Raw genomic sequence first — 109,636 nt, 5'->3', positions numbered from 1 at the left:
AAGTCCACCGTAACCCTCTGAAGAGCATCCCGATCAAACCAACTCTCCTATCCTAACTCTACATTTCCCATGGCTAATCCGCCTAGTGTGTACATCCCCGGACACTATGGGCAATTTAACATGGCCAATCCACCTAATCTGCACATCTTTGGACTATGGGGGGAAGAAATGTGCACCTAGAGGAAACCCATGAAGACACGAGGACAATGTATCACCTGAGGGCAGAGTCAAACCCCCAAGTCTCTCAACCTGTGAGACAGCAGTAGTAGTTTTCCTAACCTCTGACCTGGTCTTGTAGCCACAGTATTTTTATGAGTGGTCCAGTTCAGTTTCTGGTTAATGTTAATCACCACAGTGTCACGAGCAGAGCATTCAGCAATTGTAATCCCACTCAATGTCAAGGGGTGAAAGTCTGGTCTCCCTGCTATAGGGAGGATGTTGTGAAACTTGAAAGAATTCAGAAAACATTTGCAAGGATTGGAGGGTTTGAGTTATAAGGAAAGGTTGAATTTGGCTGGGGCTATTTTCCCTGGAGCACCAGAGGCTGAGGGGTATTCTTAAAGACGTTTATTAAAATCATGAAGGGCATAGATAGGGTAAATAGACAAGGTCTTTTCCCCGGGGTGGGGGAGTCCAAAACTAGAAAGATTTAAAAGGGGACCTAAGGGGCAACTTTTTCACGCAGAGGGTGGTGCGTGCATGGAATTAGCTGCCAGAGGAAGCGGTGGAGGCTGGTACAATTACAACATTTAAAAGGCATCTGGATGGGTATATGAATAAGAAGGGGTTAGAGGGATATGGACAAAATGTTGGCAAATGGCATTAGATTTATTTAGGATATCTGGACGGCATGAACAAGTTGGACCAAAGGGTCTGTTTCTGTGCTGTACATCTCTATGAATGTATGATAGTCATTGCTTGTTACTTGTGGGGTGCAAAAGTAATTTGTCATTATCTGCCCTAGTCTGGATGTTGCTCACATCTTGCTATGTATGGGTTTGGATAGTTTACAGAAACTATGTTGTTTTGAATTATAGTGAACACGATGTCGTCATCAACAGACACCTCCAATTATAATGCAGAGAAGATCATTGAAGTGCCAAAGCTGATTGAGCTAGTACCCAACCTTGCTAAATTCTTGTAATGATGTAAAATTGCAAAAACCCTTTCAACTCCTGTCTCACCTTCAGAATTCATGCATTTGTATAAACTTTTTTTCCATCCATATATTTCCTGTACTATGTATTTAAATTCACGCTCAACTATTCAATGACTAGTCCGATTGAGAATTAGGGAGCAGAGGTATAAGGTAATTTGCAAAAGGAGCAAATGTATTGGAAGGTACATCTGGAAAGTGTGTTCAATTGGGGATGTTCAATTGAGGCTTTCAATAGCGCCTTAGACGATTATTTAAACAGAAACAATGTGGAGTGAAAAGAAAGGAGATTAGCACTGAGAATTATTGTTCTTTCACAGAGCCAGTGTGGACAGTATGGGCTGAATGAACAATTCTATGATCATGGCCTTAACTCAACTTTTCTCTCTGTACCCCTCAAATCTTCTGGCCTGAATAGATCAAAAATCTATCCAACTCAGCATTAGATATATTTAATGAACCCAGCCTTCACCAGTCACTGCAGAATCGGGTTCTCAAGCTTAAATAACACCCAAAAGGAAAGATTATTTCTCATCTTCACTTGTATGGTTGATCCCTTACTTTTATATTGTACTAGGAGAAAGTGAGGACTGCAAATGCTGGAGGTCAGAGCTGAAAAATGTGTTGCTGGAAAAGCGCAGCAGGTCAGGCAGCATCCAAGGAGCAGGAGAATCGGGCATAAGCCCTTCTTCAGGAATTTACATTGTACCCCAAGTTTCAAATTCCCCAGAAAGAGGAATCGACTCTGTCCAGCTCTCTTAGAATCTATTTTGTTTCATCAAGATCATTCTTCTAAACCCCAGTGAGTACAGACCGGATCTGCTCAATCTTTCCTGACTGGACACACCTCTTCATCCTACGTATCCACCGAATGAACTGTTTCTGAACCGCCTCCAGTGCAAATAAACCACTCCTTAAGTAAAGAAATTAAAACCAGCTGCAGCCTAAACAGTGCCCTGTAAAATATTAACAAGACTTCTCTGATTTTATTGTTCATCATCCCCTTGCAATAAAGACTAATGTTCTGTGGAAGGATCACTGGACCCGAAACTTTATAACTCTGATATTGCTTCACAGATGCTGCCAGACCAGCTGAGCTTTTGCAGCAATGCCTGTCTTTGTTTCTGATTTCCAGCATCCACAGTTGTTTCAGTTTTTATTCCCTTTGACTTCCTGTTTACTTGGTGTATCTTCGTGTTTTTTCTGACAATGACACGCAGAGTCCTCTTTGCCGTTGTGTTCTGCAGTCTCTCGCCAATGAAATAACATTCTGATTCTGTATTCGTTCCCGTCCACATTATCATGCACCAAATGCGACATGCTGAATCTTAAAACAAGAACATCAGTGAGATGCTATCCAGAGGACTGTGCACAGCACTGGTCCAAGCACATGCAGAAGGATATTAATGCATTGTATGCAGTAAAGAGAAGTTTCACTAGACTAATACCTGGAATGAGCATATTTCCTTGTGAGGAGCTAGACAAGCTGGATCTGTACCCTCTGGAGTTTAGAGGAGTCACAAAGTGTGGTGCTGGAGAAGCAGAGCCAGCCAGGCAGCATCCGAGGAGCAGGGCAGTCGACGTTTCAAGCATAAGCCTTTCATCAGAAACATTCCTGATGAAGAGCTTATGTTCGAAATGTCAACTCTCCTGCTCCTTGAATGCCGCCTGACCCTTTGTGCTTTTCCAGCACCACAATGTTTGACTGTGATCTCCTGCACCTGTAGTCCTCAGTTTCCTGGAGTTTAGAAGAGTCAGAGTTAATTTCATTGAAATGTATGAGATCCTGAGGAGACTTGGCCAGGTGGGTATTGAAAGGACATCTCCGCTTGTGCGAGATTCTAGAAATAGCAATCATAGTTTAAAGATAAAGAGTCATCAAAGATAAGACAGAGATGAGGAAAACAAAATTCTCTCAGAGGTTAACAGGTTGAGTCTTTGGAATTACCTTCTTCAAAAGGTAATCTTTCACCTCCTGGATGCAGAATCTTTCAATATTTTTAAGGCTGAGGTTTTTTAGATGCTTGATTTCAAAGGAGGTGAAAGATTATCAGGATGTGACAATACAACGCTTTAAAGAGATGCATTTTGTCCTGTTTTTTTAATGAAGAAAAGTTGATATAGAGGTGCTGAAATGTTTTAAATTTGCAACAATACAAGCAAGCTCAATGGGTGGGTTCAAGCTCCCATAAAATCAGGATTTTTAGTTTTAGCTTTCAGCAGTTGCTAAGGTATTGAAGCTGGATATGGAAACTGTTTTTCCTGTCTGTGTTATTGCTAAAAGCTGGGGTTCTCTTCCTGCTTTTAGTATTGCTTATGAGACAATCTATTTTACTGACTTTGCCTTTGCCTTTGCCAAGGGCATGCTTAGGGGATGTCAATATATTGGAACGGTTAATGAATAGTTTATAATTTCACGAAGTGTTTCAATAGAGTTACAGTTAAGGAGTTTGGAGAAGATTTATAGCTCAGGTGAAGGTTCTGGATATAAGTTAGCTCACTGTGCTGGAAGGTTTATTTTCAAATGTTTCATCACCATACTAAGTAACATTATCAGTGAGCCTCTGGTGAAGCACTGGTGTTATGGCCCACTTTCAATTCATGCGTTTAGAGTTCCTTGGGTTGGTGATGTCATTCCCTGTTCATTTTCTCAGAGGGTGATAGATGGGATCCAAATCGATGTATTTGTTGATAAAGTTCCAGTTGGAATGCCATGTTTCTAGGAATTCTTGTGTGTGTCTCTGTTTGGCTTGTCCTAGGATAAATATGTTGTCTCAGTCAAAATGGTATCCTTCCTCATCTGTATGTAAGGATACTAGTGATAGTGGGTCATGTCTTTCTGTGGCTAGTTGATGTTCATGTATCCTGGTGGCAAGTTTTCTGCCTGTTTGTCCAAAGTAGTGTTTGTTACAAGTCTTGCAAGGTATTTTGTAAATGGCATTAGTTTTGCTTGTTGTGTGTGTAGGGTCTTTCAAGTTGTTAGTGGCTGTTTCATTGTGCTGGTGGGTTTGTGGGCTACCATGATGCCCAGAGGTCTGAGAGGCTGCAGTCATTTCCAAGGTGTCTTTGATGTAGGGGAGAATGGCTTGGCTTTCTGGATGTGTTTTGTCTGCTTGTTGGGATTTGTTGTTGAGAAATCAGCAGACTGTATTCATTGGGTACCCGCTCTTTTTGAATACATAGTTTAGGTGATTTTCTTCTGCTCTGCATAGTTCCTCTGGGCTGCAGTGTGTGGTGGCTTGTTGAAATAATGTTCTAATGCAGCTTCATTTGTGCATGTTGGGATGATTGCTTCTGTAGTTCAGTAGTTGGTCTGTGTGCGTTGTTTTCCTGTAGACACTGTTTGAAGTTTCTCATTTGTTCTCTTATGGCATCTAGGAATGGCAGTTTGTTGTTGTTTTCCTCCTCTTTTGTGAATTTTATGCCAGTAAAGGTATTACTGATGGTCTTGAAGGTTTCCTCTAATGTGTTTTGTTTAGTATGACAAAGGTGTCATCACTAAACAAAACACATTAGAGGAAACCTTCAAGACCATCATGACAAAGGTGTCATCCACATAGTGGACCCAAAGTTTGGGTTGGATGGTTGGCAGAGCTGTTCGCTCAAGTCTCTGCATTACTGCCTCGGCTAAGAACCCTGATGTCGGACATCCCATGGGCGTTCTGTTGGTTTGTCTGTACATTTTGCGATTGAAAGTGAAGTGGGTGGCAAGGCATAGGTCCACTAGCTTGATGATGTTGTCTTTGCTGATGAAATTGGTGGTGTCTTTGGTTCTTCTAATAACATGGCCAGTGTTTCCTTGGTCAGGTTGATGTGGATGGATGTGCACAGGGCTGCTACGTCAAAGGAGACCATTATTTCATCCTCTTCCATCTTGGTGTCTTTGATGGTGTTCAGGAATGCTTGGGTGGAACGGGTGGAGTGGTGTGATTCTTCTACTAAGTGGTGTGATTCTTCTTTGGTGTAACTCCTTGGCTAATTTGTACGTTGGTGTTACAGGTAACGAGACTATGGATCTGAGGAGAGATCCTGGTTTGTGAATTTTGAGTAATCCATAGAAGCTTGGTGTGTTAGATCTGTCTGTTTTAAATTTTTGGAAGTCTGTCTTGTTTAATTCTCCAGATTTCTGAAGTTCTTTGAGTAAGGCCTTGATTCAGTTCTCTAGGTGTCGGGGAGGGCCTATCGCCACCTGTTGGTAAGTGTCAGTATCTGCAAGCAGCACGTTTGCTTTCTCAATGTAGTGTGTTCAGTTTAAAATGACTGTCAAGTGTCCTTTGTCTGTAGGTAGGATAATGATGTTTTTATCTTTTTGGAGTCCTTCTAGCGCTTTCCTTTCTTGTGTATTGAGTGTGTTTCCTTTTATTTTCCTGCTTAATGTTGATGCAACTGTCCGTCTGATAGTTTGCTGGGTTTCTTCTGTGAGTTAGTTGTCTTTCAGTGTTGTTTCTAATGCTGCTCGGAATTGTTCTTGTCCACATCTCAGATGTTGTAATTTAATCCTCTTACTAAGATGGCTTTTTCAGTGTCTGTTAAGGGCAGCACGGTGGCATAGTGGTTGCGCTTCGGTGGGTCGGTGTGGATTTGGGCCGAAGGATGTGGATGGATGTGAATAGGGCTGTTGCGTCAAAGGACACCACTATTTCATAAAACTGGGAAATTTCGCAACAAAACCCTTTACTCATTAACGTGATAGACCATGAATAGACAGACACGGTACAAAGAGCCATAAACGTAATCTAATCTAATCTAATTTTAAAGGGCAGCATTGTGGCACAGTGGTTAGCACTGCTGCCTCACAGCGCCTGAGTCCTGGGTTCAATTCCTGCCTCAGGCAACTGTCTGTGTGGAGTTTGCACATTCTCCCTGTGTGTGTATGGGTTTCCTCTGGGTGCTCCAGTTTCCTCCCACAGTCCCAAAATGTGCAGGTCAGGTGAACTGGCCATGCTAAATTGCCCATAGTGTTAGGTGAAGGGGTAAATGTAAGGGGGTGGGTCGATTTTCGGAGGGTCAGTGTGGACTTGTTGGGCTGAAGGGCCTGTTTCCACACTGTAAGTAATTTAATCAAGGGTCAGTCAGATATGTTTTTTATCCATGCTACTGTGTTGTTATTTTGGTGTGAGTTTGGCTAGTTTTCTCTGCAGGTCAGGTTTATTCGCTTTCTGTGTTTGCTGCTGTCTAAAGTTTATGGCTCTTTGTACTGTGTCTGTCTATTCATGGTCTGTCATGTTAATGAGTAAAGTTTTTTGTCGCGAAATTTCCCAGTTTTACGAAATAGTGGTCTCCTTTGACGCAACAGCCCTGTTCACATCCATCCACATCAACCTAGCCAAGGAAACACTGACTACACTATTAGAAGAACCAAAGACACTTACATCAGACACCACCAACTTCATCAGCAAAGACAACATCATCAAGCTAGTGGACCTATGCCTTACCACCCACTTCACTTTCAATAGCAAAATGTACAGACAAACCAAGGGAACACCCATGGGATCTCCAATATCAGAGTTCTTAGCAGAGGCTGAACAGACTACATTGAGAAAGTGAACGCACATCTTGCAGGTACTGACACTTACCAATAGGTAACAATAGTCCCCACCCCACAACTAGAGAACCAAAATCATAGCTTTACTTAAAAAACTTTAAAAATCTAGAGAATTAAACAAGACAGACTTCCAAGAATTGAAACCAGACAGATTTAACACACCACGCTTCTACGGATTACCCAAAATTCACAAACCAGGAGCCCCCCTTAGACACATAGTCTCGGTACCTGTAACACCAACAGATTAGCCAAGGGACTATACCAAAGACTAAAACACTTAGTAGAAGAATCACGCCATTCCATCCACTCCACCCAAGAATTCCTGAACACCAAAGACCAAGATAGAAGAGGATGAAATAATGGTCTCCTTTGACGTAGCAGCCCTGTTCACATCCATCCACATCAACCTGGCCAAGGAAACACTGACTACACTATTGGAAGACCCAAAGACAAATGCACCAGACACCACCAACTTCATCAGCAAGAACAGTATCGTCAAGCTAGTGGACCTGTGCCTCACCACCCAATTCACCTTCAACAACAAAAACTACAGACATACCAACAGAACACCCATGGGATGTCCGATATTAGGGTTCTTAGCAGAGGCAGTAATGCAGAGACTCAAACAAACGGTTCTGCCAACCATCCAACCCAAACTATAAGTCCGCTACATGGATGACACTTTTGTCCTTTCTAACCTAAACACATTAGAGGAAACTTCAAGACCATCAATAATATCCTTAAAGGCATAAAATTCACTAAAGAGGAGGAAAACAACAAACTGCCATTCCTACATGTTGCAGTAGAGTGAATGGTCAATGTGGAACTTCAAACCAGTGTCTACAGGAAAACAACGCATATGGACCAAATATTGAACTACAGAAGCAATCATCCCAACATCCACAAACTGCATTAGAACAGTATTTCAATGAGCCACCACACATTGCAGCAGCAAGGAATTATGAAGAGTAGAGGAAAATCACTTATACAGCGTATTCAAAAAGAGGCGGGTACCCAATGAACACAGTCCGCTGATTTCTCAGCAACAAACCCAAACAGGCAGACAAAACACAACCAGAACCCCTAGCCACTCTCCCCTACATCAAAGGCATCTTGGAAATGACTGCCAGACCGCTCAGACCTCTGGGCATCATGGTAGCCCACAAACCCACCAACAAACAAAAACAGCAGCTAATGAGCTTAAAAGACTCTATACAGACAACTAACAAAACAAACGTCATTTACAAACTACATTGCAAGAACTGTAACAAACACTACATTGGACAAACAGGCAGAAAACTAGCCACCAGGATATGAACATCAACTCGCCACAAAAAGACATGAACCATTATCAGTAGTATCCTTGCATACAGATGAGGAAGGATACCACTTTGACTGGGACAATGCATCTATCCTAGGACAAGCCAAACAGAGACACACATGAGAATTCCTAGAAGCATGGCATTCCAACTGGAACTCTGTCAGCTAACACATCAATTTGGATCCCATCTATCTCCCTCTAAGAAAAAGAATATGAAATGACATCACCAACACAGGAAATGACATCACTAAAGGAGATGACATCACAAACCCAAGGAATCTTAAACACGTAAATAGAAAGTGGGCCATAAGATTAGTGCTTCACTGGAGGCTCACTGATGAAGTTACCTAGTATGGTGATAAAACATCTGAAAATGAACCTTCCAGCTCAGCGAGCAAACTTACATCCAGTTAGTTAAGCCAATTATTTTCTATCGCGTTGGTCTGCATTTTAAATATCATATATAATTAAAATATATTTTGTTTCAAGCCTGGTAGCTTGACCAATTGAATTGCATCCAGAAAGCAAAGCCTGGCACATGCCTTCGAAATAAGAAAGAGTTAGGGTCCAGGCTGTTTCCTTGACCTGTTTTGAGGGGGCTGGTCATCCATAACAAATTGGGAGCTCTTGTTGGGATCAAAATCTCTAATTCCAGGTTGGGGTTAGAATTATTGGACTCAAAGGCAATGAGTAGAGAGTGTTGGTGCTTTTATATTTTGGTTATTGCATTTGTTTGATTTAAATACGGTGTGCCTGAATACTAATTGCTCTTTTAGTTGTTAAGAGTTTCTTGAGGGTGGAAGAAGTCACTTAGGGTATTTTACAGAAAGGGAGCAAGGCAAAACTTTCGGAATTGGCAAACAATTTAAAGTTGGAGTTGCCTGTGTCTGTGAGAAAGGGGAAATAATTGTGACAAAAATGCAACATTTACAATTGCCAGGAGTGCATTCAGAATAATTGGAAATGGGTAAAATCAATTGCAAATGAAGCAGCTTGAATTAGAGACGATGGCAAGAGAAAAGAAAATGGAACAGTTTGAATTATGATTAAAAGCAGAACAAAAAGAAAAGGAAGAATAGCCCTAGCACTAGAGGCAACTAGAGCTAGTGAGGTATTTGCATCATTCTCAGAGAAGGTATCTGGGAAGTATGATGAGGTGAAAAATGCATCTTGAGTGCAAATGAGCTCATACCAGAAACTTACAGGAAATATTTTAGGAATCTGAGGAGGGAACATAGTTAAACATACGTGGAGTTTGAAAGGATCAAACAAAATAATTTTGATAGATGGATAAGGGAGTTGAAGATGGAAAATAGGACAAACATATGGAGTTCTTAAAGAGTCAATTATTTTGGAGGAGTTCAAAAATTCACTTCCTGAAGTAGTGAGAACTCATGTGGAAGAGCAGAGTTACATCTGCCAGAATAGCAGCAGAAATGGCAGGTGATTATGAGCTGGCTCATAAATCAAAGTTTGACTTCTGATATCAATTTCAATCTGTGAGGGATGGAATTTCGGAAAAAGAGAAATCCTCAAGTGTAAAGGAAAACAGATCTCCTTGAAGATACTAGAGATAATTTACCATTGGGTAAGAAGGAAACCCATGAGGGGAAAGAGCACAGCATTTTTATTGTAATAAAGTAGGCTACATGAAGTTGTAGTGGGAAGACGGATATGGGAAAACAGGATAAGCCAGTGAATTTTATTGATGTGATAAAGGAAAGCACAGTGGAAGCTAAAAAGCTGCAAAGGAATGTACAATCTGATCAGGGGATATTCAAGAAGGAAGTATCAGATCTCTTTAAAGAAGTTACTTGCATGGGTAAGATTTAGTTGTATGCTGGGGGAGCAGGTAAAGAAATCAAAATTTTAAAAGAGACAGGAGGAAGACAATCTTTGATGGTGAGAGATAAGGAAATATGTAATTCAATAGGAGTATTGGCAGGACAGGTGCTAATATGTGAAAGTTGTGGTGAGAAGGACATTGCACCATTATATAAAGAGAAGTTGGAGAGTCTAGTAAAAAAAATTCCGTGGTGGTAGGAGTACTAGAGAAATCCTTCGTTCTGGAAATACAGTTTATCCTTGGTAATGATATAGCTGGATCAAAGGTGGTAGTGATGCCTACTGTGGCTGAAAAGCCAGTGAAAATCAGGTAACCAGGGATGTGGCAAATATATATCCTTGGATTTTTCCTGACTGTGTGATAACAAGGTCACAAAGCCACAGGTTGAAACAGAAGGAGAAATAGAGAAACAAAGAAATAAAGATAAAGAAGCTGAATTTCAAGTATGCTTGATCAAGTGGTTGAGAAAAAAATAAAAACAAATGGAGACAAAGTGGATATTTTCAGTTCAGAGAAATTAGCTGAGTTACAACAGAAAGATGAAAAACTAAAGTTCTATCAAAAAGCATACACAGAAAAATTTGAGTGTATCCCAGAATATTATTATCTAAAAAATGAAGTATTGATGAGAGAATGCATCACATACTCAAATACATGAGAAATGGGTAATATCAAATGATATTACTGCTGGGTTATAGAAAGGAAATGTTGCTGGTAACACATGAATTTCAAGGAGGAGGTAATTTGGAAGTAAGGAAAACTCAAGCCAAAATTCAAAAATATGTTTATTGGCCTGGAGTACATAAGCATGTGGATGACCTTTGCTGTCATATGTGTCAGGTAATTGGGAAACCTCAGGCAAAACCGTAGAATATAGAACTATACACCTCAGTAATGGACTCTTCAGCCTATGATGTTGTGCTGGGCATGATGCCAAATTCAACTAATCCCTTCTGCCTGCCCTTGGTCCATATCCCTCCATTCCTTGCATATTCATAGGCTTATCTAAAAGTATCTTTAACACTGCTATCAAATTTGCCTAAAACACTTGTCCCTCACATCTCCTTTGAACTTGCCCCCTTCTCACCTTAAATGCATGTCCCCTAGTATTAGACATTTCAACTCTTAGATAAAGATTCTAACCATCAATCCTATCAATGCATCTCATAATTTTATAGACTCCTATCAAGTATCCCCTCAGTCTCCAACTGTCCAGAGAAAACAACCCCATTTTTCTAGCCTCTCCTTATAGCTCATACCTTCTAATCCAGGAGCATCCTGGTAGCACCCTTAATACCCAGTCCCACGTTTGAGGAATGTTTTATAAGAATCTTAATTGTGTAGGAAGCCTCCCTTAAACAGCAAGTGGAATCAGTATTTGTTGATCATAATGGACCATAATCGAGTCTACTACATTGCCAGAGGCCATTCTATTACGCAGTATCATGGCTAAAAGGACATAGAAGAGTTACTCAAATTGTTTCCGAGATACAGGCTACCCACAGGATTACAATCGGACCAAGAATCAAATTTTACATCAAAATTACTCAATTAAGTTATGAATAGTTTATAGATAAAACAATTCATATCCACTATGGACCACACAGGTTTGTAGGGAGCAGTAGAATGGTGGACACCAAATTTTAAAGACCATGTTCAGGACTTAGAGTTAAGTCTATCCAGAGATTTGGAATAAGGAATTCCATCTGCACTTCTTGCAATTGGGGACACAGCTTTTTTTTCTGTTTATTCATTTGTGGGATGTGGGTGTTGCTGACTGGGCCAGCATTTATTGCCTGCCCTAGTTACCCTTGAGAAAGTGGTAGTGAGCTGCCTTCTTGAACTGCTGCAGTCCACCTGCTGTGGGTTGACCCACAAGGCTGGTAGGGAGAGAATTCCAGGATTTTGACCCAGTGACAGTGAAGGAATGCCAATATATTTCCAAGTCAGTATGATGAATGGCTTGGAGGGGAATTTAAAAGTAGTGGTATTTCCATATATCTTCTGCCCTTGTCCTTCCAGATGGAAGTTGTTGTTAGTTTGGAAGGCGCTGTCTGAGGATCTTTGGTGAATTTCTGCAGTGTGTCTTGTAGGTAGTTCACACTGCTGCTTCTGTGCATCAATAGTGGAAGGAGTGGATGTAATACCAATCAAGTGGGTTGTTTTGTCCTGGAAGGTATTGAGCTTCAAGTGTTGTTGCGGCTGCATTCATCCAGGCAAATGGGAAATATTCCATCTCACTCCTGACTTGTGGTTTTAGATAGTGGAGAGGCTTTGAGGAGTCAGGTAGTGAGTTATTCAGTTCAGTATTCCAAACCTCTGACCTGCTCGTGTAGCCAGTATGTTTATGTGGTGAGTCCAGTTAAGTTTCTGGTCAATGATAATCCCCAGGATGTTGATAATGGGGGATTCAGTGATGGCAACTTTGTTGAATGTCAAGGGGCAATGGTTAGATCGTCTCTTATTGATGGCGGTCATAGCCCGGCTATGCTACCTGCCACTTGTCAGGCCAAGGTTGGATATTGTCCAGATTGTGCTGTGGGCATTTGAAATGAACTGCTTCAGTATCTGAGGGGTTGTGAATGGTGCTAAGCATTGTGCAATTATCAGTGAACATCCCAACTTCTGACCTTATGATGGAGGGAAGGTCACTGATGAAGCAGCTGAAGATGGTTCGGCCCAGGACACTACGGTGAGGAACTCCTACAGAGATGTCCTGGAGCAGAGATGACGGACCTCCAACCATGACAGTCATCTTCCTATGTGGCATGTACACCTCCAACCAGTGGAGAGTTTATCCCTGATATCCATTGATTCCAGTTTTACGAGGGCTCCTTCATGCCACACTTGGTCAACTGCTATCTTGATGTTTAGGACTGTCACTTTACCTCTGGAATTCAGCTCTTTTGTCTATGTTTAAATCAAGGCTGTAAAGAGCTCAGGACCATGTAACCACTATGGTTTAAAAAAACTAATCTGGTTCATGTGACTCCAGACCCATAATGTGTGTTAGACTCTAAACTGCTTTCTGAGCAAAAACACTGGCTTAGCCAGTGACATCCACATCTCATGAATGAATAAAAAAAAACTACTGAACATTTAGTTGTGCCCAAGCTCTAATATCTAGTTTGAAATAAAGACAGTACAGAGAGTCTGTTAAATATATATTAGTTGTATACAGGTGGTGGGTATTAGGAACTCATCTCTCCACCCATAGCCCTCACTTAGTTACAGGCTGGAATCTAACTCCTGGGCATCTGTCCTTCTCTGTATAAACACCAGCAGTTCAGGCTGTTAATTAGAAACTGGCCTATAACACCCCCCCCAGAAAGATTGCCTGTATATAACGCATTGGGAAACCTTGTCAGTCAATTCCAAGTATGTTATTTATAAGAACCACCTGAGCCACTTATATCCTGGCCAAAACCTCTTTGCCTAGTATCAACCATTGTCAGTAAAATACCCTAAATCTTGGATTAAATTCCAACCTGCAACTCTGCTGGGTGTCAGATAGTTTATATAAACTTCAAAAAAGCCAAGATTATGTTGTATATATAACTACATATAATAAATAGTAACAACATAACTGGAGTATTCTAACTCTCTCACCCAATGAGCTGTTATTCTTTACATGAATCATTTGGAAATCAAGATCTAAGTAGCTCCTGGATACCTAGTGTACTATGACAAGGAGGTGCCAGTATTAGACTGGGGTGGACAAATTTAAAAATCACACACCAGGTTATAGTCCTACAGGTTTATTTGGAATAACTAGCTATATAAACCCGTTGGACTATAACCTGGTGTTGTGTGATTTTTAACAATTGTATCATATCCTTACTCTAAAATAGAGCTCCCCCCAAGTTGAGTGGCTCAAGGTAATATAGAGCCAAGGGAAACACAATTAAAGATACTACACATTGAAATGAAAAGGCTGAAATGATGCTTAAAATGGAGGCAGTGTTTCTTCCGAGGCCTTGATGGAATGTTGGAGAGTAACTTACTCCTGGGCACCTGTTATTCTGTTTATAAACCTCTCCAGACCTATGATTAGATTTCAACATGCAACTCAATACTGGGTATTGATAGAATTAACACCATGCCCCCTTGCTTAGATTCTTGTTGTAACTGACACCAGGGTGACCATAATTCTATATATAAAACCTCCAAGCTACTCGATGAGCTTACAGCCTGCTACTCATTTCTGATTGACTCTCACTCATTATAAACTATCCAATATCTTTGAATTGTATTTAACCCTGCAATACTCCTGTGCACCTATCATCCCTCGAGTCACCACATTGCCTCCAGGAGTGAGATGTCCCAAATTGCTCACTAACTCCGGCAGTGGTTTGACAGCACTTTACACAGCTAAAGTGTGACTTCAACCCCCTTGTATTCTCAACTTTTAGACTAGCGTGCAAGTGCACAGGTCCACAAAGCTGGCAGTACAGGGAGGCAAAGTTGTAAAGAAGAAATATGGAATGCTCTCCTCCATTGGCAGAGGTATAGAATACAAGAAGAAATATGACAAATCTGTACAAGACAGCATTGAGGTCTGACCTGGAGTATTGTGTGCAGTTCTGGTTACCACATTAGGGGAAGGACATAATTGCTTTGGAGATAATGATGATGCCAGGGCTAGAGAATTATAGCTACCAGGATCGATTGGGATTGTTTTTCTTGGAACAGAGGGGTAACATGATTGAGGTGTACAAAATTGTGAGGAGTAGGTGAGAGTAGACATGAGGAACCTGTTTCCCATGGCAGAGAGTTGAAGATTCAAGCTGACTGTTAGGTTAAGAGGGAACATTAGGAAAAACACTGTTATACAAAGCATGGGGGGTGTCTGGAATTTGCTGCCTGGAAGTTGGTGGTGGAGGCAGACCCTAAACTTAAACTCTTCCAAAAAGAGATTGGGGGAGGGGGGGTGGGGGCAAGCGTCGTGGCTCAGTGGTTAGCACTGCTGCCTCAGTACCAGGGACATGGGTTCGCTTCCAGCCTCGGGCACCTGCCTGTGTGCAGTTTGCACATTCTCCCAGTGTCTGCATGGGTTTCCTCCGGGCGCTCCAGTTTTCTCCCACAATCCAAAGATGTGCAGGTTAGGTGAATTGGCCATGCTAACTTGCTCATAGTGTTCAGGGCTATTTAGGTTAGGTGCATTAGTCAGGAATAAATATAGAATAATAGGATAGGGGAATGGGTCTGATTGGGTTACTCTTCGGCGGTTTGGTGTGGATTTGTTGGGCCAAAGGGCCTGTTTCCACACTGTAGGAATTCTATTCTGTATAAGTACCTGAATTGGCACTTTATTGTCAGCTGCAAGGCTTTGGGTCATATGCACAAAGATACAATTAGAAAGGGCGTCTGGGAGTCTTTACGTTGACAAAGCCCCCTTCTGTACTGCATCATTTCTTTAGTTTTAATATTCTATATAAATGTCAACATTCCAACAGCCTAGTTACTTTCTGTATCTAATTATAACAATCTATGTACCTAGATCCCAACTCTCTTTGGATTCCAATTCTCAAAAAATTAGGAGTCTGATGAGGACCATGAATCCTTTGTTAATTGTCAGAAAAACACAATCTGGTGAACTAATGTCATTCAGGGAGGGACTCTGCCATCCTTACCTGGTCTGGCCTATATGTGACTCCAGACCTACAACAATGGAGTTGACTCTTAACTGTCCTCTGGGCAGCAACACCCTCATTCTGTGAATGAAGTTTTTAAAAAAATCCATGTATGAAATTACTGACTCACTAAGCCATTTGCCAGTTTTGCCCATTCACTTACCTTTTAATTTTACACTTACATCAAAAAAGATTGCAATTCCACTTTGTGGTACCAGCAAATCTCAATATGTGATTTTCTATCTCATTGCTGAAGTTGCTTATGCGGTGAGTTACTGAGATCTCAAACAGGTCTTTGTTGGACACCACTTAGGTCACACTCTGGCAATTAGGATACCTGTCAATGATCACTACATTTTGCCTCCTTTCATTCAATGAATTTCCTAACTAGGTCAATTATTTGCCTTCAACTTTAGGATGAGGGAGACACTATTGAGATAGTAGTTAGGGTGAAACAGTTCCCTATTGCAAAAAACATATGAGGGAGCATACATATAGTGATGTGCAAACTAAGTAAGGATGAACAGAGAAAAGGTTTTTACTCAGCGAGTAGTTATGTCTGGAATACGTAATGGAGACGTGTTCAATTGAGGCATTCAAAAGGGCATTGGATGATTATTTGGAATGTAGTGGTGTGCAAAGGTATAGAGAAAAAGTGGGAGACTGGCACTAGATAATTGAGCCAGTACAGGCACAATGGGCTGAATGACCTCCTTCTGCAAAATTCTGAGAGGGTTAATTGATGAGGAATGAAGACAGGTTAGAGGCAGGAGTGAGACCTAGTGTGATTGAGATGGGACATTGTGAACTGTGAGGACAGTACAGAATTTGAAAAGGGCAATTGGAGGAGCAGGTGAATAGGTGGTAAATGGAGAATAATGAAGTGATTTTGGTTTAAAAAAGTAGTGAGGAGTTTGTATAAAACGTGAAAATAAAAGTAAGAATATTATACTTCAATTATAGAGTCATAGGGACGTACAGCACGGAAACAGACCCTTCAGTCCAACCCGTCCGTGCCGACCAGATATCCCAACCCAATCTATGCAGGGCTTTAGTTAAATACGGTCTGCAGTTTTGGTCTACATATTTAACCAAGGCTGCAAATAATTTGGAGATAGTACAGAGGAGGTTTACCAGATTGATGCCTGGAATAAGTGAGTAGTCTTATGAGGAAAGCTTGGACAGACTGGTTTTGTTATCACTGGAGTTTTGGAGAGTGCGATGTCACTTGATTTAAGTATATATGATGGCCTTGACAAGTAGAACTAGAACCAATGTTTCCTCTTGTGAGTGAAGCCAGGACTAAGGGACATTGTTTTAAAATTAGGGCTCACATTTTTAAGACCAAGATGAACTTTTCTTCCCCGAGAGGTTGTGTGACTTTGGAACTCTGTACTTAAGTTGGGCGGGGGGGGGGGGGGGTTGTCACTGAATATTTTTCGGGTGGAGATAAATTAGTTCTTGTTTGGTAGAGGAATCAAAGCTTATTGGAGTAGATTGGAATGTGGAAGTTAAAACACAAACAGATCAGCCATTATCTTGTTGAATGTTGGAACAATTGGCCTACTTTTGCTCCTATTGTATATGTTCTGAAAATAAAGGATACTACCTGTAAGGGTGTGCCAGAGCGAAGAAACCTGAATGGTTATGTGCATAATCAAAAGGTGGTAGAGATCGTTAAAGACTCATTAATTATTTAAAGAACAGGTAGAGAAAGCAATTAATAAAGCATACAGTATCTTGGGATTCTTTGGTGCAGAAGGTCCAGGTTAAAGTCCCACCTGTTCCAGAGGTCTGGCATAGTATGTCTCAACAGGTTGAATAAAAATAAAAATAAATGCAGTACCCCAGGCTTCATTATTAAAAACACAGTATAATTGTAATGAGGTGATGCTGAACTTGTACAAGACACTTGTTGGACATCAGCTGGAGTGTTGTGTACAGATAGGGCACCACACGAGGAAGTTTCTGAATACATTGGAGAGAATGCAGAAGAAGATTCTCAGAATGGTTCTTGCAACTTTAATTATGAAGATAGATTAGAGATGTTTGAAGACTGTTTCCCTTGGAGTGAAGGCTAAGAGAAGATTTGACTGAAATTTTCCAAATCATGCAAGATAAGGACAGAGTAGACAGGGAGAAGTAGTTCCTGCTTGTAAAAGGATCAAGAACAAGTGGTCATCTATTTAAAACCCTGCAAATGCAAAATAAGTTTTAACCAGCCAGCTTATCAACCAGCACACTTTATAAACTGGCAAAAATTATTTACCTCAAATACTGTGACCTACGATGATGTTTGGTATTCTTTATTTACAGCATAAATACTCAATGATGTCTCTACCCTCTACATTACATTTCTATTATTTACTGTGCTTTGACATTGATCTTAGGAGGTGCCTAGATGTTTTTGTATTGATTTTTTGAGACGTTATGTCTTATGAGGAAAGATTATATAAATTAGGCCTGCATTCTCTAGAACTTAGAATATTATGGGGTGATCGGATTAAAGCTTTCAAGATATTAACAGCAAAAGATAGGGTAGCTGAAGAAAGTATTTTCAGTGGTTGGGATTTTATATCTAGGACTACACAATTTCCAGCTTTACTATCTGAGAAACGTTCTGGACAAAAAGGAACGCAAACTCAATGACAGATAGAATTCTAAGGCTCAATATCTGTCCCATTGTATCCTGATGTTTCTCTCATTCAAAGTGTTAAACCATAAATAACATCTCTATTTGGAAAAGAACTTCAAACTTGTAAAAAAAAAAAGAGCCATTTTTTTTCTACTTTTAAAAGAACAACCAGAAGTTGCTTGCAGATAATTCTAAAACCACTCTAGCTGCAAATAATTTAAGTAGCCAAGGCATTGTTTAAATGGGGAGATCCCAACAGAGGAAACTCTCCAACCTGCTAGAAATTCAGCTACATGAAAACTCACCTCCAGTTGAGAATCCTATGCTTTACAAGACTTTTCTCCAAAATCAAAGCAACCAAACCATCCAAGAAACGACATGACTGCCCACAGGTAAAAGATATTGTGTATCAGAGTTCACCATAGAGGAGAAAAAACAGAGCTAACATTTTAGGTCCAGTGACTCTTCGAATCACAGAATCCCTACAGTGTGGAAGCAGACCTTTTGGCCCAACACGTCTACACCAACCCTCTGAAGAGTAACCCACCCAGATCCATTCCCCTACCCAATTATCCTATATTTACCCCTAACTAATGCATCTAACCTGCACATCATTGGATTGTGGGAGGAAACCCACGCAGACACGGGGAGAATGTGCAAACTCCACACATACAGTCGCCCAAGGGTGAAATCAAACCTGGGTCCCTGGCGCTGTGAGGCAGCAGTGCTAACCGCTGAGCAACCGTGCTGCCCCAACTCTTGTTTCGAACTAGCAAGTTCCTAATTCTGAATAAGGGTCCCGGGATTCTAAACATTAATTCTGCTTTCTCTCCACAGATGCTGCCAGACGTGCTGAGTTTCTTCAGCAATTTGTTTTTGTTTCAGGATTGAAGATGCTGCAACTCTTAGTTACACATAGAATAAAACATTGTATAACTATGTACAATTAAGAGCAAACTAGAAGTTGTAAAAGGATGCTTTTCCCTGTAATAAGTGAGTGCAAGAGAAATCAAGTTTGATTGGATAATGCTTACATCTTCATTTTTGTAAGTTTGAGAATAACATTTTTTTAAAAAAAGACTTAAAACCTTGCTGCAGAAAACTTACCATTGGGGTTCACACTCAAGGGTAAGAAAGACACATCTTGAGCAGGAAACAGAACACATGTATTCTATCCATGACACAATTAAAGAACACAGCATTCAAATTATCTCCAGTTTAGAATTTATTTGGCATTTCAATGCATGTATTAACAGCAACATGAAAATTTGAATGTGCTGCCAAAAAGTGAAAAAATGGAAAACTCTTGAACACACATGGACCTATTAACAGTATCAAATTTAATTTCTACATAATATTTCACCAAATATCAAAATCTTTCCACTGCCACAGTAAGATCAATTACAGACAAACTAAATACAAACATCTGGTAACTGCAGTATTTGAATCATTTTGTGCATGCATGCACCTGGTTATGTGAATTGAGTACCAAGGGTAGAAATCGTGGCCAGACAACAGAAAGGTGGTGCACAATTTCTAAACTCTTTATCTGGGTGGAAATTTTTCCAGGTAAATATGAAGGCCAATATCATTGATCAATATCAATCAACCACACTGGCTTTTTCTGTGCTGTGACTAACGTGTGGTTGAGATATCACTCAGCCAGTCTGGTCTGTTACAGCTCTCCAAAGGAAGAGTTTACAAAGTGCCTTGCAATTCTCTGAAGTGCCTCAAATGAACCTGTCTCCACCACACACACAAGCGGTGCATTCCAATTGCTATGGGAACATTTTTTTTTTCTCATTATGTCATTACTTATTTTACTAATAACCGTAAGTCTGCAGCCTGTTCTTGATCCTTGTACCAAAAAGAACAGTTTTTCTCAACTCTGTCCAGCTGCATTGTAGCGCTGAAACTTCCTTTCAACCTTTTTTCTTTCTGAACCTCTCCAATATATACAAGTAACTGAAGTTCTTCATCCTGGGAAACAATCTCATGAATCTTCTCTCCACCCTGTCAAATGCCTTCTTAAAGTGCAGTGCCCAGAATTAAAGCCAATGTTCCAGGTGAGGCCAAAGCAGCATTGTGTAAATGTTCAACATAACCTCCTAATAATATACCCTAGAATATGGCAGGCTTCATTAACCACTCTCAACCTAAACCTGCCACCTTCAATGATCTATGCACATTTACATTCTTTTACACATTTATGCTCTTTTATCTCCTTTGGAATTGCCGTTCATCTCCCTCTGCTTTTCCAAGTACACCACTCAACACTGCTGTGTATTGAACCTTACCTGCCCATTCCACCAAGCTTACAATGAACCTACGATCAATATTATCCTCCTCAAAGTTCACAATACTTCCAGATTTTACGCCATCCACACATGTTGAAATTGTGCCTTGTAAGCCAATGTCTAGGTTATTCAGATAGATCAGGAACGACAAGGATCCGGACAATGATCTCTGCCAACTTCCACTACTATCCCCTTTACAGTCCAAAAAAAAGGTCATGAAAACATTTTGTTTCCTGTTAGTCAGCCAATTTTATATTCATGTTCCTACAGTCCCTCTTATTCCATAAGCTATAACTTTGCTCACAAGTCTGCACACCACTGTATCAAAAGTCTTTCTTGACATGCACACATCAATAGCATTGCCCTCATCAAATCTGTTCCTTTGAAAAGCTCCATCAAGTTAGTGAAACAAGATGAGTTCACTTAAAATTAATAGTCACAAAGAAAAATGTGGATTAATTAATCTAAACTTAGAGTTTTTAGAATATTTCCTATCAGAGGTTAAACTGACCGGCCTGTAATTGCTGGGCTGATCTTGTACAACCTTTTTTTTAAATGAACAATGGTTTAAGATTTGCAATTCCTCAGACCTATTGGCACCATCACTGAGTTGAAGGAAGATTGAACAATAATAGCCAGTGCATCAAGTCCTCCTCCCACTTGGATGCATCTCACCCGTGTTCTAGTGCCTCACGTGTATTAAGTAGAAACAGCCTAGCCAGCTCATCAATTTAAGGCCCTTCGAGTATGTGAACACTCGCTTCTTTGATGACGACTTCACAGCACCTTCCTCCTTGAAATGTAAAGCATTAATACCCTGGCTATGTCCCCTGCATAAATCCACTTTCTGGTCCCTAATCGGCCTCACTCCATTCCACCATATTACTGTGCCTTTAGAAGACTTTGGGATTTCCTTGTGTACTAGCTGCCACTTTATTTTTTAAATTTCTTTTCTTTTTCTTCCATTTCCCCTCTAAACCTTCAACACTCAGCCTGGTTCTCAGTTGTACTGTTCACCTGATGTGGGCCAGAAGCACATTTTTGCATCTATACCTTAAACTGTGTCTCTTTTGTCATTTGGGAGCTCTGTATTTGTTTGCTTTACCTTTTCTCTTTGGTGTATGCCTCAATTGTGTCCAGACAAACCCCTCTTTAAAGATACCTTATTATTTAGTCACCATTTGCCTGCCGAACTTTGATTTTAATTTATCGGTGTCAGATCTGTTGAAACTGGCTTTCCCCCGATAATTACTCTTACTCTGGAATGTTCCTTGCCCTTTTCCAAAATCAGTCTAAACCTATGATACATGTTCACTGCCCCCTAAATGTCCCCCAAAAGACAAAAATATCATTTATCAATATGAACCACATCAATAGCAAAGACCAACATTGATTGATATCAACCAACCACATCGATATGGGTGATCAATACTGACCACAAAATCACTGATCATATCAATATTATCAATCAAGACTGCATCAGTAATAATGATCAACTTTTTGATCAATATTAACTCCACTTATCAATACACTGATAGGTATTCTTGAATAGAAATGAACATGATATTGAAAATCTGCAGTGGAGTGAGTAGGAAAGGGAACACAGTGTGGGGTAATATGCTCTCAGATTCTCACCCTACCGTTCGCAGGATGCATTCCCCTTCCCTGATTTGGTCCCCCTTGGGCTGGGAGCACAGGACCTCCTGTGCTTTACTCAACAGCCTGAGATTGGAGCATAGCCTCCCTCCAGTTAACTGAACTGCTGCTACTGATACTGTACCGGCAAAAACAAAATACACTGAGCCTCGCACAATTGGATAACATCCACAAATTCAGACCCTTACCCTCCATCCCAGTGGATCTGTTAACACTGACTCAAACCAAAAAAGCCAGTAACCTCTTGCGCCCATGATATTCTGACACAGCCTGCAAACCCCCAACTCTCACCCCCACCTCCCCCCCAACCTGGGAGAGACTGTAACCATTCTTACAGCTCAAGAGAGATTATTACCTCCTCCCCCAGCACATTGACTCCATCTCCTTCTCAAAACACCCGAAGGATTAGTAATACCCAACCTGCCCATCCCACCCCCCTCCCCAGCACCAAGACCCTGTAAACACAGTCTGTGCAACATGCATACCCCAAATACCATTCATCCTAGTGTCCAGCCCACTCCCACCACTGCTGTATCCCAGTGACAGAACAGAATTGCAACAGTAAGTGCACTTCTGTTTGTCAAGAAATATCACAAAGCTCTTTCAGATGATTGGCACCATCAGTTGCCAATTTAAAAGACCCACTTGTAAGAGCTTTGAGTTGCCAGTATATATTCAGCATGCAAAACCACCAACTCAAGGCTGTTCCAGCCACTCAAACTTGAAGCTCTGTATTCAGATGCAAAATCTACATTAAAAAAAAACACAAAACCCAGCTGCCCATTAGTTTCCTAAAGTCCTACTGCACCTGTCTCCAGGGAAAGGTGCTGCATTCCACCATCAATATATACACAGAGGATTAACTCGCTCATCGAAACAGGAAATCTGACTGCTGAAGACCTGAACTAAGCCTTTTATAGTCATCAAAACGAGTGTTTGCCTGTACAGCACTGTGCAAGCATTTGCTTTTACTCCAAAAAAAACAGTGATAGACCCATCCCATTTATACAACAGTATTTATTGAGGAGTGACTGCTTAGTGCTCCACTCTCTGAGCATGTGTCACATGGCACGAGCAAAGTACTGCTGTCAGCTGAATCTTCCAGGTCCTCTGTCACAGGTGGTAGTGTAAAGTTTGTGGCAGCCACCTGATCGCCAGCAGCACCCTCTGCCATAGGGAGCTGGCTGCTCGACTCCATCATCTGTCCAGGTTCATGATCTAAAAGTAACAATAAATGTAATTGAAATAGCAGCTTCAAGCCACATGTGTCAAATTCTGACTGGGTTTTCAAATTACCATCACTGGCTGAGATCAAGTCACAGAGATGTACAGCATGGAAACAGACCCTTCGGTCTAACTCGTCCGTGCCAAGTGAAGGAGGACTGGTACAACAGCGCCACAGAATGATCGGAGCACTCATTGAGGGCAGCAACGACATAGGAAACAGGGCAATATTTCAACTGATGACTAACACGATCTGACCTGAACTGTACTTTTTTCTCTCCCAAGTGCTTTGTAATTCCGTTTATTTCAGGTTATCTGGTAGTGGTGGCCTTTTCTCCAGAATACAAGATTCAAAGACAGAAACAGACCAAATATCTAACAATCGCTGATTCACACAAAATGGTCCTGTGGTCCACTCACTCCCTGCACACACCACCTCACCCCACAATATCATCTAATTCTAATTCCCATCTAATTCTCTTACTCCCCATATCCTCCAGCAACCCACCCATTCTTTTGCCATCCACTTATCAATTCACTCCCCATGTCTCTATATTCATACACTCTCCTTCACAGCCTTGAATATCCCACCCTTAATTGATTTCTCTTGCTCAGTGCTCGTAGCTTTTATTATCTAATCTCTACCAAGGTGTCTCATTTATCTCTCCTGCCACCCTTTACCTATCATGGAGCCATCAATGGTAATACCGATTATAAACCCGTAACAAGTTGTTACAGTGACATTTCAGGGGACACACCTTGGCTGACACACAGCATGCTGCCTGGATTGATGGATGCTTCATATGGAGGTGGTGGGTCATCAGGATGTTGTAGGTCAGGGTATTTATAAGCTGTGTATGGTGGTGGGGGATCATGGAAGTGGAATGCTCCTCCCTCACCATCGTCAGAGAGATGAAGAGGAGTTAATCCTGATCCAAGACTATCTGGGCCGTAATCAAAGCCTGGCATTCTACTTCGGGCCAGATTAAAATGATGCACTGTGAAAACAAAAACAGAAAGTTAACTCCAAGTACATTAGTGACAGCACACAAGCAAGAATGGCCTCATTGACTGAGAACATGCGAAAGCTGATGGCATATGGAATATCGGAACACTGTAAAACAGGAAACAACAGAAATACTTCACAGGTCAAGCAGCATCCATGGAAAGAGAAATGGTTCAATTAATACTATTGCCCTTTCAACTTAAGAATCAAATACATATTTTTGCAGAAAGTTCTGCCTCCCCTTATCATTGGTTTTCTTGTATAGATTCAAGATTGTGCACTCAGAGTATGGAATATTAACTTCATCGATCCTCGCTTAGAATGAGGCATGCAGAAATGGGAAGAAATCTAGTTGGGCATTGTGAGCAATACAAAACATAACAGAAATACAAATGGGGAGCTGATGTTTCTGAGCATTGCAGCATTTCCACATTATTTGAAACACTATCCATCTGTTTCTAACAGAAAGACAATCGCATGACATTTCAAAAGAAGTTTAGAAAGGAATATGGGAAGGGCAATCCTGATTTTACTCTGGCACCAATCTTCCTGCCTTGTGCACATGCTACAGTCAAGCATCAATAGCTTCCTTCACTTCCTCGTCATCGCATCCACCACCCACCGTGGACACAGGGAATCTCCAATTGCAAACCTATTATGGATGACTGCATAGACATCCACGATTTGACCAAAACCTGGTTCAGAGGAAGTGCCCTCATATCACTGTGTGAACCTTAACTTCTCAGACACTTGCACCTCCTGTTGAGTAGCTCATTCAGTTACATCTCTTCACATTTCCTGACAGGCCTTCCCACAGTTCTCCAAAAGACAGCCTTCCTGCTTTACTTCCTTAGGGCCAATGCCAATTAGCCCCAATCTCAGTGATTTTCATCTTCACTTTAGCTCTCTTCACCATCTGAACAACAGAATACTTTAATCTGAAATCATGTCTCACTAACTTGATTGAGTTTTTTGAAGAAGGCAGAGCAGTCAACGTTGTTTTTATGAACTTCAGTGAGGTGTTTGACAAGGTCCAGCATGGTAAAATCGTTAACAAGGGTAAATCACATGGAGTACAGGGAGAACTGGCCATTTGGATACAAAATTGGCTATAGGTAGGAGACAGAGAATTCTGGTGGAAGGTTTCAAGCTGGAGACTTGTGATCAGCACTGTGCATTTTGTCATTTATATAAATGATTTGGATGTGAATATAGGAGATATGGTTAGTAAGTTTGCAGACGATAGTGGTGGTGTAGTGGACAACCAAGAAGGTTATCTCAGAGTACAGTGGAAATATGATCAGATGGGCAGATGGTTCAAGGAGTGGCAGATGGAGTTTAATCTAGATAAATGCGAGGTACATTTTGGTAGATCAAATCAGAGTAGGAATGGTAAAGTCCTGGACAGTTTTGCTGAACAAAGAGATCCTGGGTGGAGGTTCATAATTTCCTGAAAGTAGAGTCGCAGGTAGACAGGATAGTGAAAAAGACATTTGGTATGCTTGCCTTTATTGGTTAGTGCATTGAGTATAGGAGTTGGAAGGTCCAGAACATTGGTGCCACTGTTGAAATACAGCATTCAATTCTGGTCTCCTTGCTATAAGAAAGAGGTTGTTAAAAATGAAAGGGTTCAGAAAAGATTTACAAGGATGTTGCCAGGACTGGAGGGTTTGAGCTATAGGAGAGGCTGAATAGCCTGGGGCTATTTTCCCGAGAGCATTGGAGGCTGAGAGTGAACTTAAAATAAGTTTATAAAATCATGAGGAGCATGGATAAGGTGAATAGTCGAAGTCTTTTCCCCAGGGTAGGGGAGTCCAAAACTAGACGGCACAAGCTTAAGGTGAGAGGGGAATGATTTGAAAGGGACCGAAGGGACAACTTTTTTGTACAGTGGGTGATGTGTGCATAAAATGAACTGCCAGAGGGAATGATGGAGGCTGGTACAATTATGCAGATTTCTCCAGCTTCCTCATTCCTCACCGCCACCCCCCCCGCCCCCCAACCTTATCTCAGTCCCAAAACAACCCAGATGGCCTCCTTCTTCAAACACTGCAATTTCCCCTCAGACGTGGTTGATGATGCTCTCCACCACATCTCTTCCACTTCCTGCTCCTCTGCCCTTGAACCCCGCCCCTCCAATCACCACCAGGACAGAACCCCACTGGTCCTCACCTACCAACCCAGCAACCTCCAGATACATAGTCATTTCCTCCACCTCCAAACAGACCCCACCACCGAGGACATACTTCCCTCCCCTATCAGCTTTCTGGAAAGACCACTCCCTCGTCAGATCCAACCCCCCCCACCCCGCCAACCTCCACTCCCAGCACCTTCCCCTGCAACTGCAAGAATTGCAAAACTTGCGCCCACATCTCCCCCCTTACTTCCCTCCAAGGCCCCAAGGGATCCTTCCATATCCATCACAAATTCACCTGCACCTCCACACACATCATTTATTGCATCCGCTACACCCGATGTGGCCTCCTCTACATTGGGGAGACAGGCCGCCTACTTGTGGAACATTTCAGAGAATACCTCTGGGACACCCGGACCAACCAACCCAACCGCCCTGTGGCTGAACACTAACTCCCCCTCCCACTCCGCCAAGGACATGCAGGTCCTTGGCCTCCTCCATCGCCAGACCATAGCAACACGACGCCTGGAGGAAGAGCGCCTCATCTTCCGCCTAGGAAACCTCCAACCACAAGGGATGAACTCCGATTTATCCAGTTTCCTCATTTCTCCTCCCCCCACCTTGTCTCAGTCCCAACCCTCGACTCAGCACCACCTTCTTGACCTGCAATCTTCTTCCCGACCTCTCAGCCCCCACCCCCTCGCCGGCCTATCACCCTCACTTTAACCTCATTTCACCTATCGCATTCCCATCACCTCCCCCCCACCTTTTACCTCAGGCTGCTTGGCACATCTTCCTCATTCCTGAAGGGCTTATGCCCGAAATGTCGATTCTCCTGCTTCTTGGATGCTGTCGGACCTGCTGCGCTTTTTCCAGCGCTGGTATAATTACAACATTTAAAAGGAATCTGGATAGGTATATGAATAGGAAGGGTTTAAGAGGGATGTGGGCCAAATGCTAGCAAATGGGACTAGATTAATGTGGGATATCTGGTTGGAATGGATGAGTTAAACTGAAGGGTCCATCTAGAGTCTATGACTCTATGATATGATTGCACTAGACAGTGCAAGATGATTCACCAGGATGTTGCTTGAATGGAGCGATTCAACTATGAAAAGAGACTATACAGGCTGGGGTTGATTTCCTTAAGAGCAGAGAAGATTGAAGAGGGATCTGACTAAGGAGTACAAAGTTATGAAGGGCGTAGGGTAGATGGGAAGAAACCTTTCACATTAGAAGATGAGCCAATAAACAGGAGGATTACATTTAAGAGAAAAGGCATGAGGTTTACAGCAGATTTAAGGAAAAATAATTTACCCAGAGTGGTGGTTTCTGGAAAACACTGGGGTAAAAATTGGCAGAGGCAGAAGTATTTGCATGATCACAAATGCCATGGTATACGAGCTAAGTGCTGGAAATGGGGCTGCAGACTTTTTAAATTGACTTGTGTTGCCCTTGAGAAAGTAGTGGTGAGCTGCCTCCTTGAACTGCTGCTGTCCATTTCACGTAGGTAGACACACAATGTCATTAATGAGGAGAAAGTGAGGACTGCAGATGCTGGAGATCAGAGTCGAGAGTGTGTTGCTGAAAAGCACAGCAGGTCAGGCAGCATACAAGGAGCAAGAGAATCCATGTTGCGGGCATAAGCCCTGACATTCCTGATGAAGAGCTCATGCCCAAAACGTCGATTCTCCTGCTCCTTGGATGCTGCCTGACCTGCTGTGCTTTTCCAGCACCACACTCTTGACAATGCCATTAATGAGTGTGTTCCATGATTTTGACTCAATGACACTGAAGGTAGTAGTGAATTTTTGTGCATGTGGTACAAATCAAGTTGCGTTGATGTTGTCAAGCTTCTGGAGTGTCGTTGGAGCTGTACTCATCCAGGCAAATGGGGTGCATTCTATCAAACTCCTGATTTGTGCCTTGTAGATGGTGGACAGGCGGTTATGAGTCATGAGGTAAGTTATTCACTGCAGGAATCATAGCTTCTGGCCTGCTCTCATAGCCACAGTAGTTAGATAGAGTCACTAAGTAATACAACATGGAAACAGGCCATTCTGTCCAAACTGGTCCATGCTGCCTACTCAGCTAGCTCCAATTGTCCGCATTTGGTCCATACTCCTTCAAACCCCTCCCATCCATGTATCTACTCAAATGTTTTTAAAATGTTGCTATTGTACCGACCTCAAACACTTTCTTTGGCACCACTCTGTGAAGTTGCCCCTCAGGTCCTCCTGAAATCTTTTCCCTTTTCCCTCTCATCTTAGACCGATGCTCACTAGTTTTAAATTCACCATCCTTACAAAAAATACTATATGCATTCATCCGACTTATGCTCCTAATGCTATTAAACACCTCAATAAAGTCACTCATTCTCCTAGTTTCCAAGGAATAAAGTCCTATCCTGGCCAACATCTCTATAACTCAGGCCTACTTGTCTTGGCAACATCCTTGTAAATCTTCTTTGCACTCTTTCCAGTTTAACTATGTCTTTCCAAGAACAGAGTGACCAATACTCCAAGTGTGGCCTCATCAATGACTTATACAGCTGTAACACAACATCCAAACTCCTATATTGAATGCATCTACCGATGAAGGCCAACATGCTAAATGCCTTCTTCACCTGTGACATTGCTTTCAAAGAACTATGTACTTGTACTGCTAGGTCCCTGTGTTCCACAACACTTCTCAGGACCTTCCACAGTATCCAGAAATGCTCAGCCTAGGTGAGTTCACCATGATAAATGCAGGGTTAACAGAGATAGGATGCTCTGAGGGTAGGTGCAGATTCAGTAGGCCAAAAGATTTCTTCCCGCACTGCAGGGATTCTATGATTCAGGCACAGACTGCTGCAGTATCACAAATGGTGCTCAACATCATGCAAGCAACAGCGAACATCCCCGCTTCTATCCTTACATTAGAGAGATCACTGACAAAGCAGCTGAAGTTGTCAGCAAAAGACACTATTCTGAAGAAAACCCACAGAGATGTCCTGAGATAACAAACCTTCAACAACCACAACCATCTTCCCTTGTGCTTGTATGACTTCAACCAGCTCCAGTTTTGCTGGAGCTCCAAATGACATTTGGTCAAATACTGCCTTGATGTCAAGGATGGCCACTCACATCCCACCTCTGGAATTCAGCTGTTTTGGCAATGTTTGCACTGAGGCCGCAATGCCTGGCAGAATCTGAACTACAAGTCAGGGTGTTGCTAAGCGCAGGCTGCTGGATAGCAATGTAAAAGAAATTTATTTTTTTTAAAAATCTGGAATTTGGAGTATGAGGACAACCCTGAACTGTTGTTATTGGGAAAACACATCTGGTTCTCTTAATGTCCTTTCAGGAAGGAAACTGCTGTCCTTTCCAGGTCACTCCAGACCAACAGGCTTACACTCAACTTGACAATTAGGGATAAACGTTGGCCCAGACAGCAATGCCCACGTACTGTGAATGAATTGAAAAAAAAACCTTCCATTACGACTTGTTTTATATTCATTTGTGGGACTTAGGCATTACTGGCTGGCCAGCATTGATAGCCCATGCCTATTTGCCCTTGAGAAGGTGGTAGTGAGCTGCCTTCTTGAATCACTGAAGTCCACTTGCTGTGGTTTGACCCACAATGCCGGGTGGGAGGGAATTACAGGATTTTGACCCAACGACTGTGAAGGAGCAGTGGTATATTTCCAAGTCAGGGTGGTGAGTGGCTTGGAGGAGAACTTGCAGGTGGTGGTGTTCCCAGGTACCTGCTGCTCTTAAATAGAAGTGGTCGTGGGGTTGGAAGGTGCTGTCTAAGGATCTTTGGTGAATTTCTGCAGTGCATCTTGTAGATAGTACACACTCCTGCTACTGAGCACCAGTGGTTTGCAGATGTGGTGCTAATCGGAGAATCCAAAAGGTTTTTACAAATATATTAAGGATAAAAGGGTAACTAGAGAGCAAACAGGGTCCCTCAAAGATCAGCAAGGTAGCTTTTGTGTAGAGCTGCAGGAGATGGGGGTGGAGATACTAAACAAGTATTTACTGTGGAGACAGACATGGGAGATATAGAATGTAGGGAAATAGATGGTGACATCCTGAAAAATGTCCATATTACAGAGGAGGAAATGCTGGATATCTTGAAATGCATCAAGGTGGATAATCCCCAGGACCTGATCAGGTGTACCCTAGAACTCTGTGGGAAGCTAGGGAAGTGATTGCTGGGTCTCTTGCTGAGATATTTGTATCATCGATGGTCACAGGTGAAGTGCCAGAAGATGGGAGGTTGGCTAACATGGTACCATTATTTAAGAAAGGTGGTAAGGACGAGCCAGGGAACTACAGACCAGTGAGCCTGCCATCGGTGGTGGGAATCCTGACGGAATGATTTACATATAATTGGAAAGGCAAGGACTGATTAGGGATAGTTTGTGCGTGGAAAGTCACATCTCACAAACTTGACTGAGTTGTTAGAAAAAGTAACAAAGATGATTAATGAGGGCAGAGTGGTGGACGTGACCTATGTGGACTTCAGTAATGAATTTGACAAGGTTCCTCATGAGAGACTGGTTTGATCTCATGGAATACAGGGAGAACTAGCCATTTGGACACAGAACTGGCTCAAAAGGTAGAAGACAGAGGGTGATGGGAGAGGGTTGTTTTTCAGACTGGAGGCCTGTTACCAGTGGAGTGCCACAAGGATCGGTGCTGGGTCCACTAGTTTTCGTCATTTATATATACGATTTGGATATAAACATAGGAGGTATAGTTAGTAAGTTTACAGAAGACACCAAAATTGGAAGCGTAGTGGACAGCAAAAAAGGTTACCTCAGATTACAACGGGATCTTGATCAGATGGTCCCTTATCTTTTTTGTACCCAGCACCTCCAACTGTTTCCTGATATCACTTGCAGTGAATTGACATCAGCTGAAGAACTGGCATCTGTGATGCTGGGGGTCTCTGTAGGCAGCCGAGATGTATCATTTCCAGCTGATGCTCGTTAGAAATACTCTTGCTTTACCTTTAGCATTAAGTGTGGGACTCTCCCATCATTAAAGATGGAGATTTTTGCAGAGCTTCCTTCACCTCCAGTGAGTTGTTTAATTGTCCACCATCACTCTCGACTAAATGTGGAGAGACTGATCTGTCGGTTGTGGAATCACTTGTCTTTTGTCTATTACTTGCTGGTTATGTTGTTTGACATCCGAATATTCCTATTTGGTAGCTTCATCGAGTTGACACCTTATTTCTGTTTGCCTGGTGCTGCTCCTGGCATGCCTCTCTGGGTTGATGGCAATAGTACAGTGAGAATTCTGCCAGGCCATATGATTGCAGTTATTGTACTGGAGTGCAATCCTGCTGCTATTGATGGCCCACAGCATCTCATGGATAACAAGTCTTAAATTACTAGATCCATTCAAGGTCTATCCCATTTAGCACGATGATAGCGCCACACCACATGATGGAGAGTATTCACAACGTGAAGACAGATCTTTATCTGCTCAAGGAACTGTATGTTGGTCACTATTATCGATATTGTCATTAACATTTGTGACAGGCAAATTGGTGAAGATGAGGTCGTGCATTGGTTCCCTCACCACCAGCCACAGATCCAGTTTGGCAGCTATGTCCTTTAGGACACCACCAGTTTGGTCGGGTTGGTGGTCCCAGACCGCTCTTGGTTGACAGACAGTGAAGTCATCAACGCAAAGTACATATTACACCCTAACCACCCTTGGCATTTCCTCCTGTTGTTCAACAGAGGAGGAGGAACTCATCCACTGAGGGAGGTAATCATAAAAGGGTTTCTTTGCCGATGTTTGACCTGATACCATGACATGCCATGGTATGCAGATTCAGTGTTGAAAACTCCACAGATACCTTCCTCCTCACTGTAAACCACTGCCAGCACTCTTCAGAGATTGCCATGGGACGTCATCTGCAAGGAATGGTTCCATAAGCATGAATATGTCAGGCTGTTGCTTACTAGCTTGAGAGATGGCTTTCCAAATTTTAGCTCACATGTGAGCAAGGAGGACTTCGTAGTATCGACAGGGGTGCTTATGTCATTGCTGTGTCTGATGCCTTATTCAATGTCAGGAAGCTCGCAAAGTTCCATTCATTTTCTCCCTTCTACTGGTTGATACAACTGAATGGCTTGCTAGGCTCCTTCAGAGGGCAGTTTAGAGTTAACCACATTGTTGTGGGTCTGAAGTCACATACAGGTCAGACCAGGTAGGAATTGCAGCTTTCCTTCTCAAAGGTATTAGTGAATCAGACTGGCTTTTATGACAATCAACAGAGGTTTCATGGTCATTGAATTCAGGCGCTCAGAACATTACCAGAGTCTCTGGAATACTATTTCAGTGACAATATCTCTAGGCCATTCCCTTCTGGGGTAGATAGGTGCAAGATGACCAGCACAGATATGATGGGTTGAATGGCCTCTTTTAGTGCTGTAACTCTTACTCCTGAACTGTCTTCAGCTTTCACTTAACCTCCCTCGACTTTGTAAATATTCCAACTCATTTGTGGCGAACCCATAGCACAGGAGACAACCACGGAGCTGCTCGTGTCTATGCCAGTCAACAAAAATCTGGCCACACCAAATCCCATTTTCTAGGTTTTGGTTGGCATTCCTGGCAACAAAAGTGAATATCTACATATTGTTTAAATGTTCTACGCATCTGTCTCAATCACCCTTTCAGGCAGTGAGTTCCAGACTCCCATTATCCTTGAAGTGAAGAAGTTCTCAACTCTTCTTTTAGCTTTCTACCTCTTATCTTAAATCTACGCCGCTGGTTACTGACCTCTCTGCTAATAGAACAAGTGTGTTCCTCACCAATAAGTCACCCATCCTCAGGAGGCATTGCTCTTGCCTGATTCTATTCAAGCCTGTTTGACTCTTAATAGCATCACTTTATACAGATATTCAGTCTTCACATTCAACTCATTCTCAACCACAAGTTATTCTTTGACCACATCAGCTAAGCTTACACATTCTCACAGCCAACACCCAGTTCCAATTCTCTATTGCCTCAGAGTGATCAAACTACTTATACATTACCAATTCCAGACTGGCCACAACTCCTCCAATTAAATGCTAGGTCGTCTAAAATACATTGCAGACAGTATTTTGCTCTGGCCACCAACTTTAATCACTGTCCTCAGTTTCTTCAGAGTCATCAGAACCTGGATGCATTTTTGATCCGCCTGAAAATTGATTTGGACAAAGGTGCCACCTCCTGAGTCAGTGGACAAAGACACAGGATGGATGATCAAAGTGCATTAATTGCTGCATATGCAATGTAAATGGCTTGGATGGAACTGCTAGGACACTGGTAAAGTTCTGCAACTTGCATTTATATGGCATTATTGGTGCTGTAATGACCCAAGGTACTTCACAGGAGCCGATAGTAAATATAACTTGGCACATTCACACAAAAGCCTATCAATGAAGTACGCTTTGAGGATGATCTTTAAAGAGGATATTAAGTACGAGGCACAGAGGGTCAGAAAGGAAAAGCACAGATTCCAGTGGGTTGTGGGGCTGGAAGATATTGCAGAGTAGGGAGGGCAAAATCACAGAAGCATTTGAAAAGAATGAGCATTTTTAAATAGAAATGGATTTTAACTTGCCGGACCTCAAGGCAATATAGATCACTAAGCACAGGTTGAGGAAGGAATGGAATGTGGTGCAAATTAATATATGGGTGGAAGAGATTTAGAGGATGGAACATTGGCCAGGAGTCAAGTACAGGTAGTTTTCTTATAACCACATAGCTACGTTCCAGTGAAAACTTGCTTAATGGAAATAATCGGGCCTATGGGAAAGGTGGAGTTAGGGGTAGACCAACAAAAAAAAATCACTCAATTGCTCAAAAAAAAACACCCAAAATTCTAATGCAAAGTACAGCACAGCCTGTATGAAGGCTGAAATCATATTTATTAACAAAACAAAAGTAAATTTAACAGTACATTTAAAAAAAAGCTGCTCTCTGTACAGTACCTCTCACAGAAAACAGATGACATTGGTGCATACGAAGACTGGCACCAATGTCGTGCATGCATGGACACTGGTGCATGCACTGAATGGCAAGAACATTGCTACACACACAGAACAAAACACGTGAACCGATCCTCGCTGGAATTGTGCTACTGTCAACGGAGGTAAGCTCCCTAATTCGCCACTGATGTTATAGCCAAATCACGCTGCCGAAACACACATTATCCCAGAATTACCTGTACAGAGATACCTAAGGTGTGACTGATGGCTTCAATATCAGATGGGTTTAGGCAAGGCCTGAGTGGGGCACACTGGAGCTGAAATACTGACGGATGTTTTATAGAGTCAAAGGTGCAGGTTAGGGTCAAGTAACAGAGTTAGAGAGATGTACAGTATGGAAACAGATCCTTCCGTCCAACTCGTCCACATGCCAAGATTACAAAATCTGAAACAGTCTCAAACTTGTGCAGAAGTGGGTGACAATGTTTGCATGGGACACATCAGTACAGGATATCCGATAAGCAACTGACACACAGCAAGGGTCAATGCAGGTCAAGGTGGATGCGATCATTCTCAAAAATGCATGCATTGACATGAGTGTAAGGAAAACAATACAGTATAATAATATATTGACAAATATAATACTTACAATTGCCACCAATGAGAGACTCAATACGTTCTCTGCGTCTCTGTCGCAATCGGTGAACCATAAAGAGGAGCAGCGAGAGGATAAGGAAAGAGGAGATGCAGCTCACAATCAAACGCATTCCACTCGCCATAGAATCAAAAATACTGCTGCCATCTGTAGACATAAGAATTACATCAGCACATGATTCACACAGATACAGTCACTCATGCTCAGCAATTCTGATAGAAGACAGCACTGATGTACTCCAAACAGCAGCCAACAGAAAGCTGTCCATGAGAACTAGATGCAGCCTGTATTTTGAGAGGCTGATCTAAACAAGGGGGAGGAATCAAAGATAACACCACATACAAGGAAACATTAGATTACACTAGTATGTATTAATCTCAACCAATCAAATTGAATCAAGCCTCAATTGATTAATTCACATAAAACCCAAAGCCAAATTGATAATTTATAACTTCATTAAAATCTGCTTAGCAACCAAATTGAGAAGATAATGTTAATTTAAGTAACATGGATAGTGAATTACAACCAAACTGTTTTGAGTAATAAGCAAAAACATGTTAGTTAACCTCCATATAAAATAGGGGCATCGGCATTGAAGAAACAGTTGATTTGGGGGTGTGGGGTCGTCCTTATTCAAGTATAAAGTTTAATAATCTAATAAATAGGAGGCACGGCAGGGTGGAAAATACACCCTGTGCCATGTGGAAACTCCAGGACTAGTCCGGTGCTCTGGACAATCCCAAGGTCAGGAAGAGCAGCAGTCATCAGTTGATTTTTAAACTTGAGCAGCAGCTGGTGTCAATGGCCAGCATTTATTGTCCATGCCAAATGCCCTTGAGAAGGTGGTGGTGAGCCACCTTCTCGAATTACTGCAGCCCATGTGCTGTAGGTTGACTCAAATTGTCATTAAAGAGGGAGTTCCAGGATTTTGACTCAGTGACAGTGAAGGAATAGCAATATACAGAGGAATCTCTATTATCCAAAGGAGATGGGCGGGCAGGATTTTGTTCAGATAATTGATTATTTGGGTAATTGATTTGACCTTAAACAAAGGAAGCCATACTGAACGCAATTCTTAAAAAAGCACGTTTACAGAGTTTTTATTTCATTCAATTGCTAAAATTTGTACAAACACTGGATATCACTTAAAAATTCAGGATATTTTACAAATCAAATTACTTTTTGTATAGATAAAATTCATTAAGGTGGAGGCCGGTTATTACTTTTCAAAGAAAATATCTAGCCACTGATGCTTGAGGTGCTTCTGTCTTTTTTTTTGGTGAACAATAACACTTTGACAAAGATGCATCAACTTAACAGCATTGACACTGTCTTGTGTTTCATACCACTGCATGAAAAATCACAAACTGTTGATAGCTTCGTTAATGGGGACTGCAGGTGTTGGTATCTGGTTTTCCCTACCATCCACGGCGTCCGTACTTTTCCACTGTTCTTACAGTCAGAGAGATGTACAGCATGGAAACAGACTCTTCGGTCCACGCCGACCAGATATCCCAACCGCCATATCCCTCCAAAGCCTTCCTATTCATATACCCATCCAAATGTCTCTTCAATGTTGCAATTGTACCAGCCTCCACCACATCCTCTGGCAGCTCATTCCATACACGTACCACCCTCTGCATGAAAAAGTTGCCCCTTAGGTCACTTTTATATCTTTCCCCTCTCACCCTAAACCTATGCCCTCTAGTTCTGGACTCCCTGACCCCAGGGAAAAGACTTTGTCTATTTATCCTATCCATGCCCCTCATGATTTTATTAACCTCGAGAAGGTCACCCCTCAGCCTCCGATGCTCCAGAGAAAACAGCCCTAGCCTATTCAACCTCTCCCTATGGCTCAAACCCTCCAACCCTGGCAACATCCTTGTAAATCTTTTCTGAACCCTTTCAAGTTTCACAACATCTTTCTGATAGGAAGGAGACCAGAATTGCATGCAATATTCCAACAGCAGCCTAACCAATGTCCAGTACAGCTGCAACATGACCTCCCAACTCGTGTACTCAATACTCTGACCAATAAAGGAAAGCATACCAAATGCCTTCTTCACTATCCTATCTACCTGCAACTCTACTGTCAAGGAGCTATGAAACTGCATTCCAAGGTCTCTTTGTTCAGCAACACTCCCTAGGACCTTACCATTAAGTGTATAAGTCCTGCTAAGATTTTCTTTTCTAAAATGCAGCACCTCACATTTATCTGGATTTAACCAGATCTGCCACTTCTCAGCCCATTGGCCCATCTGGCCCAGATCCTGTTGTAATTTAAAGGTAACCCTCTTCGCTGTCCATTACACCTCCAATTTTTCTTCCAAGACTATGTTAAAAATCTGATCATTGCTGAGTGTCTCTGTTCGGACGTCGTTGCCAGTTTACCCAAGCATCAATCTCAGCCTCTGCGAAGTTTCCTAATCCCAGCTGTCTGCAGTTTTCGGTGATTTCAGTGGGTACCCTATGATCTGGACGGGGGTCCTCTGCACTGTCACAGCTAACAACATGAAAGCCATTGTACCAACAGTCTGCAACTGTTGAAGGCTTGATGTGGTCCCAAGATATAGCAACAATGAACAAAGCATCCTTGACTGTGGATGACTTCATAATTTGCTGCATTCCTTTGTCCACATTGTTTTCATTAAGGAGAATGTTACGGAGATATTATTAAGGAGAATATTATCTCCGTTATCATGTTACGGAGATAATATTTCTTCATTATTGCAATGATTCTCTGATCGAGTGGCTGTAACTTTGAAGTGGTAGAAACAGAGTTGACAGCTCCGTCTGGTGATTCTAATTGGCTGCCTTTCATAGCGTTGACAACATGGGGTTCAAACAGCAGAAGGGCACGTTGCTCAAGTCCAATGATTGCTAAATGTGATCTGACGGCAGGTACAAATTCTTCCTAAAATCAGGATGAAAAAAAGTGGGTGTGTCATCCATGCCTTGTCTTGTTGATTTGCACTTTGTGGAAAACGAGTTCTTGAAGCAATGTGGATTAGCATAACGTCTGATGCAGACAAGCAGTAATTTATGAGTACCAGTGGCGTTGACAGAAGGGAAACTGTAATGTGATCCTTCTGCACTTTATGTCCTGACACCTGCTTTTCGGCAATGGATGCAAGTGTTTTGTCTGGCAATGCACATCGTATAATTGTTCAAGTTCTTAATTTCCTTTACGGATGATGGATTGTAGTTTCTGCGCCCTTCCACAGTGCTGTCATCCACGGACTTCTGCTCTCCAAGAACACAGAGTTGCCGAATGCCGTGATGATGTTTGAAACACTGTAACAAGCCCAATGATACGCTTGTGATAGGCCTCATCGGCATGGAGTCGTTCATGGAAACTGGGAGCTTTTTCTTGTATCATCGGGCCAGATACGGGCATCCCCTTTTCACGCTTCTGTGAAAACCACAAAAATACGGCTTGATAGAGTTGCTCCCCTTTCGCTGGCTTCATGGATTTTCTTTTTAATGCATTTGAAGTGTCACTTTGGTTGATAAATTTCTTGATTGACGGTCTTGCTTTCCCGATGAAAGATATTACTGCTGTTCCAATGTTGCAATCTTCTGCAATCTTTGATGCTTTTCACCACGATGCAGATGTTGTAAAATCTTGCTTTTCTGTTCACAGAACACAATATTACAGCGCAATACAGGCCCTTTGGCCCTCGATGTTGCGCCAACCTGTGAAACCAATCTGAAGCCCATCTAACCTACATAATTCCATTTTCGTCCATACGACAATCCAATGACCATATAAATGTCCTTCAAGTTGTTGTAGGGAGTGTGTACTACACCCCCTCTACTACACTGAGTAAAGAAACTACCTCTGACATCTGTGCTATATCTAGCACCCCTCAATTTAAAGCTATGCCTCCTCGTGCTACCCATCGCCATCCAAAGAAAAAGGATCTCACTGTCCACCTTATATAACCTCTGATTATGTTATATGTCTCAATTAAGTCACCTCTCAACCTCCTTCTCTCTAACAAGAACAGCCTTTTTTCATAACACCTTCTCTCCATACCAAACATCCTAGTTAATTTCCTCTGAACCCTTTCCAAAGCTCCCATATCTTTCCTATAATGCGGTGACCAGAACTGTACGCAATACTCCAAGTACGGCCGCACCAGAGCTTTGTCCAGCTGCAGTATGACCTCATGGCTCCAAAACTCAATCCCTCAACCAATAAAAGCTAACACGCCGCATGCCTTCTTAACACCCTAATCAACTGGGTGGCAACTTTCAGGGATCTATGTACATGGACACAGAGATCTCTGAGCTCATCTATACTACCATGAATCTTACCATTAGCCCAGTACTCTGTGTTACTGTTTCTCCTTGTAAAGTGAATCACCTCACATTTTTCCACATTAAAGTCCATTTATCACCTCTCTGTCCGGCTCTGCAGCTTATCTATGTCCCTCTGTAAATCTGGAACATCCTTCTGCATTATCCACAACTCTACTGACCTTAGTGTCACCTGCAAATTTACTAACTCATTCTTCTATGCCCTCATCCAGGTTGTTTATAAAAATGACAATCAGCAGTGGCCCCAAAACAGATCCTTGCGGTACACCACTAGTAACTGAACACCAGAACGAACACTTCCGATCAATTAGCAACCTCGTTCTTCTTTCAGCTAGCCAATTTCAAACCCAAACCGCTAAATCACTCTCAATCCCATGCCTCCGTATTTTCTGCAATAGCCTACCGTGGGGAACCTTATCAAACGCCTTACTGAAATTCATATACACATCAACCACTTTACCCTCATCCACTTGTTTGGTCACCTTTTCAAATAACTCAACAAGGTTTGTGAGGCATGAACTACCCTTCACAAAACTGTGTTGACTATCCTTAATCAACTTATTCCTTTGTAGACTATTATAAATCCTCTCTCTTTTTCAACATTTCACCCACATCCAAAGACTCACTAGTCTATAACTACCAGGGTTGTCTCTACTCCCTTTTTTGAACAAGGGGACAATATTTGCTATCCTCCAATCTTCTGGCACTATCCCTGTAGACAATGACAACATAAAGATCAAAGCCAAAGGCTCGTTAATCGCCTCCCTGGCTTCCCTGAGAATTCCAGGATAAATCCCAGCCAGCCCAGGGGACTTAGCTATTTTCACACTGACCAGAATTGCTAATACCTCCTCCTTGTGAACCTCAATCCCATCTAGTCTAGTAGCCCATGTCTTGGTATTCTCCTTGACAACACTGTCTTTTTCTAGTGTGAATACTGACAAAAAAATATTCATTTAGTGCTTCCCCTGTCTCTTCTGACTCCACACACAACTTCCCACTACAATCCTTGATTGGCCCTAATCTTTCTGCAGTCATCCCTTTATTCCTGATATATTTGTAGAAAGCCTTAGGGTTCATCCTATATGCCAAGGACTTCTCATATCCCCTCCTGGCTCTTAACTTTTTCATAGATCTTTCCTGGGTAACTTATTACTCTCGAGCACTCTAACTGAGCCTTCACATCTCATCCTAACATAAGCCTTTTTCTTCCTCTTGACAAGCCATTCAACTTCTTTAGTGAACCATGGCTCCCGTGCTCGACAACTTCCTCCCTGCCTGACAGACACATACTTATCAAGGATCTGCAGTAGCAGTTCCTTGAATAAGCTCCACATTTCAATTGTGCCCATCCCATGCATACTAAACCTTGCCTAATCGCATCATAATTGCCTCTCCCCCAGCTATAACTCTTGCCCTGCAGTATATACCTATCTCTTCCCATTGCTAAAGCAAACGTAATCAAATTGTGGTCACTGTCACCAAAGTGCTCACCTACATCAAAGTCTAATACTTGGCCGGGTTCATTACCCAATACCAAATCTAATGTGGCTCACTCCTTGTTGGTCGGTCTGTCTACCTGCACACATTGGACAAAATCTGACCCACCTGAAGTGCTTGAACCATAGTATTTCCAGGTAATATTTGGAAAGTTAAAGTTCCCCATAACAACTACCCTATCATTCTTACTTCAATCGAAAATCATCTTTGCTATCCTTTCCTCTACATCTCTGGAACTATTTGAAGGCCTATAGAAAACTCCCAACAGGGTGACCTCTCCTTTCCTATTTCTAACCTCAGCCCATAGTTCCTCAGTAGACAAGGCAACCGTTATACTGTCCTTGACTATCAATGCCACACCCTCCCTTCCTTTTACCATCTTCTCTGTTCTTATTGAAACATCTAAATCCTGGAACCTGCAACAACCATTCCTGTCCCTGCTCTACCCTTGTCTCCGAAATGGTCACAACACCGAAATCCAAGTACCAACCCACGCTGGAAGTTCACCCACCTTATTCCGGATGCTCCTGGCACTGAAGTAAACGCACTTCAAACCAACTTCTTGCTTGCCGGGGCCCTCTTGCAACCTTGAAACCTTATTTTCAGACCTCACTACTCTCAACCTCCTGTACACTTGAACTACAATTTGGGTTCCCATCTACTTGCTGAATTAGTTCAATTGCCAATGCTGTCAGCTTTCTCTTCACAGACATGGTAATAGCAACTCAACAACTTATAACATATGTACTCAGAACAAAGTTGCAGTGGGAATGAAGACACCACTGATTTTGTCATGCATTTAAATCCTTCAGTATGTCAGTCATTTTTATGTGTTAAAATTATTTTAACACTGCTACAGTTGACCAACTGAGACTGTTGCACCAGTGTCATTGACACCTCTTTGATGTAACATTTGTACATCTTTTTCACTTTTAATCATTTAAACAAAAGACGCGATCATCGCACCATTTTCGGTAACACCTCTCAGCTGTAATGGTTTTATGGGACCTTCAGATCTTGCTTAGATAATCCACAATTCTGATAATTATGTTCAGATAATCAAGGTTCCTCTCTATTTCCAAGTCAAGATGATGAATGACTTGCAGGGGAACTTGCAGGTGGCAAGTTCCATATATCTGCTGTCTTGTCATTCTCGATGGAAGCATTTGTGGGTTTGGAAGGTGCTGTCTGAGGATCTTTGGATAATTTCTGCAATTCACTTGTAAATAGTACATGCTGCTGCTACTGAGCGATAGAGATAGAGGGAGTGGATGCCTGTGGATATATTGCCAATCAAGCAGATTGCTTTACTGAATAGTGTCAAGCTTCTTGAATATTGTTGAAGCTGCATCCATCCAGGCAAGTGGGGAATAATCGATCACATTCCTGACTTGTGCCTTGCACATGGCGAATAGGTTTTGGGGACTCAAGAGGTGACTTACTCAGCTCAGTATTCCTAGCCTCTGACCTGTTCTTGTAATCACTTTTTATGTGACAAGTCCAATTAGGTTTCTTTTTAATGATAACCACCAGGATGTTGATAATGGGGTATTCAGTGATGGTAACTCCATTGAATGTCAAGGGGTGGTGTTTAGATTGACTCTTATTGGAGATGATCTTGTCTGGCATTTGTGTGGTGTGAATGTTACTTGCCATTTGTCAGCCCAAGCCTGGATATTGTCTAGATCTTGCTGCATTTGAACATGGACTGCTTCAGTATCTGATGAGTCGGGAATGTACTATTTATAAGTGAACATGAGCAAACATCAGCTAATATCCCCACTTCTCAACTTATGATGGAGGGAAGGTCATTGATGAAGCAGCTGAAGACAGTTAGGCCTATGACACTATCCTAAGGAGCTCTTGAGCGATGTCCTGGAGCTGAGATGACTGACCTCCAACAAAATTCATCCCAGGAAGCAATCATCCCAACATCAACAAACGAATCTGCATTAGAACATTATTTCAACGAGTTACCACACACTGCAGAACAAAGGAACTATGAAGAGCAGAGAAATATCACCTATAAAGTGTATTCAAAAAGAATGGATATTCATCAACACAGTCCGCCGATTTCTCAGCAACAAACCCAAACAAGCAGTTAAAACACGACCAGAAACCCTAGCCACTCTCTCCTACATCAAAGACATCTCGGAAATGACTGCCAGACTACTCAGACCTCTTGACATCATGGTAACCCACAAAGCAGATAATGAACTTGAAGGACCCTATATAGACAATAAACAAAACTAATGTCATTTACAAAATACCTTGCAAGAACTGTAACAAACACTACATCGGACAAACAGGCAGAAACCTAGCCACCAGGATACATGAACACCAACCAGCCACTAAAAGACATGACCCACTCTCACTAGTATCCTTACATACAGATGAGGAAGGACACTACTTCGACTAGGACAACACATCTATCCTAGGACAAGCCAGATAGATGCGCGAGAATTCCCAGAGCATGGCATTCCAACCGCAACTCTATCAAAGAGCACATTGACTTGGATTCCATTTACCACCACCTCAGAAAAAAAACAGGAAAAGACATCACCACAGGAAATTATGTCACAAACCCAAGGAAACCTAAACGCATAAATAAAAAGCAGGCTTCATCTGGAGGCTCACTGATGATGTCACCTAGTATGGTGACAAAACGTCTGAAACCAAACCTTCCAGCTCAGCAAGCAAACCTACATCCAGAACCTCAACCTGAGCTTCAAATCTTCTCAAAACTCGCCATCACTGAGCAGGTGCTGCTTGATAGCACTGCTAAAGACACTTTCCATCACATTACTGATGATCAAGAGTAGGTTGATAGCAGTAACTGGCTGGGTTAGATTTGTTCCTGCATTTTCTGTAGAGGATATATTTGGGCAATTTTCTACATTGCCAGGTAGATGCCAATGTTGTAACTGTACTGGAAGAGCTTGGCTAGAGTAGCAGCAAATTCTGGAACACGTCATCAGTACTATTGCAAGAATGTTATCAGAGGCCATTGTCTGCAATATCCTGTTCTTCCAACTATTTCTTGAGATCAAGTGGAGTGAATTGAATTAGCTATAAACTGGTATTTGTAATGCCGGGGAACACTGAAGGAGATCAAGATGAATCATCCACTCAACACTTGTGGCTGAAGATATTTACGGAGCCTTCACCAGTGAGTTAATTGTCCACTTCCATTCACAACTGGATATGGCAGGACTTTGGAGGTTAGACTGGATCCATTGGTCATTTGACTCTGTCTATCACTTGCTGCTTATGCCATGTGGCATGCAAATACTCCTGTTTGGTCACTTCACCAAGTTGACACCTAATTTTTAAGTACACATGGTGTTGCTCCTGACATGCTCTTCGGCACTCTTCATTGAACCATGGTTGATCCCCTGATGAAAGTTCAGCCCTTCCAGATGAAGGGCTTATGCCTAAAACATTGATTCTCCTGCTCCACAGATGCTGCCTGATCTGCTGTGCTTTTCCAGAACCACATTCTCTACCATCACTGATCCCCCAACTTGGTTTTAGTGATTCAAGGGTTCTTTAGACTGGAAGGAGGAATACAGTAAGATTCACAAAGGCTAGCCCTACTCTTCCTGATCTATATTAATGACCTAGTCTTGGGAATATAAAACACAATTTCAAGATTAGAAAATGGCATAAAACGTGGCAGTATTGCAAACTGTAGGGAGACTGGTGATAAATGTCAAGAGGACACAGACAGGCAGAGATGTGGCAGATAAAGATTGATTTAGAAATGTAAACTGATTCATTTTGATCAAAATAAAATCCAACTTCTAAAGGGAAAGCAGAACAAAGAAATTTGGGGCACACATGCACAAATCACTGAAGCTGGTAGACAGGTTGAAAAGTGGTTAACAAAACAAATCAAATAGAGTTCTGAGCTTTTTATATAAAAGTGCATAAGAAGTACAGAAGTTCCGACAAATTCACAGTTCAGCCCAATCTGTAGCAGAGTCCAGTTCTTGCGGCGACTTTTAGGAAGGTTTTAAGGAGCGGAGAAAAACTTCCTGAAAATGTTTCTTCTGGAACATAGCTTTGAAAAGCTGTGGCCACCCTCCTTGGAAAAGTAGAGTTTAAGAGATTTGCTGTGGCTATTCAGATCTACCAGTGATTCAGATCTACAGTAGATAAAGACAGACTGTTCCCAATGGAACAATCAAGAACCAGAGCACTCTCCTCCCATGCAGGATAAATGTCCAATATAAATAAAAGCCAGCGATACCTATATTACCCGAGTAAATTTAAAAAGCCCTTGAACTTATAATATTGCAAAATACAAGATGAGAAGTTTGACAATACATATCTTTTTTCAGCAATACTCAAGATTGCACAGTTGTGTTAACATTGCCTGAAGGAATGCTTGGTGACACAGTAAGAAAGACAACATCCATAAGAATTAGATGTAACAACATGGAGAAAAGTGAATCTGTGAACATGGTGTACTTTGATTTCTACAAGCCTTTTGTTTCGGTACTCTATCAAAAATTACTACACAAGAAAGGCTCCAGTGTAGGGAGCAGCTTGGGTAGCTTTGACAGAAGATTGGGTAGCTAACAGAAAGCAGAGAGTAGGGATCAATGACACACTCAGGTGAGCTGTCACTAATTGAGGTCAGTGCTAAAATCTCAACTACTTTAATTCATAGCAATAACTTGCATTGTTATGATGTGGAGATAAAATCCCTCAGTTAATTAAAACCTCACCTCGCAATCTGCTAAAATGTAATTGACAGAGAAATCCAAATTTTCACTACTTAATGAAAAAAATAAGTTTATTTTCCTAACTCTTAATAGTGAACACTAAACAATAACTTTTAGCAAATTAGAGCCCCCCCCTTTATCTTAACTATTTAAATATCTGACTCCAACTCTATAAAAAAGTGCTGTTCCAATAACACATTTATTAAACATTACATTAACTTAATTTCAAGACCACATAGTCTTTGCCTTCTCTGCAGTCTTCAATCACCTCCACAACCCCCCCTCCACCCCACTGCTGATCTCCCTCGGTGGTCACCTTTTTATTTACTACAAGTATGTTTTCCATGAAAAGGAACTTTTGGTAGAGAGTACCTTCTAATTTCTTTAAGAGAAAGACTTTTTTTTAAAGAGTTGCTCTATTCAGTGGCAGTTGCTCTCCCTCTAATTTTCAAAATCCTGGGTTTATATACTCCCTGTGACACATTAAATTCTTATAATTGGATTGGTTTCCAGAAGCAAATGCCACTGGCTTCTGGTATCCGGGGCATATTTTAAACTAATTGGTTAAATTTGAATTCTTGTCTAAACAGCAACCAAAACTCAGGTATCCATTTAACAGCCAATTGCTACACGTATCTATTTTCGAACAGAAAAATGTGTTGCTGGAAAAGCGCAGCAGGTCAGCGAGCATTCAAGGAGCAGGAGAATCGACGTTTCGGGCATAAGCCCTTCTTTGTCGATTCTCCTGCTCCTTGGATGCTGCCTGACCTGCTGCGCTTTTCCAGCAACACATTTTTCAGCTCTGATCTCCAGCATCCGCAGTCCTCACTTTCTCCTATTTTGGAACAGCCCATCTCCCAGCCTTTCCACTCAGGCAGCTCAGCCTGCACTTTAAAGTTTACTGCAATATTCAGAAAACACACTATTTTAAAGTGAACATACATGCTTTTGACTTCACAACTGCATGAAGAGACAAATGCATTGTTGCTAAATTTGCTTATGATCCAAAGGTAAGTAAGGATCTTAAGTTGCCAGCATCTGTGACACAGCCACTGCAGAAGCCTTGTGAAGACAAATGCCCGACTTTAAAACGAGACTATCCTGTATGGTAACATATGGCTGTCCCACTGTGTAAAACAAATTTATTAACTCAAATCTGAGTATCCACGAGACACTGGAGGATGATCAGCTGCATAATTACATTCAATCATAATCTGTAACCTCATAGCCTTATATATTACCCACTCTATTATTTCCATCAAGCTGGGAGATCATAGCCATAGAGCACAGAAACAGGCCCTTCAGTCCAATATGTCCCAAGGTGACCAAATATCCAAATGTGACCTAGTCCCATTTGCCAGCATTTAGGTCATTTCCCTCTAAAGCCTCCTACTCATATACCCATCCACATGCCTTTTAAATGTTGTAATTGTACCCGCCTCCACCACTTCCTCTGGTAGATCGTTCAACACATGCACTACCCTCTGTGTGAAGAAGTTACCTCTCAGGTCCTTATTGAATCTTGCCCCTCTCACCTTAAACCTATGCCCTCTGGTTTTGGACAACCCCACCCTAGGAAAAAAGACACTGGCTACTCACCCTTTCCATGCCCCTCAATTTTATAATCCTCTTTTAGGTCACCCCTCAGCCTCAGATGCTCCAGGGAAAAAGATCCCCAGTCTATTCAGCCTCTCCCTACAACTCAATCCCTCTAGTCCAGCCAACATTGTTGTAAATCTTTCCTGCACCTTAAATTTAACAACATCCTTCTTATAAAAGGGTCACCAGAATTGTACGCAGTATCCCATAAATGGCCTCACCAATGTCTAGCACAGCCGCAACAGATCTTGTCTGAATGCAGATTAAAGGATGCATGTCAGAAGCATTACCAGGCATAGCTAAAAATGAGACACCAACCTGATGAAGCTACAACACAAGACGACTTGCATGCTAAGCTGCAGATGCTACATGTGATAGACCTGGACTAAGAGACTCTGCACAGCAGATCAGTTCAAAGCTCTGCAGTCCTGTCACAACAGTGGCAGACAATTAAAGAAATAATAGGAGGCGGACATTCTACAAATATCTCCATCATTGATATTAGGAAAGTCAAGGACATCAGTGCAAATGACAAGGCTTAAGCATTCAATCTAAACCAGAAATATTGAGTGAATGATCCGTCTCAGCCTCCTCCTGAGGTCCACAGCATCACAAATATCAGCGTTCAGCCATTTCAATTTACTCCTCATTGTATCAAGCAACAGCAGGTGGGATTGGATACTGTAAAGGTGAAAAGCCCGGACAACATTTCAGTAACAGTACTGAAGACTTGTGCTGCAGATCTGGCTGTACCTCAGCCAAGCTGTTCTAGTACAGCTATGAAACTGACATCTACCTGACAATGTGGAAAGTTCCAAAGGTCCACAAACAAATCCAACCCAGCTAATTACACCTTATCAGTCTACTCTAAACTATTAGCAAAGTGATGGATGCATGCTCTCGGAGGCTCTGGTTTCCTCCAGGGTCATTTGGCTCCTGACCTCGTGTAAAAAAAAATTAGCTTAACTCCAGAGGTGGTGAAAGTGACCAACTTTACCATAACCGCATTTTTACAGACTATGGCATCATGAATCCCTAACAAATATGGAATTGAAGGGAACCTCTCCATTGGTTGGAGTCATACAGGAAGATGATTGTAATTGTTGGAGATGAATCATATCAATCTCATAGAAACACTGGATGTCCTCAGGGTAGCGTCCTAGGCCCAAACATCTTTAGCTGCTTCAATTACCTTCTCTCTATCATAAGGTGAAAAGTGCAGATATTTGCTGATAACTGCACAATGTTCTTTACCATTTTCAACTCCTTAGATACAGTTTGGGTTTATAAGCCACAAAACCTGGACAAGGTTCTGTCTCAGGCTTGAGCTGATAAGTGGCAAGAAACATCCACGCTGCACAAATGCTAGACAACAGCCATCTCCAGCAAGTGAGAATATAACCACTGCCCTTGACATTTACTGCCTCTGCATTACTGCTGCTGAATCACTATTGTTAAAAGCCTTCAGGAAACCATTGACCAGAAACAGAACTAAACCAGCATATAAATACTGTAGCTACAAGAGTAGGTCAGAGGTGAGGAATTCTGCAGTGACTACCTCAGCTTCTGTCTACCCATCTACTAAGCAACAATTCAAGGTGAGTGATGGAATCCTCCTCACTTGCCCAGATGAATGCAGCTCTTAAGAATATTAATATTCAAGAAGTTTGATGAATAACAACAGTGTGTACTGTTGCAAAGTTGGACAGAGTGATTGCAGATTGGAGGTTGGAAGTTGGAAGTTACAATTTTACAAACACAAAATTCTAAAATACTACAGAGGAAAGCATTACATGTCCCTTTAAAAGATCATGCACTTTTTCTGTGTTTGGAGATTTAAAATGGATGTCTGTGAACAGCATCTTAAAAGTGTGCAAGTACACAGAGAGCACCCAAGTTGAAACATTTGCATCTAAAGGCCATACACTTAACAGGTCAAGCAGCAGTTTTTAACCAAATAACAACCTTTAAAATTGAGCCAATCAATTTGAACCAGGTACTTAGATACCAAGAGCCTATTAAATTTAAATCTAATAGTTTTGACAATGTAGGGCCAATCATATTCTAGGAAATATTGATATGTCATCAAGGGTATGAAAGAAAGGGACACTTGGACAATGACCCCAAAGCAAAGTGCCCATCTGCCAGAGCTAACAGCCCTCAGCTCGAGAGAGAATTGCTGACTCTCACAATCTCATTTATGTACTACAGAAAGCACTATCTAAATAACAATGGTACCAATGACAGAGAAGGCATTCCTGATACAAGAATCGATTGAGAAGGCACAGAATATTCCAGAAGACACATAATCTGGCCGTAATTTCGAGAGACTAAATTCTATTTTTTTCCATGTGAGTATGATGTATATTTCTTGGAATAGCACACCATTAAAATCTTGCTTTATTCAGGAATAGTTTATAGTTACAAGGGATTTATTGTTTATCAATAGTTTAGTTGAATTGTTCACTGTTAAGAGTTAGATAAATAAATTGTTACTTGTTGAGTTTAGAGTGAGTATCAAGGGTTTATTTTGTTAATCATTAGAAGTTGCTGAAAAGCAGGTTTCACACTCTTTTACAGATTATAGGATTAGGCGCTCTTTGGGAGTTTCAGTTTTCGTTCTCAGAGGGTGTCAACCTCCGCTTTATAACAATACCAAGATGCACCAATGTAACTGATTAAGGTTCCATTGTCAACACTTATCAAACTCATAACATCTACCATCGAAAAGGACAAGAGCAGGAGACCTGCAGGGAGTGGAGATCATCCAAAACTCTGCTGAACATGACTTGCCTTGCATCGAGACCCCTTCACCCATCAACCCTTGTAACTCACTGACCTACAATGGTACCTGATCCAGCAATGCCTTGGTTTGGAATTCTCATTCCACAATACAGAACAGGAAAACATAGGCTGAAGTGCCACCTGCAATGTGATTGGAGCTGGGAAGGAATGACCATAACACTTAGATTATGAGTGTGCTTGGATTCAAACAGAACCTTGCATTTATACAACACCTTCCCTGATTTTAAGACTTCCAAATACTTTCCACAGTCAAACATTTGCAAGCTGTCACCACTGGCATAATGTTGGAAAACCTCGTATTTAATCTGCACAAAGCAAGATCCCAAGAACAGCAATGTGATAATGACTAGATCATCTGTCTTATTAATGGTGTTTGAAGCACAACTGACTTTCTACCCACCTCGGTGTCTTATGTGTAACAAATTGCTGCAATTTCATGACTAAAGCCAAAAACTCAAAAGGAGCTACAGTTAATACATTGCAGGCCATTTCCTTTTCATACGCAAGATCTTTGATATCTGTTTTGAAAGGACATTCTCCCACCTCCACTGAACATATCTGCTTCTTCCAGTTTATAAATAAGATTCTGGCACATGGCAAACCCCACCTGGGGATTCGTACCACTTCAAAGCTCAAAGAATGTGTAGTTGCTCACCTCACTGTCTCCTTCCTGTCCACCAATCTTCAGGCTCTTAACCCCAGTCAGTGTTTCCCTGCTGCACTCGAGGACCTGCATTCACTCACCCATCACGTCTACGCGTTTGAACAATGGAGCGCGGGACAGGAAAGTGTTGCCCCTGACCTGCTTTACCTGGGTCCAGGCAGGTGAACTTGCAGCATTCCTTCGGGTCCTTCTCGTAGTGTTTACAGCCCTGAGGCCGCTCACATAGAGCTGCCACACACATTTCTGGTTCGCCATTATGGCAGGTGCAGCTCAAACATGGATCATTCCCCTTTGGAGTGAAATACTTGCCCTCGTCCACCACGTTGTCTTTTATATCCACACAGGTTTGACCTAGAAGACAGACATTAGTGAGATGCAAGTTACTGAAAACGAGGTTGTAACCGTGTCAGTTAAATCTCTTTATTCAGCAGAACTCCATGTTCCTCTCATCCATGAAAGCTGTGAGAGCTGTGCAAGATGTTTGGAGAATTCCACGATCCCACAACTTCAATTAGCTGGATATCGAGTTCCCAGCAGTCAACCCAGTCTTCTCAGGCAATTACACAGTCACAATACAGAGATTGCGGGAGCTGATCTAAGCGCTAAAACAAGGAAAGGCCGAAGGATGATTTAAAAAGCCATGAATTAGATTAAAAACTGATCACGCTCAAAATAACATGCGCAAAAAACACTATTTACTTTGATGCAATTTCCATTTTGTGTTGCACATCAAGTAGACACAATGGCCCTGCACACTGTCAAAACAAATCATACTTCCAGTCACCAACTTCAAATGCTTCAAGTTCTCTCTCTCAAAATTTAGTAATTTTGTTTAAACTTGAGCAAGCTGTCCGATCCTTGCAGTGTTAAATATGGTCACATTCTGATTACTGTATGAAAGTCTCTCCTGTCTTTCTGATTCAACACCTTTGGAGGTTTGGCTGGCCTCTTTTTAAGTCAAATCTAGGGTGTTTAACTTCCCTTGTTTGCTCTTTCATAAAATGTCTTTCTGTGAACTCATCATATTCTTCCTGTCTTCCCACACCCAATGTTGCTTCCTCCTTGCTTATTTGAGAATCTCCATGCCAGACATCACATCTAATCCTAACAATTGTATTGGAGTCTGTGCTGTGGCCGGGAGTCCACAATGACTTCACTCAAGGCATGTGAGGTAAGAAGGAAGAGGGAGAAACAAAACACAAAAAGAGAAAAAAAAGCCTATGGAGCAGATGAGCTCCGGCTGTGGAGTCCTAGTCTGCCACCAACTTGTTAGATAACTTTTTACTTCTTTATCTATCTAATTTATTCCTATGATTTTCTACTTTTGTACTCAAGATTGTGCAAAGGTCTGTAATGCTGGACTTTTTATTACTTTATTTTTCTAAGCTTTCCCTAAGAATTTGTACTTAAGAATCTGTATTTAGGTATCTTTATACCTAAGATGGTGTCTTAAGTGGCAACTTGTAAACTTTTCACTATACTCATGCAAGTACATGTGACAATAAAGCTAATCCTAACAATTGCTACACAAGTGTTCTCTCACATTGTTCAACTGGGACATCAGATCCTCACTCATGTTCCTAGAAGGCAGGACACCAACACCTCCCTGCATAGGATTTACAAGAAAATCTAACTGTGACTCTGATAATGAAACCCCCAATACTACAAACCTATCTGCTATTATTTGATCACTTGCTTCTTCATTGGCAAGGCACTGGATCAGTGTCTTCAGAGTAAGACTGATCCTCGAAAGAGGTCATAGAACATTTAGATTCCTCAAGCACCCACTGCTCACCCCTCTATTCAGTCTGATTGCACACTATTAGATTAAATGGTGAGGTAATGTGTCACTTACCTCGGATCAACATCACCAGTGATGGATTTAGCAACACTGACCCAGAATAAACAAGTCCCTTGCCCCCAATCTAGAAACTGAGCCACACTGATCTTGTACTTCACTAGTATCAGGATGTGCATTGGAGTCTAGCTCAGCCTGCAGCGTCAGATGAAACAAAAATAAAAATTTTCTCAACACCATCAAGGTGACTCAGCCTACAGGGGGAGTCAGGACAAACTGAATTTGCACTTTGAAATCAAAAGGGAGAGATGTGGTCTCGTGGCCTTTCTTGTAGTTGCACCTTTCCAAAACACAATACTGTCAATCATATTCCCTAGATTTGTTTCATGATCTTCAGGATTTTGGGAGCAGTTGGTGAGCCGACAGTTATCGATATGCAGATATTTCCAAGCGTGTACTCACTTCTCTTACAAAGAAATGCTGACTTCTCATTGCAGTTCTCTGCATACCAGCTGTGCAATCCACGGTGCCGTAGGCTGGGCAAGTGGGAGCATTGCAGCTGAGCACATAACACGTTCTCCTGTTCGGAGATAGTCATCCCAAAGAATGTCACCTTCTCTGGGGGAAGAAAAACTTCTGAGGAACCTACAGAAGGAAAAAGCAGTGAAATACAATGTGCCTTTATAAACAAAAATAGGATGCAGAGGATGGGTGCAGGGTGGGAGAACCAGGGAGGGGTTTGTTGCCACATAAGGAGTATCAGATCAGACAAAGATATTATGAACAAAGAAGAATTTGGCATCCTGCATACTCACTGCTCTTGTAGGCTACTTCCCATTGCCCCTGGAGGGAGGTGTGACTTCGGTTGGTTACCATGTATTGATAGCCAACCCAGAATCTGGAAAATAAACCATTCAGCAAACAGATAATTAATTAATTATCTCCATTTATAGCACATGCTAATACTAATAATAAACCAAGGTTCAAGGAATGGGAGGCTCAATGATAGCTTGGATAAAATATGGGTTTAAGGACACACAACAGCATGCAAAGATAGACTTTCAGCGCAGAACGTGGTCAACAGTGATGGTCCTCAAGGGTCAGTGAGAAGATGCATTTTGTACTTTTTTTGCTCTGAATCATTAAGTTAGATGTTAGAATGCAGAATGCTTATAAACCAAGCTTGGGATGACAAATAATTAGGTTGATACCAATCAACTGCATCATGACACAGATAGGTTAGCAGAATAGACAGGGACAGGTTAGGCAGAATGGACCGCCCCATGGATAACCTATATTAACTTGTTGAGCCAAAGGACCTCACTCTGTTGTGATGACCCAGCGACTCTGTTGTAACTCATAGGAGCATCAACGTTTGGAACCAACCCCATGCCATTCAGCCTGAAGTCCCATCCCATTCATTTTCACTTTGCCTCTTACTCATTCTACTCTAATAATATCCTGCCAACCTCTAACTTGAGCCCCATTCCTCTTCACCACCATGCTCCCTGGCTCGCAGCTGCCCTTTGCATCACACTTCTTTAACCCACTCCACTCCCAACACCACGTCTGCTCTCCATGCCCGCTGTCCTCCCACCTCGCCCTACCCCTTGCAAGTTCCTCTTCTCTCTATCCACCTCCCCAAAACTGTTTTTTAAAAAAAATCTTTCTACTTTCTTTTGCCCAGAGTCTCACCTGCGCTGGTCCTTGCGGCTCACTGGCCGCTCCTCCAGGTCCCACTCTTCAGCCAGGATGAACCGTAACTCCTGATCAGTCGTGAAGGTGGCCAGTGATCCATTCACTTGCTGACACATCTGGACAGCATCCCAATAGTTCTCGCTGTTTAAATACACTCTGTAACAGCTCGCTGTCCCCTCATAGTGATGCCAGCCAGTTGGGCACTTCCCTACCAACAATAAAAGGCTGAGAGGTTTGTTCAGCTCTTGTATTACAGCAAGTGGAGAAGGATGCAGTACATAAAATTCAGCGAAGGGTGCATAATATCCAACCGGAAAACACCCTGTAGCATTTCACACAGAAGACCATACAACCCTTTGATTCAGTGTTGGCTTTTTTTGAAAAGCAATAACATCAGCCCCACTCATTCCTCCTTTCCTGAAAATCACTATCTTCTTCACTTACTCAATTCTCTTTTAAAGGCTTATACCAAATCTAGATCCATCATGCGGTGTCTTCCAAATCTCAACATGCGAATGTGTTATCAACCATCACATCATGAGAACCCCAGTTTCCTTTCATTAACTCGACCTTGATAACTTGATCAAATGCCCTTTTAGCCTGCTCTATTCTAGCTCAGTTGGTTGGGTAGTTGGTATGCGAAGCAGTGAGACGCCAACAGTGTGGGTTCAAATCCCATCACTGGCTGATGTTACCATGAAGGACTCAATGTCTCCCCTTGCTTGAGCTATGGTGGGCCTCAGGTTAATTTACATTAGTCATCGCTCTCTTATTAGAGAGCTGTCTATGATCTGGTAAGACTGCTGCGACACAAGTGAGTACTGTTGACTGGGTTATGTAACACCAGACTATTGAACAGGTCTGTTTTATTACAGTGGTCCAGTAATGGATATGACAGGAGTATACTAACCACAGTCAGTACTGATAGAGCTGATCCCCACTCCCAGTGAGAGACAGCACTTTTAGCAACTGTGCACGAGAGAGAGCCAGTACTTTCAACAAGTGTTCTCCAGAAGGAATAGGACTCATGATTTCAGAAGTAATTGGTAGATAGAAAACGTTCTAACATTGAATTGAGATTGATCCCAAAGCATAAACTGGTAACTACTGATAATCTAAGAGCCTTCTGGGCTTAGATGAAAGGTTAGAACAGTAACCTACGTTCCAATTGAAATGACTGACCCATGTTAACAGGGTAAAAGCGGCTGTCCTCAGCTCCCCTGCCACGCCCATGTTTAGAGTCCACTGTTTCCTTCACCCGATGTATCTGATGGTCGCCAATTATACCTAGCAGGGAAAAACAGCACTCATTGAAACTGAAGGCAATTGTTGCCACCACCTCCATAAACATTCACTACACAAAAACATCCCAAGGTTCTTCAACAGCAGTAATATGAGAGACTGGAACACAGAGATCATAGAGTTAGGTTTAAATTAGCGCATTAAAAGAGGAACACAGGGGCTTTGAGGGAGGGGCTGTGTGCGCTCTTCACAGGGAAGTTGAAGTTGCTGATAGCTAGGTTATCTATGGCAAAGACATGCAAAAGACTAAATTGCAAGAGTACAGATATTTTTGAGTGTTATGGAGTTGGAGAAGATTGCACAGTTAGGGAGGAGTGAGGCCAATCGAGGAATTTAGTAAAAAAAGGTAAGAATTTTAAGGAATTGTTCAAGGGGGAGCCAATGTAGACTGAAAAGTGACAGGGATTCAATGTAAGTAAAGGCATTAGCGACAACGCTCGTGGTAAGTTTTAGTTTATGAAGTGGATAATGGCAGGTCAGGTGGGAAAGGGCCAGAATAGTCAGGTTTAGATTACTGTGTCGGAGTGTTTATTCCATGAGGAAAGGCTAAGCCTCTTTGGAGTTTAAAATAATTAGAGGCCATTGTACTGAGGTGGAGAAGGTTCCGAAGGATGTTGACCTGGTAGAGGTTGAGAGGATGTTTCTCCCCCCATGGGGGACTTTTTAGAAAAAGGTGTCACCTTTTCACAATAAGGGACTTCCCATTTAAGTTCACAATCCAGGTTGGGAGACATTGGTACCTATGGGAAATACGTTGACTTGGGCAGCATAAGAGAGAGGGCAAGGCTTAGGACTTTCACTCATGTCCTGGGAGGGGAGACAAATGGACCCAAAAGAGACAGTGTGGGGCAAAGATTCAAGAGAGCTATCACTAGAAATCCATAAGATTATTGTTATTAAGAAGCTACTGTTACGGAGTCTAAATAGTTTAAAACGAGAAACATATAATTTATAAAGAGGCAGACTTTTAGATTTCAGTAAGGAGCATTTCCAAACTTAAGCCAAAGTAAAATAAAATTACAAAGTAAAATCAAAGGAAAATAAAGTAAATGCAACTGAAGTTAAGATTTCAGAGTAAGTTTATACTTATTCTAAGTGTGACAAACAAATTTCAGAGTTACAGAATGGCAAATCACCTCGACCAAGTGGAGTGCACATTCGACAATGTACAGAAATAAATATGTCCCCAAACATTGTCACTGGCTACACAGGTTTGAACTGTGTTTTGGAATTTATACAGTAGCTAGACTCTCTACTGGGCATTCACAAGGAAGAGAAACCATGTAGATAGCAAGATGTGGTCATGTCACAATTAATAAGCATACTAGCAGAAAGGGAATGGGGACTACCATGCAATCCAAAAATGTCTACTGTGCTTGCTAATCAGTATTCTCCTTTGGAAATTAGTGAAGGCATGCTTCCTCAAGTGAGTGCACCAAAGACAAATCCATGTCACCAAAGGCATCTTGGTGTACAGAAGGGGAGAAAAAAACCGGAAAGGCATCTTTGATAGGGGATTCCACAATCAGGTATTTTCTGCTGCATTAAACGCAACTTCAGGATGGGCGTGCTGCCCCCCTGCTGCTAGGGTCAATGACATTACAGAATGGCTTCAGAACTCCCTTCTAGGGTAGTAGAATCTGGCAGAAGTCATCTTTCATAGTGATAACACGGACATTGGTAGGAAAAGGGATGAAGTGCTGGAAGTAGATTTTGGGGAGTTAAGGAGAAAATTCAAATGCAGGACCCCTGGAGCAGTGGTGTTAAGATTAGTCCCGGTACCGCATGCTAGTGAGCATAAGAACAAGAGGATCAATTGGTTAAATGTTTGATTGGATAACTGGTGTAGAAGGGAAGGTCAGATTTCTGAAAAATTGGGATCAATTATGGGGCTGGTGGACCTGCACAAGTGAACAGGTTACATTCCTAACAGGACTGGGGCTGATATCCTCACAGGAAGATTTGCTAGTGGTATTGGAGTGGATTTAAGCTAACGTGTTAAAGGGGATAGTTGAAAAATGTGGTGCTGGAAAAAAAAACAGCAGGCCAGGCAGCATCCGAGGAGCAGGAGAATCGACGTTTCGGACAGAAGCCCTTGTTAAAGGGATAGGAACTTGACAGGTAACCCAAATGGAAGGAGAAAACCTAAAGGAACTAGAAGACAGGGGAAACAAAGTTGAGCATCCAGCATGTCTCAAATGCAGAATGCAGAAGATAAAGTTAAGGATTCTCTACTGGAATGCACGCAGCATCTCAATAAGAGTTGATTTAAAGGCACAAGTAGAGACAAATGGTTATGATATAATTGCCATTACAGAGACATGGCTATCTGGTGACCACAATTAGGAACTGAATGCTTATGGATTTTCAATGCTTAGGTATGATAGACAAGAAGGAAAAGAAGGAATTGCACCGAATAAATGAGATGGGATCAATGCATCAGTGACAGGATCTCAGTTTGGAAGAACAATTTCTGGAATCTGTTTTGGTGGAGCTAAAAACAGCAAGGACCACGAAAGAAGTCATATCAAACTCAGACATTAACTTTGTTTCTCTCTCCACAGATGCTGTCAAACCTGCTGAGTCTCCCCAGCATTTTCTATTTTCATTGCTTCAGACATTGATTTGGTCACCAAACTGTAGCGGCAGTGTAAGGGCATTAATAAGGAGATGAGAGAAGCAAGTACCATGGGCAAATAGTTATCATGGGTGAATTCAACCTGCTTGTAGACTGGGTAAATCCAAAGCTGTGGAGGATGAGTTCCTCAAATATTACGCAGCAACACATTGAGGAGCCAACTAGAGGGCAAGCTACTTTAGATCCAGTATGATGTAATGAAAAGGGCTAATTAACAATGTTGTTGAAAATGAACCTTTACGAACTGGAGACATAACATGACAGAATTTTACACTTTTCTTGAAAGTGAGGGAATTCAATCTGAAGCAAGGGTGTTTTGAAATTATGAACATGGAACTGTATGGCACAGGAATGGGACCTTTGGCCCTTGATGTTGTGCTGGACATGACACCAAATGAAACAAATCCCTTTTGCCAGCCAATGGTCCAAATCCCTCCATTCCTTGCACATTCATGTGCTTATTTAAAAGTCCCTTAAATGCCTTCATTGTATCTGCCTCCAATCCACCCAGGCAGTGCTTTCCAGACTCGTACCACACTCGTAGAAAAACTTGCCCCTCACGTTTCCTTTGAACTGCTCCCCTCTCACCTTAATTGCATGCCTCCTCTGTATTAGATGTATTAGACATCTCATCTCTGGAAAACAAAATTCTGACTATCAACCCTATCTTTGGATCTCAATTTTATAAACTTCTATCATATTTCCCCTCAGCTTCCACAACTCAAAAGAAAACAACCTGAGTTTTTCTCTACATTCTTCCTGCAATTTGGCGACCAGAGCGAAATACAATACTCTAGGTCTGGCCTTACCAAAGTCTTATAAAGTTTTAACAGGACATCCTGACTCTTGTATTGAATTCCCTGACCAAGAAAGACAAGCATGCCATATGACTTCTTTACCACACTATTCGCTTGTGTGGCCACTTTCAGGGAGCTATGAACCCCAAGATCCTTCTGTACCTCAATGTTGTTCAGGGACCTGCCATTAATTGTATACTTTCCCTTACCACTTGATCTCCCAAAGTGCAGCACCTCACACTTACCCAGATTAAACTCCACCTGCCATTTCTCCACCCATACCTGCAGCTGGTCTATATCCCACTGCATCCTTTGACAATATTCTACATGATCCATAACTTCACCAATCTTTGTATCGTCTGCAAACTTATTAACTCACCCATCTATGTTTCCATCGAAGTCATTTATATATATCACAAACAGCAGAGGTTCCTGTGGAACACCACTAATCATGGACCTCCAGCCTGAAAAATAACCTTCTGCCATTACCGTCTGTCTTCTATTGGCAAGCCAATTCTGAATCCCAATGGCCAAGTCACTGTGGGTCCAATGCATTGTAAACTTCTGGATAAAGCTACTACGAGGGACCTTGTCAAAAGCCTGACTAAAATTCAGGTAAACAACATCCACTACTCTATACTCATTGAATTTTTTTGAGGAAAAGACAATCAAGTTAACAAGACATGACCTACTCTTCACAATGCCATGCTGACTGTCCCTAATTAGGCCATGTTTTTCCAAATGCATATAAATCCTACATCTAAGAATTTGCTCCAATCACTTCCCAACCACCAACGTGAGACTCACTAGTTTATAGTTTCCTGGATTATCCCTCTTTCCTTTCTTAAACAGAGGAACAAAATTAGCTACTCAGCAATCTCCTTTCTTGCCTCTCTCAATAACCTGGATAGATAACATCAGGACCTGAGCACTTATCTATCTTAATGCTCTTCAAGAGATCCAACATCACTTCTTTCCTGATCTCAAAACGGCCTGCATATTAGTATGCTCTGCATAAATCACGCACTCATCTCCTGGGTGAATGCATGTAAAGCACTCATTTTGGATCTCACCCTCCAAGCACAAGTTCCTTCCCTTACCTTCTCCCTAGTTATCCTCTTGTTTATAATGTATCTATAGAATGCCGTGGGATTCTCTTAAATCCTACTTGCCAAGGTCACTTCATAGTCCTTTCGTGCTCTCCTAATTCCCTGCTTGAGTTATTTCCTGCTTTCTTTATATTCCTCACGGACCCTGTCCAATTTTAGCTTCCTAACTCTTGCATGTGTTTCTTTTTTCCCTGTTGACTAAATTCAAAACCTCCAAGGGTCCCTTACTGTGCCATCCTTGTCCTTCCTCCTTAATTGAACTTTCCAGTCTTGAACTCTGACCAGCAGGTCTTTAAACAGTTCCCACTTATCAAACACTGACTTTACCGATAATTGTTCCTCCCAATAAACACACTCTAGTTCCTGCATAATACTGACCTAATTTGCCCTTCCCAATTTAGTACCATCCCACAAGATCCTGACTTACCCTTGTTCATAGCTATGACAGCATAAGGCACAAACTAGCTAAACTGGATTGGGAAAATACATGAAAAGGCAGGTTGTACATCGATAATGGGCTTTTTAAAAAAAGAGCAATCACATGGCTTTTAGCAACTATACATTCCTTCAAGGTGCAAAAACTCAAAAATGTTAGTTAGCCATGTTTGACAAAATTTAAGGATTATATAAATAAGGCTTATAAATTGGTAATAAACAGAAATAAATCTGGAGACTGTGAAGTTTTATAAAAACAAAGGAGGTACAAGCAACTGATGAGAAACGAAGAATGGAATAGGAATGCAACCTACCTATAAAATAAAACTGAACTGCAAACATTTCTACAGATATCGTCACGAAGTTGGTGTGTAAAAAATTGTAAAATGGGGGGAAAAGCATTGTGATATCCCTTTAAGATAAAGTGCTTGACATGCTTAGAGATTTAAAAATTAATGTCTGTGGGCAGCAGCTACAGGTGCTCGAATTGATATAATGTGTCAAAATGCCATTCAGTTAGCAGGCCCAAGCAGCAGTTTTACCCAGACAACTGCTTACATTCAGGCAGTTTAATTTAAAAAGGTACTTGGAGACTAAGGAACAATTAAATTGCCAACCTGAAACCAACTATATCACGAGAATTTGATATATCATGGGGGGGGGGTATATAACAAAAGGGGCAATTGGACAGAAAGGAGAGCTAAATGCCATCTGAAGGAGTGAGAGCAAAGTGTCTTCTGTCTATAAAGATACACGGTAAGTTTCGCAAACATTCTTGACACCAGAAAACAACGGAGAAGGAATTTTGGAAAGAGGAAAACGACAGAAAAAGATTCAGAAAGTTCAGGAGGATGTATCCTGTGTGAACTTTGAGAGACTAAGTTTCAATTTATTGTTCTTATTAATTGGATTTATATAAGTGGGACCTGTGTTATTGATACATCGTACTTAATAGAATTTAGTTCAGGAAGGGAATAGGTAACAGAAGAGATTTATTCTGTTTGTTAGTTATTAATTTGGCCCCTGTTGGAGTAAGATAAATGAATTGTTACTTGTTAATTATTAAGCCGGTGAAAGGATTGTATTTCATTTAACCACTCCTTTATAACAGATTGGAGGACGAGAGGTCAGATTATACCATATTTCACACTCTTATCAGATTATGAGGTGACACAATGTTTTCTGGGTGCTTTGGACAGGCTAAAATTGAATTTAAGTAGAGATAACAAGAAAGCTGAAATTGTAATGGAGTTAGTCAAACACTTAGGTATATCAGAGAAACACCCAAGTGCAATTGAGCTGGAAAAATTTAAATTGCAAATGAGACAATTAGAGTTAGAAGACAGAGAAAGGCAAGGAATGTTTGAGTTGGAAAACATGATGTGGAGAAGCCAATGTTGGACTGGAGTGGCCAAAGTTAAAAAAACACAACCCCAGGTTATAGTCCAACAGGTTTATTTGGAAGCACTTCATCAGGATCTGATGAAGGAGCAGCGCTCCGAAAGCTAGTGCTTCCAAATAAGTCAGTTGGACTATAATCTGGCATTGTGCAATTTTTAACTGAATTGGAAAAGATGAAGTTGGAACTTGAAGCAAAAAGTCTTCAAATGACAGAAGTAAAAGCACAGGAAGGTGATGATGAGCAAACCCATTATAGCCAACAGCCTGGTAGGGATGTCCAAATATGTCCAGACATTACCAAAATTCACTGAAAAAGGTGCAAAAGCCTTTTTCATTTCTTTTGAGAAACTGGCCAGGCAGCTGAATAGTCCTGAGGCTGTGTGGGTAATGCTAATTCAGACCAAGTTGGTAAGCAGGGCTAGTGAGGTGTTTGCAACGCTGTCAGATGAGGTATCAAGAGATTATTAAGATTCTAAGATATACATGCAGTTGGAAAAACAGGGTTTGATTAGGCAGTCAGAATGGCTTTGTGCTTGGGAGATCATGCCTCACAAATATGTTAGAGTTCTTTGATGAGGTGTCCAGTAAGATTGATGTGGGATGGGCAGTAGACTAGTGTATATGGATTTCAGTAAGGCTCTTGATAAGGTTCCACACTGCTCTGGAAGGTTAGATTGCATGGAATCCAGGGGGAGCTAGCAAATTGGATACACATTTGGCTTGATGCTAGGAAGCAGAAGGGAATAGTGGAAAGATGCTTGTCAGACTGGAGACCTGTGACTAGTGGTGTACCTCAGGGCCCATTGCTTAGTAAGTTTGCAGATGACACTAAAATAGGCGGTGTCATGAGGAAGGTTGTCAGAAATTGTAGCAGGACATTGATCGGCTGGGGAAATGGGCTGAGAAATGGCCAACGGAGTTTAATGTAAGTATGAGAGGTGTTACGTTTTGGAAAGCCAAATTAAGGTAAGAGTTTCATTGTGTTTGGTAGGGCCTCAAGGAGTGTAGTTCACCTTGGGGTTCAGGTGCATGGTTCTCTAAAAGTGGAGTCACAGCAAGTCAGGGCAGTGAAGGTGGTTTTTAGCACACTGGCCTTCATCAGTCAGGTTATTGAGTATAAAATTTGGGAAATTATATTGCAGTTGTACAGGATGTTAGTGATGCCATACTTGAGAGTATTGCATTCAGTTTTGGTCACCTTGTTATACGAAGGATGTTATTAAACTGAAAAGAGTGCAGAAGAAATTTGCAAAGATGTTGCCAGGACTCTAGGAACGGAGTTATAGGGGGAGGTTGGAAAGCTAGGATGTTTTTTATTTAGAGCATAGGAGACTGAGTGGGGATCTAACTGAAGTGTATATGATCATAAAAGGCGTGGAGAGGGTGAGTACATTCAGTCTTTTTCCCACAGTTTGGGGAATCAAGGACTAGAAGGCATGAGTTTAAGGTTAGAGGGGAAATAATAGAAGGGAACTTGAGGAGCAACTTTTTTTTTTACACAGAGGGTGGTATGCATATGGAATAAGCTGCCAGTGGAAGTGGCTAAGGCATGTACATTAACAACATTTAAAAGGCATTTGGACAAATACATAGATAGGAAAGGTTTAGAAGAATATAGCAGAAGTGAGGACTGCAGATGATGGAGATGAGAGTCTAGAGTGTGGTGCTGGAAAAGCACAAGTCAGGCAGCATCTGCAGAGCAGGAAAATTGACGTTTTGGGCAAAAGCCCTTCATCAGGAATGAGGCTGGGAGGGGAGGTAGCTGACCGTGCAATAGGTGGATGGAGGTGGGGGTAATGGTGATAAGTTGGACTGGAAAATGGTGCAGATAGGTGGGAACGAAGATGGACAGGTAGGACAGATCATGGGGGTGGTGCTGAGCTGAGAAGGTTGGAACTGGGATAAGGTGAGGGATGGGGTAACAAGGAAACTGGTGAAATCCACATTGATGCCACGGGGTTGGAGGGTCCTGAGGCAGAAGATGAGATGATCTTCCTCCAGGCATCGGGTGGTTAGGGAGTGACTATGGAGGAGGCCTAGGACCTGCATGTCCTTGGAGGAGTGGGATGGGGAATTTGAAGCGTTCGGCCATGGGGTGGTGGGGTGGTTGGTACGGGTTCTTGGAGATGTTCTCTGAAGCACTCAGAGTAGGCGTCCTGTCTCCACAATGTAGAAGAGATCACATTGGGAGCAACTGACACAGTAAATGACACGTGTAGAAGTGCTGGGCCAAATGCAGGGAAATGGGGTTAATGTGGATGGACCAGTTTGGGCTGAAGGGAGTGTCTCCATGCTGTAGAACTCCATGACTCTATTTTAGACAAACTATATTGAGTGCCTACGAACTGATACCCAAAGCATATAGACAAAAGTTCAGAAATATAAGAAATCAGGTCAGACTTATGTCGAGTATGCAGCTTCAATAGATGGGTGAGAGCATTAATGATAGATAAGATATATGAGAATCTTAGATATTATTCTACTGGAGGAGTGTAAAAGCCAACTTCTAGAAATGAAAAGATCTTATATTGAAGAACAGAACGTTCAAACAGTGAGAATAGCTGGAAAGATGGCAGATGAATACGCATTAGTGCATAAATCGAAATTTAGCCTCAGTCAACAATTTCATTCTGTGCGGGATAAAAATTAGGAAACAGGGAGATTCTTCAGTGAAAAACAAGTAGAAGATCACACTGGGAATAGTTTACCACAGGTGAAAAAAGAAACCCAGCAGGGTGAAAAGAAGGTGAGAGGCCTCAGGTGTTTTCACTGTATTAAGGAGGGATACAAAGTCATAGCACTGGTGGTTGAAGAAAGGCACTGGGAAAAAGGATGCGGTGAAAGAGTGTAAAGGGAGCGAACTTTTCTGGGTGTCTCAGTTTTAATTATCAGAGAGGTGTCGACTTCAGCTTCATAAGTACCTTTGTCGGAGAAAGCGAAAGGTTTCTGCATTTATAACCCCAAATGGGCTATATCAGTTTAAAGTAATGCCCTTTGAAATGAAGAACGCACCAGCCACATTTCAAAGACTTATGAACAGAGTTGTGGCAGGACTGACTAATTGTGCCATCTATCTTGATGATTTATTGATCATTAGCCACTCATGGAAAGATCACATGGTGCATTTGGCAGAACACTTTGAAAGATTATGGAAAGAAAGACTGGTCCTAAATTTACAGAAAATGGAATTCGTGAAGGCAGAGATAACATCAGACATGGAAGGATAACCCCAAGGAACTTGAAGACAAAGGCCATTGAAGAATTTCCAAGACTATCCTTGAAGAAAGAGGTGTTTGTAATTTTTGGGACTAAGCAGGTTCTCCTGGAAGTTTGTACCAAACCTAAGTAGCATGGTGGCACTGCTGACAGATTTGCTAAAGAAGAACATGAAATTTCAGTGGACAAATTTCAGGAGGCATTTGAGAATTTAAAAGCCATGTTAACCACTGAACCAGATTTAGCCACACCAAATTTCAACAAACCCTTTAAAGTTGCGCTTGACGCCAGAGATGTAGCGGTTGGAGCTGTGTTGATGCAGGAAGATGATGGCAGACTCGAAAGGCTAATTGGTTATTTTTCAAAGAAACTCTATTTCCACCAGAGAAAATACTCCCCCACTGAAGAGTTACTAATTTTGGTACTGGCCTTACAAGATTTTAAAGTTTATTTTACAAACAACGTTACGGAGACGATTGTGTACAAGGACCACAATCCTCTCACCTTTTTGGAAAGATTTAAAAGACAAAAATGAGAGACTATTTTGTTGCAGCCTTATGTTACATTCTTTTAATTTACAAATTGTACATGTTGCGGGTCATAAAAATGTTATTGCAGATGCATTATCGCGGGGTTAAAAGAAAATGTAGATAAGATAGAACTGGTACAGTCCAATGTTATACACGTATGCAGAATTAGAGTGAAAGGCATAGTTTTTTTATGACCTTTGTATCTCACAATAATGGCATTAAGATTTAGATGAGAGTAAAAGAAACAAAGCCATCTTTTCATTATGATGGTTCAGTTTTTTCTTAAGGGAGGTGGGGTCACAAAGCTGGTGTAAAATTAAGGTAAAATTATTAACTGGGGGAAAGCGTTGCGATATACCTTTAAGATAAAGCGCTTGTTATGTTTGGAGATTTAAAAATTAATGGCTGTGGGCAGCAGCTGCAGGTGCTCGAATTGGTATAAGTATCAAAAAGCCATTCAGTTAGCAGCATTTTTACCCAGACAACTGTTTAAATTCAGCCAATTAATTTAAAAAGGCACAATTCAATTCAAATCTGATGGTGCTGACAACCTGAAACCAATCATATTACAACAATGTGATGTGTCATATAACAAAGAGACAATTGAACAGAAACAGGAGAGCCAAGTGCCATTTGAAAGGGTGAGAGCGAAGTGCCAACTAAGAAAGAAGTGCCAGGCTCTGGCAAGAAAGCTCCACATTCTCTAAAAAGCACCATCAATCTATAAAGATACATGGCATGTTTAGTGAATATTTTTGACACCAAAAAACGACTGAGCAGGCATTTTGGAAAGAGGAAGACAACTGAAGAAGATACAGAATGTTCAGGAGGATGCATTCTGTGTGAACTTTGAGAGACTAAGTTTTCATTTATTGTTCTCATTAATTGGATTTGTAGAAGTGGGACCTGCATTATTGATGCAGCATACCTCCAGAATTTAGTTCAGTAAGGGAATAGGTAATAGTTAGGAGAGATTTATTCTGTTTATCAGTAATTCCATTAATTTCTTCACTGTTGGAGTCGATAAATAAATTGTTCCTTGTTAATTATGGAGTGGGTGAAATGATTCCATCTCATTTAACCACTCCTTTATAACAGGTTGGTTGGGGGGGGGTGTTGCAGTTGCTAAGAGGCAGGTTATACCACTTTATACACTTCTCTTAACAGATTACGAGGTGAGGAGATCTCTTCTGGGTGCTTCGGTTTTAATTATCAGTGTTGTTGATCTCTGCTTTGCAACAGTATACAAATAGGATACATTTAGCCAAATATGGGTTCATTACAGGCACAGTCAACAGAATTTATAATTGGGAATAGAGAAATGGCAGACAATAGTTACTTTTGGGCCCGTTTCCACTGAGAAAGGTGCAAGTAATTTCCCAGAATTAGATACCCAAAGTGCAAGGGATAATCAGGAGTTGAAGTAATCTAGCATTAATAAGAAGGTAAGACTGGGAAAATCAATCGGGTTGAAAGTTGATAACGCCCCTGAATCTGATAATCTGTATTCTACTGTCAAAGGAGGTAGCTACAGAAATAGTCGATGCATTGGTAATCATCCTCCAAGATTCCATAAATTCTGGAATGATTCCTGAAGACTGGAATCTAGCAAATGTCATCCTACTATTTAAGAAAGGAGCAAGAGGCAAAACAATGAAAGAGAGACCGGTCAGCCTAACATTGGTAGAAGGAAAAATGCTAGATAAATACAAATTTGGGATAAAAATGACCTGATTTGGCACAGTCAGCATTGAATGGCAATTGGAACATCACATTTGATTAACTTAAAAGGGTTATTTTTGAGGATGAAGCTTACAAAATTGATAAAGGAGAGTCAACGGATGGAGATTTTCAGGAAGGCTTTTGATCCACCACAGGAGGTTGGGGTACTTGGTAATATACTGGCATGGAAGAGTAATTGGTCAATAGGCAGAAAACAGTAGAAATAAACAGATCATTTTCACAGTCAGATTGTGAGATTATCCAGCCTTTGATTATCCAAATATCGGATTATTTGGCAAAATCACAAGGTCCCGATGCATGGCTAAACTATGTTATCCAGCGATCGATTATCCAGAATTTGACTAAATGAACAAAATACTCCCCACCCATGTCCTTTGGAAAATCAAAGTTGCTCTGCCCTGGGGTACTGCAAGGATCATTTTTCGGGCCCCAGCTGTTCATAATAAAAATAGAATCATAGACTTTTACAGTGTAGAAGGAGGACATTTGACCAGTGTCTGTACTGGCTCCTGAAAGTGTTACCCAGCTAATCCCATTCACCAGGTCCATCTCTGCAGCCATCTAAACTCATCACTTTCAAATACATCCATAGAGGGAGGCAGAGAGACTTCACTGAGGATCACCCTGGGCATCATGAATGAATGGCAGAGTGAGGAGGAACCCAGTACCAAGGAGCAGTGAGCCCCAAACATTACATCATCGCAGTGTTTCCGTCCTTCCCTTCACCTCTAACCAATAAAAAGAAAGATTAGAGAGTCCATTAGGAAGTTTGTTGGAGCATAGAAGGTACTTGGGCTGTTTGTAAATTTAACTGACTATTTTAATTTAACTAGTTATGGCTGCTGGTTGCTACAAGTGTGGGTTTAGGTGAACACTGGGCTTGAGTACGGCGAGCAAGGCAAAGGCAAGATTCTTTTATCTTTCTTTGTGTAAAGGGGCAGAGATGGCAGTTAGGGCAGAGGTGTGTGCTCCTCCTGCCAGGCATGGGAGATCAGGGAGCAGCGTAGTGTCCCTGATGACTCTGTCTGTAGCAAGTGTGACCAACTGAAGCTCCTCACAGATTGCCTGGTTTGGTTGGAGCAGCAGTTGGTCACACTGAGAGCACATAGGGGCCGAGAGTGTAATCGACACTGGTTTCGGAGAGGCGGTTGCACCACAGGGTTCAGTCAAGTAGATGGTGACTGTCAGGAGTGACAAGCAAGTAATGCAGGAGTTACCGGTGGTCTTCTCCTCGCTAACATGTTTTGCATAGTGTTGGGGGTGGAGGGGGGGGGAAATAGCATCTCAGGAGTGTAGACGAGCAGTAGCCAGGCCTATGGCACCACAACTAGCTCTGTTGTAGAGCAGGGGTTGGATGAAGTCCAAGTGAACAATAATGTTAGGAGACTCACTAGTTAGGGGCACGGATAGGCTTTTCTGTGGCCACGTTCGAAATTGTAGGATCATGTATTGCCTCCCTGGTGCCATAGTCAAGGATGACCCTGAGTGGCTGCAAGAAATTCTTATTGGGGGAGGGTGAGCAGCCAGAAATTGTTGGTACCAACTTGTACAACAATATCGGTAGGAAAAGGGATGAAATCCTGTGCAGTGATTACAGAGAGTTAGGACAGAGACTCTGATATTATCATACTACAGGCCCCAAAACAGCCACCAACACTCTGAGGAACAAATGTGTAGGCAGAGTATGGAAAGATGCAATAACATCAGAGCTGTCATAGTGGATGACTTTAACTTCCCGAATATTGACTGGGATTGCCTTAAGAGTAAGAGGCTAAGATGGGCAGAATTTATTAGGTGCATCCGGGAGGGTTTCCTGAAACAATACATGGATAGTCTACCTAGAGGAGGGGCCATACTCAACTTTGTATTAGCTAATGGCCTGGCAAGGTGACTGACCTTTTAGTGGCAGAGCATTTTGGAAACATAGAGCCAGAGAAGTACAGCACGGAAACAGACCTTTCGGTCCAACTTGTCCATGCCAACCAGATATCCCATATTAATCTAGTCCCATTTACCAGCACTTGGCCCATATCCCTCTAAACCCTTTCTATTTGTATACCCATTCAGATGTCTTTAAAATGTTGTAATTGTACTAGCCTCCACCACTTCTTCTGGCAGCTCATTCCATACACGCACCACTCTGTGTGGAAAGTTGCCCTTTAGGTCCCTTTTAAATTTCTCCCCCCTTACCCTAAACCTATGCCTCTAGCTCTGGACTCCCCTGTTGTTGTGGTTCTGTTCGACTCCCCTGACCTTGTCTATTTACTTTATCCATACCCCTCATGATTCTATAAACCTCTATAAAAGGTTATCCCTCAGCCTGACACCCCAGAGAAGATAGTCCCAGCCTACTGGAGGGCAGTATGGTGGTTCAGTGGTCAGCACTGCAGCCTCTCAGCGCCAGGGACCCAAATTAGACTCCAGCCTTGGGAGAGCGAAAGGCAAGTCGAGGCGATGAGGAATTTACAAGAGCAAGAGGATGCATGGATGGCAGTTACAGGAAGGGAGGAAAGCTTCTGATACAGGCACACAAATGGGTTAACTCCAGGAAAGGTAAGAGACGTAGGCAGGTAACGCAGGAGTCTTCTGTGGCTATCCCCATTTCAAACAAGTATGCTGTTTTAGAAAATGTAGTGGTTGATGGACCCTCAGGGGTACGTAGCACGGGCAGCCAAGTTTCTGGTATTGAGACGGGCTCTAATGTATGTCGGGTTCCAAGAGATCAATTGTGTTAGGCAACTCTCTAGTCCAACAGACGTTTCTGTGACCAGCAGTGAAAAATCAGAATGATGTATTGCTTTCATGGCACCAGGATCAAGGATGCCTCAGAAAGGGTGCACAATGTTCTCAAGGGGGAAGAGGGGCCAGGAGGTCATTGTACACATTGGAACCAACGACATAGGAAGGGAAAAGATTGAGATTCTGAAGGGAGATTACAGAGTTAGGCAGGAATTTAAAAAGGAGGTCCTCGAGAGTAGTAATATCTGGATTACTCCTGGTGCTACAAGCTAGTGAGGGCAGGAATAGGAGGATAGAGCAAACAAATGCATGGCTGAGGAGCTGGTGTTCAGGAGAAGGATTCACATTTTTGGATCATTGGAAGCTGTTTTGGGGTAGAAGTGGCCTGAACAAGAAGGACAGATTGCACCTAAATTGGAAGGGGACCAATATATTGGCAGGGAGACTTGCTCAAGCTGCTCAGGAGGCTTTAAACTAGTAAGGTTGGGGGGGACCCTGGGAGATAGTGAGGAAAGATCTCAATCTGAGACTGGTACAGTTGAGAACAAAGGCAAGTCAAACAGTAAGGGCAGGCAGGGACAAAGCAGAGAACAAGGTAAGACTGATAAGTTAAGCTGCATTTATTTCAATGCAAGAGGCCAAACAGGGAAGGCAGATGAACTCAGGGCATGGTTAGGAACATGGGACTGGGATATTATAGCAATTACAGAAATGTGGCTCAGGGATGGACAGGACTGGCAGTTTAATGTTCCAGGATACAAATGCTGCAGGAAGGACAGAAAGGGAGGCAAGAGAGGGGGAGGGGGAGTGGTATTTTTGACAAGGGATAGCATTACAGTTGTACTTAGGGAGGATATTCCCGGAAATACATTTAGGGAAGTTACTTGGGTGGAATTGAAAAATAAGAAAGGGATGACCACCTTATTGGGATTGTATCATAGACCCCTAATATTCAGCAGGAAATTGAGAAATAAATTTGTAAGGAGATCTCAGTTATCTGTAAGCATAATAGAGTGGTTATGGTAGGGGATTTTAACTTTCTAAACATCAACTGGGACTGCCATTGTGTTAAGGGTTTAGATGGAGAGGAATTTCTTAAGTGTGTACAAGACAATTTTCTGATTCAGTATGTCGATGTTTCTACTAGAGAAGGTACAAAACTTGACCTACTCTCGGGAAATAAGGCAGGGCAGGTGACTGAGGTGTCAGTGGGGGAGCAATTTGGGGCCAGCGACCATAATTATATTAGTTTTAAAATAGTGATGGAAAAGGATAGACCAGACCTAAAAGTTGGAGTTCTAAATTGGAGGAAGGCCAATTTTGATGGTATTAGGCAAGAACTTTCAAAAGCTGATTGGGGACAGACGTTCACAGGTAAAGGGACGGCTGGAAAATTGGGAAGCCTTCAGAAATGAGATAGCAACAGTCCGGAGAAAGTATATTCCTGTTAGGATGAAAGGAAAGGCTGGTAGGTATAGGGAATGCTGGATGACTAAAGAAATGGGGGGTTTGGTTAAGAAAAAGGAAGCATATGTAAGGTATAGACAGGATAGATCGAGTGAATCCTTAGAGGAGTATAAATGCAGTAGGAGTATACCTTTTTTTGACTAGATTAGATTCCCTACAGTGTGGAAATAGGCCCTTCAGTCCAACAAGTCCGCGCCGAGCTTCCGAGGAGTAACCCACCAGTCCCATTTCCCTCTGACTGATGCACTTAACACTACGGACAATTTAGCATGGCCAATTCACCTGACCTGCACATCTTTGGACTATGGGAGGAAACCGGAGTACACGGAGGAAACCCATGTAGACATGGAGAGAATGTGCAAACTCCACACAGACAGTCACCAGAGGCCAGAATTGAACCTGGGACCCTGGTGCCATGAGGTAGTGAAGGTGGCATTTGGTATGCTTTCCTTTATTGGTCAGAGTATTAAGTACAGGAGTTGGGAGGTCATGTAGCAGCTGTACAGGACATTGGTTAGGCCACTGTTGGAATGTTGCGTGCAATTCTGATCTCCTTCCTATCGGAAAGATGTTGTGAAACTTGAAAGGGTTCAGAAAAGATTTACAAGGGTGTTGCCAGGGTTGGAGGATTTGAGCTATAGGGAGAGGTTGAATAGGCTGGGGCTGTTTTCCCTGGAGCATCAGAGGCTGAGGGGTGACCTTATAGAGGTTTAGAAACTCATGAGGGGTATGGATAGGATAAATAGACAAAGTCTTTTCCCTGGGGTGGGGGCATCCAGAACTAGAACGCATAGGTTTAGGGTGAGGGGAAAGACATAAAAGTGACCTAAGAAGTAGCTTTTTCACTCAGAGGGTAGTATGTGCATTGAATGAGCTGCCAGACGAAGTGGTAGAGGCTAGTACAATTGTAATATTTAAAAGGCATCTGGATGAATAGGAAGGGTTTGGAGGGATATGGGCCAGGTGCTGGCAGGTGGGACTCGATTGGGTTGGGATATCTGGTCAGCATGGATGAGTTAGACTGAAGGGTCTGTTTCTGTGCTGTACATCTCTATCACTGCCTGTGGAGTTTGCACATTCTCCACGTGTCTGTGTGGGTTTCCTCCAGGTGCTCCGGTTTCCTCCCACAGTCCAAAGATGTGCAGGTCAGGTGGATTGGTTGTACTAAATTGCACATACTGCTAGGTGCATTAGTCAGAGGGAAATGGGTCTGGGTGGGTTACTCTTCGGAGGGTCAGTGTGGACCTGTTGGTCCGAAAGGCTCGTTTGGGAATGGGAATCTAATCTAAACTAATCTAATCTGTTCAGCCTCTACCTATAGTTCAAAACCTCCAACCCTGGCAACATCCTTGTAAATCTAACTGAACCCTTTCAAGCTTCAGTGATCACAACTCCTTAAGTTTTAAGATAGCTATTAGGCAGGAGCAAAGGAGTTGTTAATCTGAAGGAGCTATTGTCAGCTAAGTGCACATTTGACATATCGAAATTGTTTAAAGATCTGCTGATTAGAGTCCAACATCGCCACGTTCCAGGAAAGAGGAAGCACAAGGAGAGCAAGGTAGGGTACTCTTAAGATAATGAGAGAGGGTTCTGAATTTAGTTAAAAGTCAAAAAAAGCATATATACGGTTTAGGAAGCTAAAAGTGGACAGGCCAGTGAGGAATATAAAGGAAGCAGGCAAGAACTCTAGCAGGGAATTAGGAGAGCAAGAAGGGGTCATGAAATGGCCTTGGCAACTAGGGTTAAAGAGAATCCCAAGGCATTCTCGACAGAGATTAAAAATAAGAGGATAACAATGGAGATGATAATCAAGGATAAAGGAGGGTACTTGTACTCTGAGGTAGAAGACGTGGGCAAGATCCTAAATGAGTAATTTGATTTAGTACTCACCCAGGAAAAGGATATAGAGGATTGAGATTTCTGCAGAGCGTGCAAACATCATAGGGCATTTTGAGATCAAGAAAGGAGTGGTGTTGCGTCTCTTGAAGAGCATTAAGGCAGATACGTCCCCAGGGCCCAATCCAGGAAACTGTAGACCAGTGGGTCTCACATCAGTATTTGGGAAGCTATTGGAGCGAATTCTTCAGGATTCGATTCACGTGCATTTGGAGAAGCATGGCCTAATTAGGGACAGTCAACATGGGTTTGTGTGGGGCAGGTCATGTCTTATTAACATGATTGAAGTTTTCAGGGTGGTAACAAAAGTGATTGATAAGGATACAGCAGTGCATGTTGCCAACAAGGATTTTAGTAAGGCTTTTGACAAGGTCCCTCATGGTTGGCTCTTCCATAAGATTCTTGGGATCCACATTGACCTGGTCGTGTGGATTCAGAATTGGCTTGGCTTGCCCAGAGAAGGCAGAGGGTAGTGGTGGAAGGGTGCTTTTCTGGCTGGAGATCCGTGACTAGTGGCACTCTGCAGGGATTTATACTTGGACCTCTGCTTTTTGTGATATTTATAAGTGACGTCGACGAAATGTAGATGGATGGGTTAGTAAGTTTGCAGACAGTACAAATGTCAGTGAGTTGTGGATCGTGTAGAAGATTGTCAAAGGATACAGCGGAATATAGATCAGTTGCAGATACGGGCAGAGAAATGGTGGATGGAATTTAATCCAGGTAACTTTAGGAGATCAAATGTTAAGGAAAAGCATACAGCCAATACAGGACTCTGAACATCACTGATGTCCAGAAAGACCTTGGGGTTCAAGTCCATAGCTCCCTGAAAATGATCACGCAAGTAGGTGGAGTGGTGAAGAAGGCATATATCATGCTTGCCTTTATTGGTCAGAGAACTGAGTAAGAGAGTCAGGGTGTCATCCTGCAGCTTTATAAGACTTTGGTTAGACCACACCTGCCGTACTGCATTCAATTGTAGTTGCCACATTACAGGAAGGATGTGCTGCCTGGTTCATCAGCATGCTGCCTGGTTTGGAGGGAATGAGCTATAAGGAGAGAGACTAGAAAACCTTAGGCTGCTTTTCCTGAAGCAGTGGAGGCTGAGGGGAGACATGGTAGAAATCTATAAATTTATGAGATGCACAGATAGGGCTGACAGTCAGAACCTTTTCCCCTAATGCTAGAGGACAAGCTTTTAAGGTGTGATGGGGCAAGTTCAATGGAGATGTGAGGGGCAAGTTTTTTTTTAAAACGGAGGGTGGCAAGAGTCAGGATCTTGCTGTTAGGGGTGGTGATGGTGGAGACAGAGACAATAGGGGTGTTTGAGAGAGTTTTAGATCAGCACATGAATATACATGGACCTAAGGCGGGCAGATGGGACTAGTTTAATTTGGCATTATGGTCAGTCCAACATCATGGGCCAAAGAGTCCGTTCCTGGGCTTTACTGTTCTATTCTCTATATATCCAGCTGTCTTTTGAAACCTCCTAAGGAATCTGCCCACCAATCTCCCAGTCAGTGTATTCCAAATCCTAAAAACTCTGAGAAGCTTCTCCTCATCTCATTCACAGTCCTCTTGTCAACAATGTTGAAATGATGATTAGAAACAAAAATAGAAGTTGCAAGAAAAGCTCAGTTCTGAGGAATGGGCACTGGACCTGAAACATTAAGTCTGCTTTCTTTCACAGATTAAGACTAGATCCAGAACAGTTCCTTTCTTGGTAGGACTGGAAACGTACAGTTCCTGAAAATTCTCCTCCACGTTGCAGGAATTTCACCATGTCTGTGCCCCTCTAACTCTTTTCCAATCTAGCCAGGGGTAATTGAAATCACCAGCTATCACAACCTTGCTTATATACTTATTATGAAAATTTGCAGGACAGTGCTCTCTTTTACTTTCTCCCTACCATTTGGAGGTCTGTAATAAATATCCAACAAGGTCACTGCTCCCTTCCTGTTTCATACCTCCAAATCATATAGATTCTAATTCAGGAATAGCACTTGTTCAAGGGTAATGATACTATCTTTGACCAAGACTGTTACACTTCTTTTTTACCCACTCATCTTCTACTAAAAGTTTTATAACTCAGGATGTTAAGTATCCTCTGGTTTGAGCCATGTTTCCTAGTAAACTAGTCTGTCAAATCCCTCCACAGCAATTTCTGATTCCAGTTCCCCAGTTGTGTTCACTAGACATTAATGATTTGGTCTTGGGAACAAAGTACAATATTTTCACATTTGCAAATGATACAAAGTTAGCAAGATGTGAAGCCATTTCAGAAGGATTTGGACTGGCCTTCTGAGTCAGCAGAACATGGCAGATAGAATATAAACCTTCTGGAGAGGATTAGATAGACTTTGGAAAAATATTGCAAGGGGTTGGAATTCCACCCAAATTCAGGACAAGCTTCACCCAACTTTAAAAATTCATTGACTTTTCAACAATTATGGTTTATTTTGAAAATGCCTGGAACGGTTTCCAGGTTTTCCATGACTCTCAGGAACACTGATCAGCAGGCAGATCTTTGATTGCACGAGGAAAGGAAATCAGAAATGAGAGATGCAGACATATGGTCAAAGGAGTCCTTAAACCTCAACTTAGCTCACAAGTGTATACACAACAACAAATCATACAGGAGAGAATTCTAGATCCAAATCACAAAATACAATCTCTCAGCTTATACTGTACCTGGACAATCCAGTTCATCACTGCCATCTTCACAGGTCTGCCAGCCATCACAGTGCCAAGTCAGAGGGATACACTGAATTGTTCCAGTATTACACGCAAACTGTCCAGGCGTACAGCGCAGCTCTGTGGAAGGCAGAACAATACTCTGTTAACAAGTATCTCCTCCCGCTACTTCAGTGAAATGTTGTCAGAGGTGCCTCTTCATAATAGAAATCTAAATGATGGAAAAAGATATACTCCATACACAGTAACTGAAAAAGAAATTTCAAACAGTGAGAACTGAAAACAAAAAGTGACCGCAATATGAAAAAGGAGGCTAGGGGCCCAGTGGGGAGGCCAGCTAGATGCTAGAGGTTTCTAAAGCCAGCCTGGATATATCCTAAATTCATCTGGCCTCAAGATGCCCTGCATTGCTAGGTAGTTTTACTATTCAAAGAGATATGAGAGTTTATTCGAAACAAAGATGCTAGTACCAAAGAGCTATTATCCACAAAGGCTCATCTATCTATTTTAAGACAATGTCTCTACTGACTTTTCCTTCCTACTTTGCAATAGAAATTCCATCAGCAATACCCTTTAAACTTCTAATATTCGTACAAATGTAGGAGCAGGCCATCTGACCACTTAATGTCTGCTCCACCATTCAATAAGATCACAATATATCTGGTTGTGGGATCAGTTCCATTTTCCACCTGCTCCCCATAACCATTGATTCCTTTATCTAGCAAAAACATGAGTCAGCCTTGAATAGATTTCATTGCTTTCTAGGGAAAAGAATTTCACATTTAGATACTGTTTTGAGGGGGAAAACAAATAAAAAAACTCGCCGAGCCTCTGTCTTAAAAGTAGAACTACTTATTCTTAAATAATGCTTTTAAGTTTTAGACTCTTCTACAAGAGGAATCATTATCTGGGACTCCACCCCAACCAATTCCCTCAAGACCTTAAGCATTTTGATAAGATCACCTCTCATTCTTTTGCTCCATTGAACAAAGGGCAACCTGTTCAACCTTCCTTTGGAACAAAGTTAAAAATCACACAACGCCAGGTTATAGTTCAACAGGTTTATTTGGAAGCACTAGCTCTCGGATCACTGCCCCTTCATCAGGTGGTCGTGGAATATAAGATCGTAAGACAAAGAATTTATAACAAAATCTTAGTGTGATGGAACTGAAATTATATATTGAAAACGACCTGGATTGTTTGTTAAGTCTCTCATCTTTCAGAATGAACATGTTGGTTTCAGTTCTTCCATGTGTAAATCACAAAACTTTTTTAAAAGTTACATTCTTAAGTGAACTTTAACAATTAGTGTCATGTTGGCCCAGATAATGCATTGAAGGTGTGAGCTGCCCTGTGAGAGACTGTCTGAGCTACAATGGTCAGATTGATTCTAATCTAAAATACAGATTTACAGTAATTTACATGCATTCATGTAGTTTTTGAGCAAAATAAAATGTAATTCTGCAAGTATAAATTCACCCCACAAACTTATACTTGAGTGTGTGTGTAGGGGTGATGGTTAGGAGTATCTGTGAGAGTGAGAGAGTGTAAAGGCGTATAAAGTCTGTGAGAGGGTGCATGTGAGAGTGTGGGAGTCTGTGTGTGAGCGTACGAGAGAGGGTCTGTGATGTGTCTGTAGGTCAGTGTGTGTGTTAGAGTATTTGACGGTGTGTCTGTCTGTGTATATAGTGCAGTGGGGTCGTGTAACATGAACCCAAGATCCTGGTTGAGGCCATCTCCATAGGAACCAAACTTTGCTATCAGCCTCTGTTCGGCCACTTTTTGTTATTGCCTGTTCCGAGGTCCACCTTGGAGGATGGTCACCTGAAGGTCTGAGGTCAAATGTCCCGCACCGCTGAAGTGTTCTGACTGGGAGGGAACACATTGCTGTATGGTGTCCATTCATCCACTGCCATAGTCTCTGCTTGGTCTCGCCAAAGTACCTTTGGGTGGCACGGAATTTGGGCGGCACAGTGGTTAGCACTGCTGCCTCACAGCGCCAGAGACCTGGGTTCAATTCCTGCCTCAGGCGACTGACTGTGTGGAGTTTGCACATTCTCCCCGTGTCTGCGTGGGTTTCCTCCGGGTGCTCCGGTTTCCTCCCACAGTCCAAAGATGTGCAGGTCAGGTGAATTGGCTACGCTAAATTGCCCATAGTGTTAGGTAAGGGATAGATGTAGGGGTATGGGTGGGTTGCGCTTCGGTGGGGCGGTGTGGACTTGTTGGGCCGAAGGGCCTGTTTCCACACTGTAAGTAATCTAATCTAATCTAAAAAACCATGCCTCAGGGCATCCATGAACCTGAGTAAATCAGTGACTCAGGTACTCATGTGACTCAGCCAACATTATCTATCTCATACGCTGCAGGCAAGCATGCCCTGAGGCATGGTACATTGGCAAGATGAAGCAGAGGTTACAGTAACGGATGAACGGACACCGCACAATAATCAGTTGGAGAACACTTCAGCGGTCTGGGGCTTTGGATCTCAGACCTTTGGGTAACTATCCTCCAAGGTGGACTTTGGGACCGGCAACAACACGAAGTGGCCAAGCAAAGGCTGATAGCCAAGTTCGGTACCCATGGGGATGGCCTCAACTGGGACCTTGAGTTCATGTCACACCACAGGCAACTCCTCTGCACTATACACACACACTCCTACAGATCCATAGATTCACGCAGACCCTCTTTCATATGTTCACACATATACTTCCACACTCTCTCACGCACCCTCTCACAGACTTATACCCCTTTACACTCGCGCTCGCTCACACACACACACATATACACTCTCACATACACTCATAACCAAACCCCACATAAAACCAGATGCGCACACATATAAATTTGTGGGGTTAATTTGTACGTGCAGAATTAAGTTTTATTTTGCTCAAAAATTGCATGAATCCATGTAAGATGATGTAAATCCGTTGTTTAAAATTAGAATCAATCTGACCATTGTAGCACAGACAGTCGGCACCTCATACCTTCAATGCATTCTCTGGGCTAACATGACACCAAGTTCACTTGAGAATATAACTTTTAAAAAAGTTCTGTAATTTACATATGAAAGAACTGAAACCAACATGTTCATTCTAAAAGATGAGACACTTAAACAATCTAGGTCTTTTTCAATATATAATTTCAGTTACATCACACTGTAAGATTTTGCTATAATTCTATGTCTTATGATCTTATACTCCACAACCACCTGATGAAGGAACAGTGGTCCAAAAGCTAGTGCTTCCAAATAAACCTGTTGGATAATAATCTGGTGTTGTACAATTTTTAACTTTGTACACCCCAGTCCATCTCCAAATCATTTCTTTGAAACATAATCCTTTCATTCAATGAATGAATCAAGTGAACCTTATTAGAATTGCCTCGAAAGCTCTATCGTAAGACAACCAAAACTGTTCACAGTAGTCTAGCTGCAGTCAAATGCCCCATACAGTTGCGTAAAACTTCCTGCTTACGTGTCACATTCCCCTTGCAACAAATGACAAAATTCAATTTTTCTAACTGATCGTAGAATCATAGAATCCCTACAGTGTGGAAACAGGCAGTGGCCCAACAAGTCCACACTGACCCTCCGAAGAGTAACTCACCCAGACCCATTCCCCTACCACTCTATATTTTACCCTTGACAAATGCAATTAACCTACACATCCCCAAACATGATGGGCAATTTAGCGTGGCCAATTTACCTAACCTGCATATCTATGGATTGTGGGACTAAACCAGAGCACCCAGAGGAAACCCACACAGACACGGGGAGAATGTGAAAACTCCACACACAGTCGCCTAAGGCTGGAATCAAACCCAGATTCCTGGCTCTGTGAGGCAGCAGTGCTAATCACTGACTCATCGTGCTGCCCTATGATTTGTTGTTTGTGCTAACTTCATAACATTCTAACTTTGACATACTAACTTTACATCAGCACAGCACAGAACATGCCCTTCAGCCCACCATGCCCGTGTTGACCTTGACACTATTCTAAACTAATCCCATCTGCCTGCACACTGTTCATATTCTTCTATTCTCCGCCTGTACATGTGCCCGTCGAAACTGCTTTCAAACTTTGCTATCATATCTGCTTCTACCACCTCCCCTGCCAGCTCATTCCCAACACCTGTGTGACAAACTTTCCTTGCACATTCCCTTTAAACACTCCTCCTCGAACCATAAACTTTTTGTCCCCTAATTTTTGACATTTCCACCCTGGGAAAGAGACTCCAGCTATACAACCTATGCATATCTTTCAAAACTCTCGATCAAGATAGATAAAGACAGAGCAGTAGATGATATCAACATGGACTTTACCAAGGCCTTCAACAAGATTCTACCTGGATGAATAGCTAATAAGGTTAGATCACATGAGATCCAGGGAGAGCTAGCAAATTGGATTTAAAATTGGCTTGACAGTAGGAGACACAGGGTGGTTATAGAGGGCTGTTGTTCATACCGGAGGCTGTGACAAGCAGTGTGCTGCAAGGATCGGTACTGGGTCCAACATTGTTTGTCATTTATAGAAATGATTTGGATCAGAATATAGGAGGCATGGTTAGTGGATGACACCAAAATTGGTGGTATAGTGGACAGTGAAGAAGAGTACCTAAGAGTACAATGAGGTCTTGATCAATTTGGCCAATGGGCCAAGAAATGGCTAATGGAGTTTAATTCAGATATATACGAGGTTTGCACTTTGGCAAGATATTTTGACAAGTCGAAACCAGGACAGGACTTACATAGTTAATGGTAGGGCCTTAGGAAGTGTTGCTGAACTGAGAAACAGTGATGCAGATACACAGTTCCTTGACAGTGGCATCACGGGTGGACAGGTGAAGGAGGTGTTTGCCTCACTTTCCTTCATCAGTCAGAGTACTGAGCACAGGAGTTGGGACTCATGTTACGGCAACACAAGACATTGATAAGGCCAAATTTGGAGTACAGCGTACAATTCTGATCACGCTACTATAGGGAGGAATGTTATTAAACTGGAAAGGGTGCAAAACAAGATTTACAAGGATACTATCAATACTAGATAGATAGGTGAGCTAATTTTAATAACTGACTGATCTTTATCAGCTTAGTATGAAACTGAATTATGTTACAATTGCTATTTTCTAAATGCTCTACCACATTCTGAAGGGAGGAGATTGATGAGGCTTTGACAGAGATCTTTGTATTAGCTTGAGTCACAGGCGATTCCCCAGAAGACTGAAGAACAGCCAGTGATCGATCTTTATTTAAAAAGGGCATAAGGGATAATCTAGGAAATCATAGACTAGTGAGCCTACCATCAGTGGTAAGGAAATTATTGGAGAAGATTCTTTGGGACGGGATTTACTTGCATTTATAGAAAAATAGACATATTAGAGATAGTCAGCAAGTCTTTATGCAGGAGAGGTTTTGTCTCACAAACATGATTGACCAAGTGAAGAAGATGATTGATGTGGGTTGGACAGTGATGTTGTCTACATGGACTTTACTAAAGCATTTGACAAGGTACTGATGGTAGGCTGGTCCAGAAAATCAAATCACAAAGAATCCATGTTAAGCTGGCAAGTTGGATATAAAATTGGTTTGGTGATAGAGGGTAGTTGCGGAGGGGTGCTTTTCTCACTGGACATCTGTGACCAGTGGTGTTCTGCAAGATCAGTGCTGTTGTTTGTTATGTAGATAACTTGATTTGAATGAAAATGGCAGTTGCCTGATTAATCAAGTTTGCAGATGACATGAAAATTGGTAGTTGTGGATAGTGAGTAAGGATATCAAAGGATGCAGCAGGATCAGCTGGAAAGTTGGGGGAGAAAGGACAGGTGGAGTTTAATTTGGGCAAATGTTAGGTGATGCATTTTGAAAGAGGAAAGTATACAGTTAATGGCAAGGTCATTAGGAGCACCGACGTACAGAGGGATCCTCGTATCCAAGTCCATAGCTCCCCGAAAGTAGCAACACAAATGGACAGGGGATAAGGGCATGCTTACATTTATAAATCACAACATTGAGTAAAAAAAGTGGGCAAGTTATGTTGACTTTGGTCAGATCACATTTGGAGTGTTGTGCACAGTTCTGGTTGCCAGACGATAGAAAAGACATGGAGGCTTTGGAGAGAGTGCAAAAGAGGTTTACCAGGACATTACCTGGATTGGAGTTATTAGCTGTGAGGAGGGCTTGGATAAAATTGGATTATTGTTGCTCGAGTGTCAGAGGCTGGGGGCTTACCTAATAGAAGTAGATAGTAACCCAGCACAGAAAGCAGACCCTTTGACCTAACTCGTCCATGCTGACCAGATATCCTAAATTAATCTAGCCCCATTTGCCAGGATGGCCTCTATCCCTCTAAACTCTTCCTATTCATATATCCATCCAGATGCCTTCTAAATGTTGTACCAGCCCTCCACTGCTTCTTCTGGCAGCTCCTTTCATACACGCACCATCCTCTGGCAAAAATGTTTCCCCTATCGCTCCCTTTTAAAATTTTTTCCCTCTCACTTTAAATCTATGCCCTCTAGTTTTGGACTGCCCTGGCCTGGGAAAAAGATCTTGGCTATTCCCCACTTCCATGGCAGGCAACAGGAAGTTCAGTGTCACTTTTGCAGATAGAAAGTAAGTGTTCTGAAATTCACTAAGTTTGCCCTTCATCTCTCCAGCATAGAGGCGGCCATTGTGAGCAGCAAGTACAGTAGATTACATTGATTAAAGGGTATGTTTATCACTGCTTCACCTGAAAGGTATGTCTGGAGCCTTGGATAATGTGGATGGAGGAAATAAACAGGCAGGTGTTACACCTTCTGCAATTACAATGGGATGGTGTCATGGGGGTGTGGAGAGATGTTGGGAATGGACCAAGGTGTCTTGGAGGGAGCGTCCACCTGCAAGGCTGACAAGGGAGGGACAGCCTTTCACAGAGACCATTCTCTCTGGGGCAGCTTGGTCCCCATCAGCAGCTATTCATTCTCCCAGGCTGACTCTTACCAATTCCTTTGTCTGGCCAACTGTTTTGCTTTCACTGGACTCTTTCACCTCTCCCCCAGCGCCAGCATATAAACCAACGTTTTCCTAGCTACCAGCAGTTCTGAAGAAGGGTCACTAAACCAGAACCATTCACTCTGCCTTTCTATGTAGATGCTGCCAGACTTGTTGCGTTTTTTCAGCAATTTCTGTTCTTGTTTTAGAATTTCCTTAACTTTATACAAATTGATATGGCACAGTGAGGCAATTCTCACAGCACACTGGCTGAAAACACTGCCCTGTTTAAACAAAATGCTGTTTTTTGATTCTTCCTGCTAAAATAGACAAGTTCACCCAAGTTATAAATTCCATCTGTCAATTTTTTTCTACTCACACACTTGATTTTTATCCCTTTGCAGAATTCACTATCTCCTCTTGACAATTTACCTTCATGCCTACCTTGATGTCATTAGCAAATTTAACTGACATACACTTAAAGCTCTCATCCAAATCATTTATATAGATTATGAACAGTTGTGGCCCCAGGACTGATCCTGTGGTACCCACCGGGTGAAGTTAGTTCGCCAAACTAATAAATTAGTTAAGTTAATTTCTCTTTCACAAAGCCATGCTGGTGCTGCCTGCTCCAATATGATTTCTCTCTGTACCTTGTTTTGATCTCCTTCATAGTTAATTCTAAAATTTTAAAAGCAAAAGTAAAATTTGGTAAACTGACTTAAAGTTTTATGCTTCTTTTATTGAATAACATTTACTATTTCCCAACTGCATGGATCCTTCCACAATCTAAGGAATTTTAAACAATAGAATCCAGGCGTCTATTACCCACGCTGCCAATTTTCTTTTGACCTGGGGATGTAGTCCATGTTATCTTGGGGAGTGGCCCCTCAGCCTTTAAATCCAACAGTCTTCCTTGCACTTTTTTTGATTGTTTTAATTTCATCCCTCCCTTTCACCTCTTGATTTTCAATTATCGCTAAGACGTTTCAAAGTCTTTTACTGTGAAGGCACACAAAATACCAGCTCAAAGCTTATACCACGTCTTCATTTTCTATTATCAATTGCGTAGATTCTCACTCCAGATGATCAGTACTAGATTTCAATACTCTTCCTATCCAAATACTCAGAAAAAGTACAACTCAAATGCAGTTGTAAGACACTCACCTGACAAGAGTCTTGTCAGACCTAGCCGCGGGCCTGCAACAAACAAAGAAAAACTTAAAATAGTTAAGTAGCATCTGTAAACATGACTGCACGTTTTACCAAGACTGAAGGCTAGCTAATAGTTTGAACTGCTCCAGTTGGGTTCTCACCCCTTCCAATAATTTTGCATTAAAAGTTCATTACAGCTTGCTCAAAGCAGCCAGTGTATTCCAGACCTAGTGGAGCCTCCCCTTTAAATCAACAATGTAGGGGTTCAAGATCAGAAAATCCCCTCGCACGAAGCACTGCTAATAGATTTCTATTAGTTCATGGGATATAGACATTAAAGTTAGGTCAGCATTTATTGTCCATCCCTAATTGCCCTCAAGGAATGTTGTCTTAAAGGACTGTAGTCCTTGGGGCGTAGACATCCACAGCACTATTAATGAAGGCATTCAAATCTTGTTATGCAAATAACAGCATTGGTGACTACTCAGGTGGAACTGCTGGGTTAATGTCATACTTGCAAAAAAAGGCAGAAAAGCATCGGATGACCAACAGTAGAGACTGGTAGGCGTGGGCAAATTGTGCAGGAATCCCTGTGGCCACTCCCCTAACAGATATGGATAATGTTGGATAATTTTGGGAGGATTGGTCTCTTAGGGAAAGCAGCAACAGACAAGTTTGTGGCACCAAAATTGACACTGTAGCACTGCAAGGGAGGAAAACAACTGGGAGAGCTTTAATGAGAGCTGATGTAAGGGGGACTGACAGGCAGTTCTGTGGCCACAGCTGAGACTCTTGAATGGTATGTTGCCTCTCTGGTGCCAAGGGTCAGGGATGTCACACAGAATGTAGGATATTCCGAAGGCAAAGAGTGAACAGCCAGCAGTTGAGGCATATGTCGGTACCAACATGGGCTTACAAAAAAAGGTCCTGCAACAGGAATTGAGTGAGTTAGGTTGTAGATTAAAGAGAAAGACTACTAAAGTTGTAATCTAAGAATCTAAGGAAGGCTACTAAGGTTGTTATCTCAGAATTACCTCCAGTGCCACACTCTAGTGACTACAGGATTATGAAGAAAGGTCAAAAGAATGCTCAAATAAAGGAATGGTATAGGAGGGAGGGCTTTAGATTTTGGATCATGGGATAGCTTCTGAGGTAGGTAGGACCTGTACAAGCTGGATGGGTTACACCTGAACCAAAATGGATCCAATATCCTTTCTGGGAGAATTTCTTGTGCTATTCATGAAGTCTTAAAATAATTTGGCACATGGCTATGGAAATATCAAAAAAAGGTCCATTACACTAGGCTTGCTGGGAGATTATATTTGGTCAACTTAAAACTAAAGCTTATTTCAGCAACTAATATAAAATAAGCTGTCAGCAGGTGTAACTACGTTTTACAATATTTTGCAACAACAAAGGCCACCTCTTCATATGAGGGTGTGATACTGGCATCAGATACTGAAATATAGCCAAGGAGATAAAGGAAGGTTAGTCACCATCAAAAGACATTATAAAATTAAAACAAATGCCAATTCCATTACATTGAATGAGATAAGAACAACAATATTAAGGAAACAGTTGAAAGGTGGTGAACTCTGTATTATGACGCAAGCCACCTTAATCACGTTCAAGAAGAACATTACACATGGTCATATAGAACTTGTTTACGTGAGTGTATAAAAATGCTACTGTACTGACGGACTGTGCCCTTTTATACAAGTAAAATAAAAGGTGTATCTGGAAAGACACTGCTTGATTAGGGACAGCCAGCACGGATTTGTGAAGGGTAGGTCTTGCCTTACAAGTCTTGTTGAATTCTTTGAGGAGGTGACCAAGCATGTGGATGAGGGTAGAGCAGTGGATGTAGTATACATGGATTTTAGTAAGGCATTTGATAAGGTTCCCCATGGTAGGCTTATGCGGAAAGTCAGGAGGCATGGGATAGAGGGAAATTTGGCCAATTGGATAGAAAACTGGCTAACCGGTCGAAGGCAGAGAGTGGTGGTAGATGGTAAATATTCAGCCTGGAGCCCAGTTACAAGTGGAGTTCCGCAGGGTTCAGTTCTGGGTCCTCTGCTGTTTGTAATTTTTATTAATGACTTAGATGAGGGAGTCGAAGGGTGGGTCAGTAAATTTGCAGATGATACGAAGATAGGTGGAGTTGTGGACAGTGAGGAGGGCTGTTGTCGGATGCAGAGGGACTTGGATATGATGCAGAGCTGGGCTGAGGAATGGCAGATGGAGTTCAACCCTGCCAAGTGTGAGGTTGTCCATTTCGGAAGAACAAATAAGAATGCGGAATACAGGGTTAATGGTAGGGTTCTTAGTCAGGTGGAGGAACAGAGGGATCTTGGGGTCTATGTACATAGATCTTTGAAGGTTGCCACTCAGGTGGATAGAGTTTGTAAGAAGGCCTATGGAGTATTATCGTTCATTAGCAGAGGGATTTAATTCAAGAGTCGTGAAGTGATGTTGCAGCTGTACAGGACTTTGGTTAGGCCACAGTTGGAGTACTGTGTGCAGTTCTGGTCGCCTCACTTTAGGAAAGATGTGGAAGCTTTGGAGAGGGTGCAGAGAAGATTTACCAGGATGTTGCCTGGAATGGAGAGTAGGTCGTACGAGGATAGGTTGAGAGTTCTCGGCCTTTTCTCGTTGGAACGGCGAAGGATGAGGGGTGACTTGATAGAGGTTTATAAGATGATCAGGGGAATAGATAGAGTAGACAGTCAGAAACTTTTTCCCCGGGTACAACAGAGTGTTACAAGGGGACATAAATTTAAGGTGAAGGGTGGAAGGTATAGGGGAGATGTCAGGGGTGGGTTCTTTACCCAGAGAGTGGTGGGGGCATGGAATGCGCTGCCCGTGGGAGTGGTAGAGTCAGAATCATTGGCGACCTTTAAGCGGCATTTGGATAGGTACATGGATGGGTGCTTAATCTAGGTTAGAAGTTCGGCACAACATCGTGGGCCGAAGGGCCTGTTCTGTGCTGTATTGTTCTATGTTGTGTGTGTGTGTGTGTGTGTGTGTGTGTGTGTGTGTGTGTGTGTGTGTGTGTGTGTGTGTGTGTGTGTGTGTGTGTGTGTGTGTGTGTAGTAAAACCTGGAGTCAAGATTTCGACAGTAATCTTTGGAGGTATCACCAAGATCACTTACTTCTTGTCAGTGAGTTAAAGGACACAAAGCACCACAACTTCCCTTATATACAAGTAAAACAAAAAAAAACCGCAATCCAGTGGTCCCATATTCTGTACTTTGTGTGTTAGGAGTTGAACTTGGAGCCAAGATTTTGAAGTGGGGATGGGACATGGAGTGGAAGTAACGTTGGGGGCAAGGTCTAGTCAGACATAGAAGCAATACTCTGACAGATCAGCATGCAGAGAAGACATGGGCAGAAGGTGGCATGTAGGAGGCCCAGCAAGCTAAATTATATTTATTTTAAGCCAAAGAACTTGTAAGTGTCTTCAAGTAAGGCCATTTGGGTAGAGCTTGGAAATGAAAAAAGTGACAATCACTTTTCTAGTATTATACCAATGGCCTCCCAACAGCCAGAAAGAGATAGTGGAGCAGATATGTAGGCAAATCATTAGAGTGGTGAGAATAATAGGGTTGTAATCATATAGGATTTTAACTTTGCTAACGTTAATTGGGATCGCCACAGTGTGGGAGAATCAGATGCAGTGGAATTTTTAAGTGCAGCCAGGACAACTTTTTGTGTCAGAATTTAGATAGTCCGACTAGAGATGAGCAGTGCTAACCTCATCCCAGGTAGCACGATCAAGTAGCTAAATGTCAGTGGGCGAACATTTTGAGGATAGCAACCATAACTCTAAGTTTCAAACACTTATAGGAAGTAAAGGAGTTAAATGTCAAAATTAGGATGAAGCCAATTTCAATATCAATAGACAGGATCTGGCATACCTAGACTGGGTGCTATGTCTTGATGTAGGGCTTTTGCCCGAAATGTTGATTTTTCTGCTCCTCAGATAGTGCCTGACCTGCTGTGTTTTTCCAATACCACATTCTTGACGCTACATGCAGGTAAGTCTACATTTAAAAAATTGAAGTTTTTTTTAAAAAGGAATCAGGGTCAGCATCTTCCTCTAAGAGTGATGGGGAAGGGCAGCAAGTCTGGGTATAAAAAGAAGGAATCATGTTTGTTGGAGAAAAGTTGAATTATAGAGAGGCAAAACATGGATCTAGTGAAATTGACAAGTCTGGTTTATTTCACACAATATAGCAGGGAAGAGAAATTGAATAGGACTGGTGCAGAACAGACACTCTGCTCAGTGATGCCAAAAGTTCTTCTCCAAGAGCTAGAGATACAGACTGTTTTTTATAGGGTTACAGTAGTGTTGTGTGAATTACACAATAATATGAATTGAATTGCACTCAATGGAAAACGTGGCAGTAGTAGCAATCAGGGAATAATTGCATTAGGAGGTTCTGTTCCTCTGCTAGAGTATGTCCAGTGTCCTGGCATTAAAGGGTTTACAGAGTTATGTGCATTCTTGGCAGAGAGCAGATGCCACTCAGTTTTCTTTGTGGGGTTTTGGTACCTGTGGAGACTGGGGATGCCCAAGGGTCTGCAGGAGCAGTGTTGCTATTGTAAGGTAGGAAGTCGGTTATCAGATTACCTTAAGGAGTGTATTCCTCCTGCCTGGAAGCTGTTTAGGACGTCTTGCTTTGCTGCTTACTGCCTGAGGTAGTTATGGTCAGGTTGAGGTATTATGGGTATACTCTGTTAGGCTAAGACCAGCCATGTTTCCTGTGAACAAGTAGTGGGCAGGCAGAGTGTTTTATTTTTCTCCCACAATGTTAGAAACAGAACATTAAAAATAGGGGAAGTCCTTTAGGGGTAGACAGCACATTGGATTTGCTTAAAAATAAATTAGCAGGGGAAAGATGGGCCATGAAACATCTTTGGCACATATGATCAAGGAAAACCAATAGGCATTTTATTGTAAGCAAGAGGATTACCAGGGCAAGAGTGGGGTCTATTAGAGACCAAAGAAGCAATCTGTGCATGGAGCCCCAGGGTGTGGGTGAGGTCTGACGTGAATGTTCTTATCAACAATCACAAAGGAGAAAGACATTGTAACTGGAGATTTCAGTCGGGATGGTGAGGCTTACAGCATGTTAAGATTAATGAGGTGGTGGGTAATAGATGTTTTGTAAGGAATAAAGCCTGATGCGATGTATCCAAAGCAGCTATGGGAGGAGATTGCAATGGTTCTGGTGGATAAAATACTTCATTGGCCACAGGTGAAGTGTGAGATGACTGGAGGATAGCTAATGTGGTTCTTTTGTTCAAGAAGGGTGGTAAAAATATGCCAGGTAATTAGAGACCACCTAGTCTGATGTCAGGGGGTGGTGAAATTATTGGAAAAAATTCTGAGGGATAGGATGAATCAACACTTAAAAAAACAAGGATTTATGATGGATAGTCATCACTGATTTGTTGGAGGGAGATCCTGTCTAACTAACATAATTAAGTTTTTGAAAAGGTGACTAAATATATTTATGAGGGTAGTACTGTTAATGTGGTTTATATAGACTTGAATAAGGCCTTTGACAAAGTCCCACATGGAAAGTTAGTTCAAAAGATAAGATCCCATGGGATCTACTGCAAGTTGCCAAGTTGGATCCAAAATTGGCTTGCAAATAGGGGCAAAGAGTGCTGGTGGAGGGCTGTTTTGGTAATTGGAAGCCTGTGACCAGAGCTGTGCCACAGGGATTGGTGCTGGGATCAGTGTTGTTTGTTATCTACATTAACAACCTGGACATGAATCTAAAAGATATAACTAAAAAGTTTGCAGATTATACAAAAAATTGGTGTTGCTGATACAGAGAAGGATGATCTCATCGTAGAATCATAGAATCCCTACAATGTGGAGACAGGCCATTTGGTCCAACAAGTCCACACTGACCCTCTGAAGAGTAACTGACCCAGACCCATTTCCCCTACCCTATTACTCTACATTTACCCCTGACTCATGCACCTAACCGACACATTCCTGAACACTATGGGAAATTTAAAATGGCCAATTCACCTAGTCTGTACATCTCTGGACTGTGGGAGGAAACTGGAGCATCCGAAGGAAACTCGCACAGATACAGGGAGAACGTACAAACTCCGCACAAACAGTTGCCCAAGGCTGGAATTGAAGCCAGGTCGCTGGCACTGTGAGCCAGCAGTGCCAACCACTGAGCTGCCGTGCCCCCACCCCCTCACCAAGTGCAAACAACCGATCCCCATGCCATGCCATCTCAGGTACCTTGGGAGTTGAGAGAGACAAAACTGCCCAAGTCCATAGATCCCTAAAGGAGTCAGCACAGTTAGAGTGGATGGTGAAGGAAGCATAACAAATACTGCCTTCATTAGTCGGGATGTAGAACAAAGGAGCAGGGAAATCTTGATGTACTGTCAATAAGCATTTTTTAAAAATTCACTCGGATGTGGGCATCGCTGGCTGAGCTAGCATTTATTGCACATCCCGAATTGCCCTTGAAGCTGGTGAGGTGAGCTATCTACTTGAACCGCTGGTGTGCATGTGCTGTATTGACACACAATGCCTTTTTTGGAGGGGGGGGGGGGGCAAGTCCAGGATTTTGACGCAGCAACAATGAAGGAAAGGTGATATATTTCCAAGTCAGGATGGTGAGTCGCTTGAACAGGAATTGGCATGTGGTGTTTCTATGTATCTATATTTTATTACAATCCCTACAAGGTGGAAGCAGGCCATTCAGCTGCATCGAAACCACACTACTCAGACCCACACCCCCAACTCTATCTCTGTAACTGTGCATGTCCAATGGCTAATCCACCTAGCCTGCACATCCCGAGACTGGGCAATTTACCTCGACCAATCCACTCAGCCTGCACATCTTTGGACTGCAGGAGAAAATCCACACAGACTGGGGGAGAATGTGCAAATTCCACACAGACAGAGGGTGGAATCAAACCTGGGTGCCTAGCACTGAGACAGCAGTGCTAACCACTGAGCCATGGTGCTGCCCAATCTGTTGCCCTGTCCTTCTGGATGGAAGTGGTCTTGGGTTTGGAAGGGACTGTCTACAGATCTTTGGTGAATTGACAGGGGGACAGAGATGGAGGGAGTGGATGCTTGTGGATGTAGTGCCAATCAAGTGGGCTGCTTGTGAGAGTGGGTAGCCTACAAACCCACCAACACATTAAAACAGCAGCTAATGAACTTGAAAGACCCTGTGCAGACAACAAGGAAAACTAATGTTATCTATAAAATATCTTCCAAGATCTGTAACAAACAACATTGGACAAACAGGCAGAAAACTAGCCGCCAGAATACATGAACATCAACTAGCCACAAAATGACATGACCCACTCTCACTAGTATCCCCACATACAAATGAGGAAAGACACCACTTCAACTGGGACAACACATCCATCCTAGGACAAGCCAAACAGAGATACACACAAGAATTCCTAGAAGCATGGCATTCCAATCGGAACTCTATCAACGAACACATTAACTTGGACCCCATTTGCCACCCCCTGAGAAAAAGAACAGGAAATTACATCACCAGCCCAAGGAAACTCAAACATATAAATAGAAGTGGACTACACCACCAGTGCTTCATTCAGAGACTCCCTGAAAATGTTATCTAGTACAGCGATGAAAATCTGAAAACGAACCTCCCAGCTCACGAGCAAACCTACATCCAGAACCTCAACCTGAGGTACAACTCTTCTCAAAACTCGCTAGGTGCTAAACATTGCTCAATTAACTGTAAATGTCCCTGTGGTTGGGCCGAGGACTACTTGAGGAACCCCCAAAATGATGTCCTGAGACTAAGCTGATTAATCTCCAACAACATAGCTACCTTTCTTTCTGTCTGACACTTACTGCAAGTCTTCAAATTATATATCTATTCTTGCACAAAAAACAATCTTCAAGATGATTAAGACAGTGAAAAATTGAGATGGATTACAGATTTCAAGTGAATACTAAAAAAGTAAAAAAAAACTAAAGTTAGAGATGATTCAATAAGACTGATAAAATATATGACAAGGTGTGAAATAGAACAGCAATAGGACCTGGCAACATTTAAGGGAGTATTTCAAATTGCAATGTATATTCTGATGAGGAAGACAGACCACCACAAGAATCCACCATCCATAGCTACGGAAGACAGACAGTATTAAATGGAAAAAAAAGTGTACATTTGAAATGATGAGCAGCATGCCAGAAAATTGAGAAACTTTAAGAATTGACTAAAGGATTACAAAAATAAAAAGTAAAAATAAGAGTTCAAATAAGCAAGCATCATCAAAACATAGCAAGTGCTTGCACAAGAATATAAAAAGGACAACAATATTTTATGTAAACATTGGTCCCTTAAAAGGTTGAGATTGGGAAATTAATGGGGAGCTGCATAGACTTTGAACATTCATTTTTGAACTGTCATCACAATAGAAGACACAAAAAGCAAGAATAGCAGAAAATCAGGACGCATAGGGAGGGAGAAAGCTGAAACAAACACTTTTACCGGAAAAATAAAACCAGAAATAAAGTAAAAGAACTTAAGGGCTTAAAAGTTTCCTGGACCTGAGAATCTGCATCCCCTGAAAGGAAGTGGCTACAGAGAAACTGGATGAATTGATTTCAAATTCCCTTACTTCTGCTAGGTGAATTGGAAAACTGAAAATGGGATTTGCCTGTTCAAGAAAGACAGAAAGCATGAAATGCCAGGCCAATTTGTTTTGCATTTATATTTAGGGGAATGGTGGAATCTATTCTGCAAGAGCTAGCAGAGGAATATTTTGAAAATCAGAGCATAAAATTACATTGACTCTGTAGAGTTTTGAAAGGGAAATAATGTTTTGACAAATGTATTACTGAATTCATAGTCATAGATTCTTTACAAGGCAGATGGAGACCATTCCAGCCATAGAGTCTGCACTGAAGAGCAAACTCCACCCTACCTCCACATTTACCATGGCTAATTCACCAAGTTTGCACATTCCTGTACACTATGGGACAATGTAGCTTGGCCAATCCACTTAACAGCACAGAGGTGGAACGAGTGGAGTATGTCAAGCTCCTGGGGATGGTCATCCACAACAAGCTTTCTTGGACTCTTCATGTGGATGCACTGGTCTCTTCTTCCTGAGGCAGCTGAGGAAATCTGGCATGACAGTGACTACCCTTGCCAACTTTTATAGGTGCGCCAGAGAGCATTTTGTCTGGATGGATCAGTACCTGGTATGGCAACCGTACCATTCAAGATCGAAGACGGTTACAGAGAGTGATGAATGTGGCCCGGGCAAACACAAAGGCCAACTTCCCATCTACAGAATCCATCTACCAGGCCCACTGTCAAGGAAAGGCCGCCACCATTCTCAAAGATCCATCCCACCCTGGCAAATGCTTTTCTACAACCTCTACCACTGGGGAGAAGGTACAGAAGACAAAACACACACACCAGCCAGTTTTGAAACAGGTTCTACCCTACTGTTGTTAGAATACTGAATGCACTCAAGATCTTAACATTTGCCTGTATCTGTGTTTTTGTTTTTGCTGCTGTTTACCTATTATTTACTTATCTATGCTACTTAACTCTGATCTACCTGTATTGCTCATAAGACAAAGCTTTTCACTGTGCCTCGGTACATGTGACAATACATTCAATTCAATCCAATCCAATCCAATCCTTGGACTGAGAGAGGAAACTGAAGCACCCGCACAAACCCACACAGACATGGGGTGAATGTGCCAACTCCACAGTCACCCAGGGCTGGAACTAAAATCACGTCCCTGGCACTAAGGCAGCAATGCTAACCACTGAGTCATCATGCCACCCATCTCCAGTTCTTTACAAATGCAATATGTAGGACTGATAATGGAATAGATATAGTATGTTTGGATTTTCAAGGCAGGTACCACAGAAAAGGTTATGACACAGGTAATTGCTTGTGACATTGAAGTTAGGGTCATTGAATATTTTTAAGGCCAAGATAGATAGATAGATGACAGAGAAAGGGTATGGGGGCAGTCTGGAGCATCAAGAACACAATTAGATCAACCACATCCTTATCAAAAGGCAGAGTAGACTCAAGGTGCCAAACGTCTAACTTCTAATTTGGAAGTTCATACGATTGTACAAAATAGTGTTAGGAAAGAGGGGTTACTTTCAGATCAAAAACCCTTGAGCAGTGAGTGCCATAGGAATTAGTGGTGCAGCCTCAACTATTTAAGATCTATATTAATGACTTGAAGGAACTAAGTGCATTGCAAATCCAATATTGCAAAATTAGGACAGGAAGCTCGGCAGAGAACACAGTTCACGAAAGGGGTACAAACAGGTTAAGCGAATGAGCAGGTGGAACATACCATGAAAAATATGGTCATTAAGTATATTCAAGGCTGTGAGAGACAGATTTTTAAATCAGTAATGGTCTTAAGCGTTATGAGAATAAGGCAGAAACTGAAGTTGAGTGTTGTCATAACACCACGATCTCATTGAATGGCAAAGCAGTCTTGATGGGCTAAATGGCCTATTTCTGCTCCTAAATTTTATAGTCCATGTCCATTTCACAGGAAGAACAGAAAAACAGAATATCATTAATACACTGGATGACTTCATACATAATAGTCAGTGAAGAAATCCTTGGCTGCTTGTGGAATAGTATTTTCCAATTTCATAACAGAGTCACTATAACGCCAAGAGTGTAATTCCTATGAAAAGACTCAACCACGTCTTCCCAATTCTTGACCTTCAAATAACTTCAACAATTTCTCCAAATGTGATGGCATGATGGGTTAGTGGTCAGCACTGCTGCCTCACAGCACCAGGGACCCAGGCTCAATTCCACCCTCGGGCGGCTGTCTGTGTAGAGTTTACACATTCTCCCCATCAGCATGGGTTCCCTCCAGTTTCCTCCCACAGTCCAAAAATGTGCAAACTAGATGGACTGGCCATGCTAACTTATCCATAGCATTGAGGGATGAACAGGCTAGGTAAGTTAGCCATCGGAAAAGCACGATCACAGGATGGGGTGGGGTGGGGGGGTGCCTGGGTACGAGAGCTGGTGTGGGCTGAATAGCCTGATCTTCACTGTCGGGATGTAATCTCCACTCAAAAATTTCCTTGATACTTCATGCTAAGTACATTCTTCTGAAGTTATCATTATTCCACATTGTAGCCTCTGATTTGAACTCTGGACTGCAACCCCATCACTACCAAGACTTCCTTGGTTAATATCATATTTTTATGTATACTTATCTCTATGTACCTGCGTAACTTGTGTTTTCCTGAACGCAAATGGTTTTCCCGTCACTCTAGGCCAAAGTGCATCAAACGTTTTCCATTTAACCTTTTAACTTTTCTCCAATTGCCTTCTTGCATTATATACTGTCCTCGATTGTCACCCTCCCCTCACTTCACTCTCAGGTACACTGCCCTCCCAAATTCCTCCTCCAATCCTTCAGTACTTCACTATCCTGTGCTCTCACCATATACCAAACCCAATCCTATTAAATACTTTATTAGATAAGCCTACAGCTTCCCGTTGTGCCTTTTCTGGTATCTGCTGACGGGCTCAGAGGAATTGGCATTGCTCATGAGTCAGAACCAACAGCCCAATCCAATCTTTATGTCCACTGAGAGCAAACTTCCCAATTCTCTTCCTATTTCAACCTCATTTTCCCACTGTTAACTCAAACTCTCACCACCTCTCTTCCTCTAGAACATTTATTCATTTGAGAACTAGGCCATTACCATTCATGAACTTACTGTGGATGACTGCAATAACATCACAGCTTTAATATCCAGGGGTATTCAGTATATAGAAAGGATAGACAAAAAGGAAAAATGGTGGTGAAGTTGCATTGCTGATTAAAGAGGAAACTAATGCAGTAGTGAGAAAGGATCTTAGCTTCGATGTGGAATCTGTATGGAGAGATCTAAGAAACATCAAGGGGCAAACATTAGTATATAACAGGCCTCAAACTATATGGATGAAGTTGAGAATGGCATTAAACAGAAAATTAAAGATCTGTGCAATAAAGGGACAGAGTTATTAGACTTTTTTTATTAGATTATTTACAGTGTGGCAACAGACCCTTCGGCCCAACAAGTCCACACTAACGTGCCGAAGCGCAACCCACCCAGACCCATTCCCCTACTTTTACCCCTTCACCTAACACTACAGGCAATTTAGCATAGCCAATTCACCTAAACTGCACACTTTTGGACTGTGGGAGGAAACCGGAGCACCTGGAGGAAACCCACGTAGACGCGGGGAGAATGTGCAAACTCCACACAGTCAGTCGCCTGAGGCGGGAATCGAACTCGGGTCTGTGGCGCTGTGAGGCAGCAGTGCTGACCACTGTGCTACACTTTAATGTGCACAGATTGCCTTTTCACTGTCAAACTGAACAAACTTAGGAACAATAGCATAGAGGACGAATTTCTGGAGTGTATATGGGTTCATTTTCTGGACAGACACATTGAGGAACCAACTAGAAAACTGGCCATTCTAGACTGGGTATTGTTTAATGAAAAGGAAAAACTGGCAATCTAGTTGTGCAAGGCTCCTTAGGGATAAGTGACCATAATGACAGATTCCTCAACAAGATGGAGAGTGACATCAATGTCTCCAAGAAGAAGGCCCTCCCTGATTTTAAATAGAGGAAACTACGATGGTAAAAGGAAGCTGTAAGCTGGCTATGACAGATTGGGGAAACATTAGTTAAAGGGAAACTGGAACGGTAATGGCAAACATTCAAAGAGGGTGTGAGTGAACTGAAATAATTGTTTATTCCTGACTGGCACAGAAGTAAAATTGGAAGGATGGCTAAACCATGACTTACAGGGGAAACTAGAGATAGTATACAATTGGGTAGAAAAAAATGCAGAGCTGAGGAATAGTAGTAGTAGTTTAGAATTCAGCAAGAGAGACAAAGAGACAGGAGAGGTCTTGAATGAGTACTTTTCTTCAGTATTTACAAATGAGAGGTACCGTATTGTTGAAGAGGAGAGTATGAAACGGACTGGTAAGCTAGAGGAGATACTTGTTAGGAAGGAAGATGTGTTGGACATTTTGAAAAACTTGAGGATAGACAAGTCCCCTGGGCCTGACGGGATATATCCTAGGATTATGTGGGAAGCAAGAGGAAATTGCAGAGCCGTTGGCAATAATCTTTTCATCTTCACTGTCAACGGGGGTGGTACCAGGGGACTGGAGAGTGGCGAATGCTGTACCCCTATTCAAAAAAGGGAATAGGGATAACCCCGGGAATTACAGACCAGTTAGTCTTACTTCGGTGGTCGGCAAAGTAATGGAAAGGGTACTGAGGGATAGGATTTATGAGTATCTGGAAAGACACTGCTTGATTAGGGACAGCCAGCACGGATTTGAGAGGGGTAGGTCTTGCCTTACAAGTCTTTTTGAATTCTTTGAGGAGGTGACCAAGCATGTGGATGAGGGTAGAGCAGTGGATGTAGTGTACATGGATTTTAGTAAGGCATTTGATGAGGTTCCCCATGGTAGGCTTATGCAGAAAGTCAGGAGGCATGGGAGAGTGGGAAATTTGGCCATTTGGATAGAGAACTGGCTAACCGGTCAAAGTCAGAGAGTGGTGGTAGATGGTAAATATTCAGTCTGGAGCCCAGTTACAAGTGGAGTTCCACAGGGATCAGTTCTGGGTCATCTGTTGTTTGTAATTTTTATTAATGACTTGGAAGAGGGAGTCGAAGGGTGGGTCAGTAAATTTGCAGACGACACGAAGATTGGTGGAGTTGTGGATAGTGAGGAGGGCTGTTGACAGCTGCAAAGGGACTTAGATATGATGCAGAGCTGGGCTGAGGAGTGGCAGATGGAGTTCAATCCTGTCAAGTGTGAGGTTGCCCATTTTGGAAGGACAAATAAGAATGCAGAATACAGGGTTAACGGTAGGATTCTTAATAAGGTGGAGGAGCAGAGGGATCTTGGGGTCTATGTTCATAGATCTTTGAAAGTTGATACTCAGGTGGACTGAGCTTGCAAGAAGGCCTATGGTGTATTATCGTTCATTAGCAGAGGGATTGAATTCAAGAGTCATGTCGTGATGTTGCAGCTGTACAGGGCCTTAGTAAGGCCACATTTGGAGTACTGTGTGCAGTTCTGGTCACCTCACTTTAGGAAAGATGTGGAAGCTTTGGAGAGGGTGCAGAGAAGATTTACCAGGATGTTGCCTGGAATGGAGAATAGGTCGTACGAGGATAGGTTGAGAGTGCTAGGCCTTTTCTCATTGGAACAGCGAAGGATGAGGGGTGACTTGATAGAGGTTTATAAGATGATCAGAAGAATAGATAGAGTAGACAGTCAGAGACTTTTTCCCCCGGGTACAACACAGTGTTGCAAGGAGACATAAATTTAAGGTGAAGGGTGGAAGGTATGGGAGGATGTCAGGGGTAGGTTCTTTACCCAGAGAGTGGTGGGGGTATGGAATGTGCTGCCTGTGGGAGTGGCAGAGTCAGAATCACTGGTGACCTTTAAGCGGCAATTGGTTAGGTAAATGGATGGGTGTTTAAGCTAGGATAAATGTTCGACACAACATTGAGGGCCGAAGGGCGTGTTCTGTGCTGTATTGTTCTATGTTCTAAGAGATTGATTAAGGAAAAGAGAACAAAAGTAAGTTTGTGGGGACCATTAAAAACTGAAACTGACTGTGAAAACGTCTATAGATACATGAAGAGAGAAGGAATGAAGGCAGTAGGTCCTTATGTTCAGAGTTGGATAGTACTGACAAACCCTTCCGTCAAACTTGTCCATGATACCCTGTTTCAATCTCGTCCCACTTGCCCATATCCTTCTAAACCCTTCTTATTCATATACCCATCCATACGCCTTTTAAATGTACCAGTTTGCACCATACTTCCTCTGGCAGCTTATTCCATACCTCTGGCATGAAAAAGTTGCCCCTTTGATAACTTTTATATCTTTCACCTCTCACCCTAAAACCATGCCCTCTAGTTTTGGACTCCCCTATCCTGGGAAAGAAACCTTGACTATTCACCATATCCATGCCCCTTCTTACTTTATAAATCTCTGTAAGGTCAGCCCTCAGCCTCCAATGCTCCAGGGATAATGGCCCCCAGCCTATTCAACCTCTCTCTACAGCTCAAACTCTCCAGCAACATCCTTGTAAATCTTTTCTGTACCCTTTCAAGTTTCACAAAATCCTTCCTATAGGAGGGAGATCAGAACTGAAAACAGTATTTGAAAAGTGGCCTAGCCAATGTCTTTGACAGCTCAATGCACTGACTGATAAAGGCAAGCTGACCAAATGCCTTCTTCACTACCCGATCTAATTGTGACTCCACCTTCAAGGAACTATGAAACTGTATCACAAGGTCTTTTTGTTCGACAACACTCCATAGGACCCTACAATTAAGTGTACTAGTCCTGCCCTGATTTGCCTTAACAAAATGCAATATCTCACATTTATCTAAACTAAACTTCATCTGTCACTCCTTTGCCCATCTGATCAAGGCCCTGTTGCACTGTGTAGTCAGAAGTGCAACGATAGAATTTGTAACAGAGAACAAAGAAACAGTTGACCATTCTCCACCACATCCTTCATCTACACCCCAAATCTATCACATTCCATGCCCGTCCAAGGAACAGAAAAATGCTCCAATTCACTTAAAGCCTTTAGTCCCCCATTCATCAAAACATTCTAGAACTATTCATTAATTCTAAAAGTCACATCTGGTCTTATATACACCAGCTTTCAATAAAAATATGACTTTCTTGACCTGACTGCTCTCCCAACAAGGTACTCATCTCCACTCAACTTCAAAGGACACAATTTTGAAATGATAGTTATGGTTTTGCAATTTACTGCCAGATATGATTGTTCTGAAACTTATGAAAGATACAAAAAGGGATCGAAGGGGCAACTTTCAGGGACAACTGAAGTAATGGTTCAGCAATCTACTGTCTGATCTGATTGGAAAATCTGACTTTAAAGAATAACAATTGGTTAATTCAGCATTATCCAAACATAACCCCAGCTTCTTTTCACAACTCCAGATTTTCTTAAACTCCACTCCCTTCTCCCACCCATGGACCTCGGTCATACGACTCAACCAATCCAATTAATTCTTGCTACCATATCCTTCTTTTATACTAACCTGCATGGCCAAACTTCTTTTTGTGCTTTTCCCGGAGTCCTGAATTCACATCTTTCTCAAGTTTCTCTGCCATCTCCCCTAACGCCCTTTCTGACCTACCTTCTATTCTATTCCTAGTAAACTGTAATTACTCAACAGCTCCCTCCAACCATGTATGCCTGTAATGTCCCTCTTCAGGTATAGCCCCTCTTACATCTGCCAACACTGCCCTGCCCCTGAGAAAAATAAAGTCTTGACCTCTTGGCTCTTGCAAACCTCCCTAAACCCTCCAAAGCCATTGTTTCTACTTCCTAAATCAGTTTCGATCTTTCCGGAACTCCATGTTTGAATCCAACAATCAGGTTTCCAATATTGCCTCACCACCATAACAGTCATTTATGACTCTGATAAAAGCCATGTGACTATGACAAATGAAAGCAATTCTTCTTAACATTTGCCCCTCACTGACTCTTCACTGTTGTCCAGCTAGATGGAGGTGCTCTCAGCTGGTTCTATTCTCAGCTGGTGGTATTCCATGGAATCATATGCAATGATTTCTCTTCCTGCTCCTATACCCAAGGCACTGCATTAGCTTTCACTGACAAAACGTACCTCGACCACATGTCCACCTCTCTCAATTCCTCCACTATTGCTAGAGCATACAATAAAATGCAGTTAAGAGACTTCACTGCACAGCATTCTGGGAGAGGTCAGTTCAGTCACCAAGACTGAATAGCAAAGGAAATACAAGAAATTGATGAGGAAAGGAAGAATAGAATTTGAATGCAACCCAGAAATCAAATAAAATTAAACTGCCAAAATTTATACAAGTATGCAAAAAAGAATTAATCAATCAAGACAGATGTGGGTCCATTACAGACACAGTTAACAGAATTTATAATTGGGAAAAGAGAAATGGCAGAGAAGCTGAATGGTTACTTTTTGTGTCTGTTTCCACTGAGAAGGGTGCAAAAAATTTCCCAGAATTACATATTCCTGTGACAAGGGATAATCAGGAGTTGAAGTAATCTAGCATTAATAAGAAGGTAAGACTGGGGAAATCAATGGAGATGAAAAGTGATAAATCCCTAGAACCCGATAAACTGTATCATAAAGTTTCAAAGTAGGTAGCTAAAGAAATTGTCATGCATCGGTCATTATCTTCCAAGATTCCATAAATTCTGGAATGATTCCTGAAGATGAAATCTAGCAAATGTCATCCCACTATTTAAGAAAGGAGCGAAAGAGAAATCAAGGAATTATAGATCTGTCAGCCTAACATTGGTAGAAGGAAAAATGCTAGATACATACAGAGGAGCCTCAAATATCTGAACCCTTCAGGAGAGGAGTATTTTGTCTGGATAATTGAATGCCAGATAACAGGTGAGCAAAGCATCAGGACCTCGCGATCTTGTCCGGACAATCGAGTTTCCTTTGTACAAACTTCGGATAAAAACTTCTGATTAGGCATTGTCAGCACGGAATGACAAATGGAACATCATGTTTGATTAACTTAAAGGATTATTTTTGAGGATGAAAATAACAGGAAGTCAACGGATAGAGATTTTCAGAAGGTTTTTGATCCACCACAGGAGGTTGGGGTACTTGGTAATATACTGGCATGGAAGAGTAATTGGTCAATAGGCAGAAAACAGTACGAATAAACAGATTATTTTCACATTGTTAGATTGTGACTACAGTACAACCTCAATTATCTGAATGACATGGGCAGAGAGTATTTTGTTTGGATAACACAGTTTATCCAAGCATCGGGACCTTGAGATTTTGTTCGAATAATCCAAAATTCAGATAATCAATGTTGTTCTGTACTGGGGTATTGCAAGGATCAGTATTAGGGCCCCAGCTGTTCACGATAAAAACAGAATCATAGACTTTTACAGTGTAAAAGGAGGGCATTTGACCAGTGCCTGTACTGACCCCTGAAAGAGTTACCCAGCAAGTCCCATTCACCAGGTCCATCTGTGTAGCCCTCTAAATTCATCACTTTCAAATACATTCATAGAGAGCGGCAGAGAGACTTCACTCAGGAGCATTGTGGGAGAATTTGGCTCAATCACCATGCGTGAACAGCAAAGACGAACCTAGCGTCAAGGAGCAGTAAGCCCCACACACTACATCATTGTAGTCTTTCTATCTGCACCCCCCTCCCACCTGTAACCAACAAAAAAATGTGGATTGAGAGTGGCTGTCCAGTGGTTTGTTGCGGCATATGAGGTACTTGACCTGTTTGTAAAGAAATTTAGGTAACCACTCAGTGCTGCTGGTTGGTACAAGTGTGGGATTAGGTGAATACTGGACTTCATCAAGTAAGGTGAGCAAGGTAAAGGCAACTTCCTTTGCATAAAGATTCAGAGATAGCAGTTAGCACAGCTGTGTGCTCCTCCTGCCAGGGAGTGGTCTAGTGCCTCTGATAACCACATCTGCAAGAGGCTGCAGCTCCTCCCAGACCACGTGGTTTGGCTAGAGCGGCAGTTAGATACATTGAGGAGCATACGGGGCAGAGATTGTGATAGGCGTTAGATACGGGAAGGTGGTCGCACCACAGGTTCAGTCAGGTAGATGGGTGACTGCCAGGAGGGGCAGGCTAGTACTGCATAAGTTGCCTGTGGCTATTCCTTCTCTAATAGGAGTACTATTTTAGATACTTTTGGAGGGATAGCCTCTTAGTAAGGCGGGGGGGGGGGTAATAACAGCAACAGCCAGGCCTGTGGCACCGCTATACAGCAGGGTCAGGTGAAGTCCAAGCAATTAAAAGTGATAGGAGACCCACGAGTTAGGGGCAAAGACAGACATTCCTGTTGTCACTTTCGAGACTCCAGGATAGTGTGCTACCTGTCCGGTGCCAGGGTCAGGAAGTGTCCAAGTGGTTACATAAAATTTCTGATTCAAGATGGTGCCGATACTGGACAACTCCTTGCGAGCTCCCTACAGGAGAACTTATTCTAACCTTTCTTATAACCTCTCCATACTTTTAACCCTAAATTTTAAGTCTGTAAATTTACTGATCTTGCTTCGCTCACCTCCTGTGCAGTGTAACCTCATTGTGTCTAAAGCAGCTTATGATCTGCATATCCTTGCTTACTATTTATTATCTGCCTGTACTACTTACCAACAAAGCTTTTCACTGTGCTTACATACATGTTACTACAATAGATCCAATGAAATTCTTAAGGACAGGGGAGCAGTTAGAGGTTACTGTGCACATTGGTACCAACGACATACGTAGAAAGAGGGGTAAGGTCCTGTGGAGTGAGTACAAGGAATTCGGAAAGAGGCTGAAAAGCAGGACCTTGAGGGTAGTAATCTCTGGGTTGCTACCAGTGCCACGTACTAATGAGGCAAGGAAAAAAAAGTTAGGTGAGATGAATTAGGAGTTGCTGCAAGTGGCAGATTTTCAGGATCATTAGAACCTCACCTGGGGGCAGAAGTGAACTGTACCTCAGGTACGGATTGCACCTAAACTGGACGCTAGAGAAGTGATTGCTGGGCCGCTTGCTGAGATATTGGTATCATCGATAGTCACAGGTGAGGTGCCGGAAGACTGAAGGTTGGCAAACGTAGTGCCACTGTTTAAGAAGGGCGGTAAAGACAAGCCAGGGAACTATAGACCAGTGAGCCTGACCTCGGTGGTGGGCAAGTTATTGGAGGGAACCCTGAGGGACAGGATGTATATGTATTTGGAAAGGCAAGGACTGATATTGGATAGTCAACATGGCTTTGTGTGTGGGAAATCATGTCTCACAAACTTGATTGGGTTTTTTGAAGAAGTAACAAAGATGATTGATGAGGGCAGAGCAGTAGATGTGATTATATGGAATTCAGTAAGGCGTTCGACAAGGTTCCCCATGGGAGACTGATTAGCAAAGTTAGATCTCATGGAATACAGGGAGAACTAGCCATTTGGATACAGAACTGGCTCAAAGGTAGAAGTCAGAGCGTGGTGGTGGAGGGTTGTTTTTCAGACTGGAGGCCTGTGACCAGTGGAGTGCCACAAGGATCAGTGCTGGGCCCTCTACTTTTTAAATGATTTGGATGCGAGCATAAGAGGTACAGTTAGTAAGTTTGCAGATGACACCAAAAGAATATCACTAGTGAGGCAAAGAGAAGAACTCAAAACATCAAAGACAGAGTCACAAAGAAAACCTGAGCAAATCAAGTACAAATGGCGGACTTAGAAAGCTAAGGGCCTGTATCTCCTTGCTGACAAAATGCCCAGTGCCACCAAGACATTTGGCCTCAAACCCATGTGGAGTAAGGATAGCACTGTTTTGACAAGGAGAAAATATCTTCCAACAGGCAGAACACTTAAAAATACTCTTAAATTGCAACAGAATCGGTGAAGATGTGTATGAGAAAATACGCCAACTCCCCATCAATGATGATCTTGGACTCCCAACTAGTGTGGCAGAAGTTGAAACCATGATTAGACACGTACTAAATGGAACAAAGTTGCAGGAATAGACAGGACTTCAGTGGAACTTTTTGGAGTTGAGCTTACACACCATCTCCATCAACTGGATTAAAGAAGAAATCTCTGCCTTCAAGAAAGGAGACAAAGTGGGCTGAGAAAATGACTGAGGAATTTCCCTATTCTCCATCACTGGAAAGACCATTGCCCAAGTCCTTGACAGAAGCCTGGTTCCAATTTCAGAAGATCCTGTTAATGGCTGGCTATCCAGCAAAATTAACCAATTTCTTCTATTCCCTGCACGACAAGGTTTCAGCAACAGTCTTCACTGATGGTAATATGACAGAACCCTCAGAGATGAAGGCAGAAGTAAAGCAGCCTTTTCTCCACCTTCATCCTCACCATTCTTTGGGAAGCTCGTTGACAAGCCAATAATGTGGATATTGTCAACAAAATGGACAGAAAAGTTTTCAGCCTTAACCAGTTGAAATCCCATAGGAAAATAACACCAACCTCACTTCGAGTCACACAGCACAGAAACAGACCTTTTGGTCCAACTCATCTATGTCAACCAGACATCCCAATCTGATCTCGTCCTGTTTGCCAGTATCTGGCCCATACCCATCCAGAGGCCTTTTAAACGTTGTACATGTACCAGCCCTGCACCACTTTCTCTGCCAGCTCATTTCATACACACACACCACCCTGTATGTGAAAAGGTTACTCCCTCAAGTCCCTTTCAAATTTTCACCCTCACCCCAGGAACAGAAACGCTACTTTTTCACTACTCTCCACTATGCTCAAAAATAGATGTGCAGTCCCTGGCATTGTAAGGTAGCAGTACTAACTGTGCCACCTACCTAAACTTTAACATGCTAGGGCAATCCTTCTCAGGCAGTTCCTCCCCTACACCCCCACCATGCAAACAGATACACTGTCCTTCCCCCCCCCATCACGCAAACAGATACACTGTCCTTCCCCCCCCCCATCATGCAAACAGATACACTGCTTCCCCCCCCCATCATGCAAACAGATACACTGTCCTTTCCCCCCCCCCATCATGCAAACAGATACACTGTCCTTCCCCCCCCCATCATGCAAACAGATACACTGTCCTTCCCCCCCCATCATGCAAACAGATACACTGTCCTTCCCCCCCCATCATGCAAACAGATACACTGTCCTTCCCTCCCCATCATGCAAACACACCGTCCCTCCCCCCCCATCATGCAAACACACTGTCCCTTCTCCCCCCCATCATGCAAACACACTGTCCCTTCCCCCCCATCATGCAAACACACTGTCCCTTCCCCCCCATCATGCAAACACACTGTCCCTTCTCCCCCCATCATGCAAACACACTGTCCCTTCTCCCCCCATCATGCAAACACACTGTCCCTTCTCCCCCCATCATGCAAACACACTGTCCCTTCTCCCCCCCATCATGCAAACACACTGTCCCTTCCCCCCCATCATGCAAACACACTGTCCCTCTCCCCCCATCATGCAAACACACTGTCCCTCCCCCCCCATCATGCAAACACACTGTCCCTCCCCCCCCATCATGCAAACACACTGTCCCTTCCCCCCCATCATGCAAACACACTGTCCCTTCTCCCCCCATCATGCAAACACACCGTCCCTCCCCCCCATCATGCAAACACACTGTCCCTTCCCCCCCCATCATGCAAACACACTGTCCCTTCCCCCCCATCATGCAAACACACTGTCCCTTCCCCCCCCATCATGCAAACACACTGTCCCTTCTCCCCCCCATCATGCAAACACACTGTCCCTTCCCCCCCCATCATGCAAACACACTGTCCCTTCCCCCCCCATCATGCAAACACACTGTCCTTCCCCCCCCATCATGCAAACACACTGTCCTTCCCCCCCCATCATGCAAACAGATACACACTGTCCTTTCCCCCCCCATCATGCAAACAGATACACACTGTCCTTTCCCCCCCCATCATGCAAACAGATACACTGTCCTCGCCCCCACCATCATGCAGATACACTGTCCTCGCCCCCACCATCATGCAGATACACTGTCCTCGCCCCCACCTCGCGAGGCTGGGGCGGCACGGTGGCACAGTGGTTAGCACTGCTGCAGCGCCAGAGACCTGGGTTCAATTCCCACCTCAGGCGTCTGTCTGTGTGGAGTTTGCACATTCTCCCCGTGTCTGCGTGGGTTTCCTCCGGGTGCTCCGGTTTCCTCCCACAGTCCAAAGATGTGCAGGTCAGGTGAATTGGCCATGCTAAATTGCCCGTAGTGTTAGGTAAGGGGTAAAGGTATGGGTGGGTTGCGCTTCGGCGGGGCGGTGTGGACTTGTTGGGCCGAAGGGCCTGTTTCCACACTGTAAGTAATCAAATCTAATCTAATCTAATCATGCAAACAGATACACTGTCCTCGCCCCCCCCATCATGCAAACGGATGCACCATCCTCCCCCCCGCCTATCACATAAACAGATACACTGTCCTCTCTCCACCTAGCTTACCCGGAGGAACAGAATGCGCAGTTCTCCAACCTTTCCCGTCATCACCCCTAAAAACAGTCCTCCCCCTACCTCCCGGAACTAATGCCGAATGCATCCCTTATCCGGAGGAACAGATACATGGACCTTTTCATCCTACTATCACCACCCGAAGCAATCTTCCCCTGCCCTCTCTGCTGCTGCTATCTGCAGCCACGGAGTAGGCCTTCTCTCCAGTCGCGACCTGTCTTGCCCGGCCCCGAGTGTAACGCGTCAGATACCTGGCCGTTCCGACTCCGCCACAGTCACGATTAACATCAACAGCAAAGGGATGTCGGGTTTGGGCCACATTTATCCGCCAGGCATCCTCCGGCCGGCAGCTCCTGCCCCGGCCCCGCTCTCAGGCTCCGGGAAACACATAAGATGGCGGCAGCAGAGCGCCGAGCATTGCGAGAGTGGGCGGAGCGCGAGGCTGGGGAATGGTTCCCCCCTCAGAGGGGCGGGGCGAGATGCTAGGGGCGGGGCGAGAGTCCGGGGTCATGTCCTCAGGCGAGGGGGGCGGGGCGAAACGCTGGAGGCGGATCCTCGAGCGGGGGGGGCGGGGCGTGGGTTAGTGATGGGGCGTGAACTTGGACGTGAGGGCAGATCTTCAAACGAAGGGCGGGGCGGGACGTGAAGTAGAGGTGTGTCCTCCAGTGATGGACGTCTGGGCCGTCTCGCTCAAAGTGTGGGGTTCTCCATGTGGAATAAACCCAGAACCAAGCATTCTACCTGAGTAACCATGGCACCAAAAAACACAACAAGGCCCATAACACAGCGGGCATCAATGTGGACTTCAACAGTTTCCTCATTTCCCCTTCTCCCACCTCACCCAGTTCCAAACATCCAGCTCAGCATCGTCCCCATGACTTGTCCTACCTACCTATCTTCTTTTCCACCTATCCACTCCCCTTCCCCCCCCCAGCCCTACATCCCCACCCCCACTCACCTATTGTACTCTATGCTACCTTCTCCCCACCCCGCCCCACCCTCCTCTCACTTATCTCTCCACCCTTCAGGCTCTCCGCCTGTATTCCTAATGAAGGGTTTTTGCCCGAAACGTCGATTTTCCTGCTCCTCAGATACTGCCTGAACTGCTGTGCTTTTCCAGCACCACTCTAATCTAGGCTCTGGTTTCCAGCATCTGCAGTCATTGTTTTTACCATAACACAGCAGCAGGGCCCAGTGGACCAGCGCCAGGGAAACCAGTTAATCCACATAACCGAGCTAGTTAGTCAGTTCAGTCTAATCTATGGTAACGCTGTGCGGCCTTGTGTTACAGAAAATTGCACTGAGTTACAGTCCTGTATTAAGATAGGAGCTGAGGGTCATCATCCGCATCATCATTACTTTAGTATACAGTTCTGGGTGCAGGGTTACATTGAAAGAAAATATATAGTCCAGAAGTAGAGGCTGTGGTTCATTGTTCTCAGATTGTTCTTGGGGATTGGCTTAAAACGGCATCTAGATTTTGCTGCTTTGCCATCTTTCTTCTTTCGCGAAGATGCTGTTTATGGGGTGCCAGATATGACTTTATGCCACACGCTGCTATCCTTCTGTATTCTGCACTGTAGTCATTGCCTTTTAAGAGCAGTAATTGCTTCTCAACTTCCTTCAGGGTAGAAGATAAAAGAGAAGTGGAAAGCTCTTGTAGTGGTGCTGCTTCCTGAACTTCTTCATCTTCATCTTGAGCTTCAATTTCCCCCACAACAATCTCCACTTCTTCAAATTCAACTTGCTTTGCAAGAGCGACACAATGTTCTTTGATTGCTGGAAGCTCCTCTGACAGTTCAATGTCTTTAAAATCATGAATAAAATCTGGGAGAAGCTTCTGCTAAACTGTTTGCAAGCAGTCCTTACTGACATCACCCTAGGCTTCCAAATGATGTCAATAGCATTTTTACTGTTTCTAAAAATATTTGTCCTGTCATCCAACCTCTATTGCCTGACCTAAAATAAACATCTAGAGTGGACTTAAATTAACCGGGGATGGAATGGGAGTTTGTGTTTTAAAAAAAAATCATTCCCCAATTCACCAATCGTGTTACAGCCAAATCATGTTGATGAAACACATGTTATAGAAGAACTACCTGTACCTGGCACCCAGTAATCTATCACAGCACCCAGTACCAAGGCACTCAGTCAGGAGAGAGATGGAATATTCCCATTGGCTTGGATGATTGCAGCTTCAACATCACTCAAGAAACTCAAAACCATCCAGGATAAGAAAACTGCCAGCACTTACTGTGA

General features: G+C 42.5%; 1 protein-coding gene across 2 annotated transcripts; it reads right to left on the bottom strand.

Annotated features, from left to right (window-relative positions):
* Window positions 1–19,455: 19,455 nt before the first annotated feature.
* On the bottom strand, window positions 19,456–107,811 carry dgcr2 (DiGeorge syndrome critical region gene 2). Of its 2 annotated transcripts, none has more exons than XM_072587031.1 (11): window positions 107,629–107,811; window positions 84,317–84,349; window positions 76,177–76,299; window positions 55,374–55,499; window positions 54,210–54,420; window positions 53,330–53,412; window positions 52,977–53,159; window positions 50,864–51,067; window positions 35,090–35,242; window positions 24,072–24,311; window positions 19,456–23,307 (listed from the first exon to the last, which is right to left on the bottom strand). In XM_072587031.1, exons 1-11 carry the CDS (start codon window positions 107,696–107,698, stop codon window positions 23,093–23,095), a joined length of 1,641 nt encoding a protein of 546 aa, XP_072443132.1. In that variant the 5' UTR covers window positions 107,699–107,811; the 3' UTR covers window positions 19,456–23,092. The 2 variants fall into 2 exon arrangements, with proteins under 2 accessions (XP_072443132.1, XP_072443133.1); XM_072587032.1 differs by having other exon boundaries at window positions 55,395–55,499.
* Between the last annotated feature and the right edge of the window lie 1,825 nt (window positions 107,812–109,636).

Source organism: Chiloscyllium punctatum, chromosome 17 (genome assembly GCF_047496795.1).
Source record: "Chiloscyllium punctatum isolate Juve2018m chromosome 17, sChiPun1.3, whole genome shotgun sequence".
Taxonomy (NCBI): Eukaryota; Metazoa; Chordata; class Chondrichthyes; order Orectolobiformes; family Hemiscylliidae; genus Chiloscyllium; species Chiloscyllium punctatum.
The sequence above is the reverse complement of the archived record's forward strand: the minus strand, read 5'-3'. Positions and strand labels throughout refer to the sequence as shown.

What these genes read in the sequence shown, in the direction of transcription:
- dgcr2 (XM_072587031.1), bottom strand. Translation starts at nt 107,698, where the DNA reads ATGTGGCCCAAACCCGACATCCCTTTGCTGTTGATGTTAATCGTGACT. An exon ending in TCTGACAAGACTCTTGTCAG is followed by an intron (nt 76,300 to 84,316) that starts GTGAGTGTCTTA and finishes TGCCTTCCACAG; the next exon opens with AGCTGCGCTGTACGCCTGGA. An exon ending in GTCTCTCATTGGTGGCAATT is followed by an intron (nt 24,312 to 35,089) that starts GTAAGTATTATA and finishes TTGTTTTCACAG; the next exon opens with TGCATCATTTTAATCTGGCC.